Source organism: Anopheles nili, chromosome 3, assembly GCF_943737925.1.
Source record: "Anopheles nili chromosome 3, idAnoNiliSN_F5_01, whole genome shotgun sequence".
Taxonomy (NCBI): domain Eukaryota; kingdom Metazoa; phylum Arthropoda; class Insecta; order Diptera; family Culicidae; genus Anopheles; species Anopheles nili.
Window position 1 is genome coordinate 11,274,766 of NC_071292.1, and position 123,321 is coordinate 11,398,086.

General features: G+C 49.1%; 2 protein-coding genes across 2 annotated transcripts; one reads left to right on the forward strand and one right to left on the reverse strand.

Moving 5' to 3' along the window:
- The first annotated feature begins 26,818 nt into the window (after nt 1-26,818).
- Nucleotides 26,819-120,765, forward strand: LOC128722730 (uncharacterized). Its single transcript, XM_053816409.1, has 23 exons — nt 26,819-27,513; nt 38,743-38,844; nt 39,342-39,430; nt 47,180-47,281; nt 49,487-49,605; nt 74,636-74,700; nt 75,184-75,430; nt 76,809-76,945; nt 77,605-77,710; nt 82,005-82,271; nt 82,346-82,636; nt 85,238-85,372; nt 87,325-87,441; nt 88,065-88,285; nt 88,768-88,917; nt 89,727-89,906; nt 91,428-91,566; nt 96,858-97,067; nt 106,943-107,337; nt 115,208-115,340; nt 118,899-119,037; nt 119,102-119,734; nt 120,152-120,765. Exons 1-23 carry the CDS (start codon nt 26,819-26,821, stop codon nt 120,763-120,765), a joined length of 5,286 nt encoding a protein of 1,761 aa, XP_053672384.1.
- LOC128727848 (uncharacterized) lies at nt 49,785-70,862 on the reverse strand. Its single transcript, XM_053821795.1, has 12 exons — nt 70,799-70,862; nt 68,348-68,631; nt 67,808-67,980; nt 67,568-67,630; nt 66,530-66,670; nt 66,334-66,463; nt 64,260-64,393; nt 63,070-63,214; nt 60,395-60,654; nt 56,421-56,510; nt 55,308-55,443; nt 49,785-50,644 (listed from the first exon to the last, which is right to left on the reverse strand). The coding sequence occupies exons 1-12, from the start codon at nt 70,860-70,862 to the stop codon at nt 50,060-50,062; spliced, it is 2,205 nt and encodes a 734-aa protein (XP_053677770.1). The 3' UTR covers nt 49,785-50,059.
- Nucleotides 120,766-123,321: the final 2,556 nt, after the last annotated feature.

Sequence of the window (123,321 nt, forward strand, 5' to 3'; positions counted from 1 at the left end):
TAACCCCCCGGGAAGGGAAGCTACGATCGTGATTTCGAGAAAGACACAACCACTCGGATAAGCATGGAAATCGCTTCCCGTTGCGGGAAATTGATCGATAATGGGAAAGTTTTCGCAATGAATCATACCAAAGCCGAACGTTTTGGGGGCGGTGGTATATTAATTGTTTTCCTATGAACTCTCAGCAAGGGTATGCGATTTAAACGGCATCTTGTTTTCGCTAGAATTTTCCCGAGATCGAGTTGAGGGCATGGGTTAACCGAGGAGTGATACGAACACGCAATGTGTCTCAATTTACATGTAATGAATATTCAACGCAATTGAAGATAGCGCATACTTTTACTTTCGACTCAACCTCAAATGGCTGGCTTGTTGTGCAAATAAAATTGAAAAAATGGCAAAATTCAAACCAGAAACAGAAACCATCGCACCGCACCCATAATCATACCTTGCGTTGGATCAATTTTTCTATCACAGTAAATTATGATATGAATTTCCCTCCCTGACGGAACCACTCAAACACCCGTGGGCATCGTAGTCGAGAGGGAAAAAAAAGATCCCACTTTTATAACGCGCTACGCTGACGATTTTATTGCCACACGCGCGTCTTGGGAAGTCGCCAAACTCTCTGGAGCCGAGAAAAAAAATGGGGTAGAGTCCTTCCGAGGTGGTGAGGAGTGAAAAATTATGCTGATATCGAAAAACACCGCAACCACGGCCGCCGGAACTGTCGTCAGGCCCTTCGACGCCGGCCTAAGGACGAAACAATGAAGTCACTGCCGCAGTGAAGAATTGGTCCTGCGAGAGCAGCAGCAACAGCAGCAGCAGCGGACAAAAAGTAAAATAACACAAAAGACATATCAACACAACAGCTTGGGAAGGAAATCTCCCCAACCCGTGGCCCCCAGCCGGTACGATCGATGAGCGGAATGGCGACCCGCTGGCGGAGGATTTCCCACCCAATGACCGCACAGCATACTGGGCTTTTTTCCACGGCCACTGCAGCCAGTTCCACCGCGCACGCTGATGGATGATAAAATTTATAGACACTTGCAAAATTTATGCCCATCCGCGCGAGCACCAAACGACGGGGCTAAACGGTGGTGATGGGCCCCCGAGTCCGGTCGAAGTTTTGTCGCGCGGGCTCATTTCAATTAGCCCGAAGTTTCCACTCGGTTTTCCCGGACCATTTGGCACAGCCGTGGGCCAATCGGGCCAAAAACTGACAGAAACCTGACGTGCCAAAGTGTGCGATAAAAGTGAATTAACAACTTCCGGGAACTGCGAGGGATGTCTTTTTTTTTCATTTTCCTCTTGAAACCCACACCACACCACTGTGTGGTGAAAAATGTTGCGCGACCATCATTTGCATCGGTGGCGCCGGCTGGTGGGTTTCGGGAATTGATTAGGGTGATTTTCATTAGGGTCGGGGAAGTGCCCGGAACTTCGGAAAAATGTTCCCGCTTTTCGGCTGCGATGAGAGTTTTTCCCGAAGCAAAACAACTTTATCAGCACTAATCGTACGTGGGCTTAGCCTGCTCTCGAGGCCTGCACGTGGGCTTCGTTTTAATAATGGCCGCTGGAAGGTGGAGGGATTGGATAACTTTTAGGTAGGATAAAAATAAATGCGCAACGCAGAAGACGATGTGCGGAAACCATATCAGCAAGCGAGAAACCCACCAGCTGTGGAAGTATGTTTGGAAAATCGGAAAAACGTGGGGCTTTTTTTAAATCGCAACGATAACCGACAGAGCCAATAACATGGAATCCAATTAACCGACGATAATGAATCGATAAATGCACGGCGGACGTTCTAAATAAACCAATATCACAGCACGAACGTGGGTTTTCCCGGGACGAGTTCCGAGGGAACGCGCTGTTTATTTCCTGCCATCGTCAATGCGACTCCGGGAGCAGTTGTTTCTAGGTCAATTAAAGCAACGCGACTGGAAAAAGCCATACGGGGCTTTTATACACCGGCCGCCTCATTTTCCTTACAGTTCCCCGTACAGCACTTGGATGTGCATTAATTGAGCCAACTTTTACAAGACAAAGAAAAGTGCCTCCCACTCTGAGCAGGCGGTTTTTTTTCACCATGCTCCATCCCCAGCTCTTTCTCCGGGCGACGATGAGAAGCGAGTTTTGGCTCGCGAATTACATTTCCCAGCGTGGGAGGTGGAGTGTTACGGTTTTACTGGGCCCTTTCTCTTATTTATCTTTAGCGGTGTTTCGGCGAATTAAGAGAGGAACAAACAAGCGCCAGGAAAGCCGTACGTAGTCCCGCGGCAAAACTTCGCTTCTTCTTCGCGAGCAACTCACAAATGGACGAAGAATGAAATGATTTAATTGATTAAATCTCTTTCATGCTTTCCATCGTGCGGCGCGCGGCTTCGTTGCTTTCGGGTGTGCGTGTTGGTTTTTTTTCTTCGCTTTCCCCATCCTTGGAGAAAAGTTTTTGGGGGAGCTTTTTTTTCCTCGTGTTGGTATTCCCTCCCACTGTGCAAAATAAGCGAATCCACGGCGAAAATGATGATGAACAGCTCGGGAAGTAGAAGTGCATTCGGGGGTGGAAAAGTGCGTGGGAAAATATGGAGCCGTCGTGGTGAAGTGTACCGAGAATTTTCTCAACCTTGCTGGCGCATGAAGCAAGAAAAGGGAAATAGATGAGGCTTACGAGAGGCATATTGGGACGAGCCTTCATCCGTCAAATTAAGTAACGGATGAGTGGAAAATCTTTCGCAATAGACTCGAAAGATCATTTCAAGTAAAATAAAACTAGAACGAACGCTCGGGAAAACATCAATATGACATGAATCCGTGGAGGATGATGAAGGAGCCAAATGGCGCTCTGGGCGCTAGTTTTAGGACGACCTTAATGCTCTTTTTTCGTGACGCAAAGGTCACACTGCTTATCACTGTTGGTGCTCGAATGCAATAAAGATCAGAGAGAAAAATGGCACCCTGCAAAATGAAAATCCTCAGCGGTGCGGAAAATATTCCGCAAAATAACCGCATTTTCCCACGCGCCTTTCAATGGGCCGTTTTTATTTTTATTTATGTAGTCTTTTTTTTTGTTTGCTTCGACGCAGGCTGCCGTTTGCTGATCCGTGTTGATCAAAGCACGTCGAAACTAGTAATTTTTCCTGCGACGTGCGAAAGACTTTTCTGTGACATTCCGCGAAACAGCGTACGAAAGGAAAAAAAAAGAACAAAAAAGACGCTCAAATACACGGCCATAGAAAGTAGAAAAGTTTATTTCTGCGGTTCGGCACGGCTCGCTGGAGGTAGCGTGTAATTTTCTCCGTGTCAGCCTGGAGGCAAAAATTGAATCCTGCGAGAATCTGCCGCCTGACGCGCTTTCATGCGCTTCTCGCCTTCGGTGCGAAAAGCAGCACGGTCTCGGTGATGGCGACAAGCTGGGCGACGAATCAACAAACCGAATCACTTCAATCGCACCAATCGGTAGCAACGGAATGGAAGGGAAACATTCGCCGGCTAACACCGACACGAGCCAAGCTTTATTCCATCCAACCAACGCTGCTCCACGTGCCGGAGGGGTTTAGCCGGTGCCGGTGATGGAACATACCTTCAGCGCCACCAGCGAAAATCCCGTGCTCGATTGTAACAATGTCAAATGTACTGGCGCGCCTTTTTACGTCTTACGTGGGTTGATTCGATTTCTATTAGAAAAATTCGGTTTCCTTCACGGCACTGCATCACCGCGGGTTCGATGTTATTTCCGTTTCCTTATTCGATGTTGATTGCAAAATGTTCAACACACGACCGGAAATCAGCCTTTTGGCTCGGCACCGTGCAATCAACACCCATCGACGTGTTGTTACACACCCATTAAGAACTTCATTATCGCCTCCCAGAGCCGTTGCCGGAATGCGGAAACGTAATAGTTTGTTTCAATTAGAAGGATTTATGCGGGTGATTTTGATGGTGATCCTTTCCAACCCAGACCCGAGCTTGCCCGGGGATGATGAAATGTTTACATCGTCCTGGGTGAAGAGCTGGATCAGATGGTGGGCAGCAAATTACTTTGGGATTTAGTTTCCACCATCGGCTGCTTGTATGTCCGGTGCAGAAGGATGCGGATGGCGTATCGCTTTTCTTTGGCAAACAGGCCCCAGCAAACCATAGGCAATTCCGCTCGTTGCCCGATGCTGAAATACATCGGATTCATAATGCATAAATCTCGCAATACACTCACGGGTTGGCCCTGTTTTAGGAGGGAGGAGCAAAAAAGAACGTCCTGCCAGAATTTATAATACCATCCATGTGCCGGGGCAAACCAAACGAGAGGTCCGTTGCTTCCGTTCGGCGATCGATCGGTGGGACCGCTTTTTGGCAACAGTAATATCGGATGTAAAACATTGTCTATTACGGGTGGGACGTTCTTGCTTCTTTTTTTTGTTACTTTGTTCCCTTTTTCCGACTCCGGCATCAGATCGGGGACGCATTTGCATTGCAAAATCGGGCACAATAGGGGAGTATTTATTCTGTCTAGCCTCCGATCGGGTCCTAGTAGCAGGAGGAGTGTTTGTGTGTGAGAGAAAAAGGGCGAGAGAGGCCAGGCCGGGTGTTAAAAGTTTTGCCGGAAGACGACTTGAGTGAACATTCGATTGCGTATAATTTACTGCCGTCGAAGGAACTCGAGCGTATGGACGAATCGAGCGTTGAATAATCGCCTTTGGGAGCTATTGAATCGATCGTATAAAGGCGTGCAGAAGCAAACAGAATCGAATGTATGCTTTTGAGAAATCAGAATCGTCGTGTTTGTGGAGTAGTGAAATGCAGAGGCATAAAAACAATTTACACGTATCAAACATGGGAATGTTTAAAGCAAACATTCAAATCAAATTTAGAGCCCAATAATCTATGTTCTCTGAGTTAATGGAGTCGTACTTTAATGCTTCTTTACTATGAGATAAGACCTCAAGCTAAATTTAACACCAAACAAGAACACGTCTTCCATTTCACGTGCTCACAAATCGGCACATTGTGCCCAGCGCTACTGTGGGATTTTGTTCGCAAAGCAGCGCTTCTACGAATCACACATTTTACTGCACAATGGGGCCCGTTCCTTTCCCGAAATGGGCCATAAATTTCCCAACCATTTTCCACCTCACTCGCTCCACCCGATACACCCCCTTACGCTAACGGTCGCTGGACGGTTTGTGTGAGGCCAACCGAGCCAGATTAATCCATCTTAGCCATCAGGGCAATAGGTAAATTCCACTTCCCGAGAAAAGATGCCGAATCCGCAAGGACCCACACGGGTTGATGAATACCACCATTCTTTCTGCTTCTTCCAACCCAAGGTGAGCCCCGGAACTCACCGTATCCCGGGTATCCATGCCGGTCAAAGCCAATTGATCGGGAAGTAATTTTCTCCACTCTGCTCAGCTTCCTTGGGCCTGGCTTTCGGTTTGGGTTTATCGAGCTTACAGGCAGAAGTGGTACCGGCAGGTGCTACCGCAGGAGGAACTCGTCAAGATTGAGAAGCTACCGCAAAATTGGGATTTGGGACGCTTTTATTGTTGCGGTCGGCGTCCAAAGGTTTCGCCGGTATGGACCCTACCCCAATTATTTATGGCACCAACCGAACGATAATGACTTTATTGCGCCTCCGTTGCGGGGTTGGGGTGAAAAATCCGTTCCTGATGTTCCGTTGTTATGTTCCCAGCCCGGTTCCGGTCAGTTGTGGTCCATAAATTACACACCATCGTTGGTGCCGAGAGCAGCAGAAATGGGAACGAACGGAGGATTTTAAGCAAACAGCACAACAGCTCAACCCACCCTTTGGGGTAGGTTTTCAGTTTCGGTTTTCCGTGGGTGGGAGAGAATTTGAACGCAAAAATTTTAATAATTAACGCCGAGAAACATTTCGCCTCGTTTGTGCCGGAAGTATCAGGCTCGTACAGGAAGAGAGAGAGAGAGAGAGAGATAGGCGGAGACAAATGCCAATTCATTTAAAACACCCGACTGGTACCGGACGCATACACGAAAGGGTTGAACCCATCTGTTGCTGGTCGAAATGTGGTCTTGTCGGAATTGGGCACGGGTGTAATTCAATTCCCACCATCGTTGTTCAAGCGGCAAGCAAAATCGGAGGTCAAAACCTACCCCGATAAGGCGTATTAATCTTTTGCGGTGAGAGAGCAAGAGCGAGAAGAAGAAAAAAAGAGCTGACCGAAAAATACCCCCGATTGGTGAACGCCATGTGAGTGAGAAACAAATCGCATCACCTTTGGCATCGCTTTTCCGGACCCATTAATCTCACCTTGGGAGATGCTGAATCTATTAGCGAAAATTTTCCGGTGAAAAGAGCGCCCTTCGTAGTGGAAAGTGCAGAGAGCAAAATGTGGGAAGAATGGTTATCGGTTGAGAAAAATGACTCCTTTTAGGATGGATCTGGTCCAAGGAGCTTCCGGTTGGGTTCGGGAACGGGTCTGAGACCAAAAAAAAAAAAGGCAACGAAAGGACCCAAATCATTCTCGCTTATACAAAGCGGCGTGTTCGAAAGGACATGGGGGATTCTTTTCCACTCGCTTCGATCACCTCGGTAAATGAGATCGGGTCATGGTGGGGCTATTTTTCTCCTTCGCACACACGCACACACACACACACACTCTCTTATTCTCGGTAACGGATACGAGGGATCCGATATTTCCCAGGGCACTATTCACCGCCCAAAAAAAAAAACCGGCAATATATCCACCCACCCAATCCCGAAGACAGCAAAAGCGCACACTTGAAGGATGGAAGGAAAATGGAGCCGTTTCACTTGAGAGTGTGCGTCTGGACACGGTCGGGGTGAAAGCTGTCGGTTCGTTTATGATAAAGAAATCAATTTCAGCGTCACAATGTCAGCATTACCAATAAGAGTGGTAATGGGAAGAAAAAACACCCCGACACACAACGCGGGCAGGATTTAAGCAACGGTTGCCAATTTCGGGGAAAGGGATACCACCCTTATTTTCTTATCGCACGCTAAGGGTCCCAAATATTTACCCACAATGGCTACGCGGTACAGACGGCGCAGCAGAAAGGGAGACTCTGCACGGTTTTAATGAAGCTTTCACTTTTGCGAGCGGGTTCTCGTGCTTGAATGTCTGGAATGCAATTAAGTGGGTGCATCAAGGACCCACCGTGGAAGGAACAGCTGGTAGAAAGCGCTCGGAAAATAGCATCGTTATGATGATTTGTTTTTCTTTGGAATTTTCTTTTCGAGACACACATACACACAAAAAAGCATTTGTTGCCACAGATGAGTGCCGTTTTACCGAGTGCGAGAGCAACATTCCCCGTGGCATGAAAGCGTTGTCCGTGAACATGATAGTTGGTGCTTTTTTATGGTGGGAAAATTGCTCACGAAACGAAGTGACGGGCATGTTATTAATAAAATGTTATTTTAGGTACCATTTTATTTATTTCCAAACCCTCCGTCCATTCCCTTTTCTGTTCCGGGCTTTCTGTTCCCTTTTTTTTTACCCAGTGCCTTGTCGAGAGCTCGATGTTCGGTTCGAAGTCGTCAACTCGTCGTGCCAGTCAGTCTGTCGTAAGCAGAATTTTCCACGGAACTCGTCGTCCAAGGCCATCGATGCCGAAGGGGAATCGAGAGTTTTTCACCATCGAGCGCACTCAAGAATAGCGCCGAAGTAAACCTCTCCTCCTTGAACCATTTTGCCACCTCCCCCCAAACGGAACCGCCAGTTGTTTGACAAACAATTTCGAAAATGATTTTCCATCAAGCGCGCGGTCGATAGCAAAAGTCGCCAAGCGGCTGATTTGATTGGAGTAAGTCACCGTAATTGCAAAGTAAACAATTTCCGTGACAAATGACGAAACGCGAGCCACTGGCGCACTGATTGGTGTCCGTGGCCTCGTTTTGGCACGACCGGGCCGAGTCACGGGTCAACCGCTCCATTTCCAACGCGTCAAGGGTCAATTGTCCCGTGGTGGCCGACCTTCACGGGGTCTTGGGGCGGATCTTCATGGCTATTTATCCTCACCCGGGGACCGGGGCGTTTTGATTAGTATGATTTTATTTGCCGAGAAATCGCGTTAAACGATGTGCGCATTCGGCCACGTCGCGGTTTCCGATGGGCTAAATGATGGCATTTTACATTGGTGAAACCTAAATGGGGGCATTTTACAATTTTGTTTTTTTTTTGTGTTGGTCCATTTACTTTTTGATTCATTTTCCGGCTCTCCACAAGCATTCACGTGGAGTGAATGATTCTCGTTTGAAGAAGCGCCACAGCAAGCCATTCCCAAGAAGGAACCGAAACGAAAGCGAGCTCCTTCTACCGGGTCGCTTTTCATTAACCATTTCCTGCCTCTAAGTCGGGCCAAATTGTCCGAAATCGCAAGTCAGGGTAATTCGGATCCAAGAGGTGGCAGTCAGCATCTCTCTCTCTCACTCTCTTGCTCACACACTATCCCTCTCTTTCTCACTACCACAAAACGCTGGTTCTTCGAACCACAAGCAGCAGCAGCAGCTGTATTTTGGTGTGATTTAAAATGTTTGACCAAACTCCGCCAGCTGCTCGTTGACGCAACTTTCACCCTCGCAATATTATTTTTCTTCTGCCCCGACCACTTTACGCGTTCATCGTAATATGTTTGCATGGTCGACCCTTTGGAAAGGGAAGCCCCACCAGGGCCAGACCGCACCCGCCAGCCACCCAAAATGATGCGGGTAATATCTTGACCTTTTATCGGTGGAAAAACCTCTTTGCCACTTCGTTTGCCGATGGAACGTTTGGCGTTTCGTTTTCCGTTCCGGTTTTGGGGGTTGATTTTGTCAGCCTTCCATTTCCAGCGCGAGCCCAAAAGTAGTGGTGCGAAGAAGCCGCATCGGCTCGGCGATGGGGCTCTATACCTTTTATGACTGTAGTTTTTTTTCCTCTACTTTTTCCGTTGTTGTGTTTGGTTTCGTCACTTCCGCCTGTCTCTGGACGGGTTTCCGGCAACCGGCAAGAAAATGGACTCCCACAGCTCGGTGGCAAGTCTTGCTGGCGTGTGGTTTTTCTTCGCCGTGGTGAACCAAATAGGATCCCGAAATGGGTAGTTTGCTAACGGTTTCCCCTCACTTAGCGATAGCGGCAAATGTCCAAGAAATTATGCTTAACGCTTTGTAGCGTTTTGTTTGCTTCCGTCTTCGGGTTGCTCACTTTCGCAGATGGGAGGAAGATGGTTACGCTGGAAATGGCCCGTCTTGACGCTTCTTCTCTTTTTTTCCTATTCGAGTCTTGTGTGTGACTTCTGCCCCAACCAACCCAACTTATGATTGTTTGCCCAAGAGATGGGCGCTTTCTTCGTTCAATTTTAAAGCAGACGCTCGAAGGTTGCCTCCAAGTTCTTTTCTCTCTCACGGATGGGAAGCTTTTGTTCGCAGCATCCTCCGGTGGCCGCCCAGCCAGGGAGTTCATTCGCAGGGAGCGGAAAATTTGTTCAACTTCTCCAAGACCCGCCACTGCTTTGCTCACCGCGGCCAGGGAGGTTTGGTCCAACCGAACGGGAAATACCATCGCAAATAACCTTCCATTGCCGAACGTCGCCCAAGGAAATACAACAAAAAACTGTAACGCTCGCACCGGACGGGAAAAGCGCTTCGTTCCACTGCGTAAGGATACGGACAGGATTATGATTCGAGCGCAGAGATAAAAAGGACGAACCCGCGGCGCGTCCTTTTAGTATCCCTTTTTACGCTCGTTTTTCATACCCTTGGTTTTGCTCACGAATGGTGGGCCGGTTGTTTTTTTTTTTTACGCTATCCTCCTTTTCGATTTTTCCACCGTGCTTTGATTTGTGATTGAACAAATCAATGCGTTTGCCCTGCGTGTGTGTGCTTGTTTCATTTTTCAAACGCTTCCCTGATTCATGTGGGTTACGTGGTGGGATCCTTTTATGATTGCGATTCCTATAAATCGGTTTCATGTAGTACAAAACGTATGTTTGCGATCGGCGATGGTGTGTTTGGAGCAACTTTCTTCCAACAGATGCTGTTTGAATGGCGCATGCTTTTCGATCACATTTTCATACAGCGTAGTTGTAAAACAATGCTATAAGCTTAGGCTCTTCGCGAGAAAAAAAACATTTCTATATCACTTCATAAACAGCGTGTAATCGCCCTCATTTCTCTCTTCATTTACGAACACAATGGAGAGGACATTTATGAGGTTATATGGCGTGCAAATAATCAGAAAGATAATTGAAACCCATGATCTATAAGCAACCATTTCCATCCACTCCTTCAGTGTGCTTGCTCGCTCTCAGTTTTCTCGTTTGCGCTCTCGCCCCTTAGCCCAAGTAGTTTGAGTGAAAATTATTCACGAAGTTAAATTGAAAATCAACGCCTCGGAACCATCCGTCCAAGTCAAAGTTTCGCAGCGGGTTTCAAGGGTGCATAACGAATGAAAAAACCGTACACCACACGCCACGACAATGCGCGTCCGCAAGGACCTCTAGCAATCCGTCAGCGACCCGCCGGACGGGCACGGCGAATTGTCTTACAATCAGACGCCTTTTTTTTTCTCTCTCCATCCTTTCCGTTCCGTTCCTTCATCACTTCACTCGCGCTTTACTTGAAAGTTTTCACGCGTCCCCATCACTCGGTGTGCAATGTTCTGCCACGAGTGCGAGGGCAAATTGTTTGATGTGAAGGGTTTAACCAAGTGCGCGACGCCACACCCCGAGTGCTCGTGTCGCAGAATCCGAGCCAGCTGCTTGCGCGGGTGAAAGTTTTCTGATTACACAACAATCAGAGCCTCCCCGCGAACAGGGCGGTGGGCGATGCCCTTCGGTTTCAACCGGAGCACTTCCGAGAACCGACGCGAGAACGGACGAATTGTTGCACTGCTGAGTTACGGTCCCAACTGGGAAAAGCCGTAGGGAAATAAATTATTTATTTGCTGACACAAATAACACCCACTATTCTCGTGCCGCTTCCCAGTCGCAGTCTTAATTCCTTGCAGTGAGCGGTGGGTTTTTTTTGTGTGTGCTGTTCTCGATCCTCTTTCTGTTGCCATCCAAGCGGTGCTTTGGTGCCCGGCTCAGGAAGTATGTGTCGGTTTGCCGGGCCTACCATGGATTGGCTATGCCATCAAATTCCTAAATCCTACCATCGCCATCATCATCATCATCATCATCGTCGTGCGAGCGTGTGAAGCTGTCTGGATGGATTTTTCACTCGAATCCCACTCCCTGGGATGGTGTGAACGGTTTTCGAAAGTAGGAAACGTACAAATGCTGCCACAGAGAGTTGCCAGACGCGATCGTGTACCCATGCGAAACATCAACGACCAGGCGTCTCCATCGGGATGCAGCGTAAGCGATGGAAGCGGATGGAGAGAAGCTAAGACAAAAAAATAATAATAAACAAAGCCAAACGTCCAGGATCTCGAGACCGGGCGTTGGTGTGCCATGTTTGTACAGTTTTGTCATCATTTTGACAGCAGCAAGTCGGTTGCCGGAATTGTGTCTTAAGCATCTTTGAGATCGTTTTCGGAGGGATTGTTGAAGGCATTAAATAGACGCCGGAGCGTTTGTTGCAGCGCAGTGCTTCTTTTTCCCACGTTATTTGGAAAAGCAAAACAAAAAAAAAACAAGAAAAAAAGCCGGCTCCGAGGGAACCTTAATACGGTAGGGGAATATTTTGGAGCACAAAGCGGCCTTCTCGGTACCCGGAATTATTCTATCGACTGTTCGTGTTCGAGATATTTTCAGAAAATTTTGCGACCGATTGCTCGGGCACAGCAGAGGATTATGTGTTGGAAGGTAATGGCTATTAGAGAAACCCTATTTTTCCGACAGTAGTTTCCCATTATTTGCTAATGAAGACATGGCTTCACTCCATGCAACAACGCCTAGCTCCGAGTATACATTGTATACGAGCAGAACATTTTTAGCCATCAGCTTTCATTAGACTCGTTTCCAGTTGGGAAAGTCCGCAAGCCCAATGGTAATTATTTTGTGAACAATTTTGAGGTTCGTCGATTCTTTGTTAAAAACCTGTACACGGAGCCTACGTCACGGCGAGCTTTTATTTTGTGAAGAAGCTTTTTTCATTGTTGTTCGCATCAATTCAAGCCTCCTGCCGGTATTGTTCTCCGGTCTAACGATTGAGCATGAATGAAAATGGACTCGTATCATTCTCCACCCGCACGCAAATCATCCTCTTTGGCGTGTTTTTTCTACGTTGCTTGCTCTCCAAACGCACCATTTTCTGTCAGCTTTCAGATCCCACCGCTCGCTTCAGCTTCAGCAGGCTGATAAGACGCGAGTTATTAAAAGCGTTCACAAAACATGAGCGCACTCTTTCCACTGGCTCGCGCGAGCGTTACTTCCGCGCGACGCAACCGTACGCGGCCACATTTCGGCGTGGGTGATTTTCGTTTCGCATTCGTCACGCATTATTCTCGCGCAAATGTTCGCCCCACCCGTCGGGGTGGAATTTAATTTCCTTTCACACAACCACCGTTTGCGAGCGGCAACGAGAAACCAATGGCGCAATGTAAACGCGAACGTGTGTTTATTTTTCCCCGCACAAAGCGACGCAAAATCGTGCCTTTTCCCAAGGCCTTGATTGTGGCACGCAATTGCTAATTGAATTTGACACATGTCGCTAGGCATCCTTCCGCAATGTTTCATCGGCGTAAGCGCGAAGAGTCGCAGGGCCCGCCGTAATATGCGAGCGATCTCTCATTCGCAAAACTTCAAAGTCAACGATAATTTTGGCCGACATTTGAAAGCCCATTCCGGTTTCGGGAAATGGAGAAGCGGCCATTTTTACTGTTTGGTGTGGGCTAGCGAACGCCAACGAAATTGCGATCGGATTACAGACGCGTCCGGGCGCGAACTGCCACTTCGTTCATAAATTGGCAAATAAAAATGCCCGCGCTCGATAAGGAGAGGGCAATTTGTTCTCAGCCTGGGCGGCCCAAGTCACCCCAATATCATGAGGGAATTTACGAGAACCGAATGGCCGGTGACGCCAACCTACCCGTGGCTGGCGATAAAAAATTAACAACCTCAATCACGTAACGCCCCGTACTGTCACCGCAACCATTTACTCGGAATGAACCGAGCAAACGAGTGAAAGGCGCGTGAAAGTAACACAAAATCAGCCAACCCTGTCTGAACGCGCGGTCCATCGAAAATGACCCACCGGAGAGCATGGGAAAGCCGGAAAAATGCCGCTCCAATCGGGAGCAGCCATCGATCTGAAGTGATCTTTCCGATTTGATGACGTTTTATTGAGGAGAGCCCCGGTCAAGTTTCCCGCATCACGACTCACGAGCGATTTATTGACACTTTAGAAACGTGCAGCTCGTCGTTTCCGGCCGGCTCGCCGACCTGGACAAAAACGAGCAAAAGCTGCCTCGGAACCAAGCGGTGAGCCCGTTTGAGCTCCGGGGAACGGAACGTCGGAAGCTAATAAATTTCAATTTCGGCACGGGAACGATGAAGACAGAAGTTCATTAGTGGGTTTTGGCTCGTCGTGAATGCGAAACGAAGCCACCGGGATGTGGCGCAGGCGGCTTCTTGTTAATGGAAAAGCTTCCCTCCTGTGTACGTAGTTTGGTGCCTCAGGAGCCTCGGGATGGATTATTAATTTGCTACCAATTTTATTGGCCACTCGTCCGGGAGCTCATCTGCTTCTGTTTCTAGGCGCGCGCATGAGGATGCTGAAACCGCTGGCGACCTTGCAGAGAAGTAAATTAAGTTGATGGACATCGCATGTCTTCTGAGAAGAAAACTGGGATACACGGCGGTCTCTACGCCGGCAGTTTTCGGAAGGTCTCAATTTATTTGAGAAGAGCGACGTACATAAATTACATCTAAAATTGATGGAACCTTCAACGTCAATAAGTTGTAGATATTTCATAGGACTTTAAATCCAACGAAAAAAATAGAATGCCGATATCCCAACGTCACACATTCCGGCTAGGTGGTGGTGCGTGTGGGATTAAGAACCACATCAAAATCCGGTCGGTTCCGGACACGCCGTGACCGTGTTATGCTGTTGATGGATGCTCCCAAGGCACACTATTACTTTAAGGCTTTTCACATGAAAAATGGTTCCCAGATGCGTGTGTTTCGTCGGGGTTTTTTTTTTGTCCAACCGCTGGCATCTTCCTGCGTGCTCTGACACGCCTAAGTGCTTTCTGTTTGACCTGCCGCCGAGATTAAAAAATGGGTGCGCATCCCCTTGAAACGCACGGCAAAATTTTCACCCAACCGGCCAAATGTGATGTGTTTGGAGTACATGAAAAAAAAATTCCCGACACGCGAGAACACCAAAGGTACAAAAAAAAACGCCATCCCAAAATCCCATCCCTCCCAAGCAATCACACCGTTCCAGATTTATGACGAACGAAGAAGAAAGCCGCCCGGAAAAACACCCGCTGGTGAGAAGCTACATCCTCTTGAGCACCCCCACCACCCAACAGCGTTTAATCTTTATTCTCCATTAATCATACCGAGAAGCTCCGACGATCTTATTCCGCTGTCAAACGGGATGGGGATCTTCGGCGTCACTTCCGTACCGTGGTGACGGTTTCCCACGGATACGTTTGTCGCCATTTTTTTTTTACTTCTCTGCGCCCCGTTAACATATCAAGAGCCTTTCCGGCAAGATGCCTTTTCCTTTTGCACGATTTCCGTCACATTCGCGCCGCACAATAATTACGCGGCTTGTCGTATGGAAATAGGCCGTATCCTGCAGCCATTCTGGCACCGAATCATGCGCCACTAACTCGAAAGCGGAAACAGCAGCGGGAGATTGAAGGCAAAGGAAGAAAAAAAAATAAAGTAAAACGAAAACGCGAACATATATAATAAAATAACGTCGCGTGGAAACCGGGCTGAGCGCTACGCGTGAGTAGCAAACCCCGGGCCCGGTTTCCCGAAGCGGCCCGGTAATAAATTGCTGTTGGCGCACATAATGTGATAAGTCATCAACCATTATCGTTATCATCGGCGGGTTGGAGGGCGCCGATGGGGTAGCGTGTATGTGTGTGTGTGTGTGTGCGGCCCATGAGCCCATCGTTTTCCAATTCGTTTCCATCGGAAACGCTCATCCCGTCGGTCGGGCCGCGTCGAAACAACCGAGCCTTCATCTTGTGGTTCGTCAACATCATCCCTCCGCTGTCGGTTGAGAGCGCGTTTGGCGTCCATTTTGTCTACATTTTCTCGCCTCAAAGCCTCAAAGTGTGTGTGTGTGTGCGTGTGGGGCGGGGAAGATTTTTTTTGTTGGTTTTCATCTTGCGTGTTGTATTCTAGGAAAGGATCCCAAACCAAACACCAAAAAGAAGAAAAAAAAACGAGCGCGATCGTTACGCAGCCACGGAGCCGTCGGAAAAGCTGCCACACAAACCCAGTGACGCTTGAAACTAGTGTTGTCGGTGGGGTGATAAATTGAATATTTTTCGCTTATTATTTTCGCATGCTGACAGTAACATCTGCCTCCCGCACTGAAGTTTGGCGGAGGCGTTTTGGTTCGATGAATTCGTGTCGACATGTTGGTACCGGGATGATGATTATGGATGGAAATTGTGATTAGCGAGAGTGAATGAGTTTTTTTTTGTAATATTTTAAATACATTTATCAACACACTCGCATAACAGCACCAACCAAAGGATGGATGATGATGATAAAGTTTCGTGCTCACGGTGTGCCGGTAAAATAGCCACCTTAAACTTGCATAAACTTCTTCAACGCCACTACCGAACGGCAACCATTTACTGCCGTTCATCAAACTCACGCCATTTGATTAGGGAATTTAATTATGATAAGTCCATGGCGGAAGGGTGTCTCCGCCGACGGCCAAAGTGTGCGCCGTTTGCTTTGAAATTCAAATGGCGTCACCTGCCAGTATTTGCGCACGTTCACCGTCCGGATTACAATGCGATAGGAGGACGCAAACGGCCGCAACACTCCGTAATGAATAATCAAACACATATGCTTCCGAACTGCCGTCGGCTTCGGTGGGGCATAAGGAAAAATCATCCCTTTCGGTGACCTTACGGCGCTTCCATGGTAGCGCCTTGCTCGGTCTCTCTCTTTCTCTCTTTGCATATGCTAATATGATCCCACTCGGAGGTGCCGAGGAATGTTGCCATCAGAAGAACGGCGGCATTCGATGAATCTTTCAGGAGGCTCGGCTCGGCTTTTGATGCGGCATCCATGCGGCCACGTTGGATGCAAGTCACCACTTCGAGGATGTGAAGCTTTGCGGCTACAAACTAGGAAATTTGCATCCGAAAACAAGCATCAGATTAAGAGACACACATACGCACGCACACATAACGGTGCGATGCGTATGAGAAAAGCGGATCAGATTTGCTGGCAGAATGGCTGAGCGTAAATTTATATTGCCAGTGTAATATGAATTTGCAGCTGGCATCTTGATTAAAGGAGCTTGGTAGGAGGAGGTTAGCAGTTACCTTTCGGTGAAACATACCCCCGCGGGAAAACAGCAAACCATCCGAAACGAAATAATGAGCGCGAGATTATGATTTATGGATAAACCGTAAATCGTAAACGAGCACCTTGGGCGTTGGTCAAGGGGAAAATTTTGAACAAGCCAATTCAACCGTGCACTGAATAATCTCGCTCATCTGACCTTCACGCTTCTTTTGTGCCACGTGACAAGAAGGCGTTAACCACCGCCATCGGGCCAGCTTCTCCCGTTCGAACGCAACCGAGCGTAAACCTATTAGTGCCCTTTCGGGGACCATTTCGAGGAGCATGGTCCAATAATCCGGCGACCTGAGCACGAAGCAATAAAAAAAAAAAAGAAAAAGTACCGTCCTCCACGTGATGACCGTTTGATTGATAGTGGCACGTACGACACTCGATGTGTTCGAACCGGAGGAGATTGAGAAGTAAACGGTAAAACCAATCAAACTGTCATCAGTTCCGTTCCGTCGTTGCTGTGTTGGGTGTGTGAAAAAGAGCGGCAGATAGGGGTGGAAAATCGGCTCAACATGCGTGCGCATACAAATCAATCCGGTTCCGGGAAAGTTTTCCACTGCGCTCGTGTGTGAAAAAGCTTCTCCAATCTCATGCCATTGATAGAGACATCGACAACGATGATCGATTTTCTTTATGCGTTGACACCTTTGGAAAGATTTTGTCCACCGTTCATCGCCAAGCCCAGTAAGATCAATTCATGCGATCGATCTATTGTCGATCGAGGTTTATCCGTATGGAAAGCCGTCCCGCTTACCGAAGGATGGTGGCCTCAAATCAAACATGATAATGCATAAATTTGAATTTTTGATTAATGGCGAGCAATTTTTGCAACCACCCAGCCGGACCCGACCGTGTATGGATAGCAATTTCATTACTCCTGCGATCGAATGGAAAATTGCCCTACGGCTCACGGAAGCCATCGTTTTTGGCTTCGTGTCGGAAGAAAACCGGTATCGTTTCGAACGGAGCGAAAAGGAAAGATACGAAACGTCAGCAACGGTAGCTCGTCACGGGTGTCCCGTTTGCTCGGCTACGCCTTCGGGGCAAATAATCTCAAGGAAAGCTGTTGCGTTCCATTCGTTTCCATATTGTTTTCGCCTACCATCGTGGTCTCTTTTTTTTTGTTCGATTTCCTTTCCAAGCAATCGATTTGGCCTTTGGATTTTTGCCCGCCTGCAGGATACGATGTGTAACTTTAGCCATATGTTGGATTGAACCGATGGTATGGGTTTCAGTTTTTGTTTCTCCATTTCCTTCCCCGAAGCGTAATGCATCCATTCAAGTTGCTAGTTTCGAATTCGATTTTGATACGGGTCGTCAGCCCTACGAGCGCTAATGAAAGTTAAATAAAATCACTCGCTCGGCTCGGTGCATTTCTAGGCGAACGGAAACGCTCATGGTGGCGGATTGCGCATGGAAAACTTTTCACAACTCAATTGATTGGTATTACTTTTTCTTATTTTTCCACCAAACGCCCCTCGGCGATGGAGGCGCCCAGTGGTTGATTGCAATTAAAGAAAAATAATTGCCAAACTTTCTCCACGCCGAGTGCGGCTATGCGAGTGCACCATTTTCCAGTGTTCGTGTGGAAAATGGAGAATCTTGATTTGAATGCCCATGTTTGGTGAACGGCTGCCAGAAAACTATCTCCTACGAGTGGCAGATGTGGCATGAAAAATAATAAAAAACGCTCACCTAATCCATTTGACTCTAAGGTTTCAGGGAACCTTCATCCCCGGGAGAAGTGACCTAAATACATAACCAAATAAGAACACTGGCAAAAAAAGCCCCACCCATTAATTGTGTTTATCTTCCCGGCACGTCCCACGACAGGGACATTGACTTAGTCTTTCCATTTAATTTACTGATGATTTTTTACCTTCATCCGCAGCACCGTACGCTAACGCACCCGGTGGTGTAGCCAGTGTCAATCTTCTGCGCTTTTTTTTGCTGCTGCTGTTTACCTTGGCCGTCGTCTGACTTGCCCGTGAGATCCTCCATTTTTTGTTTGTGGCCAAGTGGTTTCCACTGCTTCTCCGCTTTTAATAGCACCCTCGTCCAGGAAAATTTCCCGAAGCAGCGAAAATCCCTCCACACACACATCGGGGCCGCCACTTGGAAGGTGGTCGGATTTTCCCCGTAACAGAGTTACCGACGGCCCAGCCCGAGCAGGGGCGAAATGTTTTACTTTCTCCTCTCATTTCTTTTCGCTCTGCCTTGACGCGTGTCCTCCTTCCCTCGGGTGACATGTTTGTTTGATGGCACCTGTCATTAGACACTGACTCGGAATGGACCGTTTTGTACCGCAAGATTTAAGCACACACACACAGGGCCAGCTTCTTCCACCACCGGTATTCGCGTTGGGTCGTGTCGACAAAATGTGGCCAGATTTTAGGCAGGCGAGCCACCCGCTTGGAATCGTCTTCAAAATGCGCTCCCTAACCGGCGAGAGCGCACGGGAGGATTTCCGGTGTTTTCTTACGGGGTTTTCTTCTGTTTACCACCCACCCAACCGACCGAGGAATGGCTCATTTTATAGTCCCCTTTTTCCCATCTCATCCTTGCGAAAAAGGCAACTTTCCTCTTGCCGTCATTCGCGTCTTTTTTGAGTGGCGCGTTTATGGTTATTTCGGGACCATTGTGACTATTTTTTATGCTCCAGCCATGCCCCGGTGGGTACGCGCGGGTATCACTCCCCGGGTTCTCCTTATCAGGGGGTTCCATTGTTTCCTGGCGTTGGCTTAAGAAGACCAGCAGCTTTTGGTTTACCCGCGCAATGGTGGTGACGGCGGTTGGTCGCGTCTCGTCTGCAGTGATGTAGATAAATGATTTGTCTTGCCCGTGTACGTGATGCTCAAGCCAAGGCGGAAGTTGTTGGCAGATTGTGCTTTAAAATGCAAACAAAGTGCGCCATAAAGGGCTGGTAGCGTTGGTGAAACAAGCTTGCTTTTAGAGCCTTTGAAATGACAGCTTTTGCAGTGAAATTAAAACATTTATCAGACGATAAATCTACCTCAACGCGCGTTATTTCTAAAGGCAAAAAATGAATAACCCTACCGGTCCAGCCCGTTGATTAGGATGCAGTTCCATTTCGAGAACACACGCTGAAATTGCGTGACAACCGTTTGTGCTCCGGTTTAATTTATTTTTTACTGAAAGCCTAGATTGGCTAATCGTCCTACTAACGGGCATCAATCAGCTGTCATTTTAAATTGTTAACTGCTTCGAAAGCTCCCTTCGACGGCCATTGTGAGGTTCTATTTATCGTTGTCAAAAAGCCACATCTAGCAGCCACTGCCCGATAAGCCAGCGTTATAAGCGAAATCAGATTTATCGGTCGTTTCCCGTTGAGAAAAGCCGCACCGCAATGGAAAGGCACAAAAAACGGAACGTTAGAAAATTCACATGAAATTGACTGTGACGTATTAGCACAACGGGTACCATATGACGTGCCAGTACGTTCGGTACTTCTACTCCGTGGCGGCTGTTGGCAAACGATCCACGCCCGGTTTGGAACCGACTTTTTCTCCCCCATAAATTGTGATGGGCGGATTGGCAAAATAAATGGATTAGAGAAGTTGCTTGCGCTGATGATATTCGATTAGAGCAACGTTAAAGCACAGGGAACAAAGTTGCAGTCGATTTTAGTGACGCATTTCAAGTACTCTCCTACGAATAGTTCCGGTGAAAAAGCATTTACAACCCTCCATTTACAATTCTTTTCATACTTCAGCAAGGCAAGGCGACTTTCCTCGGCCAGCTTTCAAGCTGTTCAATTTACATGAGCTGGTGCGTTTGATTCATCATTTTACGAGTGCGTCTTTTCGCTCAAGCGCTGTGACAGGATCGTAAAACGAAACATTACTCTTTCATATGGTTGTTGCTCGATGAGACAAAATGGCCGCAGTAAATGTGTTATTGCCATCACGTTCAGCGGACGACGTGAGCGAGTCCTCTGATAGTCCAGAGTGGAGAGCAAAATAGTGATACTTTCTTGGTGTTTTATCCTTAATTTTTTGTTTATCTTTAAATGTTACACAAAAGAACATTTACGATGAAATGTGGATGACATACGCATGATTGATGTATGAAAAATGTAGGGAACTCTTCTTCATATCAATTTTGGTAGTTTTTTTATTACAATATACTATCACCTTTTAAACTTTTCAGTTTTCATTTCATTCAGTGAGCCTTTTGTTCATAAACCTATTACAATTTACTCGCCCGATAACGAGAAACAAAAAAAAATATCGTCAGACTCCATTACACGCTTACATCTGGCAAAACGGAAGGGGCAAGTAATAACCTTCCAGAAAGATTTAATCCAATCCAGGTGAGCGGTTCGTTTTTCCTTTGCCGAAAGTCTGAAAATCCGACAGAGCCGCACAACGGACATTGGCTTGATTATCTTAATTTCAAGTTAATTATCAAGCCCCGGCTCAGGCTCAGCTCTGAAAGACGAGGCAAACGAGTTCATTTTTACACTTTTTTCCACCAGCTTTAATACGCCGCGGTGGCTCGGTGTCCCTCGAAATTTAATACCGAAACGAGCGAAAAGCAGCAGAAGCGCTTTAATTCTGTTAAAAATTAATCCCACCACGGAGACGCGAGCTTCAGCTTTACTTTGAAATTTGTTTCCATTATTATATGAATCGAGATAGCAAAATATAGATAATTTGGTAGACGCCGCACCGTGACGCTGGGGTAATTTAAAACAACCGTTCGCTGACGAACGAGCACAGGCGGAACAAATTCGAATCACAAATGAAAAAGCCAATACCATCAGCGGGGAGCGAATGTCATCGATTTGTCATAGAACACAGCCTCGTCCCGGGACGGCGGAGAATCCAATTAATACCAACCCAGCCGAAAATGCCATCGTTTTATTGACATTTTCTTAGCAAAGGTTATCCCGTCGGCTTGACGCAACACCCCCACACTCTCTCGCTCTCTCTCTCTCTCTCTCTCTCTCTGTGGTTGTGGTCGTAGAAACGGCGCTAGATAGCATCTTTAATCATTCACCCCCGAGTCCGGATTGCGCGCTGCGGTTCGTTTGTCGGGTTCGGGATCCTGGGAACGACCCCCTTGACAGGGAAGCAATTCGCAAAATTCCACTCACCGCACTCGCTCGCCGTAAGTAATTTTTTTTTGCTGCCCTTTACTCCTCCATTTTGGGGAGCACCACAAGACTACCATTTTCGGCAGCTGAGGTTACGAGTGGCAAAAGAAGCGAGCAGCCTCAGCCAAATCAACGCGCTCGGCGACGTACGATCGGCGATTCGACGCCTGTCCCACCTGTCAGATGGGAGTTTGGGGGAAATTTCATCCGTGCCGTGGATGATAAGACGGGATGAAAACGGGAAAATTGTATCCCAAACTCGAAAGGTGCCGCTCTTTGCGGTTCCAACTCAAATCGTACGCACGCCGCACATCACTGGCAGGCGTCCTCGGGGAGACGAGACTCCGCGAACCAAGGGCACAACATTCGTCTTTCGATTATCTCGACAGCGACAGATTTCTTCCCACGGCGGGACCCTTTTCTCGGGGCCCTTTGATGCTTCCAATGTCCCCGACCACAATTCCGGGAATATTTAGTGCACGCAGCACATCCCCTCTCTAGGGAACGGTAGGCAGCTTTCTCTTGATCCTCGATCCTGCGGCTGCGGCTAACAATGCCACCCTTCGTCTTTCAACCGCCACGATTGCACGATAATGATGGCTGGCAGGAGTTCGTCATGCGAGCGGAATAAATTGGAAGGCGTCAAAGAAGGTTAACATATTTTCCTATCAACCGAGCGGGCGAGCAATCGCAACAGCGATGATCACCAACGACGAGCTGCTTGCGATTACCGCAAGCGATGATTGAATTTGGGTGACATTTCGTTTTCCGGGAACGGGCCACGCATGGCACGCCTGTCCCGGCCCGATAACGTGCCCGGGACGACCACGAGAACGAGAACAAGCATTAGCGCACTCGGGCTTATCGTGGTTACAACTTTGATTTATTTGAATTTTTTCACCCCTTGGGTGGTGAGAAAACGCTAACAACGAAAGTGGAGCCCAAATCGAATAAGACGGAAATGATTAGTTTGTCTCTGGATTGAGTGGGAAACAGTTAAATCCATTCATTTCCATTTTCGTTCAATTGTAATATGATTCAAGAGATTCTCGGGAAAACAAAAAAAAACAACCCCGTCACTTATCCAACCGATGCCATTTAGAATTCGGTACCTCAGCCTATTTGGGTAAACCGCCACGAATCTGTGCCATAAAATCAACACCACACTCGGTAGAGCGCGCTGGCGGACGAGATCGCGGGTGGAATTATTCATGAAAAACGTGATCCCTCCACCAGGGGGCGCGTAAAATTCGCGAATCAATTCCAGAGCTATTTGTTTTCGCATGTAAATAGTGACTGCCTAGCGGAATTAATGCAAGTGCAACACCAGCGGGTGGCAAGTAACGCACGCGCTTTATTACGGGCGGTGTTTTGATTCGGTTTATTTTCCATTATCGCGACCACCGGGCTTGGACCGCGGCTGCTTCGCGTTGTGGTTGCGGTTTTCGGTGCCCTTTTCCGTTGTGCGATTGACTGGTCGACGGCACGACGTGTCGGTGTTCTGGCGATCGGTGGTGCGGTATTACTAATTTATGCTTCCGTAGCACCGCTCGCCTTTCGGACAAATATCATTTACATAATAAACCCACCCCAAACCGTCGTCCCAATTGATGGCGTGTGGCCCCACCGGGTATCAGGTTGCCGGAGCGTGTGTGCCCTTTTCGTTTATGCATCCGAGAGACCCTTAAACGTGCCGATAGCGCAATGAAGGTCACCCGCTGTCCCGGGTGCGCCGTTCGAAGGGCCGATAAAATTGGAATAATCAACGAGATTCTGGCGGACAAAGTCATCGGACGTTTTGCAAAGTGTGATTAGCCATTAGGGTTGGGGCCGATTGACGGTGCGGCTCATCAGCTAAATTAAATGCCGCCACCGGTGCTGGCATTAATTTGATTGAATTCCCGAAACGAGATTTTAACAGGCACGAGTGCCCTTGACGCTCGAACCCGTGCATATAAACATGCCGGCGGAGGCTACTTCGTTACACTAATGGGCCGCACAGTGTGTTAATGGCTTCGGATGAGCGCATTATGCTGCTATTATTCTGCGCTCGTGTGCTTTTTGCGCGTGATCGATCAGTGACAAAGGTTGCAAAAAATACAGCGAGCGTACGTCAAATGAAAGATTTTAATTAATACGCTAGATGAAAAAAAATATGGCAATTGGGAAGATCATGTGGAATAGAACCAATTTAGTACAAACCCCTCGACGAGGGTTAATTAAAACAACTTCGCTTAACAAAGAGCATCAACCGCAGGCATTTTTCCACGACCCGTTGCTTTGTCAGCACAATAACGCTGATGACTCCACCGACTTGAACGAATTCCTGGTGAAGAATGATGATCTTTCCCATTTATCTCCGCCACGCGTAGATCGTGACTTGACGTACACCTGCGCATGCAATTTGTGACATTTGGTCGTAGCAGCAGATAGGTTAACATTTGCATTTTCAACGCAAGAAAGTTATTGCCTCTTTCAACCCACAAAACAGGAAAAGAGAAAGCGTGTGTGTTGATTTTATTACGTCGACAACTGGCTACATGTTTGGCCCGTAAAATACCAGAGATGCGCCACAAAGACCCCAACCACATACGCGCGAAATTTGTCCATTTATGTAGCAGATCCTTAACCCGGATGCAACCCGCGGAAGCACATGGACAAACATTTAAAGCAAGACGGGCGTTTCCTTGCTTTCCTTTCTCACGGGCGCCATCTGAGACGAACCACTTTTCTCAATGGCAACAACGCGATGATGGTAACCTTGTCCCCCTTCGTGCACCATCAGCCAGATGTTTGCACCATGACAACGGTTCGTCCTCGGCTTCGGTTAGCTGAATGTGCTTTCTTCCGCATTCAAGCCACCGGAAGCACCGGAAGAGCGAGGTTGCCGGTGCACGACGAAACTGTCCCAAGCCAACGATAAAAGACGTCCTAGGCATTCGGAGTGATTCGTACATCGTCGAGCCCGCCGCGCCAACAGAAAACGTAAGACGTAATCCGTTAAGTTGAAGCCACTTTGGCAACGCTGCTTCTCGCATGTGCTCGTGGTTTCGGGCGGTGTAGTCAAACATCCGTGCTCGATTTTCACGGAGCACACGGGTGAGTCAAATTTGGTAAGACGTTGCTAGCGGGCCACGGATGCCGGTTACGAGCCAGAACCAGCTGAGGAGGATTGAATTTATCCATTTCGAGCTGGGCAAGCTGTTAAATCAAACGAAACTGGGAGCGTGGCTATCGAGATAAATCGAACGGTTGAGTGACAGGTAGCTTTAAGAAGACGAGGCATTTCCGGGCCGTAATCGTCAGGATGTTTGGTGCGGAAAACAGCTTACGGTCGGGTTGGGTGGAAATTTCGATCGAATCCCCGCAAGTTGTTGGCTCGTGTGTTTGAAACCAAACACAAACCGATCAGACAAAACTACTACGATGGGTTTCGTGGTATCGGTTGTATGCGTAGTTTAATTAGTAATCAAGGGATTGTTTAGCGATTGTTTCAACTCTTCATACAAAAAAGGTGGAAAATATAAATATCAAAAGGAGCACCATGTATTGTGTCCACTATTCGCAGAAATCATGAATTCTAGAATTTCACTAGCAACGCTTGCTGCGATGCCATTTTTTCCGTCCCAATGCAAACAGACTGCATGCGCCATTAAATTTAATCATCAATGGCAACCGACCTTCTCTATTAAAATAGGGAAAAAACGAGAAAAAGTCAAACGCAATAGGTCACGGTAAATAATTTAAATATTGTCAAAAGGTGCCAGCAGTCAGCTCGGGTTGCAGCTCATCATCGTGGGTGGGCACGAGCGCGCGTGCCCTTTCGAGCGTGAACACCGAGCTTTAACTGATTTTATCTATTCAATTCCATTCACGTGCAGCCACGAGTGTCACGAACAAAAGGTAAACTCCGAGCCTCGTTACTGCCGGTTCAGCAGAGGGTTCCCACTGGCAAGCACACCGTGTGGCACCGGAAAGCGTTTAAAAGGGTTTAATGAACAGCATATTTAATGTTTGACAATGGCACCGGTGCCTACAATGTCCCCACGCAGCTTTAATTCCGGCACAGCGGTGATTTAAGTGTTATTTTTAACACAAACACACATTCATCCCATCAACCGGCAAGCCTGATCGGATATAGCGGCTGAAAAAAAAGGATACCTTCAGCATCGAATGCGGATTCCCGAACTACCGGTGCTATCATTTCATGGCCACATGCACACGTTCTGCATAATGTACACAATTGGCACGCAAATATGTGCGCATCACGCAGACGGAAGGAATTTCCGATAAAATAATACAACCATTTAATGCGATCAGCACCCAACCGTACCACGGCCAAGGTTTGATTGTGTGTTTAACGGTCAAAACGAATTGATATCACTTATTTACGAGCCCCAGCCATTTAGCCGTTTTAAGAACGGACGGAAGAGAAACTGGATGCCCCGGGATGTAGATTTATGTCCCCGCCAATTTGCGGACACCCAGCAGCCGGAAGTGGGTGTGTATTGGTATTTCGGGGTAAATGGCATCGTGCTACTTCCGCGTCCCATTCGGTGACCAAACACCGCTCCCACCCATGGACTGTTCCCACCCAACCAGACCCATTAACCTCAAATACCATCGGCCATCAATTTTCAATCAGCAGCGAAGAGAAATTAAATTTTAAACTCACCCGGTACACTGCAACGTTGCATTAATCACACCATCACACTGTTTTTACCGGCAATTCGTCTCGTTAAACACTCATTTTATATTCTGTTCTCTCCATTTCACTTACAGACTGCCGGCGTTATCACGCAGCAGCACCTACAAGCGTCACTTTTTGCTGTCATCTCCTGCTGTCTATCAGGCTACCTTTAACCGAGGAACCCGGGGTGACCGCAAATGATTAACGAGCCGTAATATTGAACTCACTTGTCAGTTCGCACATAAATTTACGTCTCCGGCCGAACCGGGATGCAAGTGCGGTAGATATTAATGCGGTTGTGGCGTGATACGCACGAAAAAGAACAAACATCGATCACTTCCACTGCACGAGAGATCTTTTTACACCTGTCCTGATCGCGTCTCTGGCAGCGTGGCGTTTGTTTACCTTCGTCTGCACGAAACGTCAGTGCGCGGCAGTGCTGCCAGACAAACGGTGAACGAATCCGATACGGTAGTATACTCACGCCCTGCCATGCAAGGCGCCTGGGAAGTGAGGTTATGTTGAGTGGATCGCCCCGGTTGCGCGGATTGCGATCTTCGATGTGGCCACCGGGCCGGCCAATGCCACCTGGTCATCTGCAACTACTGCTGCTGCTGCTGCTCCGAGTGATTTTATTCCTGGTGCTGTTGGTACCGCGAGCCGGATGCGGCGAGTTGGGATCACCCCAAGCCGGTTTGATCCGGGTGGAACATGAGCTAGGACCGGCGTTGTCCGCTTCGTCGCAGCTGTGCGGTGGAGTGACTCTTACCGCACCACACGGTGTTATTGCGACGCCCAATTTCCCGGCCCGGTTTCCGGTACCGATCAGCTGCACCTGGATCATCGATGCATCGGCCATCGTCGGGTCGAACGTGTCGATTGTACTCTACCTAACGCAGCAGTACGTCTTGGGAGGGTTGCGTTTTACCGAGTATATGTACTACAGCGACGACTACAAGGTGCCAAGCATGAACGTTTACGAGCTGAGCGAGGACGACGTGACGAGCGTACCATGGATCCGGTTCAGCAGCCCATACCTGGAGGTGCGCTTCACCATGGACAGTCTTTACGGGACACACCTGCGTGCCCTTGACCGGCTGCTCGATGTGTACGGCTTCAACATCACGTACGAGGTGGACACGGTCAAGCAGCACACCTGCAACGCATTGCGCTGTCGTTTCCTTGGTAACTGCTACGCGAAGCACGATTTCTCGTAAGTATAATTTTCCAGAATACACGTTGCAATATCACCTGAACGTGCGGGCATTGTAATGTATCTTTAAAATTGAAACCGGAAGGCAGAATTTAGAACAAAGCATTATAAACACCTTGGCCAAAATGTGCGGCAAAAGGTGTAGCTCAAGCGAAACGATACCATTTTACTGATCCTCTCATAAAATGTCACCTGGCACCGTGGCACCATCTATAATTGCTGCAGATGAAACGTTGCTGCGACACACCAATTGAGCCGCTTAATTTCCTGGCCCACGTGAAACGGCCCCTTCAACGCCACCAGGACGAGTATCTGTCACAGCGATGCTCGTGAAGAATTACTTAATCCATCTCGATTGCGTCAGGCGCCTCCATCAAGCCACGTGCCTGCTCGAAGAAAGTCTGTCCCATCGTGCGGTAGCAATTATTCGATAATTGCTATCCCACGCCGTACCGACATCGAGATCCATCAATGGCGCCCATTCCATCGGTGGCTCTTCCGTGGAAGCTGGAGTGTCTAAAAACGGGCGGTTTCTGTTGCTGAAAAGCACCAACGCACCAAACCCGGCATGACGCCATTGACGTCGCACTCAACTGGCCGATTGTTACCGAACGCTCGAACACGCGAACGAACGAACGGACTCTAGTGCCTTTGTTGTGGGCTCAAGCGTGACGCCGTCACAAACGAAATGGCCGCCCCCCCCTGTTAGAGGCGCGTGTGCGTCGGTGAACGTTATGAAAGCCACCAGGATATTAGCGGCTTTCGAGAGCCTTCGGGCGGAACGCCATCGATCTGGGGTGCCTAGCAACAGAAGAAGCCGTTTAAGCATTTTCCACGTAATTGGTACCGTGCAACCGTTCTAATGCCACGTGTTCCGATGTCAAAGAGAACGATCCGTGTCAGGATCTCGTTCTTGGTAGGGGCGTAGAACAGGGTTTCGCCTCACCGCAATGGTCACGCACTAACGCGCTGTTCACTTGCAGTCTGGCGTACCTGAAACCACTTATCTGTTTAAGACGTGAGCCTCACAGCACTCATCTTGCGTTGCAATTATCCTATCAAGATCATCACCGGCCCTAACGCCACGTTGTGCGGTTGCGTTGAACGATACCACATCTCCCACACGTAGCGTAGGCTGGAGCAGTTTATTTTTCCATCTCATAGCCCGGAAAAGGGAGCTAATTAAAACAATTTACGCAACACGTTCGTCCCTTCGGCCAGGGAGCGTTGGTTGGCATCTCGGTTGTGGTTTTGATGCGGCCAGCAAGGGATGCAACCCCAGAAGGAGGCGTCGTGGAAAACATTACCGTTAACACCTCGCCAAGTAGCTACCGAGTGAGAGAGAGAGAGTGAGAGCGATAGTGGGAGCTGGCACATGATTTTCCAGCACCAGCGATGACAACATCGCCTGCATGGCACGTCCGAGAAACTTGTGGCATGTGCTACTCGCCACACTCCAAGCCGGACAGTGCAGCGATACATGCAGCCAGTAAATTGCCATCCCGCTGAAACGAATGACAGGGATTTATTCCACTTCCGCCCGGGGTGGAGTCGCCTTTGCATGCCGCACGACGTCTTGGGTGCGCCATCGTCGGGAAAACCGCTCATGAAAATCCAAGCTTCAGCACCGAAGACGGCTTGACGTCGTCCGAAACGACACGAGACATATGCACCGGATCGGGCCACGAAACCGGGCACGTCATCGGAAGGAGCACGCGGGAAAGAAAACCAAATATGTCACGAGGAAAAATATGTCCGCCCATACCGAAGGACGAAAGGGCGGTTCGCGTGCACCCAACCAGCCGGTTTGCGCACGACGGTGGGTAAATATTTTAACGCCGTAAGGGTGCCCCGGGGCGGGCTTCTCCGTGGGCAAACATTTGTGTTAGCACAATGTTAGCACGGTGTTACCATTTTTCCGGGTGTTATCGGGCTATGCGATGGGAAAGTATGTTTCGGATTTTTGTCCGCGGTGCCATTTTGTCAAATGTGCGCGCGCGCGCGGGCTCGCGTGGCAGATGAGATGAATAAGTAAGCATCATCTCGCGCATCTCGCGTGATTGTTATTCATCCGGCATGTCATCACGTGCGGGTGATGTTTATATATCTTTTTTTTTTCGTTGCACCAGGACGCGTCGTGTGAAAGATTGAAAAATTGAAAATTAAAGCTCCGGTCCGAACGAAAAGGGTAACAACTTCACTTCCAGTCCGTTTACGTCTAAAAGGGACTCGCGTGCGTTGGGCCTGACTCACGTCAAAACGGACTCTCCAAGGACTCCTCGGAAAAGCCACACAAAGTAGCCCATTTTAACCCTCGCAAACGTTCGCCGTCGACACCCCTTGGCCGAATGGAGGCGCCCAAAATTATGCTCCTCAATTATCCCGCACCAATCTGGCCGAGAAATACCGGGCCCCGGAGGGATCATCTCATGTTCTTCTTTTTTTCTTTCTTTTCACCACCACTCTCGCATTTAATCTGCTGCCTTTCGTTCTGCCGCCCCACCAGCTGACCACCATAGCCGTTGCCGGGTTCAGCAGGTGAACCTGGGTGGAGCGATGAGCTGCAAGTTTATCCATCCATTCTTAGCCGCCGGCGGTGAGCCTGGCTTTAGCTTCTGAGCAGTCGGTCAAGATGCGGTACGGTTCGGATGAATACGCCACCGTGTCGCTTTCATTATCGTACTTCAGCTTGTGCGTGGCCATTTTGAGCCCATAACGGGGTTTTCCGCGCGTACGGTACGAGCCTGCTCTAGCCGTCTGTTAGAAGCTAAAGGCCGGGTTTTGGTGCCGGTTCGTGTTGCGAGATGGTGCCCCATCAGTGTCAACTTCATCTGCGCTGGCACCTGCTGGGTGCCTCAGGCAGAGAGAATCTCTTGGATTTTCTCTCTCTCTCTCTCTCTCTCTCACTCTAACCCCGTGCTAGGGGATTTACGGAAAGAATGTTTTCCAGCCTTGTGGTTTGCGTTTTATCCCGCCGCTTCGGTCGCGCTAATAGTGCGCCACTATTTTTGTGTATTCATTTCTGCCCGCAGCCCTCTGGGCTCTGGCTCGTGTTGTCTGCTTGCTGGGTAGTTTTTTTTGCACGTGAATGTGCGTGTGTGTGTGTTTGTAAAACTTACGTCACACCCTGGAAGAAAATGCTAGCAAGAGTGTGACGCTTCGCAGAGGGCTTAGAGGGCAGCGTTACGTTCGCGAGATACAACTTAATCCATCCGTGGCTTACGGTGGCAGCGAACACATTTGGTCGGGCTGGCATTTCAATTTTGTAGAATGACTCAAATGGATTACATCTCGCCTGAAAGTCCATTTACTTATAAATGCTTCACAAAAACTTCCTGATCCTGTTCGAAGGAACAACATTATTTTTCGAATTGACTTTAAAGAAAGTCTAAATTTAGGCGTATATTTAAGCCCTTTGTTATACAGGCAGAGGCTTTTTCACGTTTTTCAACCTGTCAGTAGGTAGCCATGCCTTCAATACACTTATGTCATCCCAATTCCGATGAAGCTCCTCAATCATAAATCATGTAATAATCACCGGGTTTGCTGGAAAGCGTCGGCGAATCAAAAATACATCACATTTTCAAATGAAACACCGCTGAACTTTGCTAACCGACCGCTCGACCTAGACGCCAACCTGAGGTCATATTCGTTTTGAATTAAATATGATAAAACCCATCCTCCCTCTCTCGGCCCATGCGGCGCAAGTGCTGCAGAAGGTTTCCGCATCCGAGGAAAATGAATTTCCACTTCCCACCGGCATTTCCAAGCCATCCTCCCACCCCAACGACACCTGAGTGCCGGAAGTCGATGGTCCCGAAAGCTTCACCTGGCCACGCCACCGTGCGCGCATACGCACGACTCCGGGGGTACGAAAAACCGGAAGCATTCTCGTAACGCCCGGAAGCGGATTATCTTTTTCCTGCCGCACTCTCCGGCAGCGGCGAGATTCCGCCTGTCGTTGCTTCTTTTACATTTCCGGTCGGTTCGAGAAACCAAAAATCCTCCGCAGATCATTTATTCATGCAGCACGGCTCTCTAGCATCCTGTCTCTTTCTCACTCACTCTCTCTATCTTTCTCTCCAGTTCCGTTAGATGTGCTATCAGAGCGGCTGGAAAAAGTTCACTCCCCACTTTGTTCCCGGTTTGTTGATGCTCGCTTTTCCCACCCCACTCCTTCCCCCCCACTCCTTACCCTATCCCGTACCAATGCTTCATCATGGTGCTTCCGGTTGGGTGAAGCTCACCATTTCTTCCGGAAGTTAACACCATACCCTCGCACGCTCCACTTGCGTCCACGCTGCGTAACTTTTCCACCGGTTTATGGAGGACCCTGGTGGGGTGGGGAAGGAGAGTGAACCCGGCGGGGGCGGAAAAACTACTAAATGGCACAGGAAATGTGCTGCCGGGGTCGAAAGGATCGCTTTGATGTTGGAAAGTGGCCGGCGATGGTTGAGAAAACGACCGATTTCATTACGGATGCAACTTTGATTTATGCAGCTCGATCTCTCCGCTGCATAAACGGCGCTGCCCATCAGCAAAGGATGTCACCGATGTTGGCAGGTGTGAAGGAAACCAGTTTAAGGGTGGTTGTTTTTTTTTGTTGGGAAGGTTTTTTACGTGCTGTTTTTTCGACTCATCTCTCTTGCACCGAAATTGTCCCTTTGAAGTGGCACTGCAGGTATAACAAATCAAAATTCAATTCCACCTCATGTACCTCGGCACGGGAGGTCTACATTCTTCTCTGCCTTTTGGTGGCCACCCGCCGTCGATGGACTCTTTTATCGTTATTGCCCGGGCGGGTTCTGTTCGCCCAATTACGGACCATCGCGCGAACGTGTCTAATTCAACGATTTAGTCGCCCATTAAAGCGAACCGAATCGACACCATTCGAGCGTGGGCTCTCGGTTCACGCTAAGTCTGCTTTACGGTAATTTCGATACTCCGAGAAGGAGCTTTGCCAAAATGGCGGCACAAAACACCCGTTTCGGGGGCAATCGGAATCCGTGCGAGCTTAAGCTGGAACGATGCGTTATCGGAGCGCAAATGGCGCACGTTCCGACACGTACCGGCGTTGAATGCGTGGCCAAGGGACAGGTTTTTCCCTCGCTTTTTCCCTCAATCGGTTTTCCCGCAGCCGGTGTTTTGTGTGCATCATTTTGCGAAGGTGATCGCTGCACGCAGCGCAAACAGGGCTTCGGGGTTCTAATCAAGCACCTCTTCGTGCGTATCATTTATCTCTCCCGATAAAGCCACCGACCCAACCGATCTTTAAACCCGATAAGATAAGGCAAACCGGCGACATTCAAGATGCCCAAAACTCATTCCGAAAGCATTTCCCAAACAGATTCCGTTCTAAGGACAAATACGTGCCCGAACCAGACTCATTTATCCGTGCTGAAGTGAGCACCGCCTCCACAACCAACCGGTGCAACCGGTGGAAGAGAACAATTGATGCCAGAACCAATTCGCTCTCCTGCAGGAGGGCGTGTTACCATTTTGTTGAAGGCAGCCGTAAAAGTGTACTGCTAAATCATACCGCTTTCCGGCGAGATCGTACGCTTCGGTGTGCGATGGTACCGCTCGGGGTTTTCCACAGGATAAACAGGCAGGATGAGACTTTTATTAAGCACCGTGGCAAGATCCAGGTCAAGCAAGCAGGCCATGAATGTGAACTGCCGGTGGGTAAATAGGCGTTTTAGAATCGTACAGGAGGAATGGGATGAATTTTCCATACGCTATCATGAGTGAGAAGCATTCGTATGCAGCATGGCGTGGTAAAGTGGTTGGGTAAAATTAATACAAACACATACTTAAAATAATAATTAATACATTCCTTTTGCTTAAAACAAATAAAAAACTAGCTTTAGTGGTTTAAAATTGTTCTCAAGGTAATGGTTTTTTTTGCTACATTCAACTGTCAAAGTGGAATCGTCGATGTCACAAAGATCAAAAGCTCTTGATCTTGATTTATTTGACTGCTCATTAATTCACACATCGAACAGCAATGGCTTAAAAAGAGCATTCGTTCGATGGCAAAATGAAACCAAACAGCGATACATTTCCCATCCCAGTAACCAAACATCAAACGCTATGGCAACGCTGTCTGCGTTCCCTTTTTCCCAGGAATAAAATCCCTGTAATGGTCAACGAGACGAAGTCCGGGCTCCAAAAAAGGATTCGTCAACCGCACGTCGACCTATTGATTGAGTTCTTCGAAAAATGAATGGAGCTGCTTTTTTATATGCTACTGCTCACCTGCACCGAAGCTCCACTTGTGCATTGATGACTGATTCCTTTGTGTGGCCCAGTCACATTACAGCGTGACCGTTTTGCTGGACATTGTGCTCAGCACACCATAACGCCATTTGGGCGAACGTAAAAGGTGCTTTAAAAACGTGCTCCGGTCACCGGAGCTTGACACCAATTATGCGAACCCTTCTCTGTGATGAACTGCACGACAAAACGGGTATTTTGGGCAGCGCTTTCGGGTGTTCACCGTTTGAGCTTCCAACCGCACAGGAAAGCATCGGAAGGGACGCGCAATCGAATCCGAATCGACTCGGGACATTTTCCCAGAATTCACCTCGAGATCGTTGAGCAACCCGCGTGGAGCGGTCGGTTTGAATGCAAGCGTTCGGGAGCATTTTCCCGCACGAATGGTCACACGAATTTCCCGGTAAGGTGGCATGAGCCGTGCACCGCTTTTCCAAAGCTGGCTATCCTATTACGGGAGTTGAACGGTGTGAAAAGTAAGTACACCTGCAAAAGAATGATGATTCAGTTCCATCTGCTGGAGGGAGGCACTCACCGTTTTTCCGGCACCATAAAAATCCTTTCCCGCAGCCTTTGACCCTCGCCACGGTCGGTTACGGTCGTTTAGCGCACGAAGCGGTTATTGTTTAGTCATCAGTCCTCTCGTGGTGGGGTTGTACAGCGTGCGCGCGGAGTCGGGCGGACATCCGACTATTCCGGTGTCGGCGATACGTGCCGTCGCTGACCACCGATGGATAAAGGTAGCCAACGTAATAATGAACCACTTTTTTTTTGTCTCACCCACCTCGGGCGCTAATGGAATGTCGGAACACTGTCACGGTCACGACGTGTTGTTGCTTAGAGGTTTAGCTGATCCTTTTGGGTTTTTTTGTGCAGGAACAGGGGAGGAATAACAAAAGCAGAATGTGTGATCATTTTATTTACCTTTAGAGGTTTATTTGTGGCGAATGTTGCATTCAAGTTGAGATTTATAACCCTACAAAAATCAGTGAACACGATCTACTGTTCTAATGTGAAGAGTTGTGCTCAAAACTTTCTCCTTTCTGCACATCCATGTGTTTTGCTTGTTGCATAGCTGTTTTACTAAAAACAACACCAAAAAGTGACCCTCCGCATTGTGTCCTCGGTCGCGTAACAAAAGACGAAAGTCATCGCTTTTCCCGGGGAAAATCACACTAAACACACATTATCCAAACGGACCACACCGCTAATGTGAACCATTTCTTCGTGTACGTGCGAAGCGTTCGCCCCATTTATCGCATCTTGTAGGTGCAAAAACCAACACATCCTGCTGCCGCGTCCTGGCTACGCGATAAATTGATACCGGTACGACATGCCCGGGAACGGCACCGATCAATGTCGCCGGGCTCGTCCCGCGTAGAAATGATGCGGAAAATTATCCCCTCTCTTGGTGTCTTTGCGTGTCAACCGGGTCATAGGATCTCGTGCCACCGGTAGCTCCCAACCCCCCAAACTAAACGCTTAATGGCGCTTGAGGCCATTTTCTCGCCCACCGATCTCGCGCGCGTGCACACACGCGCGCTCATGAATTAAAACGCATCAACATGCCACACGCGCAAAGGCGACCGTTCGCAGCCAAAAGAACATCGATGGCGACCGATGTGGCCGAGAAGTTGAGGCCATTTATTACTCAACCCTCAAGCCCACGGTCCCCCCAAGGGAGCGGGCGAAATCGGTCGGGGTGCAAAAGTCGCAGCACATTATGGCGCGGCACAAAAGGGAAAAACGGGAGCAGAAGAACCGGAACGAAACATCAGCAAGCAGGCAAGCCGGTGCAGGGGTTGATGGGATGCGGGAAAAAAGAAAAATGGCCTCTGCGCGGTTCGCACTGCCACATGGCCGTGATGGTGGACATGTGATGGCCGCTGCGGCCATTTCTGTCAGTGACGTACGAGTGTCGGGCAATGATTCGTTAATAAATTATGTGCTTCCGGGTGGTTTTTTGTGTTGCTTTTCTCTCTCTGCGAGGTCCCCCGTTTCTGCCACCATTCGCACCATCACCGGCTGAGACTAATGGCGATGCGGTGTGATGAGGCGCAAAAGAGGACACACTCCAATGGTCCTGCCGCAACGCGCGCAATCAACCAACCAACTGGCCGACCGCGGGGACAGTTTGTGTGGCGAGCTGTTGATTATCATCGTGATTCGTTTTTGGGGTTTTCGAGAGCTGTCTGCCTGGGAGGGGGCCATTTTTTGTTGCTGTTCATCGTGTGTCCTCGTGCTGGTGCGTGTTTGCATACGGTCGCTACCCGGGCCGGGTGGATTTCATCATCTCGATGGCACTTGACTTGATTATGATGCCGGGCGATCGGTGCTGGCGACACGCGCGACCAACACCGGTTTGGAGCTTGCCAGTCATTAAATGCTTCGTCCAGAGACCCGCACTCGGACAAGTGTAATGAAGTGGATGCTGTGGTGTGGTTTTGCATTTTGCCCTCCACCCCCGTGCGGTTGACGGATGAGCGAGAGAGCAAGACCAAGGTGTGAGGAGACCACTAAAAGTGTGATTACAATGATCGCACACCCATTATGGAAATTATGGATATTAATTATTGATTGAAATGGAGCACAAACCCGGGCGTGGTGGAAGCGCCCCGGCTTTAGCCAACAACTTGAGGTAATTTGAAATGTGGCTCAGTGGAGAATTTACGCTGTGTTGTAAATCATGTAAGCCCGCTCGTCGTACGTGCGCACGATTTCCAATTAAACAGCCATCGGAATGGGTTGTCGCACGGTGTTATCTGACCGCAGAACTAAGACGCTGATTGTAAATAATTAATTAAGCACACTCAGGACATTCGAGAGTGGGAGGTGGGTTTTTGTTCCCACACATCTACTCCTCACTCCCCCCGAAAATGGCGTCCAACGCACGCAACTTTCTGCTGATGGAGAAGTGGAGCCTTTTCAGCTGGTAAAAGAAAACATTTCGCTTGCACAACGAGTTGCCGTTGGCGTGGACTTTGTTGAGATTGTTCGCTTAGCGGAACGTCGCCCGTGCAAAGTTCACGTTTTGTCACAAACAACGGTGGTCCTTTTTGCGGGAAGGGGAGCACAAGAATTATTCAAAACATAAAAAGCACCAAGAAATCATTATTCAAATTTTTCAGCAACACTTGCTGCATTTTGTTCGCTCGAACAATGTGTGTGTATAAATGTAAGGTAAAAAAAAAGGTTACGCCTCTCATTGTGGACGCGGATTTACATTTTAACATCCCCCGAGGGGACTGGCTGCTGCCGAAAAGAAAGCAAAAAACAAAAAATAAAAAACAAACCCGCGAACAAGCCATCCACGCATCCCTAGGAAGACTGCTGAAAAGAAGCGTGGGTAAAACTTGAGCGTGAAAAAGTTTGTTCCCGTGCGATTCAAATCCAAATCCTGCTTCTACATCCTCGTTTGTGCGCAATGCAAAGACCGAACGTTGTCGAATTCGGCATTCTATGGACGTTCGAGAGGGAAGCAATTCCTTTTTTATTTCGTCTTTCAAGTGCCAACTTCCGCTGCCATTTCCGTTTCCCATTTGAATATACCTTGCACAGCGCGAAAGGATTACATACCACGCGCAGGATTTGCGTGCTTGTCGCGTCCTTTTTAGCTTTTTTTTTGTTTTTCATTCGCCCCTTTTTTGTTTCCATCGCCATCTAACGAATCGTCACAAATTGAATTTCTTACCCCTAACGGCTGAGGGAGGGAGTCCCACCCTTCGCATTCTGTTCGCGTTTGCTGTCTCTTTTGCGCTGCTCTTTGTCACACGAAACAATTGCGTACAATTCCCTCCGGATGGGGCTCGCGAAACAGCTGCCCAATTCTCCTCCGGGAAACCTCGGAAAGAATGCGAATTCATTTGTCTACCACCCCCCCCCCACCCTCTCGTTAAGGAGTGGGTGAAGGAGAAGGTGAATAATAAAAAAAAAGCACACGAAGAAAAAAAAACACGGACAACAGTTCTGCTCGACTGTGAACGCGTTTTGCGGGCGGAAAGTATCCAGACCGACCAGATGGTAGGGCTCGTCGGGTCAAATGAATCCTGGACTCAGTAAGCAAACGAGGCAGAGAAAGCAGGAGAAAGGACCAACGAGAAGTTGGCCACCAGACAACCGCAAGAGTGCCGCCTCGGCTATGCGTAAGGGGTTCCGCACGCCGTGATGATGGCACATTTGCTTTCCGGTGGCTGACTTTCGCACCCCTGTCTACATCCACACGCTCCTTTCGAGTACTGCGGCGGTCAATGGCGTGCTGTGGGTATGGGTGGGAAAGGCTCCTCCCGTCACGGCGTCCACCCGTCTAAAATGGCGAAAAGAAAAAGGGGAAACGCTAATGCGGAACGCGCCCGAAACGGATGAATATTCATGAAAGCACAATAAATTTCACCGCAAAGTTAATAAAAATAGATTTACTGACGCACAAACTCGCCCCGGCTGCTGATGGGAGGAACTCCCGCGTCGTTGGCTCATTCCGTTCGGGGTTTTTTTCCCTCCCCGGGGAGTTTCCCCAGCAAAGGGGCTCGGGTTTTCGAGAAGCAAGCGATTGACGGGCTTTTCCGGTCGGTTGTCGCAAGGTACGTCAATCGCTGGCATGGTGCAGGTAATTTTGCATTCCGCTATGATGCGTTCGCTTCAAGGACAATGACGTAGTGGCCCTACGGTGCTTTTCAGCTCCTTTTCCAAGCAGCTCTTCAACAGACGAATCGCTCACCATCTGGGAAATGGCTCACGTGCCCGACAGGGATCGTAATCGGAAGACGCATTGTGCGGTTCGAAGATCGTTTGAGTCGTTAGCAAATGCACTTGTGCAAATACGCCTCGTATTCGTTCTGAATCACAGCAGAAACGCCACCACTTCCATTCGTTTGGCTTTATGATTCATCTGAGCACGGTTAGGTTGATTTTAAAACCGCTTTCTGCATTTATCTCTCTCTCTCTTTCCCATTTCAGGTCGTACTATTGTGATTGTTATCCCGGCTTCAGTGGGCTTGACTGCGGTGACGGACCGCTCTGTAAGGATGCGAACGTCTGTGAGAACGGCGGCACATGCAAGTAAGTGGAAGCGTTCGATTTTCATCCCACATCGGTGGAGCTTTTGTAAGCGCTTTTGTTTTTCTCGCCCGAAATGTACCCGCAAGTGCCTTGTCAGTGGGTTTCATTTGACAAGCAGCTGATAAAGCATGCCAAGCACTGACTTTTAAGCACCTCTTCGGTAATCTGCACAGTAAACCCCACCGAACCAGCCACCAGGCGCCTCCATCGTACCAACCACCAGGCGCCTCCACCGACACATAATCTCATGTTAATCATTCCTCCACGCATAATCCTAATCGTTAATTCCTCTCGAGCAACTCAGCATTTCGGCGTTAAATGCCAAGCTCAACCATCACTTTATGAGGCTTGTCCCACCGAACTGGCAAACGCCGTACCCGGTCTGCCCTCTACCGAAAGCTCCACCGCATCGTAAACCGGCAAACGACGGTGACGCTTTCCTTCATTAACAAAACATCGCGCTAAACAGCTTGTCGTTTTCTCCTCCCTTTTCGCAGGCACATCGGTGACAACGCCATCATCTGCATCTGCCCGGCCGGGTTTAAGGGCAAACGGTGCGAATCCAGCGAGTACGACGAGGCCACAGGTAACGTGGGTGAGCCACCCCTTTTTCCTGATTTCCTTCACTCCCACGGCTCTTTCTTTCACCCATCCCAAGCGCGTGATGCATTGGCGGAGTCACTGGTGGCTGTTCTCTTCTCCGCCAGTTCTGCGCCCCACCCGAATGCTAATTTACAATTTTTGACATCGCTTCCCGGCCGCGTGCCTCCAACTCTGGCACGCCGATCGGCAAAGGGATTTTAATTAATTAGCCACTTTAGGCCACGCCGCGATCTCACTCTTTCCAAACGAAACCGGCTGTTGAATATTGAACGGTAAACAATCTGACGTTTTTAGGTCACATTTTGAGCCAACCTCCCCGGGGGGAGCTGATAGGCTGACGGGTTTGGCCGTACCCGGTGGGGAGGAATATTTTGAGGCTAATTTTCTACGCCAGCACAAATAACCCTTCCCACCAGGAACGAGTGGGTGTTTTTGGGGTGCTCAGTAGATTGCTGCAAGCTTTAAGATCCGTCCACCGGAACCGTGGGATCGCTTGTGAACCATCTTGACCCAATAACGCCGCCTGAGTCGAACGTTGCGATGGCAGCTGAATCGGGGTTTCAACAAAGGAGAATGAAGGTTGCGTACACGCACTAAGTGTACGAACGTGTACATCACACGTCTCACATCGGTGGACGTGTATCGCTAGCGGGAAACAGTATCGCACACCGCACGTTCGAAACCCGCCCGGTGGTTCGGGAAGGGTGCCAACTTGTCATACTAATAAAAGCTGTTCTCAATCATGTTTTCAGCTGGATTGTTCAGCTCAAGCCTCCGTCGGGGCTCGTGCCGGGTGCCATCGGTTTCACCTGGAAGTGATTGCATGCTCGAAAAACACGCACACCGGGTCGTGCTCGGGGCACCAAGAAAATGGAGACGCCTGGTGTTTTGTACCAAACCGACCGGAGTTTCCCTTGCTCGGTGGTGCTTTCATGATATTGCGATGTGAAACGCACCCATCCAGCCTACACCAACCGAAGAAGAAGAATGGTATCACGGTTCAAAGCCCATGGCCAACAGCGGGCAGCAGCGATTAAACGAAATTCCGATACGGGAGCGGTGAAATCAAAAGCGATCTCTCCAACCGGCCGGCTGGTTGGTCCTTCATGGTTCCTGGGCAAGAAAGAAAGAGAGAGAGTGAAATGGTTGGACTGAAGACCGAGGGAATGTTGGAAAATAATTTTGAAAACGAAACGAAATTGATTCTTATCTTTAATTAAATCAGCCTCCTTTCACTGCCGACCGGGGGCCGAGTTGCAGGTACTTAGGTAGTACCGGCGTGCTTCTCTCTTTCACTCTCTCTCTCTCACACCCTCTTACGCTTGATGTACATTCTCACGAGTACTTCCCTGCCACCTGTCGTCAGTGCCGGCACCGGGATCGGTCTCGGTCCGGTGGTTAGGGTCGACTCTCGTTACATGTGCACGGTTCGTTTAGCTTTTTTGCTGCAACCTGTCAAGCTGGCTAAGGAGTCATAGCCTACTACATAGCCGGAGCCCATTTCAGAGTGAGTCCCATCAGCTAGCAGAAAGGCGCGCGAAGAGACGGTTTTGGAATGTTTTCGGAAAAGTAGCTCACCCTCTTGGAAGGTACGACGAGCGCAAAGCATGCCCCAAGGAACTTTGGCATAAGTTTGCGGATCATTTGTGGCGTGATTATAGCTTGCTCGGTAGGGATTTTTCGGGGATGTACGATATCGAATTTCAAGCTCCCACAATGTATTCAATACATACGTATTGAATATCGGCTCATGGGAAACGGCTAGCCACCACCGAAAAAGGATCATTAAAAGTGACAAGCAAGTTTTTTTTCTCTGTTTTGCTTGGCTCCTGTGAAAATCTTCAACTAAAGCGCTTTTTCTTGAGAGCCTTTGATGGCACAGGGTGGTTCACTATCAAGCAGTTTGAAAGCACAAAGCACCGGTGCTGAAATACGGCGCTCACTGTGCAATATTGCCTTGGCCCGGGAAATTAGCATTCCAGCTATTTCGCGCTAATGGAACGCGGCTGCGACGATTGATGTGAATGACCGGTGTGCAAAAATCCGAATTCCAACCGACGCTCATCAAAGTAACGAAGAGCAACCTCGCACATTGCGTTTCCACCGCGACGGGAGCAATTATCTTGATTTAGTGTGCATTACGTCCGAACCCGGTTCCGCACTCGTCCGAATGCAAAATGGCGCCACCGGGCAACGTGGTACGAAATCAATCTTACCTCGCAGGGTGGGCTCGTTTTAATTGACTGTTATTTTAGTGATTGACTCGAGCCTCGGGGCTCACCCATTAGTCCGCAATTAGCTATGACGGACGGTCCGAGGAGCACCCTGTGTACGGACGAAATCATTGATCTTCATTAATTAAAATGGATTGCGCCAAAATTAATGCCGTTTCCCGCATTTCCGCTGGCTCGGGGTCGTAAACGTAAAATTGAGAAAATTCCATCGAACTCCGCCCAATCCTGCTTCGAAATCGATGCCAGGGAAAAACCCAAATGCTTTCCACGCTTTCACATCTACAAAAAAAAAGGTTCGCGTTAAAGCCGGAGCCATGTTTAAACTTCTCCCGCCAGCAAAGAAGGGGAAAGAAAAATCAATTCCTCCCGCCGATGCCCGGTTTCAGCCAAAAATTTGTGATGAATAATTCAACAAATATTGTTTGCCACTTGTAACGAAAGCCGGCGTCCTTCGCCCGAACGTCACCACCAACACCAGCCGCCGAGTGGTGGCCTGTTGCGTCAGAGATTGATTGAGTGCCTCATCGGATTCATCTGAAAATGTTTGTTCGATTAGAATCACAATGAAAACGCCACACGGCTCGAGTGAACGGGACAGCGGAGAAGCATCCTTCCAGCATGGTGCTCCCGTATCGGCCTACTAGGGCGCATTTTCTACTGGTGAAACCGACAAAAGAAAAACGACGGAAAAAGCGCTCCTAAAACCATTCACGTTGTACCTGCGTCGTTGGTATCGTCATCCCTATCGCGTAGGGTATGCCACGGAAATCCACCGTCTGTCCCAGGTGGACCAGCACACCGGAAGCGCAGATTTTTCCGAGGCAGGAATTGGAAATTCTTCCGGTTTTTCCGCTTTCATATTGATCCCACGCCCGGCCTACCCTGTAACGTGGTGATAAAAGTCATAAAAATGAATTTCGCCAAAAGTTATTAAGATAAAATTCAATAATTTTTATTACGTTTGTGATATCCAGAGGGGGCCCGTACGCTCGAGATCAAGATATCGTCAGCCCTGTCTCGTTGTTGTTGGCCGTTCGATTGGTGAACGAAAGCGAGGCACTTCCGTGCGTTCTCTCTTTCTTTCTCTCTAACCACCCTGTTCCCAGCCGATCGCGTAACTTTATAAACGTAATATACAACTTTCCCGGGCAGCATACCATCGAAAACGGAAAGCGAGGGCGAAAAATCCGTACCGGTACCTTCTCGCTGAGGTCAGAAGATTTCGATCGTGCAGGTACCACAGCCACACACCAGGGGACGGAAAATGGGGTGGAAATTGGGGCCCGGAAAACTTCCCCGGATGTACACCGACGACGACGACGACGTTGCAAATATTGCGTGTACATTTCGAAAACTTGAATGAAAAAGTCGCGCGCTCAAGAGGGCACGAGAGTCAAACTTTTTTTTCTCCACCAACCTCACTACAACCCGAACCCGGGACCCGGGATGTGCTGCCGAGCGTTCACAAAAGTGTAAGGGAAATGCGAAATTTATGCCACTCGATGGTGCACGTTCACGGGAAGGAACTAAAAATAAATACGTTACAGCAAGACGAAAAAAAAGACCGGAATAAAACGAACCGGTGTACATCGTCAACCACTTCACTTTGTGGCAGTTCGTGGCAGTTTCGGATGGTGGATGGTGAATGGTGTAACTCCACACAGGTTCGCGCAAGGTACGGTCGCAATCCATACCTCGCTTTCGATGGCCCTCCGATGTGGAAACGGAGATCGGGGGGATGGTTTTTCATTTTTTCCCCAGACCGCCCATTCGAGCTCTCTAGTTTGCATGATTGAAACTAGTTTGTATCGGTACTCGAAATCGTTTGAAACCTATCAGATCGAACCAAGTGCCGTAACGAAAGTGGAACGGAAAACGTGCGCCCGTGAGTGGAAGCTGGAGTGCGCTCGAATGTTGGCGATATTTCAACTCTAATTGTATCTGGGAGCACTCGTTTGAGGGAGCCACAATCCTTTGAACCTTCTTGTGGGGACCCCTGGACCACATGTGAGCCTGAAGGACTTCCAAAATGAGAGAGTTCCGGTTGAGTTTCTGTCACCAAAAATTAGTTCATCGTGCCACTTGACGAAAGCCGGCACCTGAAGGTATGCAAACTACATACGATACTCACCTTCCTGGGGTGCTTTTATTTTTAATTTTCTCCCACCATCACGCCACCGGAGAACGCCATACGTTTTCGCGTGGGTGCAGTGGTACGAAATTTTAATTGGATTTTGCCAAAAGCCACAACTTAGGGGGCTCTTTTATGCCTGCTTTAGGACACCGCCACGACCGACCTCAGTTCGTCGGTGCCGCAACGGTGTCGAAGGGATGGAAAAGGCACGTGCAAAAAAAGAAAGAAACCTTCGAATGTAGTGGTAGTGTGCAAATGGAAATAAACTCCAGCTTCCAGCCACCAGCTTCCGGTGGGGAAGTGTCAATTCGACGGCGCTTGGAAGGTGCACACACCCGTACGTTCAACCTGCTAGCTCCGGCGGAAGGATTTTTTGTTCCTTTTCCATCCTGCCGAAACGGCGAACCGAGATTTCGTGAATATCCGCGAAAAGGAACGCGCTGAAAGGAGCGTTCGCGACGGCGCCTTAGGCAACGCGTCTACTTTGCACTTCCTCATCAGCAAATTAACAAGATTTATTGCTGTTTTATTTGGGAAAGTTTCATAATTTATTACACAAGCCACCGGCACGCGGCCACCGTCTGGAGCCGGTAGTTGAGCTATTCTCTATGGCAGCCGAGCGAACATTGTCACTTGCCCACCGTAGACGCATGGACGAATATTTGGGCAGCAAAACAAGAGACCGAGAGAGAGCGAGCGAGGGAGCAACAAAAAATCACACTTTTTCCCCCGTTAAAGGTGCATTGTTTGGTGAAAACTCTGCCGCACCTCGGGAAATGCCATTCTAATCCGCAAGAAATAGGATAAAACGGACGGTTCGGGTTCGGTAAGGATTTCTTTCGTTGCTTTTGACGACAAAAAAGCCACTTCTCGGAACGGCCAGTTCAAAGGAATCTTCCTCAAATCAGTGAACAACCCAGACGGCAGAGAAATGAAAAGCAAAACCCCTGCACCCGAAACAACTCGACACGGGTTTGGCAGCAAACTGCGACAAACGTACCAGCCCCATCGATCGGAAGTCAATAATTCATGCGGTGAGGAGTTTTTGCGGTTTTTTGGAAAATTCTCCAACCTCAACACCACGTGACTTCTGGCCGGCAGAGAGAAAGAGAAAGAGAGAAAGAGAAAGAGAGAGAAAAAGCTTTCTCCCCACTGCGCGCAAACTTTGTGCGTCGGAAGTGAAAACGACATTAATTATGTCGTAAATCAACTCTGGACAATACCTCCACGTCCACGAATGGTGGAGGGAAACGCCTAGCCGAATGTCGAAGGAAAACCCAAAGCGCCAGGATAACCCGGTTACCGGTACCGGTTGGCTGGCAGGCTGAGGATAATTGTGGCTAGGTGAGAAAAAGTTTTTCCCAACCCACCCACGAGCTGGTACACGAGCCCGCCCGCACTCCCGGACACGAGTCAACGACAAACGGTGATAAAATTTATATGCCCTTGCCACTACACAACCCTACAACCCGGCGGCGTAACGATGGGTAATGATGGGTTGGGTCGTTCCGTTTTATTCGTGATTTTATCCGCGTACGTTTACAACCGGTGGTTGGGAGTCTAGAGACCGTGGCGAGACACGGCACGTACCGCAGAGGAACTGGTTGTAAGAAATAAACCATTTACTGCCAATTACCCATCCACCGTGCATGAGCGAGCAGAGTGTCTCGTCAGCGAGCGAGCGTCTCGCGCATATATTTTACCGTTTTCGATTTCTTTGCTTTACACTCGTGCATTAGGTGCGTGTGGGAAAACACAAGGCCGTGTCGTCGTAAAAGGGCATTAAAATGCTTCACCTTATTAAAATATGACCACGGGTCATCACGCTCGTGGGCTAAGAGGTCCATATTCTGGGCTATCATTTTACCACCGGCATCGCTTGATGGTCGCAACATTGTTCTAAAATATCCCGGAGTGCTTCACGGGCTCGGCGACCGGTCACATCAGCCCCGAAGGATGTACGCATGAAAAAAAATGATAGAAAACAATCCATTTTCAACGAACCCAAAAAAAAATACTGGACACCCTGTGCCATCGTGGGAAAGCTCGCTCGAACAGCCATTTTCTTCCCACGACCACATGAGCGCTTTCCCGAACGGTATTTATTTATTTTTCTCGTCCTACACTTCGACCGACTCCCCTTTTGCAGCTTTCGCTATCCGTTATTGGGCTTCGTTAAATATTTACTGACCAATGATTTATGCCTAGCGCTGGGGGACCAACGCCGGTTTTGCCCTGAAACAGGACGCCACGCGCAGGTAAACCGATCCACATACATAAATGACCACCACCATCAGCCGTTCGGGTCGGGGTTTGGGGTCCTGATTGAGTGGGATCCAACCGGGGACGTTGGAAAGAAGAAGAGGACACACACACACACACACACACACACACACACACACATCGGCCCACTTTTACGTCCTGCCAAAGCGGAGGGGTGTCCTTCGTGGCGAAAGTTCATTTTCCGCGATGGACCCGATATGATAAGCATAAAATATAACAATACCATTACGGGCACGCACCAACACACGCGTTGGTTTATGCGTGAAGCTGTGGGTTTATTTTTTCTTTGCCAAAGTTCGACAACTCCTCCCCCCCCCCCTCCATTCCAACATAATCCTGGAACGATTTGTTTCGGGAGCAGCATCTCCTCGCCATTAGCGTCGTTTGTGCGCGGGAAAGCTCGCCATCATTACAACACATTCGCATGCGTTCGCACGACTGCCCAGGGGGTTTGGGAATTGGGAACACACAAGGAAACCCTCCTCATTCATCCCTTTTCATCCTTGAATACAACCGATTTGCTCCGGCTAATGATGATGTCACACGAGGTGCTTTCCAGGGGTCCTTGGGATGGATCGTCCTAAATCACTGCATCCAGGGACACTAGTTTTGTCGTGTCCTGGCTTTGAACATCATCTAACAAAACGCGTGTTTGTGTGAGAGTGGGAGTCTCACTGACTTCTTTCATGTAACTCGTAGTGGGTGTCCTTTCACGGGGGCAAAAGTTAAAGTGTCGCGTCCGAGAGGTTGCCCAAAGGACCGGGTGTGAGAGACTCTCAGTGGGGTGCGAAAGGAACACGGGGTCTACAAAGGTCCACCGGGTGCTCAGACGTCCAACGTTCCACGTCAAGCTGTCCACAAGTTAATGGTCCGTATACTTACACCGTCTCCTGTACTGGTCCAGTCTCTAGCGATGGAGCATATCCTATTTTTAGCGCTTCCTTTTCCATACCATACCTACCTTGGGTGTCGGTGCCGGGAAGCACCCGGTAATAACAGACAACACAAATGATGGAAATTCGACCAAAGCTCACCGAATTCTTTGCTTTCTTTCTCTTCCCACCCACGGCACCGGCGACAGGTTGCAATCTCGACAAGGAAGGTGACGACTGCTTTCGCCAGTGTATCTCGCCAGGTGACAGCCTCGACGTGTGCCGGTGCGACCAGAGCGTATCGTCCTCGAGTAAGTATCGAATCCTCTCGAGTGCCGTGCTGCACGCGCCCATCTTTTTCGTCTCCAGCCACGCTGCAACGCTGGCAGCAATCAGCTTCTCGCAGCGGCTCAATTCCTGCTCGTGACAGGTCTGGCCTTCCAGGGGACCAATAAAGTTCCGATGTTTTACGTCCGGTGGCCGACGGTGGTGCTCTGCTTTGGAGTACGGAATAATCAACCTTGCCAGCAATCAAGGTGCAAGCGACGAAGCGGCTGACGGTGCGTGAAGGTGGCACGTGTTTGTGTTTTGGACGGGAAAACTTTCCGAGGAAACTCCTCCGTGGAGAACGCCTTCCGAGCCGCTCTTCCGAGAACTCGGGGCACCGTGAGTCGGATAAGTGTCACATTTCATCAAACTCTTTGCTATCAAACTACACCTACGTGTGATTAGTTCAACGTGAATGTGCTTAAGTCAAGCCGGTCGAAACGATGGATCGTTGCACGAACGATGGTTGCGCCTGGTTGTATGCAACACATCGACTACCATCACAGCAATCCATGCTTTCACTACCGCAGTTTGCGCAGGAGATGACGATTTAACCGGTATTTGGATGCCAGTTTGCGAAAAACGAACGATTAAGCATCGGTGTGCATTCCGCATGCAGATGCCGTTCGGTAAATAATTGTGCCCGTCGACACCGTTAGCGTTGGCTTAAAACTGCCTCAAAAAGTTGCTCACCGTCACGCAATCGCAAGGATTAACAGGGGAGAAGGATGCGTTTTAATCCCACCTTGGAAACGAAGCGTGGGTGATATCATCGTCTCTACACACACACACACACACGCACATACTAGACACCGATAATCCGTGCGCATAAAAATACGCATAAAGCACCATGATGCATGGGATGCCGAAAACGATGGGTGGCGAAAAGAAAGGTAAATAAATAAAACCGGTGGCAAACATTTGCATAATCATTGTGCCCGGTAGTGCGCGCGTAATTCGAGCCCTCCAGCTTCCAGAACCGGTTGCTCGGTTCGCTCAAGCAAACACTTTCCCCATGATTAATAGCCGTTCCGGTGCGTGTTGCTGTCCGAGTATTTCGCTTTACTGCCGCAATGAATAACTTTCCAAACTATGGCACGCAATCAAAAACCCATTTTCTATTATTTCCGATCGGATGTGAAGCGAGACCGAGAGAGAGAGAGAGAGAGAGAGAAGGAGTAATCGTTTCTCCCACTCATTCCCACGACACGCGGGTGGTAAACTTTTGGATTAAACCCATGCCTAGATCTGCTGGCAATTCATTATCGTCCACATCCCGAGCTGGGTGAAGCTAAGCCACCCCCGGAACAGCAACGGCGAGTGACACAGGCGTAAATTATGCATCAGTTTAATAGGCCGATTATCAGCCGCCTAATCGCTTACTGGAGAAAGGCGAGGAGAGCGTATCCGATCCACAGTCTGTATGCGAAACTTCATTATGAGCGATATCAACCGGCACGCAGCGTCCGGCGCTTTTCCCTCGTGGCCTGTGATTAAGGAAGCAACGTAGTCAGCATAAGCACCAGGGCCCGCCGGAATTCACTTAAATTCCTTCCCGCCTCCCGGCACGAAGGCACACGGACCGGGGTGGGGTTGAAAATTATCCCAGCTTTCCGTTTTCCCGGCGAGCGCTTTTCCGATGGTGGTAGCAACATTAGATAAGGCAGCCAAACGGTTACCTAATGCCGCAGAAAGGATGATAAAAGCAATGAGATGCAGAACCGCTCGGGCCCGGGGATGAAAAACTAATCAGATGATAGTGTAAGCGGGAGCTAAATGGCCGGACGGGATAAGCCCGAAGATTATCCACTATTAGCAGGCCGAGCTTTTTGAAGCCAGCTGGGAAGAGAAAGAGAAAGAGAGAGAAAGTGAGTGAATGAAAGAGCGAATAATCGCGATGGCAACGTCACCACGTTTGCTGCGGGCATCATTTTTCATCACAACGCGCGCAAGAAGCATTCAAAAAGCTCATCGTTCACTCAAACTCATCGGCTTGGGGGGTGTGAAAAATAGTGCGAAAAGTGTGTGTAATTGTGAGTAGTTGCGTAAGGTTGAGCACTATTACTAGAAGCATTACATAAACAACGGCCTGCTGATGAAACGGAGCACGTCGAAATGATTGCAGCATTAAGCAATTTCTCAGCATCCTGCGACCGGTTTATCTCACGTGTTTTCTATCTCTTTCACAGATCGTGGACGGGCCAAATACGAGATGACGGTTCGGTTGGCCAATGCGTCATACTTCGAGCTAAATGACAACGGCGAACACCAGCTGAACGAAAACACGGCCGCGGTGCTGGAAAAACAGGTAAGATTGCATAAGCCTTAGTGTGTCCTATATTCTGAAACGAAAGACTGCACTTCTGGTTCACATACGAGCCTGTTAAGTAGGCGTCCATGTTCGCAGAGGTCGATGAATTCAGGTCATCTCTTTCTTTCTCTCTTAGCATTAAAAACAACGTGTAGCAGCTATTTCGTAACAGTTTATAACAGCTTTTATTCCTGCTTTTTGTCATTCTCCCTGTTTCTTTTGAGATATCACTCTACATTCAACATTAAACACTCAAAAAATGGATTTATCGGCACGCCTGCGCTATGTCAAGCTTCTATTTATAAAGTTTCAATTACTAAGTCTTCCAGTTGATCACTCTATCAATGTCCTTAAATCGAGGCCCAGCATTAAGCTCCTCATAGTTGTCCCAACATTCATCCAATAGCTTCTCCTTTCGCATCAACCTCGTACTAACTTTGTCACGACCGCGTCAGAGAATGTTCTGCGTCAAATTACTGCGCTCCTCGTCGTTATCCTGGCCCGAAACTCCTCCACCAAGCGACTGACTGAACCGGTGTGGCGCATTCGCGATGGAGTTCAACACCCGGCGCACGTTTCCGCTCGACCGTTCGGTCCAGGAATTTCGCCGCCCCCGGTCGCTGCCCCGGTCGGTGCCAGATTCCTGAATAGTTGGCATCAACCCGCCGGTTGCCATCTCACCCCCTGTTACCGAGGTCGTTCCCGTCCCGGAACCAACACCAACACCCGTAGAATGGCCCGTCCCATCCGCAGCTCGTCGACGGAGCGAGTTTGTCGAGCGGAACGACCGGGACATGGGACGGAAGCGGCCGAGCAAGGATCCGCTTCGGTGCAAACCGGAACCATCCCCGGGTCGACCCGGTGACCCCTCGCCTGATGAGCCACCATGCGCCTCCAGCAGGGATGTGACGAGTTTTTCCAACAGCTTCAAATCGGCCGTTGTCTTTGAGTTTGTGCCACCGACAGCACCACTAGCGCCCGGTGGAAGTCCTTGCGCACTGGCACCGGAACCGTGCCCGAACAGACGCTCGGATATCTGGAAATTATATTTTTAACGAGGCGAAAATTAAACCGACACTTGGGACTCGTGTGTTCAATATTGGTTGGAATCGAATTCGGCTGCCTGGATCATTGTGAAATCGAACGCGATCGTGAAGGGTAGCTAAACATTTCGTTAGCACCACTCCCACCGATGGTGGCCCAATTTTATTGATGAGGTGCCGAGATTAGAGCCCTGCACCCCAGCTCGTGTCGGATGCAATTAATTCCGATTCATGCGAGGCGCAATTCATGTCATCGCGTCCGGAATAACCTTCACACCGGGTGCTCTAATCAACGCGGGTCGGCACCGTTCGATGTGATGAGCTGATTTAATGATAGCACGAACACACCCCTCACAAATCATTGCCAGTAGGGTGGATGGGGGGTTTGATAACAAATTTTCTACATTTGTTTCAACAAGCGGCACCGTTGAAAATCGAGAAAATTGCGTCCGGCAACCGTGCCTGCAGGCTGGCCACTGAATTGAGAGCTAATTAAATTTTCACTCAAACTCGGCTCAATTATCCCCGCTTCGGAAGGGCTGGGAAATCCGTAAAGCCTCACACTACCAGGGACAGTATGGTAGTTGTACAAAAATACGCCCGGAAATGTGATACGCACCAAAACCAGCCTCGCGGGCGATTGGAGATGGCAGCAGGTTTGGCGGATGGATCGGTTAACAGCATAAACATAATCCGCATCAACCGGAAACGAGGGAAAGGAAAGCTAGGATGCAAGCTGAAACAATATTAAATTTAATGCCATTCATACCCAGTGCGAATCAACGTGCAATTAATTAAAGGTCTCTATAGAGATCATTCGGATGTTTTTTTTTGTCCATCTCTCTCACTCGCTCTCTCGTTCTCTCGTGCTGCACAAATGTAAGGAATTCGATGTGGTATTCAGTCGGCAAGGGGTCGTTTGTTGATGCAACTGGTTGATTGTTCGCTAGTGATGCGTTTGATTGCAACTATTGAGGCACGAATTAGAGCTTACGAGCCGTTGTGCCGATATGCAGCCATGTTGCAGCTTCAACTCCACCACCAGGATTGATTTCAGTGATTGTCCCTCAATTGGTATCCTTTTTTCGTGCTGCATAGCATCAGTTATAACGAGACGTCCTTCGGTACCGGATATCCGGATAGCCGAGGGCTGGCAATAAATTATCATCCGAGTCCGTGCGAGCCGCAATGGAATCATGCACCAAACGAGAATCCAAAGGATGGTTGTACGTGACGACACCACGCGCGTGCTGTGAGCTTTGCCGTGGCATGAAGCAATCAAATGGTCGGTTGGATGACATTTTAAAATGCACCACCCGTTGTTGGTGACTGTCGTGGAACCGGATGCCACAAACACACACACGCACACACTCGTTCGCTTGTCCAACTTTTTAAACTCATGCGTTGATGACACATTCCGGAGACGGGGTTTTATGTGTCATTTTTTTTTTGCTCGCTTTTTGTTCGCTTCCTTGACAAACGGAACAGCCTAAATCCTTGCCGACGCGTGCCAGGACATTTGCGGGCGCGCGCGCGCATGTGTGTGTGTTTTTCTTCTCGCATCCCTTCGCATGTTTTTTTTTCTTTGCCTGAAAGCACGAACGGGTGTCCTGCCTCTTCCCAGCGCACGTCAAGCGCACGGGGCAGTAAGTGAAGGGATTTTAAATATTCCACCCCATCGCGGCCGCTGCCGTCGGCTGTCACATTTTCCGGATGTAACCGGCACGAAATGTCGCACGATTTCGAACGATCAACCGAAAACGAGGCGCCACCAACGAGTTAAGAGAATGCCTGCGGATGAAGCGAAATGTGGGCCATTTACATTCGGCTCACAGCCGGTGAAGTGGCGGCGCAGGAACAAGAAGTAGCCTCTTTTTTTACTGGCTTCTCTTTCTTGTTTCTTAGATTTTATTTGTGTGCTGTATTTCCACTTCTTTCGTGCGTCCTTCGAACCAGTCAACTCCGACTCAATGACTGTCGGTTGGAGTGGAATTTGCTCCCATTCGAGTGTTTATTTTCGATCGCAAAACGCTCCAACGCACTCGATCGTAATGGTATAGAGACTTACAAATTTGAATGAATAAAAACGGCCCAGCGAAGGGGCGGAAAAATCGCGGGAACACGACCGTAGAGCGAAAAGCCATCCCGTGACATGACTTCGGCAAAGCATAAAGCATTTCCAAATAGACTCGAGCGCGCGCCCGGACAGATACGGATCAGTGGAAAATGTTCCCCGAGCTCTCGGCGCAAAGCTTCGGGTGTAAAATATCCTTTCCAAAGCGCACGCGGCGTCTCCACGCGGTGTGGCAGCTGTCAGATATTGTTTTGTGCGACAGCGTCGGTAATATTTAGCAGCCTCACCCAAAAGTGCCAGATTGCGCGACGTGTGAGACATTTCGAGCTTAAGGGCCACGGGACGAAGTGTCGCATGCAGCAACAAACTCAACAAAAAAAAAATCGTGTCCTTTGTTTCGTCCTTGCGGTGAAGCGATGCGAGCGTCAGTTTTTGGCCTGATTGTCCCTCTCGGTTTTGAAGGTGGCGCAATGTAACAGTACAAAAAAAAGGGCAACGAAGGATCGCCCCGTCTTGGCTCATTATTTTTCCCCAGACGGCCGAACAACTGATAACGATAGACGCAGCCAAAATCCGGTCAATGCTCCAAACAACACCGACGCCGTCTCGTCGGATGCGGTGGTAAGCTGGTAATTTTAGTATGAGCATGGAGATGTAAGCATGCAAACGGGTCTCTAAAAATAAACACTGCACTAATGAGGTAGACAAACCTGAGACGAACAAAAACAAAACCCCCAGAATATCTCCCTCGAGAAGTACTGAAAACCGTCAACATATGCAACTGCGCTACAAACGAAACCACTAGAAACGTTGAACAAATAGCTTCCCTTTTTTGCTCTCGTGCCACCCCACACCAGGCATAGGCGAGAACGTTGCAAATATATTACGGCAGCAAATACTGCCATCAAAAGTCACACACATTGCTTGCACAATTTCACCCAATGCAGCTCCATTTCGTTCCATCATTTGCGTAACGTACAGTTGCAGCTTCATCCATGTTGCAACCGTTCTAGCGTTTTCCCATCAAAGAGGAAAACAAGCACCCAAAGGGGGAGAGAAAGAGCGCGAGCGATAATGGAAAGTCTTCCGCCAAGATAAGGATGCTTTTCGAAGGCCAGCGAAACAGCCAGCATAAGCTCTGCTCCCGTTCCGGTGGCATCCCTCGCAACCAAACCCCACGCGTCACGTGTCCAATTTCAAGCCCGACCGGTTCCGTTCCGGCGTGGCCAAAAATAAAACTCAACCCGCTCAACCTGCTAGACGAAAACGCGACCCCAACGAGATCTCGGCTCCGCAAACATGCATCGCCCTTCGAGCGAAGGTGGTCCGTACCGGCATGACTTATGCTTTCGACCGCTCGGCGTAAGTAACAATGCGCCCACGGGCAAAAGGACAGCGTGAGCACCAAGAGGGGGAGGACCCCAAAATCAACATTTATCAGAACAAGAGTGAAAAGCATGAAAAATGGCAAACGAGCGCTAACATGAACCCCGGCTCGCCTTTTGTTGGAGCAATTTTCCGCGGCCCGGCTCGAAGCTCGAACCATAAATCACGGGCCTCGGTAGCTCGGCGAAGCCACGGATAGCTCGAGCTCGAGATTCAAGGCGGGTCGATCACTTGTACGGGCCAGCTGTGGCCGAGTGTGCCGGGAAAAACACTCGGAGCCTCGGAAAATCGCTTCGCCTAAGGTGCGGACGGGTTACAGCACGCACATCCTGCGCTTGGAATCTGCATAACAACTGGCCAGCCTGGGTGGTTGTTATCACCCGAGATACACAAGCCGATCTCGGGTGAGTGGGCGAAGCTTGATTGTGGGATAATAGAATTGGAGTGTCCGTTTCCGACGCCGGAATGCTTTTGAATGGATTGCCTGAAGGATGCGCTCATTCGTTACGCCAGCGCCACCGAAACATACGTTATGCGTCCGTTATTAATGGCGGTTGAGAAGGTGAAGCGTTTTTCTCGTACGCTACTTTTGGACTTCAATTCACAGCTAATCGAATCAAATCGTTTCTAGTCGTGCCTGTTTTCATGAGCACGTTGCACTGCAAAATCCTCGAGACTCACTCGAAACGGCAATGTGACGCCAACGGCGAATTAAGACCATTCAGTTGCCAGTTGCCGGTGGCCTGCAACTAGGCCAAGGACACTTGGCAGGGTATGTCCTTAATCACCGGCACGTCAAACGCCGGGTGGACCTGCAGGCAAAAGGTTCCGGAAAAACAAAACGCCACCATCAACCCTTCAAGCGGCACGCCGGCGATAAATCGTTCCACTGCAGATCCTGGCCCGAGAAAAGCCCCCAAGTTTTTCCCCAGGAAGCTGGTGTTGGCTCACAGCCCACTTCGATCGGTATCGATGTGCAGGTCGAGCACGACCCGAAACATTCTTCACCGTTTCGGCACGGTTGTCCTCCAGCACCGGGCGTGCAATGAGCGAGGAAAAACTTTGGAATTTATCTCTCCGAGTCTCGCCACCTGAAAACTCGCCACCGCTCGCAAATGGACGCTTAATTTTGCCAAGCCCAGCCGGTCGGTTTGCTGCCCGTTTCGGTGAACCTGAAATTGACAGCGAGGACCTACCTCACCGGCTGCATTGCTCGAATAGCTCATCCGCTTGACCTTTCGATAGGTGTCATCGTCGACGGCTTCCTTCAGGGCTTGCTCGAGTGCATTCTCCAGATTCCGCGCCTTCGGATCGTTCTCCAGCTCGGCGTAGCTGCGGGTGGAACGTTTGGGAAGTTTAGCCAACGGAAAAAGGAACAAAAACAGGCAGCCCCTTTGCAATAAGCAATAAGCGGGAAAGCAAAAAAAACCCGGGAAAACTGAAATATAAATCAATGCGATCGTGAGGGAGGAAAATGTGAACGTTCGCGCGCGCGCGCGCAAACTGCAGAAAGAACGAACGCCAGGTTGGGGGCGCAAAATATTTGTCCAGTTGCTGGACCGAAAGCCCGGCGGGAAAATCGAACCGAGAAATAACTTTCACCCGAGAACTGCTCACTTGAACCGGCTGGTCTGCTTTCGGGTGAGTACGCTTGAAGTTGATACATTGACCACCGCCTGTTCGCGTCTGTTCAAGGATCGATTTTCCTCGCCATGGTTGCGGAAGGACCTCGCCGCTCGTGGAATGTAGTTGGCGATTGCAAATATTTATTAACTTTTCAAATATGACTCCAGCGGGCTGTTGTAACTTTTCTGTTGTAGTTGTTGTTACTTTCATTCACTCTTCCAATCGTTCCGAATACCTCGCGAGTACATTCCACGGTTCCGTGGGAAAGAGAGAAGGTTCATAGATAGCGGATGGGCTGTCGGAAAATGGAGCGGAGTTTTCATCGTGCCCGCGCAAAAGTGTAAGTGATTTTTCACGAGTTTGACTATCGAAAGAGCGCGTGCTTCCTTCCAGGCACGATGGAAGCTTTGGGAGTTTCAGCGGAAAATCGATGGAAAACTTTTGACTGGCGTAATCGTTTGTACGTCCACTTTTTTCCCGCCTCGCATCCACTGAACGAGTCTCGATTGTCAACGCGTTCGGTAAAGAGCGAAGCATTTTATTACACTTTTCACTTTTAAATTGTCTTTGCTCGTAGCGAAAGTGGGCTCTATTAATGCAATATGCTTGCGCTCGTGAAGCAGTGTAATAATTAAAAATTAATGATTGCCCGCGCGTTATTGGATTTCCGGGAAAATACTTACGTGGCCATGATGTCCGCTTCACCTGCACGATGGCGTCGGATCGTTGTGCGGTTCGCCGTCCGTGCCGTTCGTATATCCGTTTCCCAGAATCTGAAAATGGGGTAATTGAAGTGCATTATTACAGCTGAAAGGAACACACATAAACATGTGTCATTTTACGAAGGGCGAATCATTTTTTTTTTTAGATACGAAACATTCATTTTGAGACAGTATTTTGGCCAATTGCGACCTCATGTATGTTAGCCTTGCGTTCGAACCATATTTGACGTCAGGATCAAAAAGAACCCCCTGTGTTGCAATCACCAGCATATTTCGAACGCTGATAAACGATCAGTTTTAATTAAACCATACTTCACAAGAACCACATCGAACTGTGCGTATATTTACGCACGAACCGAATATTGCCATCATATTTTAACGCACTTCGACACCCTCCTTTACAACGTAGCCATTTACATGGTTGCTTACAACCAACGGAAGCAGCTGTGGTACAGCACTTTTCCTTTCATCAAACCACCACAACATTACACAACCCCAGCGTGTAACCTCTTCCAGGCGCGAAAAATTAGCCTTCTTTCTGTTCGCAAACCGTCAACCTGTTTCGCGCTCGGTCAGGGAATTGCCATTTATTTATGGTAATTTACGCACTTCTCCCGCGGGAACTGATAATTTGGTGAGCGCGCGGCCGGTACCCACCCTTGCCGTTGAAAGCTGGACCCCAGTCGGAAAATTCACCCTCAGGGAGTCGGCGGGCGAGGAGATTTTGTGAAATTTATTCAAACGCACTCCGTTTACCTTCTGAAATTACGTTCCCCAAAAACCCGCACAGTGCACGGTTGAAAATTTCGGGATGTAGCTGTAGAAGAGAGAAGCGCGAGTTATCCGCGAGGTGCTAAGGGTGAGTTGGAAAAAAAGCGAAGGAGAAAGGTGAGAAGAAGAAGAGAAAAAAAAGAAAAAGAGAGCCTTCATAAATACTAAAGTTTAACGAACACAGCAAGCCACGCCCGGAGGTGGTTATGTCGGGTGTTTTGTGTGACCTGCGTGGAGTGTATTTTTCGCTTTTCCGCGGGTTTTTCCGGGGTGATTTTTCTCCCACCCTCCCAGCCTTCCACTCCCCCACACACTCTCCACCGTTGAGTTTCATTCACCACGGTTCCGTCGTCCGTGTTTGAATATCGTCGCACAGCCGAAGCGCTGCTCTAACGCGCTCCGTAAAGCGTGTAACGGTGACCAGGGTGGCTGCAAGTAACGACCGGCCGTGGCATCAAGATGCTCACCACCCAACCCAAGCGCACCCCCCTTCCAGGACGAGGTCGCACCAGCTCGTTTCACCCGCTGTTCGCTGCCTAATTTTGAGTATCGTTTCATTTGGCGCCCATTTTCCACCTTTTTGCCCCGCATCAAGGCCCCGGTCCATGGGTGGTCCAACTACCATACGGCAACCCGGAGTGTTTCATAAACATGTCAAACCACCACCCTGCGTGTGCTCATTTCCATGCCGGCTGCCACGGGCGCTCGACCCGGAAAAGCTGCGCGATAAGTTCTCATCTGGTTGATTGTGGAAATTTCACCCACAAACGACGAGACCAGCCAAAAGGAGAGGTATAAATTTTACGGGTGCACGGAAAACTGGGCATGAAAGGAAAGATCACACGAAGCTTAAGTGGGTGGGGAAAAGCTGCGCCTTGCCTTCGGATGGGTGGGATTTCCTTCGCACCGTCCAGGACGAGATCCGTGACAACGGAAACCATCGACGCGCCCAATCGGAAAAGCGTGCCATTGCGCGTGTTTCTTTTAGGAGGCTGGAAGATTCCCATCGATCGATCCTGACAGTGGAGCCTTTCGTGGGCCTCAACTGGGCGCAACAAACAGACCAACCGGCCGCTCCCACGCAAACCCGTGATAAATGCAGTGGGCGTTTAAGTGGCGTGGTTTAGCATTATTTATTGCTCCCTTTTGGGTGTCCTCGTGCGCCAAATTATACCGACACCTCCCACGCTCCAGGGAGGTGGGTGGGTGGCCACGCGACCTAATGAAGAAATAGAGCAGCAGCGGAACATAAGCAGCTTCCCCTCGGGAGGACTAAGAAGCGTGAAGGATGAGGCCGGCCGCCCACTGACGCGTCAGTGATACGCGCGCTCGCTCTAAGGACACGACCCGCTCACGATGGACGTGGGTTGAGTTGATTATTTTCCTGCACATAATTAATGCCTCGTTACTAGAGCGCATTGTGCTTTTGTGCTTGTGGCCAGCGCTTGAATGGAAATTATCACCAAACGCCCAACGGAATGTCCCCGCCTGCAAGTGAATTGAAAGCACTTTCCCTCAGGAACTGGGAGCGGTTAGTTGCGACCTTTTACGTGTCATCTTCCGTTCGTTTGCCGAGCAAATCGCTGCCATGTTGTATCCTTTGTGGTGGCTTTTCCACCACAAAACATGCACTAAAAACACTCGGAAAAGCTAGCTCGTTTTTTAACCCTGCAACCCGGTGGTGGAATATTACGGAGCCACAGCTCATAAATGCCGCAATGGTTGTGCCCGGTCGCGGTGGAAGGTGGTTTTGATTCTAACCGGTCGGTCGTGACGGCACAATAATCTCGCCCCCACCGATAATCGCAAGCGCGTTCGCTTTTTTATCGTGCCACGGGTTGCGGCTTATCGTTTTTATGGTCTTGCCTGTTTTTTTGTTGGCTCTACTCCCAACCATAAAGGCGCATTACAAGCAATTATCATGCCGGATGGAGAAAATTAGTTTTTCACCCCTGTCATTGCATGGCATTTGGTTCGTGTTCGTGGTGCAATTGATTATCGATCTTCCCTCGGATGCGCTTTGTGTGCTCGTGCCGGTTTTGGTGGAGGGTAATTGATTTTTCACAGCTACACCCAGGTGCATAGAAGCCAGCAGAAAGTGAAGTAGAAAAAAGCCCCATTCAATGGTGCAACCTAATCGAACAGGCGCCATACGAAAAGGAAGGAAAGAAAATGCGTTTTGCGAGTAATTTGGGAATATTCAATTTCGCTTCCCGACGGCAACGATCGCGCATCCTGGCGAGCCAATTATTTTACACCCATTAGGTGTTTTTGCCTCCTTCCACAGTACGTTTCGGTGTTCGCCCTTTGGCCACGCGTGCGTTGTGTGCGTTGTTAGAATGGTGTCGTTGCTGGTTTTATTTTTTTCCCAGCAATTCAGATTCCCAGCGGGCATTCCAGGTGGTGCACGTTACAAAACGCCTCGTTCCGTGTTCGGTCATTTAACGATTGGCAAACCGGAAAATCTCGGCATCTGCTGCTCCGTTCAATGGTGAACTTCGAACCAAAGCGCTCTCGATCGATACGATGCTTGAGAAATTCGCACGTCGATTTTCACAGCTCGTCGTTAGCTATTTATCGCCGGCAGTTTTCAATGGAGGCGTTTTTCCAAATGCATCACCGTGGCGGTAGTGGAACATTTATCATGAATTTTAAATGAAAACAAAATCCACCGTAGATTAGATTAACGCGCCAAATTCCAAAGATTGAGGGAAAATAAATACCGCTTCGATAAACCCACAGCAACAAAAGCCAACGTCGAATTTTCAAGCGCCCATTCCACATCCGCCAACAAGTGGCATCAAACCGTGATAAATGGAATTACCGACGGATCCCGCGAAACACCACGGTGAAATGGACAAAGCGCCGCTCTGAAGCACCCGCGGCACGGAAAAATCGGTAACAGCTGTCCACGAATCCCCCGGGAAATCCGCTTTCGTAAGCCTCATCGCACCACCTGATCGCACCACAAGGAAGCGAAAAACGACGCAAATCTGTCATCGTTTTCGCGGAAACGAAGCATCACAAGAAAGTTGATGGAATGGAGCAAAAAAGCGCTCTTTTCTCCAGGAAGCGAACCGAGAGGTCGACTTTCGAACGGATAATTATTTGCCGTCCGGGACCGCGTGGTCACCGGAAGGACCGCGCACGAGAATCTACCGTACCTGCGCAGATCCGGACTGGAGGTGTACGGAGCGGCCACCTCCTTAATCTTTAGCACGATGATGGCCGTAATGAAGATGCAAATGACGTTTATCACCGTCAGCAGACCGGAGACGATGCCGTTAATTAGGAACTCGGTCGGGATGTAGTTGGTGTAGATGAACTCGTAGCTTGAGTTGCCGCTGTACAGCTCACCCTTCAGGTGTGGCATCTTGATGTCCTCGTAGATCAGCCAGATGCATGCCAGTGCCCAGAAGAGGCCCTAGAAAAAAAAGAGAGATGGCGTTCACATTCAATGTACGATTCGCATGACCATCGTCCGAGACCTTTCACTTGGGAATATGCCATTAGGCAGACCTCTTTATCTTGGTTACACGTTTATAGCGCTTATTTCAAATCCGTGAATCTCTCGCCACACAAGAAACGACTGCCATTTGCATAGTGTTGCGTTAATTACAAGCGATACAATGTTTCCTTGCCCATTAGTGCACAAAACCGCAAAAGCTTTAACACGCGCGCAAACAAAAACGCCCCCAGAGGACGTGGCATTTTAGCGACCACGCAACCGTTATGCCTCGACCAAACACCACCATAAACAAGGCAACCGAGCCACCGACGGCTTAACTGACAAAAACATCTTCACTTCCTTGGGTCGAACGGCTTCATAAACACGTTCGCACTTGGTGAGCTTTCGAGCCTAACATATTGACAGACAACGAGCACATCCCGAAACAGCCCCACACATCAGTGGGCTCTTTCGCGGGCGCAAAGTTCCACGGTCCAGAAAGTTGTTGAGCTTTTCAGTCGAGCGCCCTTGAAATCGTCCGACCAGGAGCAGGGTTCGGCCTCAAACACGCCGTTAAACTTTACGATGCTTCCCGGGGATCGGAAGCTTTTGGCCGGCTGAGCGTGGGCGCACGATACAAAACTATGGTCATAAAATTAATGTTGTCCCGAAAAACACACGCACACGCGGCACACTAACGGGTGGTTCCGAGGGGACTCGTAAAAAATAAGGTAAGCTTCCGGCGCTTCCGGCGCCAACATTCGCGCCAACGCATCGACCTCAAAGCTTCCGTTTGGTGGCTTAGGATCATCAGTCAGGAATCGCTCCGTTGTGGCACACCCGTTCAACCCATCCGGTTCGGGTCCGTTATCAGCTTGGCGGCGTGCAATCCTTGCCATCGGTGGTGGGCATTTTCCTTCTGCTCTGCTCTTCGAACGACACAATTTGATACCGCATCCGAGTGCTCTCCGATGACGTGTGGAAGGCTGCTGACGATGATGATGGTGACGATGATGAGGACGAGGGAACGATCGAGAGTAAAGATGACGATCATCTGCCGGAAGTCGTTGGATTCGCTCAAACTTCAACCCCCAAGAGCCATCGCTGCAACGGGGCCGCGTTCGCTCGGCTATTAAAATGGCGGAAATAAAACCAAATGCTGCCGTCCCGGTGCTACCGACCATCGGTGGTCCTTCCTGTGCCTATCGGAGGCCCCGTTCGTATCGGGCCTCCGATTATGGGGAACTTTTCACTTCACTCTCCTTCTACCAGCATCCTCACCGGGCCGGTAATGGCGTGCTAAAGAATCGTAATATTTTCCGCCGTCCCGTTTATTGTAATGATTTTTGTATAATTGCTTCCGCCGTTGGCCCATTCGCTGGGCTGGGGTGGGTTTTTCCCTCCCAGCGGGAGGGTTTCAACCTTTCTATTTTTGCTTTCTCTCTCTCTCACTTCCATTTCCCCAAAGGAAAAGGAGGGATCGTTTTCGGTGGAAAGTTGACAATTGTCATCGCTCTTGAAAAACCACCCTGGGAATGAGTCCAGGAGCATTAAAATATTTCTGCCCCCGAGGGCCGCGTGCTGCGGTGGCTCATTTTCCCAGCCATGTAACGGTGATTTCTCAATCCGGGCATCTCCCGCGGCGAGGTCGGACGGGTTTATGGGCTGATAATTAAACAGCACCCCGGCAAAAGTTTTCCGTAAGTGGTTTGAATTGGCCGTGAAACGGGGTGCTTATTCGTGCGGCAGATATTTTTGTTCAGCACTCTCTCTCTCTCTCTCTCTCTCTCTCTCGAGCGCTTTCCTCTCGTCTATTTCAACAGCAAAGCAATCAAATGTTGCAATTTTAATCGATTGAGGTTAGGATGAATCCTTGCTCGATTATTACGCGGCCGGCACCTTCCCTACCCTGGTTGGTGTAATAATTCAGGTCATTACACTCGCCTCCAAAACTCACCCTGGAATCGCATCCCAACACGGTCAAACCGTTCCGCTCATAAAGCACCCATAATCCCTAATGAATCTATTAACACCTGCGGACTTCGAGGCGTGCTGTGCTCCAGGCGCCATTTCCGAGCTAGCTTTCACCGTACCAAAACGCATTGTTCACCCATTTCCAAAGCGATGAATGCATTCAATGGCCCTTCGCGTGGATCGTGCCCTTAAACCGAGTTACAGAAAGCGCATCGCTTCGTCAGTTCGGGATGGCACAAAACCAAAGCAAACCTTCTACGGGGTGCCGCGGAATGAATGCCCTTCTAAGGGGTGCTTTCAGCACGTTCGATTGTGGGGAGGTGTGTGCGCATACGCAGAAACGAAGCGTTACATTGTTGCGCCCGCGGGTGGTTGAATGCGTTCCGTTGGATGCGTGAAACGTTGAAGCGTACTTACACAGTTCACGACGGGTGGTAGCAGTGAAGCGGAAATGGCCACACCTATCAATGGTCCAGCGGAACCCTGAAGCAGGGCCACCGCAACACCACTACCGGACGTCAGCGCCCACAGAATGCCCATCCACAGGGAGCGCGCGTTGCCACTGGAAAATTGGAAGATGAAATATCGTTAGAACAGGCAAATCGAGCCACCAGTGCGAGATGATTAACGTACACTAAACGCCCAAATTGGGCAGCATTCGATCGAATTATCACGCTCAATCAAAGCACTAATTTGGGATGCTAACGGTCCGCCTCCACGTGGACGAAAGAAGACAAGCAAAATACACACACACGCACATAAAAAAATGAATCACACACCTCAAACCCAAATCAAAACCCCACGCGACTAATTCAATTTGCCATCAAACGGTTGCGGCCACCCAGCCCGAGGTGTAAAGTAGCGCCCTTCGACGCCTCATTTCCAGTGAAAAACCGAACAACAAACCATCACCACTACCACCACCGACGTCCCGGTGGTATTTATTTTCCATTTGCGTGTGGAAACACTCCCACCTACCACCGGGGGTGAGATTTGGTGCGAAGGGTGTAGGGCCACGCCACGTTTCGCACACATTCGCAATTCGCTTGCGAAAGGTCCTTGTGCGAGGAGCACGTTACAATTAGCGCGTTTTCAATTCATACCTACGCGGGTGTAACGGCACGAACGCAAATTCCGCCCGTGGCTAGTTCCACCTCCAATTCCTGCAAACTACACGCCTTCGATTGGGAAGGGCGGGAAAAATGGAGTGAAAACTGGGAGTAATGAGAGAGAAAAAAAAAGGAGACGCGGACGGCAACAAAATAAACCCCCGTGAACATGGTTTGGTTTTTATGTTTAAGTTGTCTTCTCGCCAACACCGGTACGCCGAACGGCGGTGGTTGTGTTTTGTATTTTCTTTTAATTAATTCATTCCACCGGAAGGAATGTTTGCTGTGATTTCGCCCGTACACTCTCCCACCCATGTTTAGTAGAGTGCCCTATTGGGTGGTTCGTTTTTTTTTCCTTTTCTTTCCCATGAGCTCACCCTGCAAGCCAGTGTTTGGGAGCGTTTGAGTAACGACGAATTTGTAATTCATTACCCAACCATTACCATTTCCGCTATCATCGGATGATCCACAAACGAGCACGCACACACACATACTCACCGGCCCTTCATTTCCTCGGTGGGAAAATCGCCAAATCCCCACGGCATTTGGGTGGTACCCAGGATGAGCCCGAAAATGAATCCGAACAGTATCGAGATAAACATGCCGAGGGCGAGCGCTGTGAAGCCGACTTTCTATGGGAAGAGATGGGGAAAATTGGAAAAGCTTTTGTTAAAAAGAAGAAGAAAAAACAACGCAAGCGAGGTTACAGCACGATCAGAGTAGGCCTTGGTTCCGGATATCAATTAGTAACGGGATCGGGATCGAGCCGTGTAAATATGTTAGCGAAAATTGTACGAGCGGGCGCGCAGACACACAAATACGCAGCGGAAAATCGTCGGAAAATGCTACACGAAGAGGATCGGAATTAATCCACTATTGACCCAGCTGGCTGCTGGCTGCTGGGGGCGATTCCGTCCGAGCTCGTGCACTGTGAGTGATGAAGTTGTTCGTTCTCGTTTTCAATCCCACGTCGCGACACGTGACAAGCGTAGCGTGTTGTCGCCTCTTTTGGGGCGCATTCGGTGCGACAGAATGGCGGAATAATTCGTCCAACGAATGACGCTGAATGATTTTAAATTCTCGTAACAGCAGCATGAAAAAAACAGGCCCCACGTATTTGTTTTTGTTAACGTTACATGACCCGCGCTTTCAAATTTAATAATAGTGACAGCCAAATGTTGCCGTCGCTCCTTTTGTCGCAGGATTTTTCGCAGTTTTTTTTAGCTTATTTAAGCTTTTGCCATTTCACTTAACCTGCGTTATGCAGTTTGGGTGGAAAACGGGGAAATCGAAAATCACACCACTGCCGGAGGAAAGCTGAACGGCCAACTGACACCGTCATCTCGTACGAGAGCCAATAAAACAAGCATGCAATCATTTAATGAGCGCACAATCATACCATCATCAGCCAGGAGCCTTCCTTTTTCTCTATCTCTCAGTTTTGCTATCTCTCTCAATCGCTCTTCATATCACTTTCAGTAAACGTTCTGCCCTTATCCCGAGGGTTCGTGGCAACTCAGAACGCCATCCAAGCCGAGCTCAAGCGCACCGAACGCGGCAACGGCTTGGCTTGCCGAAAGCGAGGCAATTAATTTTTAAACTACTCCTCGAACGGTTTTTGTACGAACGTGGATGTGCGTGTGTGGGTGTGGGTGGTTTTTTATTCCACTTTCGTTGCCCGACGCCACCTTCCGCGTTGAATGGAAATGTTTTAATTTAAATTTTCATCGACCGAGCACACCTGAGAACCGCCAGAGGAGTGTGTATGTTTTTTTTTCTTCTTTATTTGTAGCTCATTCCATTCCACAACTCCGGCTGCCGGTTGGATTGCATAGTTTGTGTATTCTTCGTCTTTTTTTTTTGTATTTCGGCCATGCTTCCTCGTTAACTCCCGTCAGCCTTGCGTTATGAATGTGAACTTTTGCCTTCGCTTGTGCGCGAAACCACGCGGCTCAAAGTGGAAGCGAAAGCGTGCCTTTTCACGGGGCAGCGGTTAAATCTCTTTTTTTTTGCCTTCCTCGTTTTCGCTCGCTTATATTACTCCGCTGGTTCGGAAGTGAGTTTCCGAAAATTTTCCAAAAATATGAATAAATTTACTCCACCCGCTTGTGGTAACTGTTTGGGATTATTCTATGCACTACCGGTTGCGCTAGTTGCAGGTGGGCAACAAAAAAAAAACTAAGCTTGCATGTAATTTATGGGGAGCAATGAACGCCTAGTTTTTACATACATATTCTACAAACCAATTCACGCTTGGCATTGAGCGAAAACTTTCACCAGAATAAATATTAGTAGCTCGTTAAAAGCCAGCACCAGCGCACGAGCTTACTAGAAGCACACATTTTTAGTCTCTTAGGTTCGCCACAGACTCCGCGAAATGCGCGTTAAAAGCATTCCCCTGTACGGTGGTGAATGGCTCCAAAATCGAACTTCCTCGCGAAACTATGCACCGTGGATGCAAACGCAAAAGAGACCGTGAACGATCACGAGGAAGAAGAGAAGGAACGTTTGACTGAGCTGAACGAAAAAAAAAGCTCAAAAGAAAATACCAAAAAGGAAGCGAACCACTTACCACAAGCTTGCGGTCGGCGATGATCGTTCCGAAGGTAATCGACATCACCGGACCCATCAGCGGTGAGACCAACATCGCGGCCACAATGTTCGGTGCGTTATTCTCCACCAGCCCGAGGGCGGCTAGCGAGCTGAAAGAAGGATCAATGGAGCGTGAGGAAAAAAAATGTCAGATCACTTCCATTTTCGGTACTTACTCCGCGGTGACGATGAGCAGCAGGTAGTCGAACGAAAGTGACCCACCAGCTCGAACGCCATCGACGACCTGCTTCACCGTTAGTTTCGAGCGGATCGAATCGACGAAGCTGTTCCACTTGGAGTTTTCCTCGTACTCGTCACTGTTTTGTGGAGGAAGAGTTATACCTCGGTTTTAGAAAGGTTCTGCACGAGTGTGTGAGTGCCTGTTCCGCCAGCAAGGACTCGTTTCTAATCGACCGATTGACACAAATGCGTCGCTTAAGCATGAAGGACGTTTAATTATCCGCTGCCCCGAGGCAACGTGGATTATTAATCCCAGACCCGAGCGGAACCGACTTTGGGAGGGTTTAATTAAAAGTCAACCTAAGCCACCGGTTCCGTTACACCACGGGAGCTGCATCGGATCAACTCCCGGGCTGGGTGGTGCAACTTTTGCGAATAAAAGAAAATTAATATTCTCCAAGGCCGCGAAAAACCAGGCACACCAACGAGAGAGTTGTAGCGCCCGTTACCGGTCGAAGGATACGCTTCTGTTTTCTTTTTTGTACCTTCGTCCTGCGTACCCTGCGCATGATATGGAGAGAAAGAAAATTGAATTCAACGCGATGCACCACAGGCTGACTCTGAGCGCTTCCGAGCGCATGTTGCATGCTGCAGCGTACGTGGACCTAATCAAATTATGCAAATGCACATCGACAATAACGTCGGCGTACGAGCAAGGACGAATGCGGTAGGAGTGCGAAAGAAAAAAAAGGATAAAAAACCTCAGCTGCGTCGGCTCAACGCAATGCTGTTTCATTTTTTTTTCCACGAAACGAAACAGTAACAGACCGTGTGGCACGGGAGAAAGAAACAAAAGAAAATGACTTCCACGAGCCGGCTTCGCCAGACAAGTCGCAGTTCTTCATTTAAATAATAGTCTGGATAAACGGGATGCAGTCTAGCCCGGAAAAGGGTGAGCGAGGTAAGGTTGCGTGGCGGAAAATTATGAACATGGAAAACCCGGGCGGCCTTGTCCGGGAGCCGGAAAACGTTACCCGTATTCATCTTCGTTACTGGTGTCATTTGAGCCGTCGTAACTGACGCTGCACGGAAGGACGCTGAAACAAAAGAAAAGAAAAAAAAGCTCGCTACAAAAGACGCCGCGTTTTTGCTTCGTTTCGTCGTCCTCGCACAGTCAACTCCTTTAAAGATTATGTGGCGTGTCTGTGTTATTAAGTTTGAGCAAAAACTACCGGCACGTTCGAGAACCGGAACGGCTCTGAAAGCCTGCCTACCTGACGCTGGAGTTGTACTTCACGCCGATGCCCAGCTCGGTCAAACAGTGGAGCGTCGTTTCGCAAGGATCTCCGGCCGCTAGTGGGAAAACGACCTGATAGTACTGACCCTCTTTGTCCGGGTGCCAGATGACGCGTTCAACGTCCAGCTTCTTCAGCAGCTCGTCCAAAACCTGAAGAAGCGAATATTTTGGTGTAATTTCTTTTACAAAAATACCTTCAAAGTGATTTTGTTTTTCCATCCACTTCTCCAGTTGACATTCCCACCGGTAGAGTTTCCAAACGAGCCGGAAAAGTTCACATAGCGTTCCGATAGTGCATCGGGAAAGATTTATATCGCCCGCGTTCACATGTCCAGTGTGCACCGTTCCGGAACCGTTAATGAAGGACACCCGGTACGGTGTGTAGTTTTTCCCGGAAAATCCCCAACTTTGTGGCCATCAAGCGACCCTCGGTTGGTCACCGTTTACGTTTTATAAACTGCCAGTGTGGTTCCGGTTCCCTTTTCGCGCAACCCGTTGCTCCCTACGGAGTGCTTACCTTTTCCAGCGTAGCCGAACCACCGTCGCCTGGAGGTCCTTTCAGGACTGTCGCACCGTACGGCGGTGGTTTCGAGGGTTTGGCTTTGTTCGGTGGCCGACGGTTGTGACCCTGGACTGCGTGCTTGTCGCGCAGCTCCACTTCGAGCCGCAGGATGGCATTCCCGGGCGTATTGTCCCCGGAGCGAGGCGCATTTTCCGGGAGATTTATGTTTAGGTTGCGCCCGGCCTGATGCGGTGGTATCGGAGGAGGCAGCTGTTCATTATTTGGAGCGTAATTTATGCCTAACAGGGAGAGGTTAAAGTTATGTAAATGATAAGATGAACCACGGCTCTGGGGGCACTAATTCGCTGTCGTCGAAAGCCACTTCGGAAAAGCTCCTTTTTAGCTCCGTAGGTAAGTGGTGAGAGTGACATATGGCTCAGTAGGCTGGGAAAAGCTTGACAGCTAGTGCACTGGAATAAAACGTCAGCGATCAACTGTCAAACGTATGCAATGAAATGCGGAAAACGTCTTGCGGGTTGCATGCACACAAATGCATCTTGCACGATGCATTTCACTGTGGTTAAGCTCATCTCCATACTTCATACGCCAAAGTGAACCAAAAAAAACGAGATTTTTCCCATTGAATCGCCATTTTACTGACCTCATTCGGGCAAACGTCATCCCGTAATCATCAAACGGCGAACCGATTCGCGAGCGCATTCGCAATCAATTCCCCATTTTCTGCGGGTGCATCCATTAACAATATCATTTCGCCCTTCGCTGCACTCGACGACGGCGGCATTCCCGCACCGTTATTGTCACTGCGGGGTCGAGTGAATTCGAGCAGCGGATGAGCGATATAATATTTTTTTCTCTCCCACTCCCGGCTCTCGCTACACACCACTGGCTTTCAAAGCGGAAAAGTGGAGCAAAACTCATCTGCAAATATTTACCCAACCTCCAAACCCCAGACGGCGCCCGGTGGACAGGATGTTTCCGCCTTGCAGAGCACGAGAAGGCACTCTTGGCGTTGCATTTCCTTCCAATTCCATGGCATGAGGGAGGCACACCACGCTGCCTTTTGTGAAAAGTAATAGAGGTGCACAGGATTTCCATCGTTTTCTTCGCTATTCTATTCTCTTGTTTTTTTGTTCATTTCATTTTTATTCCTTCCGGAATCGGGTGAAAGAAACGAAAAAAAAAATCACGTTCACCTCTCGAAGGATGCTCGCCGAATCAAATGAGAAGCGAATCGATTCACCGAAACGCTACAAAACCTAGCAGTGGTAGCTCCTCAACGGTCGGTTTTGGCAGGCCGCGGGAAAAAAAAATCAAAAGCCCACCGAAATGCCGCAGGTGGGTGAAGATGTTTGCCAAACGGAGCACTGTTGTACCCGCGTGCGGAGTTGAGGGGTTGAGCTTTATTTTTCCGCTCTACCAACCGGCCAAAGCCAAACACAATCAAGCTTCCGGGAGCTCCGGAACGTCACGGTTCAGTGCCGCACGGCTTTATGCCGGTGTCGTTTCTCCGCGCCGAGTTCCATCTTTATTCGCGAGGTGTAGCCAGGCGGCCGTTTTCCACTCCGTTTCGGCGTAAGTTCATTTGCTTGCTCCAATGCCCGGAAGTTTCCCATCGGAAAGTAATCACTCTATGCCGCAGCGCCTATGGGACTGGTGGTCACACCGAAAACCCCCACTCCGAAACAGGCCAGTGCACTCTTCCATTTCCAACCGGAAACTGCAGCAAAGCTTCAAATCTTGAGAAAACAGGTTGGCTGTGTTCTTGAACCTAAAACCTCCTCAACAAATGAACTGTTTCCTTGGAGCAATTCACGGAAGGCGGAAATCAAGCTCGATTGAAATGGAATTTCGTGGAACTGAATTAGAAAAAGGTCCCTTCATCAATAGCGCTACCTAACAAACGTGTCCTTCGACTACGAGTGGGCCTCAATTTTTGGGCTCCCTTTTTTCGATACATTTTAAACGTGTTGGGCTTAGGCCTTGGAGATTGAAGGGGATAGAATTCAATTATGATCCTTTACAAAAGGTAACTTTAAGCTTGCCACTAACTAAAACGAATAATAAAACAGATCCACTACCAAGTAAAACAACGTGGCTAGGTGGATGCAATTTTTTGTTAAGCACCTTAGGAAAAAAAACGCCTCATTTAAAGGATACTCCACACCTGCACAGCTTGCGCTTTGATACCTTTAATGAAGATGCTGGTAATCCGATGTCGTGAGAAGGTGTGTGTGTGAGTATGTTTTTTCCCACCCACCACCCCCCATTTCTACCTGTCAGAGTTCTATCCAAGCCGACCATTCATTTTCGTAGAGTACATATTTAACAGCGACAAAGAAAAACAGGAAACAGGCACCCTTGCTTCTCGTTGCCCATCATACCGGCCCATAAAACCGGAAGCAAACGGTCGCAGCGTGCCGCGTTGCGAAGGACGTGTCTCCTTACCGTTAATTAACGTCCTTTCATAATTCGCCGTCGGAACACAAACAAGAAACACCACCCCGGGCATGGTTGCGTCGCGTCCGCACGAGGACGAACCTTCGCCGGGTCACCGGACTCGTAGGAAGGTGCAGCAGCAGCAGCAGCAGGAGAAGGAGAGACGTTTTTAATCCGCTTACTTCCTGCAGGCACGTATGCACTCACCACACTGCACACACATTTGCCTGCGACACAATGGCGATAGTCGCCCTAATGGGAGCCACTATCGAGCTGCGGCGAGCGTTGTTCTGAAGGCGGCTGTGTATTTGCGAGTGGAGAAAGCTTGCGAGAAGGAAAACGAAGGATTAAAGAATGCAAAAATTGTATGGCATCACGGAATCGCGAACCAAAACGGGGCGCTATGCACTTCAACGTTGTTGGGTAATTTTGGAAAGGGAAAATTTGTGTGATAATGAGATTGGCGCGTATTACATTAAGGAAGCTAAAAACGGAGCCTGTTTAAACCTTCCACAAGGCAAGATCGTTGGTATTTCCATCACGCACACACCTGCGTCAGATGCTTCAAAAAAATCCATCTTCCCTTATATCTCTCTAGCGAACAGACGCCGTTTATTTCCCACGCCTACAAAACGCGAGCCACAATTGAATTATTTCCCTTGCCACGAAAAACAAAATGCACATCAAAGGGAACAATTAATTCGCGAGCGCTTTTCACACGCCCGGCTCAACTTTCTCCGCGGCATCGGAGAGTGGAAAAAAAAGCCCACCCAGCCGAAAATCGGGCCACCATCATTTCACACATCAGCAGACCGTACCCCTAGGGGATTTTCCTTTTTCCGCACCGAAAAGCGAACCGGAAACTTCGGCCGGAAAAGTTGGCCGCACCGGTTCGGGTCGGGTTAATTTTCCACCGTGATGTTTTCCAGCACACCCCGGTGCTAGGGGTTGCGATTTGCGCAACATTTCCGTCCCACCCACCGAAAAGATGAAGTTGTTCAACTCCACGCCACCCACCCACCAGGAGGAAAGTACACAAGAGCTCCCGAAACGCTGCCCTCGAAAAGGGGGTTTTCTTTTGATCCCGTCAGTGGGATGATTTCAACCAAACGGCTCCGCACACCGATTAGCGTGAAACGAACTCCTCCTTCAGGACGCCACCGACCACGTGTTAAAAAGCACGAAACAGTGCACGGAAAGCGAACAAGAAAACTCCGCAGCAAAGCACTTTCTGTGCTTCGGAACGTCGTTCGAAAGTGCGCCACTACAAGACGGAAGTCAGAAGTTCACTTGTCACGCCGGGCGCACGATAGCCAACCAACTGCCTGGCCTTTCCCTGGCTCAACCGCTGTGTGCAGGAAAATCGCTCCGAAATGTTGCGCCTTCATCCGACATCTCGAGCGGCTAATTAATCCACCGAGCACACCGCCAATGCGAGCCGTAAGTAATTAGCACACCCGGTCCGAGTGTGGTGAAGAAATGCACCTTGTTTTTCCAGTCGGTTCCAGTGCGCGCGTCGAATGGCATGAGAAAAACACACCGAAGGGCCAACCGTCCTACGATGCTGTTTGCGAAAACAATCCTCCCTGGGTTTCGCAACAGGGCAATTGGGTGGGTGAACGATAGGCAGCACATGTTTGCCGAGAGCGGGCTTGTTAGTCCAGAGGCGCACATCAAACGTGTCCTTTCTTGAGAGCGCCGGGGGCCCCTAGGGAGGTCTGGCCCTAAGTCGGCTGAGCACAACAAAGCTTCTCTTCGCAGGGCGTAGCATTGATCCGATAAAGGGTATCCGAGTGAGGTCCTTCCACGGGACAGGATTGTGAATCGTTTGTACCATCGAGAAACCGGTGAAGACCTCGCTAAAAGGTAGTTAAAACAGGGCGAAAAACTCAACGTTCCACGACGCAATCGGTGCCTGCAGGGATGTACTGCTGGAGACAGCTTCGTTTTTGATATTTACATCAGCTCGCCTCAGGGTAGTTCGATCTGTTGCGCCACTCCTACCAATGCTTTAAATACTTCTCCACAGCTCTATGACGTCAGTGCGATTCGAAACAGTTCGCTCAGGTTTTGCAACAGCTATCAAAAACACATTTCCACGTGACACCTCTCGTTTTAGAAGCGGAAAGTTGAATTTTCTCGCTACCAAAACAAAACGGACTATAAAAACAAAGCCACACCTTCACAGTCGAGACTAGAGGTCGTCTAGACACCATCACCGAAACCTATTCAATTTGAAGCTTTACATTGGCTCTTCCGTAAGGGTTGGTAACGAAATTCAATGTCCCATTGAAGTGCTTTCCCCGACTATTCACAAAAATAGCCGCGATTCCAAAACGACGCCTACTTTTCCTATTCCACAGTGCAACGGGTGACGGTTTTTCCACCTAAAATGCGAACGAAGTAGGCGCAAAAAAAGCGACTCTTCGACAGTATTTAAGCTTTTCCACCCCGGGGAGGGATGCTGTGGCCAACGCGTTTGATGCAGTTCGGCTTTATTTACCTTAATTTGGCTTCCCGCTCGTTTCGGGTGCGGCTTAGAAACCCCCCGCATCCCGGCATGGACCGATCCTGAGGGTGGAATGGAGTGAAAGAAAAAAGAACAACAAAAAAAACACCGAAAGAAGAACTCCATCACGCCGCCGTCTGGTTTGTTTGTTACGGACGCGGTACTTCCGCGGTCGCTAATTGAAGTATTTGCCGTGCGAAAACCGGTCCATGGCGTCGGGTGGCCAGCCTCCATAATGAAGGCCTACCTTCGCTCGACGATGGGACGGCAAAATCAGCCCGAGTTCTCATCTCCGAGCCACCCCCAAAGCGGATGAGGTTATGGAAAGAAGAAACAACGACAACAACCACGGGAAAAGCCGGTAGCCTACTCACACACACACACACACACACACACACACGTGCCCATACACACATACGTACCGCGAGAGGGCTAGTGCCGGCTTTTTGCATTTGATAATTAAACGAATATGCTAATTAATTTTCTAGATCACGTCAAACGCAAGCCATGCGCTGCGCACATGAAAGAGTTTGCCCGGTTCGTCTGTGTGTTGTTGGTCCCGTGCTCGTTTTCCACCAACACAAATGGGGTAGGGTCGGAAAAGCGCTCTTTCATCGCGTTCCGCTTTCCCGCGGGTTACTCACGAGCGTCGTCGTGTTCCACAACGCGGGTCTATTGTGGAACGACGGTCGAGGACGTTCGGAGGATTCGGTCGTGTGCAAGCACTCGGACGATGATGAACCGCGTGCGTTAGGCCACGGGCTGTTGCAACGGGTAATTGGAATTGTCATTTTGTAGCGTTTAAGGCATGTCAAAAGCGGGCATTTTTTTATGTTGGCCGTTGTCTACCGGATTATGGTATCCCTTTTCCGGTGCCCTTCGGTGACCATTGTGCAAGTTTCATTTACGAGCTGTTCGGTTTGTTGCGTTCACTCTTGCTCATTTGGGCCATAAATCATGCGAAGGATGGTGTTTTTCGAAGTAAACATTTTCAACACTTCCTAAAGGCATCAAATCATCCCAGGATTGAGAGATTTCGCTTCTCTCGAGCTCAAATCTTTAAATGATAACCCGAAAGCAAAACGTGACGGACGTGAGGAGACCCTTTCAAGCTGACTTTCCCGTTCGGAAAACCCCCTGACGAGAACAAATGATTGAAGATTGTCCAGGCTTTCGAAGAAAGGCAGTCACGTTTCGTTTTCGCCATAATCGTGAATTAATTCGTCTTTGTTTCGACTCACATAGGCTTCTTTTTTTTGCTCATCCCGCCAGGATCTAGCGCTGCAGCAGGTGTTGAAAATTGATGATAAATTCCACCCTCTCGCATCTCTTTCCAGATCAATCGCTTTCTGAGGAATTTCAATCTATCTAAAATTAACGACCTAGAAGTATTTTCCACCAGGTGAGTTGCAAGCAACATCGACAAAGAAACCACGTACCTCGATCTCCCAGAATTCTGAACTTTAAACTCTCTAAATACCTTGCCCCGGTGTCGTCTCAAAGATGGCTTTAACATTCCCACAGGGAAACGGCTCGAGAAGAGCAAAAAGAATAGAAAACACCTCCGTCGCTTAATTACAGCAATCCGACGATAATTACCAAGGTAACCGTACCCGCCGCCAACGCCCCCAAATTAGCCTCCCCCGTGGTAAAGGTGCCGCGTGCTAATCTCTTTTACCCTGATACGGGCCTGGGAAATCCCTCAAGAAGACGTCCTCTTGACCCCGGGTCCGATTATTCCGCGCATTCCCGACAGCAGCAGGTCTTGTTTTCGTTTCCTGTAATGTTTTCTCTTCTCTCGGGGTGCGACAGCGAATCAACAGTGAATGAAAGAAATAAAAAACATCCACCCGCTACATAGTGACCACCTTTCCCTAATCCGCAGGATAAACGCCGCGAGCCCACCCAGCGACGGTGGTGCAACAGTTGTGAAGGTCAGCCCCACGACGGCAACGGCAACACCACCGGTGACCACCGGTGAGGTAATGTTTCAATTTTTCGGACCCAAAATCGACTCCAGCCGGGTGCGGGAAGCAATGGAACGGATGACGGAACGTGGTCGGATCGGAAATGTGAGCCTCGCGCCCGGTACGAAGCTTGCTTTCCGCCAGGACGTGGGCTTAATGCTGCAGGTGAGTGTGCGCCGGGCGCCATTGTGTGTGCTGGGAAATGTGTATTTTTATAGCCGCTTGGCCCAACGATCACGGGCCGCTCAGGTCGCCGGAACGATGTTTGCGTTTGGTGAGGAACGGAAATGTTTTCTCGACCACGGTATTTTCCCTGACGAGGCCTGCGGTTCGTGTCTTATTCGTGGAAGGCCTAAAGGGCGACATTGGCCATGGTGGCTAAACGTTGAATAGCTGCCCGGTGAACAAGCAGCTCTTCTGCGATGGTGGCGGCTTATTATAGGATTCCAAGGTATAGCGCCAGTGTTGAGTGAATTTCGGCCTTTTTCCAACCTCGGCAACGCGCAGGCTAGGTAATTCGGGAAATATTCCAACACGCCTTCGCCAACGGGGTGCCGAGGTTCGGAAAATGCTTTGACCGGTTAGGATGAATTTCCATCAATGGCGGATCGGCGGTTTTGATACCCAAACAAAAGCCCACGATCGACATCTTATTTAAGGTTCATTATCGGGTTGCCCCTTCGCACGGGGCTCTGAGGTTTTTGGCTATTTTTCCGTCCTCGGTGTTGCTGAAGCGCTCTAGCGGCTTTCTCCGAAGTGACTTAATAGAATATTGTGATAATATTAGATTCCCCGCACAGCTTTCTGCTATTAATTGCATGAAGAATGCTTGTTTGAAAATTTACTCCTTGAACTGTCAGCCGTTTTGACAGCTGATAACACAAAACAAAATTGACTTTATTTCCACAAAATGGTGGAAATTATGCTACATAAGTATAGATTTCATAGCCTTACATTAAATAGAAACTTAAAACATAAATTCAACAGCTTGCCGGCTGCTAATTATAATCAAAATCATAATTACAACCCGGAAAGACATCTCCCACCACAGTAAAAATTCCAGATATTCCATTTCCCAGTCGCGCCCAATTTCCGGCCAGGGGGCACAATCGCCGGATTGATTGAAGCATCCAATTTATGGGCTTTTCACAGCACGCGAAAGATAAATCGATCAACCACCTATCTGCCTGGACTGCCACCTCCTTCCGCTCGGTCCTGCCATTTGAGAGCCGAACTTATGCACAGATTTGAAGCGCCCATACTTGGCCGCTCGCGTGTCAACAAGCTAAATCGCCCGCCGGGCTAATATATACAAATTTGTGTGTCTCGGCCCAAAAATGTGGCCCAACCTCCGATCCCCGTCCTCTCCACTCATCCTCGGGCCATTAACGACGTTGTCTCGCTCGCCAGCAAAATTATACACTTCACATCCGGCGAGCCCCCGGGGTTCAGCATTTTCAGGATCTTTTCCTCACCGTCTCTCTTTCTATCTCACACGTTTTTTTTGTTGCTCTTTCTCGCTCGCTCGCTCATCACCTCGCAGTCGGTGGTCATCAATCAAAAGGGCCCGATCCGGGAGAACACCGAGTTCATACTGTCCTGCGTGGCTCAGGGCTCATCAACGATGTCCTTCCGGTGGTACAAGAACGGTTACTTCGTGAACGTGACCAAAGCAACAAGGTAGGTTAACGTGGCAGTGGGTGGTAAGAGACAACGATCAATGCGGCTGCGTCCCACCCAAAAACCCCATCCATCATGTCGGAGTGGGATCTCAGGAAGGCCGACCGAAATTAGTTCTCAAAAGCCTCTCGGGCTGGAGAAAAACTAATACCGGATGGAGGACGACCCCTGTCGGTAGAGCCTTCCGGTGCAGCGTAGGGATTCTCGGGGCCGAGATTCACGACGCCAGCGACGACCAGGACGCCAGCTTTTCCAACACAGCCCATTCGTTGTGGTTGTGGAAACTTTCGGATTACCCGCCCTTCGAGTGGCTCGCGTCACCAGCCTGTCCAAGCCTGTGGGACCTTTGATATGGTAAACACATCATCCCGCAGCCGTAACCTTCATCGACGAAGGGACAACGCCTGTACCGGTCTCATCCTGCGCCCTCGAGATCCCACTCGATGATGTTATTTCTTCCGAAACTAGGTCCACCCTACACCGCCCAACCGAGAATACCACCGACGAGATCTAACGAGTTTCCTTCCTTTGGGGGGTGATTTTTTTTTCGCTCTCACTATCTTGCTTTCATTCTATCACCGTATCCTCCGGCTCGGACATGCCGTCGGGTTCAACGATGGGTCGGCTTTCGTGTCGTCGGATCGTCATTATTAATGCAGGAACATGTGGATCCGCCTGCTGCCGCTGGACTCGAAGGATCACTATACGGCCCTGCTCGGCATCAACCGGGCGAACCGGCTTGACGAAGGCATTTACACCTGCCAGGTAGGTCCCACTAGAAGCAAAAGAAACTAAGTCACCCCTCCCTTCACACACGTACACTCATTCAAAATGACCCGTAATGAAGCGCAAATCGTTCACGATGGGACCAGCAGCGTGGGAAGCTGAAAATCGGCCTACTATGTGAGTGAGTCGACCGCCACGAAGGTGAGCTTAAAATTGGATCAACCAATGATTGGATGGAAATCGGAGCTTTCCAACGAACGGGCACTTTTCCGACGGTGAACGGTTTCAGAAACACCTTAAGACAATGGCCACCTTTGTCAGCGTCTGTTGAACACTTGGCGTGAAAGATTTCCACGAAATCAAACAATCATTCCCGTGGCTACGTACCGAAATTCCACCGAAAGTCAATCGTCTTGTGCCATCGGTTCACTTACTCTACTGAAACGGTGCGCTGTGTGTGGTGACACAAGTGCCACGAATTTCCCAAACCACCGAGCAGTCTTGTTGTACATTAAATATTTCCCCAGCGCAAAATTCCGCAGAAAGTATCATTTCACTTCGGTAAACGGCTACAAACGGGCGCGCTCGTGGATGTCTGGTGTAAATGGTGCAAATTCTAAAGTACCGCGGAGGGTTCGAGTGCCGAGAAAGTATTCCAAGTGCCCGGCTAATACTGAATTCTTGCTAATTCATCGTTCGAGCGAAAGCATCTACTCGAGAGTAGATCAAATGTGCGTGATTCGTGCTTCACCGAAATGAACTAGCTCATGCGTGGCCAGTGTACTGGGTTTACAGAAGGCGAAATAACGTCCCTATGCCGGCATAAAAAGCTCACGATTCGTTTCGGCGAAATGTGCCATCAAAAAAGTTCCTCCCTTTTCCCGGGAGGCGAAAGAAGAAAGCTGTCACCAAATTAGTTGCCGCTCATCCCCAGGTGCAGATTGCGCGCAGCCGGATGGGCGAATAATTAGTGCCACCTTAAATTATAATATTTCCAAGCGAAGAAAAGCGTTCCGGGTGCCGCAAACTTTTGTCTAACGAAGGGACGGACCGTCCTGTCCTGTCGCCGGAAAGTGAGAAAGTATCAAAAATAAACTCCCCTGCAGGAACGGATTCCATTCTTTCCGCGATCGTAAAAGCGCCTTCGGGGTGACATTTTCAGCCCTTTCCGGCACGTGCCACACCGTCCGACCGCCCGGCAGGGGGGTTTCTTTTTGTAATATTCATTTTCCGTCGCCACATTGTGGTGAATTTACAATTTAAATCGCACACAGCTAACACACACACACAAAAAACGAAACCAGAAACGCCCAAACCCAGAACGGGAAGTTCGGGTCGCTTCTCATCTGGGCGGCAGTTCCGTGGTGGATTTTCCTTGCGAATCGGTGGGGTTAGAGAGTGGGTGGGTAAAGTGAAATAAAATAACCCTCCAGCAAAGCGAACAATGGGAAGAGGCCTACCCAGCTGGTCGAAGAAAATCTGTGGTTTTTCTTTGTTTTTTTTCTTCGTTCTTCTGTATGCTACGCGCGCGCGAAAGTAATTTCGCTACCGACGGCGCTTTTCACTGGCATCCATTGGAAGAACCAACGTCCGGACACCGGGCCGCTCAGATACCTTATCTTGCCAAGGTCTGACCCTGTCATGGGCACCATGAGACCCCACCTCCACGAGTAGGTCGAAGAAAATGAAGTGCGAATAATGAGCAAAGATTGCGTAAAATAGTTTCACTTTTGTGTGCGCGAATGGCAGAGACCTGATCGTGGGAGTTGGTGTGGGTGCAGCGAGCGAATTTACATCCAGCTGTCAAATCCACCCAGGAGGGGTTCTTCCCCCACCCGGACACCGCCCTCTAACCGGGCCACCTTTAATTATGCAGCTTGTGATAATTAAAAATTAGAACATCGCGCGCTTACGTTACTTTTCACTGGCCACCAAGTGACGATGGAACGATATTTTCCACGCCCAACTTGCGAAGGTCACAGCGACTGACGCAGCATGTCGGTGTGGCCGATAGTCGGGGCATAATTTCTGCATAAAGCTCGAGTTCACTGGCGGCCAAAGAGCCCAACGGCTTTGGGCGCGGAAAAAGAAAACGACAGCTTTCCTTCCACCGGGTCCGCTTCAGTCAATCAACCGATCCGAACACATTCGCTGTGTTTGAGAGGATGGAAAGAATAAAAAAAGCATCCTTTCGATGAAAGCCATGCTCGGAGAGGTTCTCCCTCACAGATACGCGCTTTCAGAGCCACGGAAACACGGCACGAAGTGTACACGGCAGGCAACAAAACATTATCCTGCTCAACGGATCCGTGGCTCGTCTTTTTTTTTCTGCTTCTTTCCTTTTGCTGTTCAAACCATCAAGCGACCCGGAAACAGCCCGAACCGGCGCAGGCTGAAAGCTTTTATTCGATCACGGAAACGCACCCCCACAGTCATGCTTTTGCCTCGCATCAGCAACCGTCCCCTCGGGTGGCTCGTTATTTTCGTTCTTAATTACATTTTTATGCAAATTCGCGTGCAACGGAACGCAGGGAAGACAACGAAACATTATTTTACTGTAGGGATGGGGTTCTAATCCCATTCGAGCGTTTCTGCGAGCACGGTTCACTCACGGTGATGCACCGGGCGCAATAATGCAGCCATCGTGACGCAAGGATATTAATATTATTCTTCTCATTCATTTAGCTGCATGTCTGCAACCAACCAACGGGATTGCTAGTGATGATAACACCGCTCAACGATCGATTTTAAGCACACCAATTCCCATAAACTTGTTCTCGAACGCTTGTTTACGTTGTTTAACATTGTTTGTAAAATTTTACACCAATCGCTCCCCATAAAATAAAGCACTCCCTCCTTTCAGTAGGTCAAACGCAACCGATTGCAGCCACACATCAAATCACGGCTCAATTCTATTAACCGGAAATCAATTCCATTTCACGTGTCTGCTTGCACCCGCTTTCGGTTCAACGGAACGGCTAGCGTTCGGTGTGCTTTTATGTGTGTGCTTTTATCGCAAACCTCTGCCCTGCGAATCCTTTCATACCGTTGTTCTACTGGCAGGACATTGTAACGCTTTCCGAATTAAGCAATGCAATGTGCGCTGAAACAAAAGCTGAAAGAAGTGGGAGCTAGCAAAAAAAAATCCAGCACACTGTGGTAATAAATTACACACAATTTACCAGCGCGTGGAATCAATTCCACTTAATTTAATTCAACAATTTCCTCCTCGCTTTCTGCCCCGCACTGTCACGAACGCCATTTCGAGAGTGCTCGTTTCGGTGCTGCAGTTGGCGAAGTGCTTCGGAACCAGAGCACTTGCTGGAGTTGCTATGCTGCTTGCCATTCTGCAACCCGATTGAGATTGCAGGATGTTAAAAAGAGCGTCTTTTTGGCTCTCCATGCATGGTTTCGAGTGAACAAAAAGCAAAGCGCCATTCGTGCCAATCGATCCCACCACCGGGAAAGGGTGCTTTCAAGTCGCACTCGACCGAAGGTGAGAACACTTGGAATGCTCGATGCTTAAGATGCATTCATCTGCATTGCTACTTGAAAGGAGGGCTTCTTTCAGAAAACCCGTTTCGTGCTTATTTTACGCGTTATTTTGAACAAGAGCTTAACGATCGGGGCACGCGGACGAATTATTCCCTAAGCAAGCAGAAACAAAAGTCACCCCCATTGATCATCTCGTGCAAGGATTCCACAATGGAAGAAAATTGTCGATGAAAACACTCACTAAATTGCAGTGCCGGTTGCTCCAGCTGGCAGCTGGCCTTGTCAGTTAGCATCGCTAGCTACTCCAGACCGTCTGCAAATCGTTATCGAGAAGATAAATCATTGTCCTAAAAATAAACGACTCCATGCCGGGCCGAGCAAACGATGTTTGGCTAAAAAACAAAACGCACCACACAAAACAACGGGCTCCCGGGGGCTTCCGCACGAACACACACACACATGAAGCAAGGAGCAAGGCAAACAAAAAACGAACTCCGACGACCCACCACAATGGCAACCATTAAATGCACATTTATTTCCTATCGCTTGACAAGCTCGTTGACGGTATCGTTTCCGGCGGATATTGAAACCGAACCTCCTCGAAGGCTGCTGGTTCCTTCTCCGGTTTAATGATCCGTAGGACTTGCGCTGGTCGCACACGGAAAACACACGCTCGCGATGAAACGAGATACTGCGAAAACAAACCAAAGCAAAAACCCACACACGTGCCCGGGGAAAGGCAAGAACATTTTCCCGAACGGTTTCTTGGTGCGCAGAAAATCGATTCCCCATCCCGTTACTCATTAGCTTCTTCTCGTGCCTCGGGGTGCCCCGATAGGTTTCCGACATGGGCATCCAACAGTGCCGATCGGCGAAGGTGCAGATCCTTGAGGTGCCACAGTTGCGCGTTGATCCACCAAGCGTGACGCTGTTCCGAGGGGACTCGCTACTCATCCGCTGTCTGTCACAGGAAGCCGACCGTCGGTACGGTACGGTTGGGTACAGCTGGACGCGAAACGGTGCCCTGTTCCAGTCGGATCCGGCCGCTGAACTCTGGGAGGACCTTTACCCAGACGGGAGCATCCTTAAAGTGACCAACTTGCAGGTAAGACCGGGCGATAGGATGAAAGTTCTCCGACATCGGGTAACGTGAATGTGTGCTTTTTTTTTTCCTTCCAGAAATCGGTCGTTTTCACGTGTATCGTGTCCAACTCGGTGGCACCGGTGTCTCGCAGCGTACACGTCACGGTCGTGGAACCGGGCACGGTCACGCTTTGCCCACGGAGCACCGACTATGGCGTGAACTGGCCAGCGAGTGCGAGTGGCCCAGCCGTCCTAGCCGATTGTCCTCGACGAGGAACTGGTCTGGCGAGCCGGATTTGTGAGCAGCGGGATTTTGGCCGACCGGAATGGCTGGTGCCAGATTTTTCCGACTGTCTGCCTGAGGAGGTGATCGAAATCGACAACGAGGTAAGCTGGCGGTGTGGTTCTACAGGGCATTCAAAAGACTTCCTTCCGGCCTGGTATTGCTTTCTAGAAACACCGGTATAAAAAAAATCCCGAAAGTAGTATCCTTTTTTCTCCGACATCGATACGTTTTGCAAAAAGTGCGTCGATTTCCCTCCCACGAGAAAAATGGCAACTCTTTGTTATTCTAAACCGGTTCATCAGTTCGGTGAAAGGATCAAACCCACCGAGGTGATGGTGGGCACGCCGGTTGACGATTCGCTAGACGGCAATATTCAATCTTTTAAACTTACCCGTCCATTTTCGTCACAAACAAATGTAAGAAAAACGACTCCCGCACACACACGCGCCCGTTGTGCTAAAACACGATACGAAAAAACGCCGGTGGTTTAGAATATCATCTCGCGAAACACACAAACCGAGTGGAAAAGAAGAAGAAAAAGCAGCCGACGATTTTCCGAATTTCCGTTCCGCACCGTCATCGATTCCAATTTCGGGCGTGCCACGAAAAGGAAACCACCCTGTACCGCCTTCGTCCCAAAACGCACGAAAAGGGGGCAAATAAAACGACACCGCAAAACAAAAAGCGAAATAAAGCCACCCCGCTGGCTGGCGAAAAACCGGGCCAATGTCATTATCATATTTTCGAAACGAACAAATCGACGCCATACCGATACCGATCATCACCCTGGGCACGGTGCGGAAACCGGCCGAGGCGACCGAAAAATTTACTGACAAAACGCTCATCGCCCCATCGTCAAAGGGATAAGCCGAAATTGGAGACATCCAGCCCAAGGCCAGCGCTAGGGCGAGAAACGAGAACCAGAAAACGCTGCCCCAGCTCCGGCGGCCTTCAAAGAACTTTTCCGGTGGCACTTTTTTCCTCCACTTCATCTGTTCGCTTACGCCGGCTATCGGGAAAAAGGAGCCCTCGGTACGAAACCAAACCGATGGTGGCTGCCGATAGAGCCATGGGTTGTAACGGTCCCATACGCGATCCTATCGGAAGGGTTTCGGTTTTTCGCAAGCAGCAAACAAAACCAACCCAAAACCCCGTCGGTGGAGAACCAAAGACCGGCTAGACGGCATGTGCGCGACGCGTGATGTGTTTTATGAGATCATGCAGAATCGGGGGTCGTCCGCATTTCGGAATGGAAATTGGTGCCTGGTAGGGTTGGAGCCACTTTTTTTTTTGCTTGACACCCAAACCCAGATGCTGCTGTTATCAGCAAGATCCAGCAGCAGCAGTGTCAGAATGTCGTAATTGGAAGACGCACACCATCGATAGGGACATTCCATTAGTGTGGTTTGGTGTCTGTGATTTTGCTCGATCTGGGGCTATTTAATTTCGTTAGCATAAAAACGGCCCCACACCAGTAACGGGTGTGTTTGGTTTTTTTTTTGGCTTATTGGCTTTGTGCACACATACACCATTCGTTTGGAGATGAATCTGATATCAACAATATTATCATGATTTAAAACTTTGCCCGGGAGAGTTTTTACCGATCTGCAACCGCAGCGTGTTTGTTTTTGAGGTTATCCTAGCAACAACACCCCTCGAACATTACATCAAACTGGAAACGAGCACGTACACACGCATACAAATAATCAACAAAACAAACCACTGGAACGGGGGGTTATCATACGAGCTTTTCCACCTCTAAAATGTAACACACGTAAAGCGTGGCCTACTGCACGATAATTACCTGTCAGACCGTCGAACATTATCAGCAAAACCGCCGCCATTCAACGGATGCAATATTTCCACTTCCGATCAACAATCGATTTCTAATGGCAGCACGAAACGCGAGCTTGTTTAGGTGCATCAGGAGCTATGAAGGCGGGTTTCAACGGGCTTTGAATTGCGTGCATTGAAGCGAAAATCCCGCTGCACCGTCAGGCCCCTTTGGATCGCGGAATTAATAGTGGAAACCCATCAAGCTAACCCAGCAAAAGGGAACCCATTTGCTGCGAAGTTCGTAGGCCTTTTTTACGCCCACAGTAGGTTGCTATCACTTCCATGTAACGATGTGTGCACGTGTATGAAAATGTTGCAGCTTTCAACCATAGAACACCACCGACCACCGACAACGTCGAGAATTCCAACCCTGCGGCGATGGCGAGAGAGAAAGCGAAATTAATGTAAAAACTAAGCCACACACACGCGACCGTCGAAAGATTGATCCAGCATCCGGCGAAGGAATGTGAGAAATGTTACCGGAATGTATTCAATTCCCGCACATTCCCATAGAATGTGGAACCGCGCCGACCGAGCACACTATTTCTATTCACCCCTAAACAGTGTAAATATTCCGCCTCTCGCTCCAATACAAAGCACCGCTCCATCAAACCATCTGGTTCCGTGCGTGTAGTTTATCACAGTTTTTTTTTACTTCACCATTAAACTTTACCGCATCCCTTTTTTCATTCCAAACGTACTACTTTTTCTCTCTCCGTGTGTTTTCCGTGCTCCTGTGCCTGTGCCCCGGGAAACGCCCGCACCTGGCCACTGCGAACAACACGATGATGTAAATTCAAAAACCATCGCACCGTGATGATGTTGAACAAAAACTACAACCCCCAACGCACCGCACAATCGGATAGTTTCGAGGGCTGACGTACGGTTACCAGAAGACCAATGGCTCCAACGTGCTGCAGTCGTGCCTGAGGTTCGCCACGACCCACGGGGCCACGTTCCTACCGGGTGAGGGTGGTGTCCTGCTGGGTCTGCTGTACGAGGTAAGCGCGTGGGAAAACGTCCCAGGGTGAATTCCTGGCCCAGTCGCAGGACCAACGGTCGCAGCAAAAAACAAAAAATAAGCGCCCGTTCGTGTGCTTACAAGTTTGGTTTGTTAGTCTAGTTGTAGGTTGTTTTTTGCTCTCTCTCTCTCTCTCTCTCTCTCCCTCTTGCTAACGTCGTTGTTTCATTTTGTTCGTCCTTTATTACTGTTTCGCCTGGTTCATTCCCGGGGCGTGGTTAAACCCCCCGTGAACCTGGCGACAGCCGGTGGCGAAACTATTCGGGAGTACTTAAGAAAGGCACCGAAACTAACCGACCAGCAGTGAAATGACAAACACACAAACACTCACACATAAAACGGGACCCATTCATCACGCTGGGTGACGCTTTTGCAAAACCGGAAACCTCGCACGAACAAAGTAGCCCGCTAAAGATGACGCCTCAAGTTATGCAAGGGACTTTTTTTTGTTGCGTCGCGTTGTACACCCCACAAAACTGCGCGGCTGAGGACGCGATTGTCTTTTTAAGCTGCGTTGCTTTCTGCAGCTGCATGATTATTATGTTTTTCCCTTCTTTTTGTACACATTTCAAACGAAACATGGCGACCACTGTCAAGTTAATGCTAAATCCAAGCCCCGAGCATAAAGCCCTCCAAAAAGTTGGCTATCAAATGGACGCTCGCGTCTCACCGTTATTGCCAGTAAAAAACGAAACACCCTGTGTCGCAACGGTGAATTAAAACAACACCAATAAGAGCACTACTACTCTAGCTCTACTTTAGTTTATTAAGCTTCACAAACATATTTCCTTGAAATTTTACCTCCAAAAGCATCATTTTCTTTTTTTTTTCAAACTGTTGCGTTTATTGTTTCAAGATAGTTTATCAGCTGGAACCAGCATTCGCAGGATTGAATAAACCCAATGATCCGCGTTCCTTTCCTGACCAACAAAATAAGGAAATTTCCGAAATTCCACCTCTCCCACTGAAACGCAACCACTCACAGTCAATGAGATGAGCGGTTTCCATTAGTTCGCATACCATTGGTTTTCTTTCCTTTGGCCAAATATCGCCTGAGCAGCCATGAGCATCCTTGAGCTTTCTCAAGTCTACGTACACGGTTGAATAAATCGCACCCAATGAAACGGTACGGTAAATCGTTTCGTATCGCTTCCTGGCCCCGAGTTGCAACCAGTGGACAACGGATTTTCTTCCTCTACTATTCAAGAAAAGCTATCCTATGGTCGTTTGATAAAAACATAAAAGCAAAAATACTCACAAAACAGAACGCACACTGCACGTGGCCGTGCAGCTACGGACGCGGCTTAAATATTCATAAGCTTTATGATGAGTGAATAATTTATAGGAAAATTTAATTGCGCTGCGTTGCGCTGCGTTGCGCTGCCCCGAGTAATGCGGGACCACGGGGGGATGCAAACTTTCGTTTGTATTCTTGGATTCCGGTATTTTTCTGGCCACCAAGGGTCCACCCAGGGTCGAGCGACAGTCGCGGCCTGCTTAGTAAGCACTTTTTGCCGAACTTTATTCCCGGTGCCGGTTTCGGGTTTGCTGCTGTCAGTGTACTTTTCAATTTGTTTCGCAGGATTTGTTTTCCCCATTGCCGTGCTCTCTTTTCGTTGCTTTTTTTTTTCTTGCAAAGCTCCTCAATGCCAGCAACCTGTTAGTGGTGTGTATTGAGGGAAAGATTTCCTATGAATAACATTAAGTCGTAAAACGACTCGTACCTAATCTGAAGCATTGTATTGTGGATAGTACATCATTATGGGGTCCTTTTTGGTTTGTCAAATGGAAATTTCCCAACCATTTCGTTTGTAATAATGGGCAATGAAGCATTTATACAGATAATGTCACCATGTGGGAGATCTACGATTCAGCGTTCCAGCGATGGCGCATCGATTGGGTTATAAATATCGCTTTCGTTCACATCCGCAGGTATTTCGCTACATCGAGGCGACAGGAACGCGCCACGAGCAGGAAATCGCGTCGGACATCATTTTACGCATCGTTGACGTTGTCATGCAGAACAAAGCCTCCCTCAACAGTCAACAGGTACGTGTACAGAGGGTGGTTCAGTCCACGGACAGGCCAGGGGTTTCATTTTTCTTCTCAGATCCCACCGTGTACAATTAGCGCTTCATCGCTTTATCGAATCGCTTTATTGAATAAATTCCACATGAATCGTGTCGGAACATGGAGAAAAATATGTGCTCTCATTTAACCCAGATCAATCCCAGAAAAACTGGCCCCATTCCGGTCGATGGGTGATGGATGGAAATATGATTTTTCCCTGCCATTCTATTAGCCGCGAGGCTCGTTCCCGTAGCCGATCAATTAGACGGTTGAACTTGGCGCTAGAATTGTACCGATGCTGGAAAATGCACCGATCCGTACCAACGGGCATCAATCATGGCAAATCATCAAACCTTTCATTTTTGACCCTATTTTCCATGCTCTCTCTCTCTCTTCCAAACATTTCGTTTACGTTCGTTTGGCTAACGCATTCCGGTTCGCTTTCCACACTCATTTCCATCCATGGTTTCCGGGGTGGAAAACCCATTTCTCCAACCCTTTGCCGTGGAATCGCGCGCTCGGGAATCAATTGAAAAATGTTCCTAATTTTCACACCACTTCATGCTTTCCCCGTGTACGTGCGCGTGTGTGTCCATCCACAGCAAATCAAGCAGCTGCAGGATCTGGTACAAGCGGCCGCCCTCAACCACGAAACGACGATGGCTGCTCCAATTTCGTCCTCCTCGTCATCGGCAGCCCTCGGATCGCCGTCCGGCGCGGGCGTGAAGCATGCGGCCTCGACAACCGCCACCCACCAGCTGAACTCGTTCTATCTGTACACGGAAACGGTCAAGGGCCTACCGTTCAATCTGCAAATTTACGGGTTCGTATCAAGTGCAAACCGCACTCTGCTGGCGTGGGGAATGAATGCCGGTGACGGCATCATTCTAGGAAAATTTCACGATGGAAAATGTACCATTTTGTTTCAGTTTGATATTTTACGGTTTTAGTTTAAAATTCATAACCACACAAACGAGTTTTTATTTGTATTTAATGGAATTGACTTCTTTCTTTAACTGGAAAACACACAAATTTCACACAAAAACTGCTGTTTAAATCTCGACGTAAAATTCATGTACCAAACCAATAATGAAATGGGTTTTGGATCGTTTTTTCGAGATACAAAACCAAGCAAAATAAATATTAAAATGCAAATCGAAAAGCTCCAGCAATCAAACCGACCGCTAGTTCTCCGTGCGGTTCGATTGCCCAAAAAGTGCAACCAAGCGTTATTTTTTCCTCGAAACAAGATTTTTACTATTTAAATTTTTACCTCATCGCTATCTCTCTTTCTCATGCATCCAGGGACCAACTGTACTCCGACCAGCTATACATGGAAATGGACCGCTCAGCCTCGCTGCAGGACATCGTGGCGAACGGGACCGTGCTGGTGACGGTGATATCGTACAAAAATCTCACCAGCTTCCTGCCGCGCTTCTATTTCGCTAAAAACAGGTACCACACCGAGCCGGCCGATGGGATAAATTGGTGGGCACACGTTTGGTTTGCATATTTTAGCCCAACAAGCTACCGGGCAGAGCCTTCAAAATGGCGTTTTAGGTGCTCTCTCTTTGTTTCGTTCACTTTTCTTCATTTAACCGACGCGCTGGTTCGATTTTTCAAACGACAGTCGATCACTCGAGGTGTGCCATTAAATGGGATGAGGATTTTCCGTGATCGAATCATCGGTTTTCCCTCGTTTCCTTTCAAAAATATGGCTTTTACTCGAAAAGCAATCCCGTTAGACGAAGAGCAAATGCGTTTTGTAAACTAAAACCACACCTTCAAGCATGAAATGGGATGCGAATCCGTCCGCCCCAAACCACAGGCGTTCATTCAACCAACCGTTTTGTGTGGTTTTGTTTTAATCTAGGCTAAGTATTTGTGAACGATCAGCCCGAACCGTTTAGCAGCCTTAAAAGCGGCTCTTTTTGAACCATGATACTGAACAGTGAGGGGTTTTCTTTGCTGGTTGCTTCATCTCAAACCACGTCCTGACGGAAGGACGCACAGCAGGAGTGCACCCCAACCACCTCATATCCTTTGAGCCGTATCGTAACGGGATTATTTCCGCTTGCAAAAACGATCCTCCCAGCCTTATTTTCGACTCGCTGACTGAGGGTTGTTGGTTTCTGTGCGCTCAGAGCGCTTTTTGCAACCAAAACATTTCCTTTCCAAGCGTCATTTGTTCCTTCGATCTCATGATCTCATTTCTTTTTTTTCTGTTTTTTTCATTTGCCCCACACCATCGACGTGCGTCGCAGCTTCGGAACCGACATCGATTACATCCCGGCGTCTAAAATCATCTCGAGCTGGCTGTACTACGCGAACCGGACTGGCAGCGAAGCGAACCAACCGCTACACGTCCCACTGGAGGCCGCCCACGTGGAAATCGTGTTCCAGCACGAAAACTCACCCACCACCGAATGGATTCCGCTGTGCGGGTAAGTGTCAAATCCGAACGGCACAATCCTGAAGCCCACGCACGCAAAAAATCGCACACAAAGGTAAACGGACGCACGGCGGGTGTTTTTGATCGACCGATGGCTGCGCAAATATAAATCCATCACGTACGAGTTTTCGGCTTACCGTGAAGAAAACGATGAGCTTTTCCTGCTTCGATCGCGCGTTCACGTTTGCGAAGCAAAATATTGGAAATTGAAATTTCGATTCAATTTGAAAGCAAACGTTTTAATTGCGTCTTAGAAGCCCTTTTTGTGCTGTAGTCTGCAACGTTTACAAGCAAACGAAGAAATCCTGACACACGCAACACAGGAATATCGCTATTTTTACACCTCGCTTTTTTAACGAATTCACGTACCGCGAAATTCGTAACCTTGCGTTGGCAATTTTCTTAATCCTGGCGCGTGATTTACGACCGACGAGCCCAATATTCGTGCAGATTTTTTTTTTGTATTGTTTTATTCGCTTTGCACTAGCCAAACAAAGAAATAACACCACGTGTCTTGGCACAACAGCTGCTTGGCGGCAGGAGAATTCCAAGAGCGTAAAATCAGTCTGCTTTCGACAGGGCATTAAAAGAAAAGTAACGAAAGAAAAACATCACGCATTTAAAGGCGTTCTCGTGATCGCGAAAGTACCAGCACGCCCATAAAAAGCCCATCACTAAAAGCAGGAAAAACCGAATCGAAAATGGTTGCTGGAACAACACGATTAAAGAATCGAACACGGTAAAGTAGGCTGAAAACAAAACCGCTACCGTAGGCCGTTCTCGTTATTCACCCACCACAAACGTCGTACTATGCGTCTGTTCCCTGCTCAACAGGCGGCATGCTTTTCTTCGCCCATTTTCAAAAACATCAACCACCTTCGGGAAATGAAAGCAAACGCACAAATTTCTCAAAAAGGTCAGCCAAACAAACAACCGAGCGACGGAGTGAACGGTATGTATTTAAAATGACGCTCCCGGCAATGCCAGTTCCAGCAATCGTTTCCTACGGGCGAGCAAATAATTTCCCATGGTGGAATGTCTAATTATGATATTCGTCCATCCCCCCAAACCCCACCGGCAGGGGTGAAAAGTATTTAAAATTTCGCCATGAACTAATGCCATCGATGAAAGGTGCTCATTTCGGGTAACGTCTCGTTCGTCGGCTCCAAACGTCAAACCCGTTCGCGAACGGGGCGGAAAATTAAGCGTCAAATTCATTCGTCTCTCGTCGACGCCTACCTCGATGCCCTGTGGCATGTGTAGCTCGCCTTCTTCAGTAGCTTCTGGAACTAGAAAGAAGACGAAAACCTCCCTACGGAACGACTAGAACAATCAATTTCGATGGGCAACGATTTCGCCGGCAGCCATCTCGAGAGCGAGTTTCCATTTGTCTTGCTCCCCACACAAGGAGCCAATCTGTGAAAGCCCCCCAACTCGTTGGAAGACACATTCGCGAGCATTAATTTGTGGTCTCTCACTTTCTCTCTCTCTCTCTCTCTATCCCCCATTTCAGCTACGACTCAAAGGCGACGTTCGAGCCAACGTGGCGGACGGATCTGTGCATCACCGAAAACCTGATGGAGAACATCACCCGCTGCATCTGTCCGCTGTCGGGCACGTTCGTGGTGCTGCTGGCGAAGAAGAACTACAACGTAAGTACTTTCCACCGTCCAGACACCCAGGCGCAATGGCTCGGAACCGCAAAAACCAAAGCCGAAAGGTCAATGAGTTGAGTTCAGCTACCCGATCCCGGGAGGGCGCGCCAGGACGAGATTGTAGGATGGTCGGTTGCATTTTTCGACCAGCTTATAAAACCACTCCCAGACGGGAGCGTACGTCCACGTCAAGTACGATTTGGTGCGGCTTGCTCAAGACAATTGCCCGGGGAATTGAAAGGCAGAGCGAGACAGCTAGAGAGAGAGTGGAAGGTTTGTGGGTAATAATGGGACACAAAATGCATTCCTCTGGGGGTAAAGGAGCAACCGTAAATCATTCGGCGGGAAAGGAGTTGTATGCAGCAGGGTGAAGCAGAGCGGGCTGTCGCTTCTTGAGAAATTATTTCGAATCATTCCTCCCCTTTTCGACGAAGCGCCGCCAAAAGTCGTCGCGGTAACGTTCCGAACTACATCGCAAACCACTTGACAGACTATTGTTGGATTTTCGAGCATGTTTTCACCAACTCTGGGCGGTCAAACGAGTTTTCCCGTACGAGTGGCCTCGTGTATGTGTGTGGTGTGTGTTGTACATGTGTGTATGGTTGCGAGAGGAAATGGTTCGCTTCCAAGCATAACAATAACTTCGTTTTTTATAGCATCTTACATCAACCAGAGGCTGCTAAAGTACATCATACAGCCGTTTAGCGTAGCGCCACTTGACTGCTTTGCCAGAGTTAGAGCTCAACTGCAGCGCTAATGAATTCCATCTTAATTAGAGTGTTCGTTCTTGCTCTGGGTTTACGGTTATTTTGTTCTTTCGTATTTTCCCTAAACACCCTCTACTGGTCGAGAGCAGCTAACATCCACCGGAAAGAAAACCTCGTTTACTCGTTCCTATGCTGGAATTTGCGAAAATTGCCCACCCAAAAGCCAGGGCACCTTTCCCGACAATGTGTTCCGGGGAATTCCATGCACTGGAAAACAATAAATTCTCATTTGATTCAGTTTAATGATACTTAAGACACGATTAGACCGCATTCCGGGAGCCTAATTTGCCCGCCAGCACTGAACCGAGTGGCTTCGTTGTGCCTTGCCGAGGCATTCTTTACGCGAAGTGAGTTTCGTATTCAAGATAAAAATTGAAAAAAATCGACGGCGCCTTCAGTGAACGCCCATTCTACAGCGCTCGCGTATCCAACCCCGTCGCGATGGGTGTGAGTTTTCTTTTTCCACTCCCATGCCACTCTTCACGAGGCCAATGGGATTGTGAGTGAGGCCGGAAAAGGATACAGCAGTACTTCACGCCGCGTGCTCCATTACACCCATGAGGACCGGCGAGATTTACGTCAGTAAATGGAAAATAGATTCAAATGGCGCAGAGTTGATTATGCTAGACCAAAATATGCTTCTCCGCATCTGTTCCACGCAATGCGTGTCGCAGCCGAGGGAGCCAATTTTCCAACCCCACTCAACCTTCTGTAGCATCCTTTTCGCCAGGGCCACCGATTTCTTTCGCACGCGTTCGCGTCGGTTGGATTCATTCACTCGGAGCATAATTTGATGGTTGTATTTGTGCGCTACAAATCGTGCTTGGTGTTGCCTTTCGCTTTTAAAGCCCACTGGAATCAAAAGCACTCACAGAAGCGGATTACACCAGCATAAGGATAACTGGATCGCCTTGTGTTGTCACTCTATTTATGGGCACCCTGTGTTACCGAACTGTTGGTGGTAACCATACGTGGATGGGTGCGTACATATATCGTCGTTTTCTATTAAACTTTCACGAAATGACACTCGCAGATGGGTGTATGTGTGTGTGAGGATGCATGCTTTAAATTTTCCACAAAATATGGCGCCCATATGCACACGTTCCGTGGCGTCGGTTGTGCATATTACTCACCTGAACGGAGAAGGTAAATTAATTTCACGACCGAAATGCCGATGAATAAATTCATGCGAAGGATTCGCTCGCATCCATCGGTTCCAACTCCCTGCTATTGCAAAGAATCCCAAGCCAACCGAAATAGAACGACTAGGCTAGGTTGAAGGCATGAATCGATGGGAACAGAAGGCAAAAGAAATTGAGAAAACAACTTCCCCCGAACGGCTCATTTTTTTCTCAGCAAGGGGTCTAATAAAAAATGCAAATCTTATCTCCATCGGTTGGCGCGCGGTGATCATCTATCCGCGCGCAACTTATGCGGCACCGGCTAGACCACGCGGAGCATAAATGCCTACAAAAACAACCCACACGGCAGCGGCAATTATCATAAATTATTAACGTGCGCATTTTGTGTGTGTGTGTGTGTGTGTGTTGCTTTCCACCGCGCTACGGTAGGAAAGGAAAAACGGGTGAATGTTGAAGGAAATCCACCCGGCGGCTAGCAGAAGGCTTTATCCATTCGTTGAGGTTTCGCTTCCCCGAAAGCGGTGCGAAATGCAGCGAAACGGAAACGAAGGACCGGAAACAACCGGCCCCGCTGATGACCATCAGCATAAAAGCGAACGATGATGATTCCGCTACGGGCAAAGGGGCATGGAAAAACGTGTGGCGGAAAAAGGGCTCCCAACCGGCAGTGGAGCTTTCGATCTGTCGGGGCGCCATCGGGATAATAGAAACGAAAGCCCTTCAATCGATGTTGCGATGTATTAAGAAGAAAAAAGGATAGGAGGAAGATGAGTGGAGAGGTGAAGGGGGAGGAGGGTTGATGGGAAATATTTTTCAAATCCAAACTCACACACAGAACCAGCGTAAGAGCCGCGGATGGAAGTTATGATGCTTTCTGACGTGAAATGAGATTCTTAAAAGCGGAAAAGCACCAAAAAGCGTGTGAGAAAGAGAGAGAGAGAGCAAATGTGTGTGAATGAAAGGGAAGCCTGACGGGGCACGACCATTCCAACGCCGCCTCGGATGATCGTGTTTCCTAGCCAGCGTTAACGCTTTTGGCATTTAAAATCATAAATTTATGTCGCCGCCTCCTGCGCCCGAAAGCTCGCCAGCATTCCGAGTCTCGAATTGGCGCATATTCTCCACCAGTCGACCATCGTCCGGAGGTTGTCCCTTTCGTCAGCCCGCGAGGCTTCGTCACGTCACGCCGGCGACGATGTTACAAAGTTTTTAATGCTCTCGTACACCTCCACCTCCCCCCCTTCTTTCACCCAGTGATGGCGAAAAGTCAGCGCTGGAAGGAAGCACTTGTCGATAGCGTCCGTGGAGAATGTGACCGGATTTGGTTTGTCGTGCTTTTTTTTATTCTTCGCTCCCTTCATTCTCTCCCTCACACATCCACGCACGCGCTCATTTTTGTCTCTTGCTCCATTGCAAAGTCCGTTTTACGATTGGCGGCAGCCTCACACCACGTCCCACACTTGCCTCTGGTCATGACGTGGCGACGTGGCGTGGCGGGAATTTATGTAGCGGGCTATAAAATTTTCGATACGACTGGTTTTTCGGTATTGAAAGTCGCAGATTTGCTGCACGCGGGTGTGGTGGCGATTCTTAACGGCCAACCCTCCCCTTCCCTTCCGGCCATCCTTAATCCAATTCACCCAAACCGTCCGATTGGTGAGAGTCAGCCGGCGGCAGCAGTTGTGGGGAGTTGTGGTGTTTATTTCCGTTTTATGTTGGCTTTTACGTGAAATAAAATGATAAGGTTATGGGTTTTTGCGGATGCCGCCATCCTGGTCATTGGGGGAGGGGTTTTCCTCAAGCGTCTCCATCCCCCGAAAGCCGGAAGTGAACCGGTTGTCCTGCAATTGTGTGCCGGCAGAACTGTCGGTAACAAAATATTGATCACGTTCGATGGGTGCTAGGAGCTGGAAGGAAAACAAAAGAATCTCCTGGGAGCTCCTTTTCTTCTGGCCAAAAACTTCCATCGCACGCTCAAACGAGCTTAATAAACAATCTGATGAATCGTTACAGACGCCGTACGGATACGTACATATGCCTTCATGCCTGCTGCTCCCTTCTATTGAAGATTATTTGAAGTATGTTAATTACCCATCAACCTCTCGGTCGTACCAGCATCTAACAAAACGTTCACCCTGTGCCAACCATGACGGTCCCTTGCCCCTCGTTAAAGGTGATCACTACCAGGTGAACTGCAGGCGAACTGCTCCACCCGCTACACGAGCGGCCCCGTTTAATGAAATCCCTATTAATCACCGAAAAGTTCTAAATGAATTTCTCGTTTCACTTTGGTTCCCCATGGGACCTGGGGGTCGAACCTCCCAACGAGGAGAATGTTGCAGCTCGAAATATTACAACCCCCTCCTAAGCCAGCCGTGGGGGAATGTTGGCACGAGGAACTCTGACAGGATGATAGTGTAGTGCTCGATACAAATTATCTTAATCTTTCCCCACGGCTTCCTGACCCTTTCCGAGCCAAGCGCCGGGACAACGTTCCCGAAATTAATAACACTCAATCAAGCACCGACAAACTTGAGCACCTGCTGCTAGACGGCGATAGTGGGTGGTAGGGATGAGTCTCAGGCGGGTGGGGTCGTGCCACGTGTACGTTTGGTGAATTTTTAATTGCTTGCTTGCTTTGGGAGAAAGCGTGGTGAAAAATCATCAAAGCATACCTCACTCCGATGGCCTCGTCCAAAGCTCATCAAACGGAAATTGATGGCGTTTCGAGGTCGGTGAGTTAAGAATTAAGCGTTTTGTGGCGTTCTTCAGAAAGCATTAAAGTGGCCAGCACACTCTACCGCTTGAAAGCGTAATGGGTCGTATCGGGCTGGTTAGCGACATCCAGAAAACGCTTTGGCATCCTGAAAGAGAGTCTCTATTCTGCAAAACCGCACGGCAGGAATTTTCCGGTACACATTTTCATCGCCAGCATTCCGAGAACATTCCGGACCACCTCTCATGCACTCGACATTCTTTCGGTCCAAATTCAGCGAAAAGAATGCCTTTAACTAGGAGGGTTTTTTTTTGCTTGCTTGAACTTTGTTTTCCTATCGGGAAAGCGAGCCCAAACGAGGTGCTGAACTGGTCCCGGAAATGCCTTTTCGAAATAAAACTAATAAAAGTGAATTAAAATTTCGCTTACACCAGGCACCCTGCTCTGCTGATGCGTGTATGTGAATTAAATAAAAAAAACTCCAGTACACCTTCCCAGCTGCTCCCTTAGGGGTCCGAATGTGCGATCGGAAAAACCCAACTCGACCCAGAACTCATTTCCTGTTCATCCGCAACGCAACCCGACTCTCATTTACATTCCCATCCGGTTCCACACACACACACACAGATCTAATTCTCAACCTCTCCTTCTCTTTTTTCCCAGCCAACGGTGCCGAAGACGTCCACCCGACCAATACTGGTCGTGATCAGCTGCGGATGTTGCTTCCTACAGTCGTGCGTCGCGTTCGCCATCATGCTACCGATCCTGTACCAGCGCCGGTGCTGTGTGACCTTTTTAAAAATGCAATTCTGCTCCTCCACCTCGATGGCGATGGCAATTTTCATTCTCGGCCTGCTGCAGCTGTTCCCGCCCGTAAGTATCGCGGGTGCCGTGGGGATTTTGCCCGTCTGCGCACACGCAATTAAAGTGTAAATTTTGGTACGGGAAAGCTTGCCCTGGGAGACCGTTTTTTTATCCTTTTTCGCACACATCCGCGATCGTACGGAAACAAACACGATGACACAATGTTATCGACACACGCGTCCCAGTCTCCAGGCCAGTGGCAATGTGTCGACAGATTATTTCATTGGTACCCCGGGGTCGAGGCGCTAGGGGGATTGCGAGTTTCAAACTCGATCTGAAACAAGCTTGACGAGCGATTCGTTCGCACGTTCACATGCAGCTGCACTCCATGCGGATCTGTTCACACGCTCGTTACTCATTGGGAAACCTTTTGGGGACTGACACCAGTGGAAAAGCATGGCACAGTGGCCCAATCCTGCCCGATGATTGGATTTCGGCTTCGACAAGTTTTCGCTCGGCTCGAGCCAGGCCGTTTTCTTGCCCCCGGAATGTGGCGCCATTTCGTTCCCATTATCCTCGCAAGTTGGCTCCTCTTGTGCCCCTGAAGGACCTGTGAGGGTCTCCTGCAGGTCCACAAGTGAACCGAGTACCACCTCGCTCATAAACGATCCCTGGGGAGTGGAAGGCTCACACACGGGCGTTTAATAAAATGCTTATAAATAACGAGAAACTTTGCTATCGTCGTTATTGCACCGCAACGCGTCCTGGGTCTGGTTGCCCATTTATCGTCCCGTCCTGGTGTGTTCGTGCAACGGATGCACTTTCCACCCACCGAACGTAGGGCTCACCGGGGGTTTCGCCTCACGGGGATGCGGTCCCTTTTGCGAAAAGTTAAACTTTTCCCGGGCGTGTGTGCCACTGAAGTGCCATTGCTCATGTGGTGCCGGTGGTGGTGGCTCGTTTTGCATGGCGACAAAATGAAACTGCGAACTGCCGCGGTGACAACACCACCCACCGTTTGTACGCCACCATTTGCACTATTTTCTACTGCTCGGCATTAGCTTGACAGCTGTTTTCCCGGGGCGATGCATTCGGTCGAGTTTTCGCTGAGCGTCGTTAATAAACGCCGTTTAAGCAGCCACCAGGAGACCGAGCTTCTTGAGCCGCCACTAATGGTACTTTCCGTCCCTGCTTTACCTCACCAACAAGCTGGCCGATTGTGTACGGCTGCTTCAGCAAATTACAATCAATTAAGCGAAACAATTCACTTATCATGGGAATGGGTGTGGCAGGAAGAAAACCGAAGAGAGCTGCCCACCTGCCTCGGGCACGGCTCGAGACAGCAAAAGGAAAACACACCACTGCTCGGTCGCCTCCTGCGGGCGGAAGTGAGCCAGTCCGTTTGAAGTGGCCATTCATTCAGGTAGGTGTTGCCAGGGGCATCCTTGCATCCTTCACGACCCGGCCTTTGCAAGGCCGAAACAATGCCGACATTGTAACCATTTTGCTGTCGAAGCCAAGAGGCTTTGGTGAGTGGTTTCTTTTGCTTTCTCCTCATATTGCTTTTTTTATCTTTCTTTGCGAGTCGCCTTGCTGCTATCTGAGATCGTCCAAGGCAGACTTCCGGGGCCATTGTGTGGTTCTCCGGGCGCACAAGTGGCACTGCTTGGCCGTCATTCTCTGTCGCATACCAGACCGGACGGACGGGATGAATGGAATGCTCAAATTGGAAGGAGCAAACATTGCCCTGTCACTGTTCGCTGCATACTTTATCGTTCGAAGTTCTTTTGAAAAACCTCTCTTAAAGCTGGACGGTCACCGCTGGATGTTCTCTACGCGGTAGTACGCCTTCACAGCTAGCTTCAATCAGTGGCTCCGTTTCGTTCATTATCATTAAAATTTCAAGATCGAAAACCAACAAAGCAAGACGCTGGAACGCAGATTTTGACACATTAATGTGTCTCCTACTCCAGTACGGAAACTTTCCGATTAATCCATGTTCTGGTTCCCGATCGAGTTCTCGGGTTGATACTGTCAGGCGAAACTTTTCCACTTTGATCATCCGAGAGTTTCCTAATTCAATTAGACTGGAAAAGTTTTTTTTACGTTAAAAAATTAGAGCAACCACTAGGCCACCCAATCAATGGGCCGAGCCGAAGCTTTGTTTCCGGCCAGCATCTTTCAGACCAATCGCCATGTAGGGCCGCCAGTGGAAGCGACTCAGACTGTGATTATCCAGCGCCTGCCATCCGTAGCGGCTAATCGAGCAAAAACTCTTTAACGTGAATGACCCCAAACGATCTTTAGTCTTCCGTTTGCATGCCATGAGCTGTGGATTCTACGTGGGAAACCATCTTTCGATGAGAAAAAGAATGCCGCTGCAAAAAATCGAACATCACGAAACGGGTGGAAAATTTTCAGCTAATGTTACACACCGTTTGTTTTCAATGAAAATTTGACGGTTTTCTTGGCCGATTTTAATTCTCTTGCGATGTTTTTTGAATGTTTACATTGTTCTTACCAAATGAAGAACGAATTGGAATCAGATAAAAAAAGACTTACTAAGTATGAATTTTCTACAAACTACCAGGCGTCTCCATCAAACGTTCGCAGTGCTTTGAAAATATTCTAACATATACATGCTTTTAATTTTATGTTATTTCATATTAATGCCCAAGTATCTTAAGATCGTGTCGTCAAAGTTTCCAGTTAAATTGAATTAGGCATATTATTTTTAATTATGGATTGCGAGCATTTGATTGCGAGGCAAAACTGTCAACTACCAGGCGTCTCCATTGAATGTGCAAAATGTTTTGACATGTTAACTTCGCGAATACACATTGAGCGTTTGTAATATTTTTTCTATTTTTAACACGATAAATGATAAGATATTTCAGTTAAATTGATTGATTTGGTTTACTGATCGCTTGACTTAAGCTTCATATATTTATTTCGAAAACCATCACTTACCAGGCGTTTCCATCAAATAAGCATGTTTTGACACGATTATGCAACTGCAGATAAACGATTATTTTGTTTCTTATTCTTTAAAGAACAAACTAATCACGTAATCCAATTAAAGCCTATTTCGCTATTGGTTTAAATTTCATATTTCGTATTGAAAAATGGTCAACCACCAAGCGCCTCGCCTTATTACGGGTATTTGAAAAAAGTAGTATATTGAATATCTTTTGTAAATTATTACAAAAAATCATTGGATGATGATATCAAAGCTACCGTTATTATGCCCTGGCCATAACTGTAGCCCTACAATATCCTATCGAATTTCTACTGACGCTAAATCTAACGTCCGGCACTAATAATCAAATAATCTCTTCCGATAAGAGTCTTCTAATTTCCACCCCCGAGCGACAAACAGATTCACTTCATCAAAAACGATGGGCTAACCTAAGCCATTCAGGATAATTAAAGTGAAACTATCCTCAAAGTCTCTCATACTCATACAACCTCTCTGGCAAACGGAGTACGTCCTCTGTTCGTTTTCTCACACAAGCGAACGAAAACTGCAGCGCCAAATTCCCTCCGGAGGCGACACTACACCCGCCGGCCCACCAACTCTAAGCCCAGTGACGTTGTTAAACATCCATAATCGCTCGGAAATGAGTGCGTTCGCACTTCACACGACACCGCGTTGTGTGCCCCAGAGGAGTGGAAGGATTTCGTGCCATTCGCCTCAACCGGGCGGATAATGGCGACCGAGGCGAAAGTCCACACCGTTTGGGTAGCGATCGAATTGCCATAAATTGCGAACTCATGCAGTTCCGGTCACGTCGCGGCAAAGCAAGCACATTTGCTCATTGAGATCGTGCAAAATGCCAACAAGTTGCCATCAATCCACATGCAAACGTTCTTAAACGCTGATGTTTTATTTGCTTAGAATGACAGCACAAACACATCGTTAAAAATATCAAAAGCTCCTTAAATCGAGCAAGCAGCATCATTTATTGACTCTCGCTGGAGGTTTAAACTTTTTTTTGTGTACACTATTTCAATTGAGACAATCGTTTTCCATGCCTTGCAAATTCTAGTCCCATCTCCTGATTGGTTACTTGCAGCGAATCGTGTTAGCATCCATGGAACAAGTTTTTCGTCCGGGAACTGATTTCATGCATGCGTATTCTGTTTTTTTCAAAAAGAAATACTAACAAACAATCGTAGTGAGTGTTTTTGTGAGCTCTGCCTTCACTTGAAGAAACTATATCTGATTGAATGCTAAGGCAATGAAAAATATCAACTATTGGCTGCACTTTGCGTTAGGTATGAGTTGTAACTCAAGCCCCTACGGAGCGTAATAGAACAAGAATCGTGCAACTTCCATCACCGTGGCCAACAGATACACCGAGCGACCGATCGATGGATTTCGAACGAACTGAACCTCGACTAATGTACGCAACCAACCCATGTTGCACTTTCGAGCAGTAATAATCATTAAAAAATATTCGCTCCACCGTTCAATGTAACCAAGCGCGAACTTTACGCCCCTTTTCTCCCACCAACGGAAAACTCAACAAAGAGTAAGAGAGACAGAATGGTATGGAGAGAAAAAAAAGTGGTTCCGACAACAAAGTGCATTCAATCCACCACCACAAAAACCTGTGCCAATGCGAGCGGAAACACTGGTACCGCATCGTATCGGCGGTGGCGTTAGATAAGCCAGCTCAGACCGCTCGTTTGCGCTGCCGACACGAGATATCCCTCGTTCCACGACACACACACATACATACGGGAGATAATTCGCAGATCAGCAGAAAACCCCAAAATCCGCGGCCCTTTCACCGAGCGGTTTCACCGAAAACGCGACACTCGCACGTGTCACAACACGCGACCAATCGGTTCGCGCGGTAGCGGTTTTCCACAGACCCCCGGATGCATCGCCTTTATGCAACGCGTGTCCTAACGCATGCTGATTGTCAAACCCCCACGCCCCATCGTACACCCCAAAAAAGGGCTGGTTTACGAAACCCGGAAGGCCGAGCATGGGTTTACCACGGGCACAACCGTTTTTGGGTTGCACCAGGAGGCCAACGGTTCACGCGTTCGTAAATAAATAACGCTCAGCATAATTTATGCCCTCGGCCGGTGCGTGACTGCAGTTAAGCCTGTTGCACGCTGCCACTTCACGTGACGCGATCGCTGCTGGTTGGTTGGGTTCTTGTTCTTCTTTATGCTTCCTTCCGTTGCGTTTTTTTTTCCGACGGTACATCGTTGTGATGCTTCACAAAACGGTTATGCCAATGCATATTTCATGCGGCAAAATTGAAATCGATTTCCATTCCACACGACCCGGTTGATGCGAACGGTGATGCATTGCATTGTAAGCAACCTGCAGGCATGCGTGCACACATTCTGCACTTTTACTCTTAATGGATTAATGGTCACGAGCGCCCAGCGGTGTAATAGCGGTGTGAATATATCTACATTTGTTAGAAAAATATGGAGCTTGATGCTCTAATAGCTTTGGCATTTTTTATTGGTCTGATACGTAGCAGGTATTGATAGTGGTAATATTAATAGTAATCATAGAATATTCATCATCATTAAACAAAAAAGGAACGCAGTAAAATGAGCAAACGAATCTTATCGAAGACGTCACCGTCAATCATAAATGAAGTAAGGAATGACACGTCGCACCAAACATTCGTCGAAGCATAGGTTTGAATGCAAAGACCCGAAAAAAAAGCTACTATCAATTCCAACGCTAATCCGATAATAGTCCCAAAGCCGTGCAGAAATTAGCTTGCCATCGGCCGGGCGTGACGTCTTAATCTTTCCGATCTTAACGCAAACCATCCACCGTAATTCCGAGTCATCCCGTTTGTCCACTCACGTTCCAAGGATTCGCCGGTGATAAGACCATCAAAGCCACCTTTCACCCGTCCGTTTATGTACGAGCCGACTCCGTGACCTCTGCTATCTTGATCGTAACGGAAGGTGGCCCATATACGGGCCTACGGGGATAGTTGCGCCTACTGAAACGGTCGTCCGGTGGGCCCCTTGGGCGGATAATTAACCTTATTAAATATACCTTACCAACCGTGAAGACGTACTTGCTTTTACCCTCACGGACCACACCCAACCAGAGCCACCAGGATCAGGGCGTCCGTTAAGGGTGGTAGGATAAATAAATTGAAGCCTTCGCGCATACCTACGCAAGGGCTGGCACGTGGCTTGCATAAATGTGTTGGAGAGTCAATTACTGGATGGCTCCGGTCCCACCAAAATGGTCAATAAATCGATCGATCCCCGGGTACCGTTGACATGCTAAGCCGACCGTGACAACGTGCCCATGCTGACACATTAAATTGAACCTGGAGGGAAATTTAATATTCGCCTGCGAACGTCCGATTCGGCGCACGTACGCCTTTTGGTCGTGGAGGCAATGAATGACAATGGATGAGTTAGTTTGATGGAGTCGGGGAGCTGTGTGATGGAAAGCGCATGCAACGCGCTTAATCCTGGATGAAAGCGATACTGAAGATGCCGTAAAATTTATCGAGCTTTATCACCCGCAATTCGCTTACGCTGGGTGAGCATAATTTAATTTCCCTTACGCGTGCATTTTACTCGATGCTCTCAATCGAGCAGAGAAAGAGCAGTTATAGAACCCCACATGGAAAAGCGCAATTGCAGCTATTCCAAAAAGACGGCACACCCATCTGGTGAGAATGCATGCAACGAGTATGTGGCTTCCCTCGACTCGTAACAATCGTGCTCCGAAATCCGATGCTCCATTCCTCGAATAAGACACAATCACCACCCGTCCCCGGATGGTGTATGTGTTTGTGGTGCCTTTCGATAAGCCACCAAGGACGACCCACGCCACTTTCATATGCACATGCATCAAAAACCAATCGTCAACTTGTTCTGCGTCATTGAACCGGCGGCGGCACCGGCTGCTCGGTTGCGGTGGTTCATGCTCATATGCAAACCCTTCCCGACCCGCCCAATAAATTCCACTTAATTTATTATCCGAACTGGAACCGGCACCAATAGGGAGCGTGCTGGGGAACGAACGGAACGGTCCTTGGTCCATTTTCTCGACAACACACGAGGGTAAGCAGAAGAAAAGCCACTTCGCATCACAATAGGTTTGAAGATGCGCCAGTTGCCAGATGCTGCCACGAAACTGAACCGAACCAGGATCTCCACCCGGGGTCTCTCGGTGCACGGTGGATTAGAACGATGGTTGAAGATGGATAAAATTGCGACTGGAAAATTGCATACTTTTCTTAGCTTAATATTTATTAAAAAATTTCCGACTCACAATTTCCAGCCCGAAATGTCTTTTTTTTTTTGAATGAAAAACCCTGCTGCAAATGGATGCAAAATGCACCTATATCAAACGAATGGCCTGAGGGAGCCTTCGTGCGTCTGTTTAAGAGTTATTCCTTGTCACACGGGCGTGATCTTTGTACCGATATTTACTTCTGGTTCATTTTGGCGAATCTCGTTCCATTTTTCATCCCACGCGCTGCTTTGTTCTTTCAACCGTGCGTTCTAACGAGAAGCAAGAAAATAAAAACGACACAAGCTGCATTATGGGTGTTTATGCGCGCATCGCATTTCGCCCGCGTTCGCATCATGCCACCATTAAAACGGAACAACGGAAACCCGAGCCCGGCGAGCACGTTTGGGCGTTTTTACCACAATCAGTTGCCACCCGTTAGCTCCCGGTGGCCGCTTTCCCGCTTTGGCAGCACTTCTGGCCGCAGCTACTGGTGCCGGGGTTTTTATCATGATTCTTTCTTTCAGTGCTTTCCCTCCTCATTTTTCCAAAACGCGAACGTGCTTTCCCGACGGAACGACGCGCGCTCGCTCGTCACCCTGTGTCAGCGCTGGAATGCGAAGTCGCACATCTAAACGAAAGCATTTTTCTTTCCGATTTTGGTCTCGCTTCGAGGGAGAGCTGCGACATTCCGTCAGGATCCTATCCCGCCATCGTCGTCGTCGTCGTCCTTGCCTTCGTTCCCAGATGATCCTGGTTCGGGTCGTATCGCGCGTATTGCGACTGCTTTTGTGCAACGACTCTGAGGAACGACTTTTAGGGCAACGAATACCGTGGGGGCACGGATGCACCAGCTGACAAATATTGCTTATGAATTTTGGAACCTTCCCGTTTGTTGGCTTCTTATATATTTTTTTTCCTGTCCCCTATTTAGGGCACCGATTGTCGCTGGCACTGAATGAGACATAAAAAAGCAAACCCGGGGTCCGCCTGCAGCAAAAGCGTTCCAGCACGGGTCCGTTCAATGTCACAATTGTTTCGGTCGGAGGGGCGAACAATTTGTCGCAGTATAAATCGGACACAAACCCCCGAAGGGCTGGGATGGGGTTCGTTCCTGACATTATGGCACAGTTTATCACGTGATTATTTATGACTTTTTGAAAGAGCGTTTTTCTTTCCGGTGGGAGGCTTCATTGAGCGCGCCATTATCACTCAATCGCTCGTTCGCTCAATTTATATGTTAATTTGGAACGCAACCAAACCCGGTGTGATTTTCCTCCCCCCGGTGGTAGGCCCAACCGGCCATTACTATTTTTCTTGTTCCAATAATTTCTCCATTTTCACTCAATCCGAGCCATAAAACATTACCGCACCAAGGGCCAATGGCACCCCTTTCGGGGTTTTCCACCCAAGCGACCGCCAAGGGAAAGTTTTCCCATTTTTCAAAGCACCTTTCCCTGTGTGAAACTTTTCCCGTGCGTGCAACCGGCTACCGGCATGGGCCGGCTGGCCTACCAGCGTTCACCTAAAGATTCGCACCAGTTCGGTTAAAACGGCTCCAAATGAGGTTACAGGTGTATCCGGTTTCCGCTGGGCGAACTTGACGAATGTCAGTCAGCGTGGAGGGTGTGACGAACGCGACTGGCCAATAAATTTCATTTTCACTTGATTGATAACCAATTCCGAGAGCCGGCCGGCTCCCGAAGCCATGATACGGGACCGAGGGAAGTTTGGCGCTAACTTTCTAGCGACATTTCGATCGATTGCTTATTTGTTTTCGTCTCGAAATGGTCTTTGGGGGAAAAGTTATTTTAGCTCTCAACGAAACTGCTCTAATGAAGTGCATTTGAATGAGTTTATTGAAAGCTCAACCTTCGAATTGAAGCTCCTCAGACATTTGATTTAAGAATCCATTTAATATGCCATAATTTTGACCACACGATGAGAATTCATGGTTTCCGATAAACTCCCTACCATCACGACGGAGCCCTGCTTTCGTTCGTTCGTTTCGTCATGTTGTGGCTCAGATGCAATAACATCACTTCCGTTCATCGTTACCACAAAGACATGCATCAGTCAACGAATCACTTGCTCAAGACACGTCGTCGCCTTCACGGGCAAAGCTGCCGGCACATATATCTAGTGCTTAGTTTCCGCCACAAGACCACCGCGATGATACCCCCGGCAATGGAGTACATTTATCATGGCAAATTAATTGAGTGCCACCGTACGGGGTGTGGGAAGTTGCTAATTTGACATACCACGCCATTCCACCCCGACATCTATCGGACGTTGGTTCAATCTTGCTGGCACGCGCAGCCATGATGAAGGCTCCATCATTCGAAGTGCATCCGGGCGTCAAGGTGACGACTAATTGCGGCTAATGGTGACGCACGACGGTTACTAGACCATTGCCAGAGAAACTTCGCTTTTATACGAGCTCCTTCACACAGTTGCATCGTTCAGTGGGGCTTCGAGAAATAGAGGAAAAATACTACAACAATCAAAGAAGGCGAAAAGTACCATGATTCGCGTGAAAAAGAACGTTTGCCTCTGACAGCTGTAATAACGCACTTGAACGCACTCCATGCACCCCGGATTCTAAAGGACCCAATCCTGCAGACCTGTTCGATGCGCCATAAAACGATGCGTCCTTTCAAGTGCTTCGGTTTTCTGTTTTCTCCCACCTTACTTCCAGGAATGGTACGCCCTAGTGATGGCGCTGCTGTCCGGCTTTCTGCTGCTGAGCACCTCAACACTTGTCGCCATTACCGTGCTAGTGACGACGGAGCTACACGGTCCAAGTCGGAAGCTGGTCGCCGCCACCAACCTGGCCACCGGCATCTCGGGTAGCATCGGACTAAGCTGGTTCCTGCCGATCCTGTGCGCTACCTCGACTCCACTCGTCTACAACGTGATGCTGGAGTCACCAAAGCACTGGTGGCATGAGGCCGATTCGTTCGGATTCATGCTGTTCGTCGTCATCGAGGCACTGTTTGTCGCCCTGTTTGTGCTGCTTTTCCTTACGCTCATCAAGCGGCTGCTCTATCTGGCACGGAAACACGACAAGCACAACACCTCCATCCTGCGCAGGTAAGGCCGTTCGTTCTTTGACTCTTGGGATGCTCCGCTTCGAACTGCTTGAAATTCGATACACTCTGAAGGGTGGCTTGGTTTCAAGGATCCGCTTTCGGTATCTGCTACGTCGTTCAGATACACCGAAACGCTCGTCAGCGATGGCACCGTATTGCGTTTCGACATCACCGTTCGATTGGCGATCATAGATCGAAGGAACCACCAGAAACGGGACCATCTTCACGAGAGTTTACCAGCGTCGAGTGGTTCTCGTTTATGGCGTTTCTGTCCTGTTTTTTTTATCCTTCCATCCACGGGCTGGTCGTCATCTCAATTCCGTTCTGTTGGGATGATTTCCATGCTCCATGAGCGCGGAATATCGTTTCGCTAATGGGAAACACGCTCAACAAGATCGCATTCGAGCTGCAGCACGTTCGCGATGGTTGAGAAATTTCGAACCAATCCAGCTGCACTTACCATAATCAGCCAGCCGGGTAGAAGATATTTCCGTTCGTCCGGTGCGTTAGGTCAAACCATTTCATTCGATAAGACGGTCCATTTGAATTATTAACATCCGCTTGCATAACGCAACGGCACCATTAAAACGAGAGCCAAAATGGTAAGGACTTCAAAGCAAAAAACCGGCCCAACCCGAGCTGATCAAGGGAAGCTTTCTCGCATTACAAACATCGTGAAAGACGCACGTGGAAAACACCGCGAAAGAAAAAAGTTTTATCTACCTCGGGACGATGCAAAGGACCTCGAAAAATAAACCCCAATCGAATAAGTTATTTGCTTTGCCGTTCGGATAAAATCGGGCCCTGAGTTTTCCACCTTCTTTTGCGTCGTCTTTTTTCCGCTTCTTCTTAAATCGTCTGCAACCTATCTCCCACCAGGCATCCGTCGTTAAACAGTGTGCCCACCCACCAGGACGGCAGGCCCCCCAGGTTCCGGTTGCGGAACCTTAAAGTTAATCAGGATCCTATCGGTGTCTCGTGTCCCATGCAAATACCGTTCATCGATGCCGGCGATGCCTTTGGGGCACGTTTAACTCTTTAAGCAGATAATAACCGTCCACCGGGGAGATTTGCCAGTGCCATCTTCCCCGGGGAGCCAGCCTGCGGAAAGGTTCGAAGCTCGAAGTCCTGGCCATGAACTGGCCGGAAAAGCACCCGGGGACGTGTGGAGGTAGCAGGCGAAAAGAAATACCATCATCATCAAACCCTCGAGACAATGTTTGCGCGCTAGCTTGCCACCATCGGCAGTATTTGCTTCCAGGCCGGATCCGGACATCGTTTCCTTTCGGACCGCATCCGACCGGGCGCGCGTTTGTGATGGTGGAGGGTATTTATTAAATTTGTTTTCCATATGGACGACCGGACTGGATGGATTCCTCGATGGTCAACACCCGTTGCGGCACGTAATCGAAAGAGCGACGGTAAAGGACCTCCTTCTCCAGGGTGGAAACCCTCCCCGAGGGCCCGACACAGCAAGGCAGGCAGCGACCGGAAACAGAACCGGGAAAGCATCGTCGAAGGTCACCTCTCGCGTGGGATGGACATATTTGGAGATAAGAAGACACGAAGCACCCGCAGCGACGAATGAAAAAATGGGAAAACCTTTCCGATAATCTGATTACCGAGCAAAGGGCCCGAACTAATGCCCCAGCGAGCCAGGCGTACGAGAAAGCCGGCGATGAAATCATTCCTCTTGTCCTTTATTTTTTTTCTTCTCCTTTTTTCGGCACACAGACGCACACGCGATCCAAACCACGTACCCCGAATGCTCTCGACAAATCCCAAGCCTTGGGTGGATGTTTGTGCGATCAGCCGGTCCCCGGAGGCAATAACGCCTTCCACCTCGATCCTCGGATCCTTCCGGGTGAACTGACTTGTTGAGCTCCCGAACCATGGGTTCACCTTCTAGAGCGCAGCTTTTGGAGCCCGTTCGCTGGTCTCAGACAGCATCCGAGATGATTATATTGATATCACACATTTCCTCGCGGTTCATGGCGTTCGGAGAACACGCACGACATGGCTTTTCTCTCGCTTTTTCCTGTACGCATGAGCATATATTTATTTATGAACCTCAAAACCCGAATCCGAAGTGCGTGCGCTTTTTTCGGGGCATGGATCCACCCGCTAGACAATCGAAGCGGAAGGGCCCATAAGCGAGCGAAAGGATCGAGTGAAAAAAAATCCACTCCGGCAAAACGAACGTTACAACAATCAAGCCCAATTTCCCTGGGAAAAGCTCGCAGAGGTAGGATCAGCCATGTTCGACGCATGTGTGCGTAACGCTTTCCTCGGATCACACGGCCGAAAAGTGAAACAAATATACCTTTCCCAGCCCCTCACATGGTCAGGACATTGCGGGCTTTTCCGGGGCTCACCCATCGGTCGCCATTATCGTCAGCCGAAGTTGGACGTCGCGGAAATAGGCAACGAAGATGCGCACCGTAAGATTCCCGGAACGGGCCAAATCCGGATCGAACGCCATTACGCCGAACGCTACTCGCAATGCAAATCGACGGGCCAAATTGAATAAACGTCGTTATTTATGGTTATCTGCGGGAACGAGCCCGGCTTCTATGGCGCGTTCCGTTGTCAAGCGCTCGGCGAGTGCGGTATGATTTTTAAAATACCGTGCATTATGCTGATTATGCTCGCGTACAATCAATTCGATGGTCCTTCAGAGCTGAAACAGTTGGAGCATTCGTGAAAGGCCATTTAAGCGCTCTGGTTGACTCATTTTCATCAAATTTAGCACTCTTTCAATATTCGTTGAAAAAAAGGAAGGCAACATTTTGTTCAATTTGAGCTTCATTTGTGGCGATAGTAATATTTTCATTCATAAAAACCTTAAAACTTTAAGGTACATTTGAAATAATCATAAACAACGTTCACATTGATTCTGAGATCTTCGTTCCGCAAACGCACAAATTTCATTACGAAAAAAAGCCATCCCTATCGCATGATCAAACATCATCATTCCTCACGGAAGGGACTTCCGGAAATTACCCAAACGCACCCATAGTCCCATTTTCCGGTAGAATTTTCCGCTCAATTGAGCAACAAACCACCGTAAAGACGTCCGGTATTTTTTCCGAACCCAAAGGTCACAAACGAAACAAATGCGAAAGTGGAGGTAAAGAAAAACACGCACATCACTTTCAACCGGCACACACACACATTACGAAACAAACCGGCTCAAAACCGAGTACTAGGGCAGAAAATAAAGTTTAATTTGTTGCACGGTTTTCTCGCACCCAAGCGCACCGATCCAGTGGCTGGTTGGTGGATTTCGTGGTACTTTTTCTTCCAGCATGAGCTGCGCCACACCAATATGGCATCTTCAAAGGTTTCGGTCTTTCACGTGCGCAAACTTTTGTTCCTTCCGCGTTGTCGTGTCGGTCACGGATCGTCCGGATGGCCATTTTCCACCGGCGGTACACACTCACTGGAGGGTTCACCGGGGTAAGGGTTTCCTTCCAACTTCCAACCCTTTTTTTAGTGCTCCTTTTTGCAACAAAATTTTCTCAGCCAGTTCGTTGAACTTGCTAGCGACTTGAACGAAAGTCTTTCCTTGACACTTCGATACAGAGTCTCGCTTCCCGGGTGGCAGTGTATTCTTGGAAGGAACCAAGGACAAACCAAGGCAAGAAGTTTTGCCCCCAAAAGTACGCACCCCGTCGCCTGGTTCCCTCCCAAAAAAAAAAGGAATGTTCAAACTTTCGATCGCAGCCAAAAGACTTGCGAAACAAACACCAGCGGTGGTGGAGCTGACGGGCGCATTTTCCTGACCGTTTCGCCATTCAACAGCATGCCAAGCGCATTGTTATTCGCCACTGCACTTCTTTGGCATTTATTTTATTTCGTTCCTTGCGCTTCGTTACCTTCGTTAGTGCGATTGCAATCGAGCATGAGGATGGAAAAGGACAATGGCCGCGTGGATGGAGCACCATTTCCCGAAAGCCTTTCCACTTACGGCGTTCCACGTAACACGTACCAAAGGCCACTGCATCGGTGCGGCACACACCGAAACCGGCCAGACGATACCCGAACCCCATTAAAATCATTCGCCACTGAATAAACGAACGGATAAGGGACGATCTGCCCATACAAGCAGCGGGCTCCGGTTGGGGCACAAAGCCAGATAAATCCTTTCCTTATCCGGTCGTCCAGGCGCTCGCACTCGCCAGCAGACACTTGAACCGTCGGAGACCAACGTGAGATGCCCGTACGGGACGGGCTCGAGTCCTAACGAGACCAACGTTGGACGTTGGAAGTTTTCTTTCACGACAGGCGCACGGCAACCTCGATTTTGGAAAGCTCCAAAACCTCTCCTGGCCCAGCCGTAGGAGACACAATTTTAATGCCGTCCCCGGACTCGGACGTGGCGTGAACGAAACAGGCTCCGGCATTAGAGCCAAGAAGCGAAACGTAACAACACTGGAATGCTCCGCAGGATGTAAACGATTTCCATTCCATCATGCAGATAAGGCGAGATTTACGACAGGCCCATTGGCTCGGGATTTGGTGTTCTCCCCCTAAAATCACCCCAAATTGTTCGTTTCCGGGGCTCCGTCTCGTTACACAGAGCGAGGCATTTGACACCAAAACCGGGAGGGCAAACCGAGAGCCCCCCGGGCAAGCAAAAGTAAACGGAAAACGATTGATTTTAATGATCGTTGATGTGCGCTGATACCTCCTAATGATGCTCGCCGTGATTGACGCGCGTTTGGGTGGGCGTTTATTTATGTCAATACATCATCCGCCTCGCGCGGTTGTTAAAAGCCGACCAAAGCGCTGTGGCTTTGGCTTTGTCCCGAGGAGGGAACGATGCTTTCGCTTTCGTGGTGGAAACAAATCGTTCGCTCGTTAAGATCGACAGGACCACACCGAGCACGGCGTAATTGTGCAATCTATTACAATCTCCGTTACAATGCAATCATCTAATTCCATTTGCAAACCACACAGAGGCAAACCAGCGTCCGGGCGAACGATTGGCCTCGCACCGCAAGGTTCCGGAAATGGCTACCATTCCTGTGTACCTGATCTTAAAATCATCTAACCAAACGAAGCTCCATACTTCGGAGCAGCTCCAGTGCCATGCTATCGGAATGAGCATTCCGGCTCGACTTTCTTTCTACCTACTTCAGTGTTTTTGTGTGGTTTCGAGATCATGTCTGGGTAAATACACGTGGTGAAGCTACCGGCCACATCCCAGACGTCCTGAAAACCAACTCCAGGTCAAACGATGATGCATCGAGTGTACTCTTTTTTTCCCTACCTCTTTTCCTACATTTCTTCCTGACGAAAGGAATCCAGGCATTTGCCCACAAACAGCCCATCGTCCCCTGGGGTGGTACACAAGCAACCCTCAATCCTCCCCAATAACAACCCTCACAACAGGCACACGCTCACCTTGACGAGTGAAGGTGCACTCGTACACGTTCGATTTTATTTGATTTGGGAACGAGTCGACCTCCCAAAGCGCACCCCCCCAGGAGGGTGGGTAAAATATCTGCCAGCAGGACAATAATAATCATGATGTACTGTTGAAGGCACGTGGGCAAAGAATTCTGGAATGGCCGCCACGACCCGGTTCGCACGGTTCGAGGATAATGGAAAAATATTTGATCTCTTTCGGCATGGCGTGTGGAGCTTCCGGGATTCCAACCATATCCCATGTCGGGCTACACACAAACCCTTATTAAAGGAGCACCGGTCAAAGTTTTTCAATATTCCAATCCATACTGATTACACCACCACCACACAGTGGCAGCCAAGCAAGATCTATTGATTTTAAAGTTTTGTCCTTCATCAATAAATCAAACTAAGATGCACTGCTGCCGGTAATAGTGCCGCCAAGTTCCGGATGGATTCGGTGCCATGTGCGCTTTAGGATCAGTCCCTAGTTTGTTTTCATTGTTTCAACCTTCTCTGCTCTCGTTGGTATGTGCGCCATTGTAAAACCAAAACTTTCATCCATCGGTGCCCGACTTTGTAAACGCATGCCGAAACAACATTACACACCGTGGAGTTTGACTGTATTTACACTGAACCCTGCACCCTTCTGTAGCACACAAACTTTAAAGATGGCCGCGTGTAAAGTTTGCGCTTTTATAACGCCCATCGGGGAAAAAGGGCGAGTGTCGATACCTCGCATTGGTTCCGGATCATTCGGGGTGGAAAACTTTCTCCCATGGTGTAGATGGATTGGCTTGTAACATTGTAACAATTTTTGTAAGGCACGTAAAAGCCTGATTACGTCTATAAAAATTCGCGCAAGAGATCAATTTGATCATCAGTTTTATCAACTAAAAACACTGCCGTTCTGTATCCTCTATCAAACATCATCAGGAACAAACTTTGTTGCAAATTAGCTGGTGTAACAAACTCCTGCGAGTGAATTACCTGATACTTTTACAATTCTCAAAGCGACATAAACCTTTGACCCTGTTTCCTCGTTTTCTAGTTAAAAATCGAACCAATGCAAATGGCTTTCCCGGAAGAGAGTCCATCGCTCTGATTAAAGCGCCAGTTTTCCTGCTCTCGCTCTTCCGTTTCAACGTAAATTAGTCCCTTGGGGGATCCAAAGCTCATTACTTATCGGTGGACAAGATGGTTTCTCTCTTTTTTCCGTCTTTTCCTCTGCTGCTATTTTTTTCATCAATCGGAAAATCATTCCTTCCACCCACGGCAAACAACCAGCCCTCTGTCCTTTCGTCACGCGCTAAATCAGCAAATTTGGCTGCTTAAAATTCAATCGAACCAAAATTGAAACTATCTCCACGTGCCGACCGGGCGGCGTGGGAACGAACCAAAAACCGATCCTAAACACATGCTCCTGTATCGTTCCGGTGGACTTTGTCATTTCCTCGTTTGATGTCTTGCTCTCCCTTCGTTCGAGTGTGACGGAATGGCTTCATCATCATCATCATCGGCCTCGTTTCTCTCTCGCCATCGCCATCGTCCTCTCGTTGGAGGAATCGATACCGCGGCTCAGACACAAAATGGTGACGATCTGCCATGGGGGGTGCTCGAAATCTGTGCCCAATTTGTTTCACATTCCCCTCGTCCGTTACGGTCTCCGGCCTTTCGCTGAAGTCCTGCCGCAGGCCGTACGGTTTGCCGGTGCTTGTTTTCTTGTTGAGGGTGTACTCTTCCTCTTACTATCCATCCGGTACGACCAGTTTTCCTCGAGCACTGGTCGGACATGATCCGTTTCGCTTTGGATGTGGTAATTTAACCCCACCGGGCAACCATCCCGTGGCACACCCGTGCCAAAAATTGGGACTTGTCTTCTCCCACTCAAAGGGTGCAGAAAAGGAAAATGTGCTGCTAAAGGAAATTGTTTTTCCCCGCCGATAGTCCACCATGGTAAGGAGGCAGACCGGTAAAAAGCTAACCCACGAAACGAATCGAGTGCCTACTCACTGCCTTTTCCTGCTCACGACATTCCGAGGAACCTTTCCCGGCAAGTGTCAATCGGATAGCACCTGCTCCTGCTCATGCTCGGGTGGAACCGATCCCGGGAATGCACCTTCTTCACGCCAAGCGAATTTTTCTTCCTGAAATAAAAACGAAAACAAAAAAGAAAGCAACCGTTACCGTTTGGGATGCTCAAATAAACATTTCGGGACGACTAGGTACGTGCCCACGTGCACGAGAGATCGCATCCTGCGAGGACGTCTAGCACCGGGAGCAGCATCATCATCCAGGGATTTTTCCTGGCACTTGTCAGGAGCTCGGTCTACACTTTTATCGCGAAAATCACACTTACGATTATGGATTCCACACCCGCGAGCTCGTTTCCCTTCTAATATGGCCGCATTTTTTTTGTCTTCACTCACGCGATCTTTCTGTTTGCTTCCTTCCGCCAGGATCCGACTGCTGTACCGAACGGGGTTGCTGTTCGTGTCGAACGTCCTCTGCCACACGTTCTACCTGGTGTACGTCAACACCGACGGTTTGACGTCGGGCGGCTATCTCTTCAGCGGGAACAGCATAGCACTGGTAAGTAGGAGCAGTAGTCGGATAATCGAATTACCCGCGGTTGGCTTCGTTTCCGGCATTCCGCACGAAACACAGCATCCGTGGAATGCACAACGGGGATGCTGCCAAAGACGAGCTGCAGCCGTACCCAGAGCCTACTGAGGCCGGGAAATGTTTATTCACGAAAGCATTCCATCCCCAGTCAAGTGTACCGTGGTAAATGGTTTGTGGTGAAATGAGATTTGTTTAAACGAAGTAGGCTAGGCGGAGACCACGGGGCTGCTCGGAGATTATTTAATATTGATAGTTGCATTTCGCGCGGTATTTGCGCGTTTGAAAACGAACCACACAAACAAGCGGATAAATGCAGCACGATATTGCCATGCATAATTGACCGGTTCAATCATATCTCCTGCGATCGTGCACTGCGCCACTGGCCATAAGATTTCGCTTATCACACATACGAACACTCGAACACTAAAACCCATTCACATTAGATCGTGCGATTGTAGGCGCGGGTCAATGCCGGATCCAGAACGGAAGCAGCACAAGGCAATCAGGCAAATTATGAATTATTCACCTCTCCTGTTGATTTCCCTACTCGGTCGGAAAAACGCCTGTTTCCGGTCCGGCCACCTGTGTATGTTTTCCTACCCCACGCCAATTCGCCGTAGCCTGCGCGATGGAAAATTCATACCAACCCCCCCGTTGGTCCCGGGGGACAAGTTTTCCGGCAACGCGCCCAAAGTCCATCTATACTTTAGCGCAACAGCGGGTCGGTTTGCCAAGGGCGCTGGGTCTTCAACGATGAAGAGCGAGAAAGAAAAAGATGTAGAGAGAGAGAGAATAAAGCTCATCTTTCCGTTCTTCCACGATCGCTTTTTTGTTCGTCTAACCAACTTTACAAAACGAATGGAAATCCCTTCAACTTTGAGCGCGACAACCCGGGGTTTGCCGGTAGAATATTCGATTTGTGGTCCACTGTGTTTTCCCAGCACACTGATAGCAAGCCTGCCATCGTCCTTCGACATAGGAAGCTGCACAAGGAAAGGTGAAAGAGAGAGGCGAAGGAACTGTATCCCGTGCCAGCAATTCGTGAACCAATCCGCGCCCAAAGCAGCCAAAGAAATCGGCACTCAAAGGCTAGGGCAAACAAATACTATTCCACCATTTTGTTTGTCTTTTTTTTTGCCTCTCTGGAGAAAATGGTAAAACGACTACGAAGCGAAAACACACCGAGCACTTGCAACCGATTGTTGGGACCATCGAAAAATCGGTTCCCACTTCGTTACTCAAGGCGCCGGGGACACCAAGGACATGCAAGAGATCAACTAGGGACGAGGGAAATTCCATTTCAACAATCGATCCGGGACGGCTTGTTTTTTCCTACTCCCGGTCCTGGGACACATAACAATCAGCGTCGTGCTGCTATCGTGGGGTCTCGTGTGTATGTGTGTGTGTGGGTGGGACTTGCCTGGTACTATTTTCTTTCTTTTTTGTTGTTGCTCCTGTGGCGATAGGGAATCTCTTCTCAACCAGTTGCAAGCAGAAGCTTACCGTCGGTGGCGTCTAAGTACATGGTGCTGCCAGGACCATCCGTGCCGGGCGTTGTCGAGGCTGAAAGGACCGTTTTCGGAAATCCCTGCCCCATTGCCACCCGGGAGATTCCAAAGCTCTTGCTCAACACCCACCTCTAAAGCCCTGTTCTGTACATAAAAAAAGGTAAACCCGTACTTTTTTTTAGACAGCTAGTGCGGAAGTGTGAGTGTGTTTGTTTTTTTTTAATCGATTTCCTCCCTCACCACGAGAAAGTAGAACCCGTGCTTTTCACGGGTCGGTTGAGCTGTTACCGTAAAAAGGATATTACCAGCGACCGGTGGTTGCACGTGCAGTTACCATTCGCTGGGCCATTGCAACGATCGTCTGCCACGCTGCGGACCAAGCGATGGAAAATCAAGTGCCATTTGCACATGATCGGAGCGCCATAGGGTGGACGTCGTTTTTTTAAAGCGATGGAAAGATGCTTCATGGCACTTCATCGACTTGGAGGAAGTTGTTTTAAAGTCAGGTTTTTTTTTGTGGAGATTATTTGTGAATTTTATGGCAGAAGAACCTGTTCTAAACGCAAGTAAACACATCTAGAATATGTCCAGAGCGCAAATGATGTGCCGTAATGGAATTCCTTCATGACATTTCGCTGAAAAGATGCTCATTAATTATGTCCACTAATGCGCAAAACCCGTACCATAGCGTTCTCATTATGCGTGTGCTGTTAATTTTGAGCTGAAATTCGACCACCTCGACCTTTCCCACCCCATGCACACGTGGGCAGTCACGCGAGGTTCAGAAAAATACGCAAATCACAATTAAACGATGAACGCGTAATGCAATATGCTGCCCATTACGTCGTCCCGTTCGATTGCGTGTGACCGGCCCAAAACCCCCCAAAGGCCCTTATTTTGCAACCAACAAGGCGAAACCACCATTAATGAGCCCGTTGACGCGAATCTCTCATTTCCTGCGATGCCGATAGGCGTCCGGATTTAGGCACCGGCTCCCAACGCCCACGCGGGCATGATCCCACATGCATAATGAGCGTCACCGATGCCACCGGTTAATGACTTCATTTGCGCTCGCATCGGTGACCGGACGAGCCAAACTGTCCACAGGATCAGCGCCTTCCAGTGCTTTCCCCGGAGGGCACTGGCGCTACAACAACAGCAACAACAGTAGCGAACCGGCGGATCGGCAGCGCAAGCGAACGCCATTAATTGAGTCGTGCCACGGTTACATTTCCAATCAGATCGGGCCGGCGAACGGTGAACGTGGTGAAAGAAATCGGTCCACCGCAAGGAAAAACAAAGCCCAGATCCTGTTCGTACTCGTGCCATATGCTTTTGGCCAGTGAAGCAGGCAGGTCACATGCAAAAAAAAACCCTCAGAACCACCCCCGAAACAAGACCAGGACCAGGATGGCGCTCATCCTGGGTCCGTCATCGCGCGCTCGTACGTGACAACGTGACATTCGCCGAGTGGGCGATGAAGGACCCTGCGGCCGAACGTTCGATGAACAAACGAAACCAACCCCCAGCCTGTTGGAACGTAATATCCGCCCTGTGTAATGCTGCTCGGTGTTCAGGTCCCGGATATGATTGGCCGGTCATCTCCCACAGCGATCGCTTCTCTCGAAGCTTGCCCGCGCCAATTAGTTGGCGCCACATCGAGCTCGAGGGTGGAGATTCGGTACGGGGAGGGGGGGGGGAACATCCGGGCCAACTAATTGGAAATGCATGACTCGAAACGAGGGATTGATTCGTTCGGAAGCTCGAGGAAGCAAGCGTCGAGTGTCCAACATTTCGCGCCCGGCAATCGCTGACCACAGAGCAAAGTTTTAATAAACCCATCGTGTGAGACCCTCGTGGAGCAGGAGATGGGAGGGAGGGGGGGGGTGGGGAGGGAGAATTTTCTGAGTTCGGCAATTCATGGGCAAGAGGAACACCAGCCAGTCAATGGAAAAGCATCACCATCAATTCGTTGTCGTTAATTTTGTACGATCTGTTTCACACGCCCCCCCGACAGGGTTTTTGCATACTGTTCAGCTTCGTGGTGAAGGCGGAACTGAAGCAGGACACAACCGAGTCGACCAGCAGCAAATCGAGCACCAAAAACAGCCTGGACGACAACTTTTGCTCGGGATCAATCAATAGTCCGTTAAGTTGTAAGTATAACCGCACTGGCCCCGTTTAACGCTCTCACGAGTTCCTTCCCGATTGCCGTTTCAGTTTATACAAATCAGGAACTAGATAAGGATAACGAATGCCTACCGGGAGCCGGCAAGACAACGAAGATTCCTCTGACAATACTTTCCTCGCAGCAACCGCCGGGTCAACCGTCACAGCAACCCTCTCAGCAGTCGCAACAACAGCAACAGCAACAGCAGCAACAAACGGCACCTCACATCACCACCATCGAGCCGTGTTTACACGTCGATCTGGAGGGCCACAGTATGGACACGTTCCTTGGTGCCACCACGGGTGGGTTGTGCAACTACGCAACCGTGGCCGCACCATCATACGGTGGTACCGCGTGTTACGATCTCGCCGGTAGCCTTTTACTTCCACCGGGTGGACCGGCCAGTGTTCCGGGCACTGCGCTTATTACGATCGAGACGAGTCCGGGCATGATGCTGACCGGTTCGGGGACCAATGCCGGGTCAAACGCGGGCAGTGTTAGCATCGAGTGGCATCAGCAACAGCAGCAGCAGCAGCAGCAACAGCAGCAACATTCGCACGCATGTGGTCATCGGCCGGAACCGCTACCGGCTACTGTGAGCTTCCTGCCGACGATCCCAAGCGCGGATGCGGGCGATTTCGTGGGACTGGGCTCGTTGGACATCCTGAAGGGCGTTGGGCAAGGTAAACGTTCATTTATTAAGCGCTAAGGGGAACACACAAAGGACGAGCGGGTCAATATACGCACAATTTCACGTGATAGCAGGAAGTTAATTAAACACCCTCCACCGTGGTGCTGATAGGATGGTGATGATGAATGCACACTTTCGTGGTACAGAAAGAGAGAGAGAGAGAGAGAGCGAGAAAAAAAGAGTGTACTCCCAAGGACGACCGCCATTTTACGATTGCGGAGTTTCGTCAGCGTCACACAAAGTAATACTCCCAATGGGGCCTTCGGCTACAACAGAAGAAACGCCACTTTCACAAATCACCCACTGATAACCGTCTCACTTTTATCGCTCCCGGCCACTTACCGAAGCATGCAAACTTCTGCTTTCTTACCGCTGTCCCCTTTTTTTTGCCCTCCCCCCCTATCAACAGACAGCATCCTTGGCATACGCGGCAAAGCGCTCGAAGCACCCGACGGCAAGAAGGTAGTTACCGTAATCGAATCATCCGGCCAGCTGCCACCGGCGAACTCAACGGCCACCCTGTCCCGGTTGGGGAAAGCAATCATGGCACCACCGTCGACGTCAACGACGACGCCACCAGCAACAACCACGACGTCGATGCTCCCGTACTACTCCGAGCAACCTTCGACGACGGCATCCGTGGGTTCTTCTGGGTCGGGTTGTTCCACAGGGACACCTCACCACCAAAAGCCGGTTCCCGCTGGCCAACCCGGTTCGATGCCACCGATCATCACCGTCACAGCAACGGACGACCCGGGACGCATCGATGGCATGCTGGATCGCATCTCGCACGATCTCGACTACCTGCTGAATCGTACCGGCGACATCGGAACCTCATCCGGTGCCGTTTCGTCCTCGGTGGTGCCGATCCAGCTACGACCAACGACGGGTCCTGCGACGGGAGCAACGGCAGGCGTGCCACCACCACCACCACCACCGGGTGCGATCAGCGCCCCACCGATGGCACCGTGCCACAGTGTTCACGAAGTAATTATCGAAGAGTCTGAAGAAGTAGATAGCTAAATATGGTGAGATGCTCCACCGGCAGGTGGGTCGTCGTTTCGTTCGCGGGGAGGTTAAATATTCGCGCTCGAGATGTGATTCGACATTTTACCCCAATCGCTGGTGGGTCCCTGTGGGACGTGAGTGGGTCCTTTTTCGGTTAATGGGCAAATTATTATTTGTGCACTCCCCCCCCCCCCCCCCTCAAACGGGCTATCTCAGCATCCCGTTACACCAGGCGCACGTTCCATTTCATTCAATAATCATTCTCATCATCTCCGCATTACGCGAAGCGCGCGTATCCTGGGATATATTGACATGCTCATCGTTCGCCGAAACGGAACGGATGGCTTCATTATCGTGCTCTTCGGTGAGCTCGAAGACGGGGCGGTCGCGTGGGGTCATGCAATTAGCGATAATGTAATAAGACCAACTTCTGCACCGACCGAATGGTGGGTGGGGAGCTTTCAAGCCTTCTTATCGCGTTCCGCAGCATCGCATGACGTAGCCATTTTCCGCTTATATCACATTCACCGGATGCCGACCGGTATCTTCCCGGAAGCGCTTCCTATCCTGTTATAGCCCAGAAGCGTGCTAATTGATCGGATTTTTCTTATATCACGCTCGGCATCGTCATCCGTCTGGTTGCGTCGTCCCGCGTGCAGGATTTTCTTTCTCCCCCGGGAGCATGACACGGGATGGGGACGATTTCTCAAGATTTTCCGCCGATAGTATCAGGTTATGGTTTGGGCTTTTCTGCCAGCCAAAGAGCAGCGCAGCCTGCTTGGATCGAGCCCACTCGCCCACGTCACCTGTCAGTGGCAGCTAGTACACGCAGATGCTGTCAGATGCTGTCACTGCCATGGTACTACTACTTCGTGCACTATTTTCCTAACTCGATTCGACTTTATCTTGTCATGGGCGCGTCCACGAAACGGAAACCTACACGCAAGCGTCACAGAAGGCGGAACAACCTCACATGGTGACCCACACATGGCTAATAAATCTTTCGCCGCCATCTTGCGAACCCACGGGCGAACCGCCAGCGAAGATAAAACCCCCTACGATAGCTAAAAATGATACGCGAACCTCACTGCTTAGACACAATGGTCGAGAACAGTTACGTTAATACGTTCCAAGGAAAGAAAATGAGGCGCAATTTAGCCCAGGAACGGAAAAGCCACCCTCTACATAAAGGCGCTAGTAGGGCATTAGAACGATGGAGCCGCGTTCTGTAAATAGGTAGCTCGTGGTGTTGTACATACTTAGTGAAAATTCTACTCAATCCGCACAATGAAACTGACCACATTTTCACCACAAACACACACACACACACACACACACACACTGTCACGTTTAGCACTGCGCCCATTGCCCGGTTTCCCGTCCGGGTGTAGCGGACGGTTCTCCAAAGGCTGATCGACACTTTTTTGTACATAGCGACATTCATCCGAGCAACGGGCGCCCCTTTAACACTGGCAAAAACAAAAACCAAACCTCCCAGACACGCAAGTTATTTGTTTGCGCTCGTTTGTTGACTACTCTTGCAGCATGCACTGCGGAAAAACTGCAAAAGAAAAGCTGCTCCATATCCTCGCCCGAGTTCTGGGTAGGGACGGACTGTTGTTTTGTTTTTTCGTTCGTTCTACTGTGTGTACCGTTAATACGTAAGGTAAGAAATTTAAAACACAACATTGTAAACGAAACAGAGAGGTCCGTCGGGCAGGCAAACGTAAAAGAAATGTTCAATTTCCATCCGGCATCGGGCCGTGGAGGTGCGAAAGTTTCACATCCGCAACACACATTAAAACAAACTATGTGAAAGTTTGGGAAATTGTGTCCAAAGACAAACGAAAAAGAAAAAAGTAAACACTCTTTCCCCCCTCCCTGCTCTGGCCCGAAAAGGTGGTTCCACCCGCCCCAAAACACATGTATGCAGCGGGATGCAAAAGGCGGCGGAAAATTCCCTTTTGAACGCGCTATCGCAAATGGTCGCACCAGAACTGTGAGTGAGAATACGAGACGAGAAGCGGCAGGACGGGGAGCAGGAATCGCGTCTCGCCCTGCCTAGAGGTGGCCGGTGTAGCTAGCACTCGGTTAGGGAGTTTTAGTTTCCATGTACAGAGCGATTAAACGCGAAGACGCAATGCCCCGTGCGGTACAAGGGATGAAATGTACGCCACCGTGCCCCGCACGGGGATGAAAATAATTAAAAAACTTCGTTTGATTTTCCTAAACCACCCCGGTGTTGGCTTTTCGCGGTGCGTCTGGGTGCAGGTAAGTGTACCGTGAAAGAAAAAAGGTCCCCGAAATACGCGAACCCGAGGAAAGAAATTAAATTCCCACCCGAATGTAGCGTGTCTGCGATATTGCTAAACATACGTACCGCGACTACCGCATGTTCAACAGTTCCGCCCGAAAGCTGCACGCCAACGCACTGGAAATGTTCTAATAATTTTCTTCCCATCTCGAAAAAAGCTCTCCACTGGCTCAAGTGGAGTTCTGTTCGGCTCGTTCTGCTTCCAAGCCCGGTGAATGATTTACGGCGCAAAGTAATCAAATCGTAGCAGGCTTCCG

Bases quoted from the DNA above. Each gene is read 5' to 3' on its own strand.
- LOC128722730 (XM_053816409.1), top strand. From the start codon at position 26,819: ATGTTGAGTGGATCGCCCCGGTTGCGCGGATTGCGATCTTCGATGTGG. The intron at 88,286-88,767 runs GTTCGTATCAAG...TCATGCATCCAG, and splicing joins TTCAATCTGCAAATTTACGG to GGACCAACTGTACTCCGACC. The intron at 119,038-119,101 runs GTAAGTATAACC...TTGCCGTTTCAG, and splicing joins AATCAATAGTCCGTTAAGTT to TTTATACAAATCAGGAACTA.
- LOC128727848 (XM_053821795.1), bottom strand. From the start codon at position 70,862: ATGCCCGGGGTGGTGTTTCTTGTTTGTGTTCCGACGGCGAATTATGAA. The intron at 67,631-67,807 runs GTAGGCAGGCTT...CTTTTGTTTCAG, and splicing joins AAGTACAACTCCAGCGTCAG to CGTCCTTCCGTGCAGCGTCA. The intron at 64,394-66,333 runs GTAAGTGGTTCG...CTCTTCCCATAG, and splicing joins TCGCCGACCGCAAGCTTGTG to AAAGTCGGCTTCACAGCGCT.